This window comes from Vulpes lagopus, chromosome 12 (assembly GCF_018345385.1).
Source record: "Vulpes lagopus strain Blue_001 chromosome 12, ASM1834538v1, whole genome shotgun sequence".
In the NCBI taxonomy this organism is placed as follows: Eukaryota; Metazoa; Chordata; class Mammalia; order Carnivora; family Canidae; genus Vulpes; species Vulpes lagopus.
Window position 1 is genome coordinate 17202127 of NC_054835.1, and position 110176 is coordinate 17312302.

The 110176-nt window shown below is 39.1% G+C and overlaps 2 protein-coding genes and 1 long non-coding RNA gene across 6 annotated transcripts; 1 reads left to right on the top strand and 2 right to left on the bottom strand.

Moving 5' to 3' along the window:
• The first annotated feature begins 5938 nt into the window (after positions 1 to 5938).
• SLC6A4 (solute carrier family 6 member 4) lies at positions 5939 to 30291 on the top strand. 2 transcript variants are annotated; one of them, XM_041723710.1, is made up of 14 exons: positions 5939 to 6167; positions 7112 to 7566; positions 9928 to 10062; positions 10980 to 11199; positions 11968 to 12106; positions 12683 to 12817; positions 13137 to 13240; positions 14317 to 14444; positions 15684 to 15796; positions 16645 to 16776; positions 17837 to 17936; positions 19785 to 19885; positions 23551 to 23718; positions 28500 to 30291. In XM_041723710.1, the coding sequence occupies exons 2-14, from the start codon at positions 7224 to 7226 to the stop codon at positions 28572 to 28574; spliced, it is 1893 nt and encodes a 630-aa protein (XP_041579644.1). In that variant the 5' UTR covers positions 5939 to 6167; positions 7112 to 7223; the 3' UTR covers positions 28575 to 30291. The 2 variants fall into 2 exon arrangements, with proteins under 2 accessions (XP_041579644.1, XP_041579645.1); XM_041723711.1 differs by lacking the exon at positions 9928 to 10062.
• LOC121472530 lies at positions 21171 to 30356 on the bottom strand. 2 transcript variants are annotated; one of them, XR_005982941.1, is made up of 3 exons: positions 30290 to 30356; positions 23983 to 24039; positions 21171 to 22642 (listed from the first exon to the last, which is right to left on the bottom strand). It is a non-coding gene; the product is annotated as an uncharacterized LOC121472530 (long non-coding RNA). The 2 variants fall into 2 exon arrangements; XR_005982942.1 differs by having other exon boundaries at positions 21171 to 22645.
• A 13196-nt stretch (positions 30357 to 43552) lies between these two features.
• NSRP1 (nuclear speckle splicing regulatory protein 1) lies at positions 43553 to 109799 on the bottom strand. 2 transcript variants are annotated; one of them, XM_041726314.1, is made up of 7 exons: positions 109754 to 109799; positions 108624 to 108717; positions 54478 to 54534; positions 49834 to 49962; positions 48262 to 48469; positions 46745 to 46853; positions 43553 to 45129 (listed from the first exon to the last, which is right to left on the bottom strand). In XM_041726314.1, the coding sequence occupies exons 1-7, from the start codon at positions 109771 to 109773 to the stop codon at positions 44085 to 44087; spliced, it is 1662 nt and encodes a 553-aa protein (XP_041582248.1). In that variant the 5' UTR covers positions 109774 to 109799; the 3' UTR covers positions 43553 to 44084. The 2 variants fall into 2 exon arrangements, with proteins under 2 accessions (XP_041582248.1, XP_041582249.1); XM_041726315.1 differs by lacking the exon at positions 109754 to 109799 and adding an exon at positions 109289 to 109718.
• Between the last annotated feature and the right edge of the window lie 377 nt (positions 109800 to 110176).

The window sequence follows — 110176 nt, forward strand, 5'->3', positions numbered from 1 at the left end:
GAAAATCTGTGTTTGGAAATACTGTCATGTTTCTGGATCTTGATTTCTATGTATGGCATAAATTGCATTATGACAACAATAAAGGCCTACTTAGAAGGTGTAAATGACCATCTGAATCCTGCCCGATCTAACCTGTCAGCTGTCTGAGTCTCCCAAGTCCTCTGTGGGCCTTGTCCACATTGAAACACGTGGCAGCAGTTTCATTTTCAGCAAATAGTTGGAAGTTGTGAGGTTCCATATGATAACAAATCCATGTCCTCAATGTCTCTAGCTCTCATAAAGGTGCCTGGAAGACTCCTCCACAGAGTCTGCATAGGATTCTCTCCACTTCCTGCCCTCTCCTGAAGTTTAGTTTTTCTGAAGAACCAGAAAAAAGTTCAGATGGATAGATGCCAATTGGGAGATAACGCCCCATCAGCTCCATTGTCCACCCCCTCCGTTGGTCATACTTGACAACGCTGTGTCCCACACCTTCCGTTTTAGATGTTTCAGTGTTTTCTGGGTCAGCATGGATTTTGTAAGCTAGTTTAAGAGGCTAACCACCCTTTACAAGATTTATTTCTGTAGATAGAAAATACATTCCAAATTCCAGATGAGGAACTCACAGATGAACGTTTGGAACACAGGCCGTTGATGGGTGTGCCTGCTGGTACTTGTTTCAAAGTCTAAAAGCACAACCCAGACTCTTCTTTAATCCCAGACATGTCAGTCTTTTGTAGTCCACAGTCCATTTAAAATGATTGTTGTGACAGTCCTCCCTCCACCCCCAAGATACACAGCAGATCTCCCTGATAGGTGAGCAGCGGAGAGGGGTAGGCTCAGAAATGCCTCACCTGGGGCTCGCTAGGCCCTCCACCCAGGAAACCCAAAATAGAACCTCTGTGTGGGCAGCTGCACAAGTATTTGAGTACAGAGATGTATGAGCCATGGCCCCTGTTGCCAGGGCATCCAAAGCAAATGTACGTAAAAGGATAACTAATGATACACAATAATCAGTGATGAATGCACATTAGTAATTGTACAGAGTAGAGAGGGACCATCTTGGGCTGGAGTGGTGAGTAAGGCTGGAAGGATATGGGATAATTCAGGGGAGCAGCAGTACGGGGTAGGAATGCACTGGGCGTGCTTGGTGGTCCACCTGCCCCTGATAACCTAGAGTGCTTGTGAAGCATGCAGCACCCACATGGATCTTTTGAATTATAATCTCTGGGACAGCAGCCTGGTAATCTGCTGTCTATAACTTTCCCAGTGACCCCAGGGAGAGGAAATGACCGAGAGAACCAAGCACAGTCAGGGAGGGCCCATGGAAGGGCATGGAAGCCCGTCCTTCTGTCTCAGGCTGCCCACATATTGTGCTGTGGGCTAGGAATCACCTAGCCTCTGGGCCTTAGGCCCCCTGACAGAGCTGTGAAGCTGGAGGGCAGGATGGGCTGCACATTGTAGTGGCCTGGTGGCCATCAGCTCCCCGTCATTTATTGACACTCTCCATGTGCTAGACACTGAGAGAAGCACCCGTCACCCCCTCATTTCCCACAATGGCCTTTAGGAAGCAGGAATTTTCATGGTCTACTTTTACATACGAGGAAATGAAAGCTAAGGGACCTGCCCCAAGTCACATAGCCAGTAGGTGGCAGGTCTGGGGTCCCGGGGCAGATCTGTGAGACCGGAGGGCCATGAGGTGTAGGCATGAGAACAGTTAAGTGGTGCCTCTGGAAGGTGGTTGGTCTAGGCTTACCCTCTACCAGGCAGGGAAAGTTCTGGACAGAGACCTTTGTCCTTTCTCATGATAAGGACCTAAGGATTTTAGGCTATTTAATTCCTCTCCAAAAAAGTAAACTGTCTCACTCAAAGACTTCTTCAGTTGGGATGGCGGTGTTCATTTCTACCCCTTTTGTCCAAAAACAAGTGGATTTTCCCTGTCCTCCCCGTTCACATTGTGAGGTCTGTTTTGTTTGAAGGGTGAGCCAGGAGGCCCTGTGGATACAAATATAAACCACTGTCTTTACACTGTGGGGACCGTGAGCCAGAACCCACTCAAGTCCAGGCTCCTGTGAGACAAGCTGCATAATAGGAACCAAAGGAAAACTTTTAAAACCTGAGGGCACCTTGGAGCTGGAAACGTGAGGCCTCTGAACATGTTGCATGGGGTCAGCAGAAAGCTCCATTTACAATAGGATGTGCAACAGCGATTGCGAGCAGCACTTGCCTCTCCCTCCTTAAGCATAAATACTGCTTTTCTTGCAGTCAGATTTTGGCCTTGCACCATGAACTCCATGAAGGTAGGACTGTGCCTGCTCTGCCTCCAAGAGCCGAGCACGTAGTAGGCATACAGTACATCTCTGCACAGTGTTGCCGGTGGCAGAGGGCCAGGCTCAGAATCTCAATGGGCCTTTGTAATTCATGCCACCCTCAGGAGGGGTCTTGGGAACTTCAGACTCCCTCTCTGAAGAGAGAATGCAAATTGCCACTTGGCTATATGAACTATAATTAATCTTTTCTTAGTGATAAATCCCTAATTCGTGCTGGATTCGGTTTTGTTTTGTCATTGAAAATGAAAACTGAGTGTTTTAAGACATGAACTCACTTTGATCTCGACAAGTGAAGTCAAAGTACAAACTTTCTATAGTGTTTCTGCTTGGATTGTGCTGACAGACGTCAGACAAGTAGGGTCATGGACATTTCCAAAGGTCTGGGTGGTTAAAAAAAAAAAAAAAGGTCTGGGTGGTTTCATGACTAATTACTGTGATTACATGCTTGTTCCAATACTGGTTCCCTGGCTACAGAGACAGGATTTGTGGGAAGAGGAATGGAGATTTGATCAGAAGAAGTTTAAATAGAAACAGTCCTCCTTTCTACTGGGGTAGAGGGAGAGGGGGTGACTTAGCCCCCCTCCTAGGCTGAGATGAAGCAGGGGTATGAACAGAAAACAAACTGTCAGCCCACCAATGGCACCACCATGTTGCCCACGTGCAGAGATGCGGGGACAAGGGTCCTACATGTCAGGTTGTCATCCCACTGAAGAGCAGGGTTATGTGGTGCCACCCTCAGCCTGACACCTGTTCACCCTGGCACAAGGGTACACATTCAGGATGCCAAGGAAGGCTTCTGGGGCTTTTTCTGGCCACAGAGAAACTCAAAGGCTGCCTGGAGGAGGTCACAGCTATAATGTTGACCTCGTTTACAATCTCTACCCAGCAGGATAAAAATATCTTCTAAAAAAGAAAGCTTTTAAGAGAACATTCTTAGAAGCCAATTTTCTTAACGCTTACTTCTATATTCCTGAGGCAGCTTGCTCTCAACTGTGATCTGCTGGTCTCAGTAGAAAAAAGTGGCCAGTACTCTGTAAAATCAGAAAGTGGGAGCCACAGGCAGCATCCTGCCAGCAGAAGAGGGTCCAGGCCAGGCCATCTACTCATGGCCAACTGGATTAGTAAATGGAAGGAGCTTTCTTCCAATTGGGAGACGGAGAAAAAAAGATGTGCGTCTTTTGCCGTACAGTGGCTTTGGGTGGCTGTAACTTATGTTTGTACCCCAGGTTTTGTGATCAGGAGTGCGGGCACCATCAGAGAAAGCTAGAGAGCAGAGCTGGCTGGAGAGAGACCAGCCTGGGGTTGTGAGTCAGCTGAGGATCATTCTGGACCAGCTTTCTTACAACTTGGGCCATTTCAGCCTGTTGATGCAATTAAAAAAAAAAAAGTGCTGGGGGATATTTCCGGAAACAAAGTCTTTGTAATGCTCAGAACGAACATAGAGAAGAGTGTGTTACTCTTCTAGGAGCTGCTTGTGACAGATGCCAAGAAATCCAGATCAGTTACCTTAGGGGATGAACCCCTGAAGATACTGAAGAACAGGCATTGCCCCTAAAAGTTCACCAACACATGTACATTGTCCAGCTTCCCTGCAGAGTGCCCCAAGGGAGAATGTACAGGAAACCCCGGTGTCCACAGAGGCACTAGTGTGGCTAAGTATCTGTTCATCCTACCACTGTATTCTTCAGAGGTGGGTGACGTGTCCATCCCATAGCCCGCCAGAGCAAGATTGGAGGGTATAGCTGCTCTTTGAATTGTAGGTTTTTGTTTGGTTTTTAAATATTTTATTATTTTTCATGAGAGACACAGAAAGAGAGAGGCAGAGACAAAGGCAGAGGGAGAAGCAGGCTCCATGCAGGGAGCCTGATGTGGGACTCAATCCCGGGACTCCAGGATCATACCTTGGGCCGAAGGTAGCCGCTCAACCAGTGAGCCACCCAGGCATCCCTTTTGTTTTGTTTTTAAAGTAATCTCTACACCCCACCCGGGACTCGAACTTATGACCCCGAAGTCAGGAGGCACAGGCTCCGCCAACTGAGCTGACTGGGTGCCCCTGAGCTGCAGTTTGCACAAGAGCAACAGTGCAGTATTCAAGATAGGAAGAAGTTCCTGCAGAAGACTTTGGGTACCATTTTGAAGGTGGAGAAAGAAAGGTGGGGAAGGGGGAGCGTTGGTCATAGGCTGTCTCTGTCCCTTGGATGCCATTGGGCTGCACACCATAAAGCTCCCTGTCATCTGGTTTTCAACTTCTTCAGTGTTGAACTTCTTCACGGTGGCAAACATGTGGTTGATACAGGCTGAAGGGAAGTGCAGAGGCTTTCTTCAAACAACAGAACCAGAGACTGCAAAGTCCAGATTGAATTTAGCTGTGTATTTAAATACACTGCTTTTTCATCTCTTGAAAAATAATGAACTTAAAAAAAAAATCCCTTAGCCTGTTACATGGTTACTTATGGCGGATGAGAGACTGTGTGGTTAATTTTGAAAGTCTGAGGGTGGGGGATCCCTGGGTAGCTCAACGGTTTGGCACCTGACTTTGGCCCAGGGGTCCTGGGGCCAAATCCTGGGGTCCTGGGATTGAGTCCCACGTTGGGCTCCCTGCATGGAGCCTGCTTCTCCCTCTGCCTGTGTCTCTAGCTCTCTCTCTCTTATGAATAAATAAATAAAATCTTAAAAAAAAAAAAAAGTCTGGGGCGGGGGGCAGGCACCTGGATGGCTCTGTGGTTGAGCATCTGCCTTCGGCTCAGGTCGTGATCCCAGGGTCGTGGGATTGAGTCCCACATTGGACTCCCCACAGGGAGCCTGCTTCTCCCTCTGCCTGTGTTCTCTGCCTCTCTCTGTGTGTCTCTCATGAATAACTAGATAAAATCTTTAAAGAAAAAAAAAAGTCCATGGAGGGGGACAGGGAGAAGCTGGAGAACAGCATAAAGATGAACACAGTAGGGTTTTATCTAGATCACTATCAGAAATTCATGCTCTTCTATGAGTGGTGTTTGCATCCTTGAGCCCGGGGTAGGGTCAGGGGGTGGGGGCCAAGCAGCCGGAATCGGTGGAAGCCAGGATGCCCACCCTGTCCCCTTACATACACACATATACACCCTAGATCGGTAGAGCCGGTTTCTCTCTTGTTGCTGTAATATTTTCGGCAACAGTCAATCTCTTTAAAATTTTTATTTTCTACTTCACAGGAAAAAGAACCCAATGAACACAAAGCTCTAATTATTTGCCTCACCTCATGTTCATTTCTCATCCTTGATGATATTTACGTACATAGTCATCGATATGTGAATCTACTACTTTGTGTTTGAATTTTTCAGGGCATTAACTATCCATTTCTAGCCATCCTCCATCTGTTGGATTTGAAGGGTAATATCAGATCTTCGCAGTTGTGAGCAGTGATAGCACTCATCCCTAGAAAGGTAGGATACGATCTGAGCTAAGCAGAAACCTATTTCAGCTCAGACTACTTCAAGAGCTAGAAAAGTTCAGGTCCAGATGAAATGAAGCTACCTGGGAGGTCTTGGCTCCTTACTACTTTATAATAGGCCATAGGTTTAAAGTCCAATAGGGCTCAGATTTCTGCCTCACGTTTGACGTGTGAGGCCTCGGTCCAGATTGCTGCCCTGACTTCCCCTCACCTTGGCCCCGGCAGGGCTATGGGGGTGTTGGGGCCCTGGCCAGCCCTCCCTACCAGCGTGCGTGGACACAGAGACACGGGCCAAGCTGGCATCTGTAACCTGCATGCTCCTCTCACTGGCTCTTCTGGCCTAGGGGAGAAGTGACCCCGCCTGCCCACGGTTGCAGAGTAACTGGTGGATCCGCCTCAGGAGTTGCCGGGAGAGGCAGGTGAAATACACGGTGAGCAGCAGGGCCGTTTAAAGCCGGGGCAGACTTGCCCAGGCACCATGCAGATGCGGCTCCGCGAAGCACAGATGGACTGGACGTGGCCAGAAGCAGCTAGAATCTCTAAGAGCTGGACCACAGGAAGAATGAAAAAGTCCACAGCTAAGGAGCTAGGGGTGCCTCCCCAAAGGTGGCCTTTTCACCTCATGCCTTTACTCTTTTCCTTTTAAAGTCACACCTAGGATCCCTGGGTGGTGCAGTGGTTTGGCGCCTGCCTTTGGCCCAGGGCGCGATCCTGGAGACCCGGGATCGAATCCCACATCGGGCTCCCGGTGCATGGAGCCTGCTTCTCCTTCTGCCTATGTCTCTCTCTCTCTCTCTGTGACTATCATAAATAAATAAAAATTTTTTAAAAAATTAAAAAAATAAAGTCACACCTATAATTTATGTAAAATATACCTCATGCTCAGCTTAAATGGTAGTAAGGATTGTCCTAATAATCTATTTGCAAGTAGAAACTGCTTCTTTCGTTGTATCTTCACCCGCCCTCCGCATAGCATTCAGGACAAGGTAAGTGCTCTGCAAGGTTTTGATGAAGAAAGCCCTCTTCTTACCCTCTTCCAAGTTACTGGTAAACTCCAGGATGCAATTCCAGTCCCTCTAAGTGAAGTCAGTACTTTGCTCTTAAACAGAGCCGATGCAAGACCTGGGTGATTTGCTGTCTTTGGTTTGCTGTTTTGGTTTTTCCTTTGTGAATGACTTGTGATTTGATACCTCATACAGGTTGAAAACTGTAGTTGATTTTATTGACTGCTATATAGCAAATAAGATGTTTCACTCCTGATGGATACATTTGTAATCCCATTAATTAATGTAGTTTAAGATGTCTTTTGAATTAATACCAAAGACAAGTAAAATGCGTAACTCTGTTCTCCCTTCGTTGTGTGCCTTTCCAACAGAGCTGTCGATCCCATTGAAATAAAGCTCCGAGGAGATCCACAGATCTGAGCCCTGAGAATTCAGTTCGGATCATCAGCAGATGGGTGTCAGTATCATCTCCTAGCCAGCAGGATGGAAACCACAGCCTTAAATTCCCAGAAGGAGCTATCAGCATGTAAAGATAAAGAAGACTGTCAGGAAAATGGAGTTCTACAGCAGGGTGTCCCTGTCCCCGAGGATAAGGTGGAGGCTGGCCAAATCTCCAGTGGGTACTCAGCAGTTCCAAGCCCTGGTGCAGGAGACGACCCTCAGCACTCCATTCCGGCTGCCACCACAGCCCTAGTGGCCGAAGTTCATCAAGGGGAACGAGAGGCCTGGGGCAAGAAGATGGATTTCCTCCTGTCGGTCATTGGCTACGCTGTGGACCTGGGCAACGTCTGGCGCTTCCCCTACATATGTTACCAGAATGGAGGGGGTCAGTATCGGGGGTCACACGCAGAGGCTCTGACCCAGGGATGGTCTGTAGATCCTCTTGGGAGGCCAGAGCAGTGATCATATCTCTTCAGTCTTATCTAACTGATGAGTCTGGGAACCTGATTGCTTAGACTTCCAGGCTGGTCCAAAAAACAAATCCCCAGAAGTCAAATGTTAGGTTAGCATATCTGAGGCTCTCTGAGTTATGAAGTTGGATAAAGCTCTCCCAAACCAGCCCTCACCAGATTTTCAGCATCCTTAGTGCTTTGTGGAAGAGCCCCCTTCTCATCCCTGCATTATCCAAGCTCTGCTCTCACAGCAAGAGAATGGCCATCAGCACTGTGCATGTTCTGCTCAGCAGAGTCCAGAGAGGTTACATCTGTGTAAGGAAAAATTGGGAAGTGGCTCTGGAGTCCCAGACCCTCCCGGGCCTTTGGACCTGTGTGTGGTCAGAGAAGGGCTTCAGCTTAGGTTCAGTCTTGAGCTGGACCCAGCCACAGCCTGGCATTAATGATAACCCCAAACCATCCACTGAATCTGCCTCATGTCTCCTACAAGGGTGCTAAATTTTTGAGGCGAGAGACTATTTCATATTCCTCCTTTTTTTTTTTTTAAAGATTTTATTTATTTTATCATGAAAGACACACACAGAGAGAGAGAGAGAGAGAGAGAGAGAGAGAGAGAGCGAGCGAGCGAGAGAGAGAGAGGCACAGGCAGAGGGAGAAGCAGGCTCCATGCAGGGAGCCCAACATGGGACTCAATCCTGGGTCTCCAGGATCATGCCCTGGGCCGAAGGTGGTGCTAAATCTCTGAGCCACCGGGGCTGCCCCATATTCCTCCTTCTACCCTTAACACTTTCAGAGCAGTTAACTTTGTAGATTATCAAAAAGAGTAGTTGACTATAGGCATGGCAATGGGAGCTGCAGAGAGTAGAATGGAGAGGAGGGAGTAGGTATGGGGCCTTTGCATTGACACTGGACTTGCCATCAAAATGGGAAAAAGGACAAGAAGTGGAAGTCAAATCAGTCAATATTTATTTTGACAGAAGCTCTGACAACTGATTTGGGAGGGCAGCTAAAATGAAATTTGGGAAAGAATTCATTAGTGTCCTCATTTCCTCGATGGCATGACACAGAGTTGCCTGGATTTGCTGCATTTTTAAAGAAGCTTGGTCCATGTGACTGCAAAGGCAGCTCCAGGGGGCCTGGGAAGCCCAGCCCAACTTGCCGGGAAGGAGCAGAAGTTACCACTAGCCTAGGAGGGCTCACATTTTGCTTGAGCATTTTATAAGGGGCTGGGGGTACTGGTGATGTTTCTCCCACCCTCATTCTCCACTATAAAGCCAGTCAAGCAGATCCATTGGACAGATGCCACCATGGAAACACAACATGGTTCTTATTCTCAAGCCAGATGTTGTCAAGGTGTTTGTAAGTGAGGTGGGAACTTTCTGAGTTGCACTGCCTTCTGGGTTCAAATTTAGTGGTGAAAATCACAGCTGACCCACCCTTTGGGCTAAAACTCAGGCAGCAGGTGAGCAATTCCCACTTTGGTGTTTCCAAATTCTGTCTCAGCCATGAGAGCCAGGGGACACCAGCTTCTCCAGTGATGCAGCAGCTCCGCACTTCCTCATTCTGTGGCAAACTGACCATTTCAGCCATATCTGCAAAGGGTGGTTAAAGAGGGGAGCATTCTGGCTTAGTGGGATTGTGGGAATATAGCCAAATATCAATAATAAGTGTCTGGAGCCAGGGATGATATGGATGAACAAAGATATGAATTCAGGGATTTGTAGATTATTGCAGCGATCATGCAGGTTGTCATAGGTGATCTGTCCTAAGGGTCTCAAACTCTGGTTGTGTTAAAATCACTTGGGCAGCTTAAAAATTACCTTTATACACCCATCCCTGGAACTTCTGCTTCAGGGAGTCTGGGTCGATGTGCGTTCTTAAACTCACCACCAGTGATTCCTGTGTGTGGCTGGTGTGGGGAGGCTCAGCCCACCTCAATCCTGTCATTTCATGCTCCCATGACAGGTTCAGAGAGGGGTGGTGACCAGGGTCCCCTGGGTGGTTAGAAGCACAACCCATTCCAGGGCCTGGTCTGTTGATCCCAAATCCAGCTTTCTTTCCATGTACTCTCTGGCTCCTTCGTTTACTCTCTGAAACCCCTCTTTGACCGTGGAGTTCTGGCAAAGCACTAAGACCAGGGGCACTGTGTGAGGTCATTCAACACAGGGTGGCTTTGTGATACTTGAGTGTCAGATGGCCCTGTGAATCTTGGCATGACCCCTGGTGTCCAGATCAGTTGGGCTGTTCTGGGGCAGATGTGGGCAGGGGGTGAAATTGTCTTTCATCTACCTCAGGGGCATTCCTCCTCCCCTACACTATCATGGCCATTTTTGGGGGGATCCCGCTGTTCTACATGGAGCTCGCGCTGGGCCAGTACCACCGAAATGGATGCATTTCAATATGGAGGAAAATCTGCCCGATTTTCAAAGGTAACCGAAAGGCTTGCTGGGTGGGTAGGTGAGTGCATCCTGCAGGGAAGATGATTTCCGTCAATGTGTGGGAGCCAGGACCTTCTTCTGGAATCAGGCCTTAAGGTATCTCTGGGAAATAACTGAGTAATTAAGTTTTTGACTGCTCAAGTGGCATGAAATTATTAAAAGGAAACAGAATAAATGACAATTAAAAGTAAACCTGGGGCACTTGGCTGGTAGAGCAAGCAACTTTTGATCTCGGGGTCATGAGTTCAAGCCCCACATTGGTTGTAGAGATTACTAAAAAAAAGAAACTTAAAAAAAAATAATAGAAGTAAAATAAGCATTAAAAAAATAAAAGTAAACTCAATAGAGTCCTATAAATATAGAGGATAAACTGGTGGTTGCCAGAGGGAAGGAGGTGGTGGATGGGCAGAATGGGTGAAGGGGTGAAAGCTATGGGCTTCCAGTTATGGGATGAATCAGTCACAGGGATGAAAGGCACGGCCCAGGGAATAGAGGCAGTGGTGTTTGTAATGTCATGTGGTGACCGATGACAGCTACGCTTGTGGTGAGCAGAGCATAACGTGTAGATTGTCTATCTGTGTTGTACACCAGAAACTAATGTAACATTGTGTGTCAACTATATTCAAATAAAAATATTTTTTAAAGCAACCAAACTAGAAAAAGTGTAAAGCATTAACAGCACACGCACTTGCACTCACACACACACATACACACACTTATTTTGTCAAACATGTAATCTTACAAATACATCTAAGGAATTTACCACATTGCCACCTGCCCACCATCTCCCAGGTCTTGGGGGACGTGGCGAATGGCAGCCCCGGCTGCCCCCCCTCACCTGAGCTGCAGGGCCCTCCAAGGCCCAGGCCGCCCTGTAAACGTGGCCTACCGCCCCCTCCCTTTCCCAGGGATCGGTTATGCCATCTGCATCATTGCCTTCTACATTGCCTCCTACTACAACACCATCATGGCCTGGGCACTCTACTACCTCATTTCGTCCTTCACGGACCAGCTGCCCTGGACCAGCTGCAAGAACTCCTGGAACACTGGCAACTGCACCAACTACTTCTCCGGGGACAACATCACCTGGACGCCCCACTCAACGTCCCCTGCAGAAGAATTTTACATGTAAGTGAGGGGGTGGTCTGTTAGGTGCAGGTCACACCCCTGGGACTTGGCTTCCGAGGAGGGAGGCAGAGGCTCTTTATCTCTTTCCAGATTTATGAGAAATGCAACTCTGAGGGCAAGGGAGGTAAATGTAAGAGAGGGAGCAGCAAGGCCAGCCCTAGGCAGATTTGGAGCCAGGGGGACTCTACCTTGGGTGCTCCCTAATATGGCCTTCTCTGTTGTCCCCCTCCTTTCCAGCATGGCAGGCCAGGCTGCCCCAGTGTGCCCAAGTCCATCCCTTTTTTGCACATTCTGAAATTACTCCTTGTGTCAGAAGCACCTTCTTCCTGGACCCCACTCTCAGCCACTTGTCATGGAATCAAAGCCTCCCACTGCTTCAGTAGTTGGAAACTATTCAGAGAGTTTCTAGTATCATGTGTTCACTTCACAAGTGGGACCTACCCTTTGGAGTAGGTAGTACTCTTTAATACCAGAATTTCTGGCAGCTGCAGCCCAAGAGAGAGTAATTTTGGGGTGGGAAGGGACCCACCTGCACACACAGCCAGGAAAGGAGATGCCTGAAAGTCGGCCTTGGGAGCTGAGTGCTCCTCCCGGGGTTTGTGGGCCAATTGTGCCGCCCTGTGCCTCAAGATGGGCAGAGCCAGAAGTTCCTAAGGCTGGTCCTTGTAGGGCGATGTCCACTGCTTCTGGCACCTGCTGGAGCTGTCACAGACCACCAGCTCAGCGTGCTGCTCAGGCCATCTCACAGACCTTTCTTTCTCACTCCAGGCGCCACGTCCTGCAGCTCCATCGGTCTAATGGACTTCAGGACCTGGGCGGCATCAGCTGGCAGCTCACCCTCTGCATCATGCTGATCTTCGCTGTTATCTACTTCAGTATCTGGAAAGGTGTCAAAACATCTGGCAAGGTGAGGAGGACTCTGGCTGTGGATCCAGGCCTGCCAAGGGGTCCCAGAGGATTCAAATTCAGAACTCAGTATCCTGGACAGCCACAGACAGAGGGACATTGTTTCCTTCAACACCAAACACGATTCATGATTCACAATTCATTTGGTTTCTCTTTACCAAATCTGTTCAAAAATTCTAGAAATGGGCCAATCCCAAGAACCACTGTATGATTTTTAAAAAAGAATTCCTTTAACCTATCTGTGGTGTCACAATTAATAAAAATGGCAATAATTTATTGAAAACCCATGATGGGCCATGATCAGTGCATTATTGATCACTGGCTACTTTATTATCTTTTGCTGGGTGTTTTCCCATATTACAGATGGGAAGTGGGTTTAGAGGTGATAGTACTAGCAAGCTGTGCACCAGATCCTTGTCTGGTTCAAAAGGCTCTGATATTTCAGCCATGTCACCCTGCCTCCTATAGTTACAGAAAAGGAGAGGTGTGTCTCCTTTCTAGGATGTTTTCAAGAATGAAAGACACCAACATCTATCTACCTGCTGACAACCTGTGTTTCTACTCCTTTCCTTTACAGGTGGTATGGGTGACAGCCACCTTCCCTTATATCATCCTTTCTGTCCTGCTGGTAAGGGGGGCCACCCTCCCCGGAGCCTGGAGGGGTGTTCTCTTCTACTTGAAACCCAACTGGCAGAAACTCCTGGAGACAGGGGTAAGATGATGAGGAAAATGATGTGCACCTGTCTGCCATTTTACCAAATGAAGCTCAATAGGGACAACTGAAATTTAGGTTCAGTGGCAAGTTTGCAATAATGTTATAAATCAGAAATGCAAGCATGAAAAGTACAGTCAAGGCCAGGGAATTGGTTTATGCCAAAACGTGAGGAAGAGAAATCACATTTGTTTGCACTTGGTATGTGGCTGCCCCTGGAAGGAGCCTGAAACCTGGTTTTTCACTTTGCATGGAGCCACATGGAGGGGAGAGCGCTGGCCCTGGCTCAGTTCTCACCCTTACGTCTCCTGCCTTCCAGGTGTGGGTGGATGCTGCTGCTCAGATCTTCTTCTCTCTTGGTCCTGGCTTTGGGGTTTTACTGGCTTTTGCTAGCTACAACAAATTCAACAACAATTGTTACCAGTGAGTATCTGGGGCTCCCCAAGCAAAGTTTGAATGTAGGGTGAGCATAGTCAGCTGGCCCGGAGGAAGGCAACCGAACTTACGGCCTCAAACTCGGCTGGGCTTAGGCGTACCACAGGTCCTTGACCAGCTGCACCATGGCCAGAGCACCCACCTAGTCCATAGCCTCACCCAGGCCATTCAGAGATTGAGAGGGGCCCCAGGCCAATTCCATTTGGTGAGAGTCTCTGTGTATTAAAAAAATTAAATTCCAAAACAGATTTACAAAAATCACAACATATGTTAAATATTTAGATTTCACTTATTAATGTGTTTAACAAAAATTATGTGACCATTTATTTATGTACATCTTCACAAAAGTATAATGATTGAGTTATTTTGACCAATGCAAAATGCCATAATTTTTGTGGCAAAATCTTATTTCAGAAATTTTGATGAAATAGGGAGTGTAATACCAATTACAATTTCAATATCACTCATCATCTTTAGAGTTAACTTTAACTCTAACTTTGTTTTAATGCTCTATAACAGATGGCAGTGTCCAGCAGTCTAATGGTGCTGTTCACAAGATAATTACAGAATTCACTTTTTCTTAAAAAGTACCCTAATCAATGTGGCATTGCACTGAGACACCAGCCTGAAGTTGGATGACAAGGTCTTCTTTTAAAAGTGTCAGGATATCCCTATGGCAGTCTTGGAACCTGTTTGCACATAATGTTTATAGTCTAAATCTGAGGGCTTCATAAATGTGAGGCCAAGGCCCTCAGATGGCCTGACTCCAATCCGGGCCCTGCTTCGGAGCAATTCTTATTTGAAGTCAAGAAATCTGTGTTCCAGTTCACAACAGGACCATTTCTTTAACCAGTTCTGACCTGTGACTCTCCCCTCCCATGCATGGCGGTAATGGCAGCTGCCAACCAGTTTGAGAGGCAGGGACTGGGAGGAGGGGAGGGGACACCAGGACAGGCCTGAGGTCCCTGCGGGTTCAGCTGGCTCACCCTGCCTTGGCTGGAGACAGATGCTCTTGAGACTCTCTACTTGGAAATGTCTCAGACCACATGGGTTTTCTGCTCTAGAGACGCCCTGGTGACCAGTGTGGTGAACTGTATGACGAGCTTCGTGTCAGGATTTGTCATCTTCACAGTGCTCGGATATATGGCTGAGATGAGGAACGAAGATGTGTCTGAGGTGGCCAAAGATGCAGGTGGGAATTTGGGTTCTCTTTACATGCCTTGCTCTCACTGAGTTGCTTGGCTACTCTTTGGATCCTTACAAATATATAACTTTTGAATTATTTCTAAGTGTACCTCTAAAAATTTTCCACAGTTTTAGAGAAACTCACTGCCTCTGTGTTTAGCCATGGTGGGGATGGAACAGCACCCGTGGCATCTGGTTCTAGGGCCTTCAGTACACTATGGGCTTGAAAATATGATTTGGATGAGGGCTTTTAGAACTAGTGGGTTTGGGTCTGGCAATGAGTCCAAGTCTAGTAAGTAAGCAAACGATTACTAATCCTTAGAATTTCCTCTTGCAGAAAAATAAAATGTAGATGACATAGTCCCTCTACTGTATTATGAGGTTTCAATGGAAAAGAAGTGACAGATATTGAAAACGTGGTAATGGAATCTTATGGATGGAATCCCAGGGCTTTCTTCCTTCTGTCTTTGGCCTGATGCATAGCTCCAATCATTTCTGTACTCCAAACTAAGGCACCCCTATCTAGCTCATGAGAGATTGAGGACATGTCCCTCACACTATCAAAAGGGACTTTAAAATAGTGGGAGAGGGAGCCCTGGTGGCTCAGTGGTTTAGTGCCGCCTTCAGCCCAGGGTGTGATCCTGGAGACCACGGATCGAGTCCCATGTCGGGCTCCCTGCATGGAGCCTGCTTCTCCCTCTGTCTTGTCTCTGCCTCTCTCTCTGTGTGTCTCTCATGAATAAATAAATAAAATCTTTAAAAAATAAATAAATAAAATAAAATAGTGGGAGATCTTTATTCCAAGGACTCTATGACTCTTTTGCAATCAGTTTCACATTTCCTACCATTCTGGAGCTCTGGAGCTAAAGCCATCAGAAAGAGCTAAATGCTATAGGGCTATATCCTGGCCCTGGAAAAAAAGCTCTGAATTATATGGCAGAAACTCTTATTCCTGTATGCAGCTTTGTTAGTCTTAGGGTCTTGGGTTTGTTTCTCTTTCCCCCATTGATTGAGGGTTCACAATTTTCAAGATGGATACTTTTCCCTCCTGGCCTTGCATGATATTGGGATGGGCAGGTGAAATGGTGTGGAGCGTGAGCAAGAATTTGGTATGTGTTAAAGCCTAATTCATGTGTAAGGCCTTGTGACAAGAATTGTCATTGTTGGTGTGGCTGAGTTTCCCCCGAGACATCTTTGCAGGGAAGGTGTTGGTGACCACCACCTCCTCTCTCCCGCTCTGTTTCAGGCCCCAGCCTCCTCTTCATCACATATGCAGAAGCCATAGCCAACATGCCAGCATCCACATTCTTTGCTATCATCTTCTTCCTGATGTTGATCACACTGGGCCTGGACAGCACTGTGAGTGAATGGGGGGGAAACCTGGCTTTTTGGTGGAGATAGGGGAAGAGGAAGCAGGGGAGTGGGAGGAAGGTGGACCTATCCCTCCCATCCCAGCCACCCCAGACATTGGCTACTTCCTCCTGGGGCTCCCTCAGCCCTTTGCTCAGCCCTCACTATGGTGCTCTTGATCTTTAGTGCGTTTAGAGGGTCATTAATGGGCTAATGAGTGAGGTGTCTGCATAGGCCAGGGCTCAGCATATGTGAACTATTATTACTATACCCTGTTCCTTGACCAGATGGCAACAGCAAAGGCCAGAGCAAAGTCACTCTTGTGTCTCCGTACCCTGCTGTCTCACATTTGTCTCAGCACCTTGTATTTACTTATTAGTGGGGGATGACTTTCAGCTTTGAGCTGGCCTTTCTGGCACAACCAAAGTTTCCCCAAGAGACCTCACATAAAGAAGTCCTATCTAGGGGCTCCTGGGTGGCTCAGTCAGTTAAGTGCCTGCCTTCGGCTCGGGTCATGATCTCAGGTTTCCAGGATTGAGCCCCATGTCTGGCCCCATGCTCAGCAGAGGGTCTGTTTCTCCCTCTGCCCCACACTCTGCTTGTGTGCTTTCTCTCAAACAAATAAATAAAATATTTTTAAAAAAAGAAGTCCTGTCCAGGTACTATATTTTCTTTCCTTGATATCCTTACGGCTGGGTTCTAAATGACATTGTAAAACAGGGTGGTATATTTCCAGTGAGGGCCGCTGTAGAAGGGGATCTACTCATGACCAGCAACTCTCTCTCCTGTTTGTTGTCCTTAAAGGTAACAGACTTGTCCCCAGCCCTCCCTTGTGATTGCTTGTGTGTCCCTTTCAGTTTGCAGGCTTGGAGGGGGTGATCACAGCTGTGCTAGATGAGTTTCCACACATCTGGTCCAAGCGCCGGGAGTGGTTTGTGCTTTGTGTGGTCATTACCTGCTTCTTTGGATCCCTGGTCACCCTGACCTTTGTGAGTACCACAATTATCAGCTTTGCACAGCCTCCCCTGGGGCAGCAGAACACTGCAAGAACCTGTTCCTTTCCTCCCATCCTATATGGTGCCCTGAGGCCATATAAGGGGCCAAAGTAAGAGGGGTTGACACTGCTGTTAAAATGTCACCAAGGACCAGAAGAGCAATGGTTTCTGGCAGCATCTGTTGGTAGAATCTGTGCATGTAACTAAAGGTCTTAGCATTTTACAGGAGACTCAACTAGATTTCAGGCTTGACAGAGTATCTGGAGAAATAAGATTTGCTTCTCAGCTTTCATGGGATTATTGCCCTGATGTCCTGATATGCAGAATATCTGAAGGCTGGCATCTCATGCTTGTAATGTCACTTTGTCTCCTCCAGAGAATTTGCAATGGTGAAGAAGTCAGACCATCTCCCATGATTTTTTATTTTTATTATTTTTTTATTTTTTTATTTTTTTGTAGCTGAGGCAAATACTGTAAAACAGAATCTAATAGAACCCACAGGCATCCTAGGCTTGTGTCCTCCTGACTCAGGGTAGATTTTGAAGACATGCATCTTCAAGCCATCATCCCAATGGCTCTGGAGCTTCAGCGGGTGGTTGGGGGGAGGGTTGGGGAAGCTGAGGAGGACCCAAGGAATTGGTGAGTTAAGACAGAAGGTGATACCAGGACCATTGTGCTCAGTGTGTCTGATATTGTGTGAACTCTCCCAGGTTCAGTCTCCAGGGACCAGGATTCTTTAGGGTAGAGTACACAGTAAGAGTTCAGTAAATTGAAAGTTGAAAACAGATCCAGGGGTTCTTTTGAGTCTGTCTCTTAAAGCTTAGTGGGAGAGGAAACAGGGAGAGAGTGCTCCATAGGACAGGAAGAGACATCTGATGGAGTGAAATCTGGCCCACACTGCAAGGGCCTAAGAGGCAGGCTCTAGGGTATATTAGGTCTAATGCAGGTCTAATGCAGGAATTATCCTAAGTTAAGAACCTGCTTTTGGCTTTCATCATAAAGAGGAGGTAGTGCCTCAGAAGGTCCTTAATCAGGTTTGTGATCTCATTTCCAGGGCGGGGCATACGTGGTGAAACTGCTGGAGGAGTATGCCACAGGGCCCGCAGTGCTCACCGTTGCACTTATAGAGGCAGTTGCCGTGTATTGGTTTTATGGTAAGATGCTTCCTTCTGCCATTCATGAGCCTTTCTACACCAGCTTGTAGCCACCAGAATAAAGAAGGGCAGATTTCATCAAAGAAAGCCAGAGCAGGGTACAAGATGTCACCTGCCTGGGCGTCTATAAAACAACCCCAGCAGAGTGCCTGCTTCAGAAACAGGTCACCTTTTCCTTCACACTCTACCACAAATTCGCCTTACTTGTGGAAAGACATTTTTTTTCCTTCTGAGTTTAAATGTTCACCCAGCAGAGACAGGCTGAAGTAATTCCGTATAGCTCATCTGTAGTGGATGCTTAAAATATCGATTGACTCTAAGAATTGCACAGACAACAAAGAAATAGTGCAAAGTGAATGCATTTGTTAGAGTGTACAATATACTACTACTTTATAGAGTTGGCCGCCAATTTAAATTTTGTAAGAAAGAGCCCCTCCACAAAGCCTTGAGATAGAGTTTAGGAGATTATCTTCCAGGGAAGAGGCAGGAATGTTCCTGTTTGCATTATCTGCTTTGGTAAAATCTCCAGTTCACCTCCTATGAGCCTGGGATGGAATCTGATAAGGCTGACACTAGCAGGAGCACAGAGAGTGAGCTAACGTGGGTCTGTTGGCAGGGGGTCCCAAGAATCCGTGGGTGAGGATGGGGATGACCCAGGCAATTGAAACGAAGAGAGCCAGGTTCAGGGGTTCCTGGCTGGTTCAGTCTGTAAAGCATGTGACTCTTGATCTCAGACTTATAAATTCAAGTCCCACAATGGGTGTAGAGATTACTTAAAAAATAAGTAGATAAAATCTGAAAGAAGAAGAGAGAAGAAAGAAAAGAAAGAAAGAAAGAAAGAAAATAGAAAAGAAAAGAAAAAAAAAGAAAAAAAAACCAGGCTTGGAGATACCTCTCTTCATCTTTAAAATCAAGAAGTGATTATTTCATTCTGAAAATGTATTGATTTTTCCTAGTTTCTATGGTAATAAAACAGCATTAGCATGTTTGCCATTATACATAATATGAAGAAGGGGAGGCCCCATATTCTGAGTTGCACATGGGCCAGTTTTTAAAAAAGAATTCCTCCCTACCTTCTCAGTGATGAGGACAGAGTTCAGAGTATGTGCATCGCTGTGGATCTCGCGGTGCTGGACTCTCAGGGAAGCAGCTGCAGCCTAGTCTTCCCTTCCTAATCTCTCACCAGTCAGGAGTTCTCAGTTCTCTCCTTCACATATTCTTTATAGAAGAACCTTGGTCTTGATCCGGCATATGAATGGTCAATATGTGGTTAAAATTTTATCTTGAAAGTTTCCAGTGTTGGGTCAGTCTCTTGTCAAGTGGGCTCACAATTCCTAGATAAAGTTCAACTTTCTGGGATACCTGGGTGGTTCAGTGGTTGAGCGTCTGCCTTTGGCTCAGGGTGTGATCCTGGGGTCCTGGGATTGAGTCCTACACTGGGCTCCCTGCAGGGAGCCTGCTTCTCCCTCTGCCTGTGTTTCTGCCTCTCTATGTGTCTTTCTTGAAAAAAAAAATAAAATCTTTTTCTAAAAATTCAACTTTATTTTCTGCAGTAACAATAAAATCAAACGTGTGCTGAGATCTTAGAAAGGCAGTGTGGGCAGCAGGAGGGGGCTTTGGGTCCCTGCCCAAATGTCCACCCAGCCGCCACTCTATGTAGACAGAACATTGCTTGTATCAGGTGCAGTTGTTGTGTAACGAGTCCGCCATCTCAACTTCAGAGCAGATTGGTGCCCCTGAGCCCAGCTGAGGAGGAATTCCAGAGCCGCTAACTGTTTCTGAGAATCAAGGGGTAAGATGGGCCATGTCCTCCCTCAGTAAATCTCTCTCTCTTGCACGTGATTTTAGGCATCACTCAGTTCTGCAGTGACGTGAAGGAAATGCTTGGCTTCAGCCCTGGATGGTTCTGGAGGATCTGCTGGGTAGCCATCAGCCCTCTGTTTCTCCTGGTGAGTGGTTGTTTCCCTCTCCTTCTGGCTTTGAAGAGTCACCCAAACACTTATAAAAAGTAAATTGTATTGAGGTGTAACGTATACAGAAAAGTGTATAAATCTTAAGTGTGAGTCTTATTGGAGTTTTATAAATCAAGCACACTTTGGCAGCAAAAACCATGCTAAGAAATAAAAGTATGACCTGCACTTCTGAAACCCCACTGGCGTCCCCTCCGAGTCACTGCCCTCCCCATGCTTCCCACCTCTTCTGATTCCCAGCACCACGAAAGGGTAGGCTGGGCTTGAGTCCCTGCTGCATGTGTCACATCACTCCCCAGCTCAGTGATAATGATAAATAACACTTATTGAATATGCACTGCCAGGCCAGACTTTGTGCTAAACTTATACTCATTGGTCTATTAATCCTTACAATTCTGTAAACAATTCTTCCTAGCACCCCATTTTACAGTTAAGGAAATTGAAGTCTAAAGGGTCCCAGGTCACATGACAAGTAAGCCCTTTTCAAGACCTGGGAAGGATTTACTGAGCTTTGCTTTCGAAGGGCCTAGGAGGGGTCCTTATAATTTCTTATTCATTCTCTTATCCCTCACACAAAAGTCCTCAAGCATAGGCCTGAGTCAAAAGTAGAATCTATTTGTTGACAAAGGACTCTGGGTGAGAACGTTCAGTTCTAAGTGTTGCCTATTTGTCAAGACATGATCGGCTGTCCCTACCCCTTGCAGCATGTGCCTCTGCCTTCCTTCTGGTATCCTTCTGAATGAGACCCCAAGGTGGCTAAGTGTCCCGGACTTGGCCTGGTAGTTCCTATTACAAGTTCCCTGGTGCTTTTAGGTAGATTAAAAACACATGTATATTTTTCTTTCAAATTTTTATTTAAATTCTAGTTAGTTAACATATGCTTTAATATTTAGTAGAGTAGAATTTAGTTATTTTATTTTTTGAAAGATTTTATTTATTTATCCATGAGAGACACAGAGAGAGGGGCAGAGACACAGGCAGAGGGAGAAGCAGGCTCCCTGTGGGGAGCCCGATGTGGGACCCAATCCCAGGACCCCAGGATCACGACCTGAGCGGAAGGCAGATGCTTAACCACTGAGCCACCCAGGCGTCCCAGTGGAGTAGAATTTAGTGGTTCATCACTTACGTACAACACCCAGTGCTCATCACATCACATTGTGCCCTCCTTAATGCCCATCACCCAGTTACTCTGTGTCCCACATCCCTCCAGCAGCCCTCAGCTTGTTCCCTATAGCTAAGGGTCTCTTATGGTTTGCTTCCCTTTCTTTCTCTTTTTTTCCCCCTTCCGGTGTTTATCTGTTTTGAAAATGTGTATTTTTTTTTTTTTTAAATCGAGAAGTTTGGTTGTTTTCAGTAAGAGGGTTGGCATTGAACCACCTAGTCTGCCATAACTAGAAGCAGAAGTGCTGACATAAATGGATTATTAATTTATATTAATAGCAGTGCTGCTTTTTTTAAAAGATTTTATTTATTTATTCATGAGAGACACAGAGAGAGAGCGAGAGAGGCAGAGACACAGGCAGAGGGAGAAGCATGTGGGACTCGATCCCAGGACCCCGGGATCACAACCTGAGCCAAAGGCAGAGGCTCAACCACTGAGCAACCCAGGTGCCCCAATACCAGTGCTTCTTGATAATCTACTTAAATCCTTTCATTTGTTTTTCAAAGGAAGAGGAGACATTGCATTATTTCTTTGAGGGAAGAAGCTATACCTGTCTGTTTACTTGTGTTTCCCCCACATGGTTGAGGAAACAATGTCCAGGCCTGGGATTTGGGAGAGACAAGTTAGGCATGCACCACATGTGTCAAATTTAAGGGGATGCCATAAACCTCAGTAATCAGGATAAATACTATTTTAATATAGTATTTTTTAAAAACCAAAACTAATGCAAAAGAAATCCCCAGTCAATAGAGTTCAAGATTTTAAATAAACACAAAATCTGACCCCATACTTGCATGTCTCACCTCACTGACCCTAATCTGGCCCTTTTAGTTCTTGTCTTTTTAAAATGCTGCACTCACATATAACTTCTTGATTACTGAAATTTACTTAAATGTTATGCCCAAGGTGAGTGCCTCGCATGCTCCACGGTTGTTCCGGCTCCAGGCTTTTACTACTTTAATTTCTGCGCACCTCTGGTTGTCTTATAGACTGGGTGAACACTTGGTTTACAGTCAGTAAGTTTCTTTGCCCAGCAAAACTCACGCACAGATTTGTGTTCGGGGATATTCACTCATAATCCCTGTGATGTTTGCTTTACTCACTTCCTCTAAGGGCAAATGCTCCAGAGCCCAATTAAGAGGAGGCAAATCTGTCCTCTACTTGTGGGTTTACTGAACCCAGAATCCCTTGCTCTGTGCTTTTTAAGGCTGCTTTTGGTAAACAATGAGTAGCTTACTAAAAATATTCTTTTTCACGGAAGCCAAGCTACAAAGAAAGAAAATACTGTATATGAGCAAGGAGAGGCAAAGGGGTGTACGGGGCAGCACTTACTACTCCCACAAGAGCTTGAGACCTCTGGGAACTGCATTGGATTTCACACACCTGACATCAAGATGAGATGACTAGAGAAGGGAGGGCTCCTAACCATGTCTATCCCATCTTTTCTGTGTTCCTTAGCTGGGTCAAGGTGTGAGTAAATGCGGAGAAAGGTTTGCAATTGGCCAGGTCCTGTTTGGAAAGCTTCCTCCCAGATGTAGGATAATACTGTTGGTTAACAACTTCCCATTTTGTTCCTGCTGACAAAGAAAAAAATATATAAGTAGATGTTTAACCACACAATTTATGTTACTGCTTTCTTTATGACTATGAAGTAATACAATAAAATTAAATCAAGAGCCGTAATGATTTTGGTCCAGTAGTTACTAGGCAAAAACTGGTAGTTACACTCTCTCTAGAAACCAAACCAAGGTAAGGAAACTTATAAACCACAGGTTGGGAGCACATCGTGAAATTTTTCTTAGGAGACATTTTCACTTGAATTTTCAAGTAAAAAGTACATTAAGCTGCTTTTTCCTTCCATTATTCCTTTCATGACGAGGGCCTATGGCAGGCAGTCACTCGTTGTTGAGATGGGTCCTGGCTGAGCCATCCTTGTGAAAACCCCAGGCGAAGGCGCTCAATGCAGAAAAGCAGAGAGCTCAAGAAAAGGACAAAGAGGGAACACACACCCAGGAGTCCACATCTTCTCCAGGTCTTGAGAATCTTAATATCTCTCCTGGACATAGGTAACTTCCATCTGACAGCTGAGAAATGCAGGACAAAATGAAAACAGCTCAGAGAACTGAGAAGCCTTAGGACTGGCAGGAGCCATACAGAGGTCCTCATCCAGTTTATTCCTCACTGTCTGGTGAGACGGGGCCCAACTACTCTTAATAGATGCCAGTCTCTTCCCTTTTGCCCTGAAGGGGTTGCTTTAACTCCTTGTAAACAACCTTCTGGGCCCTTGGCATCTCCACCTGGCTGTTTTACTGTTACAGCTTGGGCAGAGAAATGAGTGGATTCTATGCACCAATCTAGAATATATCAGATTTGGGGAATTTCCTGAAAGGAACTCAGCTTTAGCATTTAGTGTTCATGGTATCAGAACTGTCTGCAAGGATATTGTTATGATTTTTAATGTTTTTTGGCATTTCTGTTTCAGTTCATCATTTGTAGTTTTTTGATGAGTCCGCCACAGCTACGACTTTTCCAATATAATTATCCGCAGTGGAGTATCATCCTGGGTTACTGCATAGGAACCTCATCTTTCATCTGCATCCCCACATATATAACTTATCGGCTGGTCACCACTCCAGGGACATTTAAAGAGGTAGGTACTAGTGTGTATGTTCAGACTAGTAATTGTTTGGGGAGAAAAGGATTTTCTTATTCTGCTCTATTCAAAGGAGATAAGTTAACCATGTGAAGTTCACCTGCTGGTTCTCAATCTTATATATTTATATACCAAAACCAATGTGCAGAGCTATAATGGTTGCCACTCATATGAGCCTTAGATGCAGTGGCAAGAGTGTGAGTTGTTATTTGCATGCACCACAGCACACAGGTTGAGGTGTGTATAGCATTCTACACTTACCAGATGACTATTTTGCCTTCTGCTTGCCATTGGGGATGGACATCAGATCTGTAATGTCTGAAGCAATACATATATTTTTATTAGAGATTTGTTTATTTGAGAGAGAGCCTACAAGCAGTGGGAGGGGCACAGGGAGAGGGAGAGAGAATCCTCAAGCAGACTCCCCATTGAGCCCAACACAGGGCTCCATCCCAGGACACCAAGATCATGACCTGAGCTGAAATAAAGAGTCAGCCACCTTACTGACTGAGCCACCCAGATGCCCCTGAAGCAAGACACATATTTTGATTTAAGTGGAGATTATGGTGGAAAATGTCCCTTGTCATTTTTCTAACATCGGTGTGATGAGTGCTATTTTGAAAATCATCACTAAATAAAGATGTTACAGCAATATAATAGTTTTAGCTCAAACCATTGGAATAAAAAAGTCACCATTATAGTAATATTAAAACAGTAATGAATAATGTGCTATAAAATTTTATTATTAAAACCTTATAATTTGTGTAAGATTGTATATTTTCTAAAGCATCTTCATGTAGATTATCTCATTTTGCTATCAGCACCCTTGTGAAGTGGATGGGCAGATATTCTTAGATGTAAGATATTGAGGCTGGGAATAATCTTTCCAAAAGTTCCTTATTTCAACGACTTGTCAAAGGACATAACTATGGGAAGCTCAGAATCCAGGTGCAGTTTTGTTCACTTTTGTCCTCAGGGTTTATGTATGTATGTATGTATGTCCTCTATAGTTTATGTAGAAACTTGTACTAGAGGTTCAGGAGCAATGAGTTGCCATTTTTCATCTAGTGCCACCGGGGTTCCCAGTAACATGGTATTTCATTACTTTGAGAATTGAAAATGCTTGAGTTGTTACTTGTTTGGTTATCTTTCTTGCCATAGCAAAAAGGTTACTGTGGCAGAGGAGCCTAAAGAAGTCTGCAGGTCGGTGCTTTTGTAGGAGATGAGTGCAAAGGTGAAGAGTGGTGTTGGGGAAAGCTAGAAGGGACCTTATCTGTAATGACCTGAGAATGGAAGTGGGCTAGTCTACTGGCTCTTATATGCAAAGCTCAAATGTGAGACCATCCTACTCACCTTCCTAAAACATTTCATAAGAAACATTAAGCAAGGGAATATAAGGCAATTAAACATCAGCTCTTTCTCAAAAGAGATGAGTTCATTTCTTTTTCCAAAGAGAAAAACTGAATCCTAGATGAACAGAACTCTGCAAGGAGTTATTTTCTACACTGAAACCAGTCCTATCACAACCTCATTCCTCCCCAAGGGCTTTGGACTCTGGTGTTGCTTGAAATACACACTCAGACCCAGAATCGTTGAATTTGTTCCTTCAAATTGTCCTTTATCATGGTTGTGATGATCCACTGGTTCCATTGATTAAAATCCAGAGGTCGAGGTCAGGGGTGGGAACTCTAGTTAGGTTAGTAAATGTCAGTATTCTTTGGTCAGACTACACCTCAAATCCTTATCATCTGTCTTGCAAATTCCCCATTGACCACAGGGAAATGTCACCCAAAGGTGAATAATTAACACAGCTCAGATCATTAGCAATAGAGTTAAGTAAGGGTGATTGCAGGGTCATCTTTGCCATAAGCCACCATATGGTTTGCAGGAAGCATGATACAGCCAGTCAAGGAAGACTGGTAGAGAAAGGACCTAGTCGAATGGTTTGGCAAGTCACTCACCTTCTCTGGGCCTTAGTTTCTTCATCTATAAAATGTGCTTATTGGACTGGATTACCATTTCTCAAAGTGTTTTTTTATTTTATTTTATTTTATTTATTCATGAGAGAGAGAGAGAGAGAGAGAGAGAGAGAGAGAGGCAGAGACACAGGCAGAGGGAGAAGCAGGCTCCAAGCAGGGAGCCCCAAGTGGGACTCGATCCCAGGTCTCCAGGATCACACCCCGGCTGAAGGGGGCGCTAAACCGCTGAGCCTCCCAGGCTGCCCTCAGAGTGTTTTAAGGAATAAAATATTCTATGGAATATCACTAGGTGTTACTTCTGGGGGAAAAGGTTATGTGGTCAAATATCTTTGAAGAATGGTGGATTAATGCAAGTTACATACGTTTCTTTACTATAGTACTTCTCAAAAGCCTTTATATGCCCCTTTGCACACTTAATCTCTGAGAAGGATAAAGCATGTTGGGTTCTTTTGCCAAGCACTCCAAGGAACTATACTTCTTTGTGAATACCAGACTTGATGGTCCATAATTCTATCTATGATAGAGGGAGGCCTCATAGGAAATTTTGGTATAGTTAAAAAAAAAAAAAAAAGACAAAGAGAAAGGTAAATTTCTTAAACTCTTTGGGCCTTCCAACCATATATAAGGTTGGGGTTTGTGGAATGATCCACCACTTGCTCACCTGGAATTTGGCAGATATCACATGTACCTGCAGCCTGGAAGTCCCAAGTTTGGAGTCATCAGCTGGATTAGGTCTCTGCTGTAGAAACTCCTAGTATACTGCACAAAGACCCTGGGAAGAGGGGCCCTGATAAGTAAGGATTCATGAAGACATCAACGGTGACCTGTTTCTTAGATTATCACCTCTCGAAAGGCCAAGTGGCCCGGCAAATTTTGAGAGCAACGGGAGTCTGGCAGCTGGAATGCTGCCAAAATATGGAAAATAAAAGTGGGCCTGGCATTTTGGGAGATCAGCAGCCAGAAGGGTAGCTGAATGGTGGCTGGGGACTCTGATACAAAAGCCAAAAATTATCTTTTCCAATGTTTATACCATGCCACCATACACCTAGTGCTCTCTTCTCTTCCCGCACAACATAGCTCCACTTACGACTGGTTAGGATGATCTGTGTCTAGTTCCCAATTAGCTAGACATAATTCTGTTCAATCAGTATGGCTTACACATTCATCTCTGGGGAGGGATAGTTTGTGAAATTTTGCTTCTTATGGCTTGACATGTCCAGGTACCTGAGGAGGACCACAGCAACTCCTTTTTAAGGGGATTTCTAGTGTGATGTATTTCAGCCACTCAGAACACAAAATGTACAGTTTTGTTAATTTCACTAACTATGCAGATGGAACTGGTTGGATTCCATAGGCTCTGCTCCTTAAAGAACAAAGTCCCAGAACCAGGAAATAAAAGATTGAAGGACTGAAACTAATATAACATTGTGTATCAACTATACTGAAAAAAAAATTGAAGGGGACTACATACTTTTTCAATCCCAAATAAAAAGGAACAGTAGCAGAGCTTTACCTACAATCCATAAATCAAAAAAAGCTTTCAGATCCAATTTCACCCCCTTCCCATACATACTTTTGGCCATCATCAATTTTACCAAGTAACTTAATGAAGATTTTCCTAAGCCTATGAAGTGCTGCTGTCTGCCCTTCTTCGCATCGCTGAGCTGCTTCATGTGACCCTGATGCTAACGGTGGGCTATGGATTTCATACCTAAACCCAAGCATATGTCAGATCTGTCTTAAAGATTCTATGTATCTCGGTTCAGCGGTTTAGTGCCACCTTCAGCCCAGGGCCTGATTATGGAGACCTGGGATCAGGTCCCATGTCGGGCTCCCTGCATGGAGCCTGCTTCTCCTTCTGCCTGTGTCTCTGCCTCTCTCTCTCTCTGTCTCTCTCTGTGTGTGTGTCTCGTGAATAAATAAATAAAATCTTAAAAAAAAAGATTCTGTGTATCTCAGCTGTTTTAAACTAAAAATTCCTAATCTCTTCCCTGTAATGAGTACTATGCCAACATAAGTTTGCTTTAGGAGTGATGATTTAAATGGTCACGTCTTTTTAAATTATGTGATAGTTTGTACCCTTGTGTGAACTAACCGGTACTTCTTCACTGGTAGATTCATGAGATCAGTAACATCCTGGCTATCACTGTGGCCATCAGCTGGCACTGTGCACCAGGCCTCTGGTGGATATGCAGGGTGCAAGGAGCCTGGCTGAGAGTGAGGGCCAGAGTCCAGCATTAACTCTGCTCCCTGAACCCTATGGTGTGGGGCTACAGGAAGCCGCCTCTGTCCAGAGAAAAAGATGTCCTTTCCTGGGTCATCGAAAGCATGTTATACACCAGTGGAGGTTCTAATGAAAGCTCATCATTTTCTCCCATTAGTATTATGATGATTTCTGTAATTAGTTGACAGATGCTTATAGTTCTTGAATTATATAATATATATATATAAAATTCAAGAACTATAAGCATCTGTCAACTAATTACAGAAATATATATATAAATTATATATATAGTTTATTTAAGTGATCTCTACACCCAACATGGGGCTCAAACTCATGACCCTGAGATCAAGAGTCACATTGTCCAACTGAGCCAGCCAGGTGCTCCCTGAATATATCACTTTTATCGGTATTTGAGAACAAATAAATTGGGGATTCCTTTCATGAGGAAAGTCAATGATACTATTCCAACTTACTAGTAAAGCCATTAAAATGCTAAATGTTTTAATATTAACGTTGAAATATTTTTGCAAAACTGTTAAAAGAATGTGTCTAACATCATATTTTCTTCCCAATAGCGTATTATTAGAGGCATTACTCCAGAAACTGCGACAGAAATTCCCTATGGGGACATCCATTTGAATGCCATATAACATGCTTCAGTGAGAGAAAGTGGCTTCCTAACAATCTCTTCCTCTGGTTCTGACAAGTCATGCCTCGCCTTCACCCCTCTAAGTGAATGAGTTTCCAGCTACCCCTGACAATGGAAGGGCCTTCTCATGGAGAGATGGTCCCAGAAGACTATGGTGCCCAGAGTCTTATGGCCTCCAATGACTTGTTTCTCTGAAATCTCTTGGACATATCACCATGTTAGCTCTATGACATAGCTAAACTGGACTATTTTAGATGTGTGAGGCTGTGTATGGAGGTCATGAAAGCCACCATCTAATCAGGATTAGGTTTAGAATCAAGTTTGTAAAAGTCTCCTGCATCATTTCTTGTTATGATCATTGGTATCTGACATCCATTTGCTTCTAAAAGTTTCACTGTTCATAAATGCATAAACCATGTAGAAGAAAACAGGGATGCTGTTTTGCTAGCCATATATTTTCTGAGTAGCATAGAATTCTATAGCTGGAATCTACTAGAACCCTGTAACAACCCATGTGCTGCTGTGGAGTCAGGAAGATGTAGAAACTAAATGGAAATAATGTATACATGTGAGCCTGTGTATATGCTGTTGTTTCAGTGGATCCTTATCTCTATTCTAATACTTTGGGCCCATTACAAACTATATGAATTTGCTCTGATTTTTCTTACATTAACAAATGTGTATGTATGTTATTATAAGGGTATAACTACTACAACATGCTCTGCCACCTTCTTTTCCAGTGACATTGCGTTAGCACACACCTTCCTTTATGGGCCAGTGTTTAGCATTTGCTGCACTTCATTGCTATCTTCCTGTCTCTGCCAGCTAAACAATCAGGATAATGTTCCACAGGCAAATATGGCCTATTTCATTAGGGATTGTGGCTTGGCCATAAACTGCTTTGTGGAAGGATACTGACAAATGCATCTTCAATGTTCAGTTGACTATCTGGTTTAAGCTCTGTTTCAAATGACTGGGTTTGACTGCTCAGGTTACTCTGCTTTGGGAAGAAAGGTTAAATCCAATTCTTGCTTATAGGGCATAGGTCTGGCACCCTGACCTTAACCAAGGTCACCCTCAATCCAGAAGTGATTGGAGACTCTAGCCTTAAGTGGAATTCCCCCAACCCTTCCTGGTTGGTCACCAGGATTTTGAGCCCTCCAGATAATATTCAGGATTGAGTCGAAACTAAGTAAGGCTAATTGGAAAAGGTTCAGTTAAGTGAATAATAACCTTGCGCCCCACACAAAGCCTTTGATACAGATCAAGTAAATTTGACCTTTGGTGGCTTGTGACTTTCAAATGCATGAGTGAAGAATTTATCTTGTAGTATAAAATTCCTCACCAAAATCTTTTTTTTTTTCCTCACCAAAATCTTAAAGGGGATAAAGCCTAGTCAATGATAAAAGGACTCAGTCATCTAGCCCATATAATTTCAGTCCTCTATATATATTGAATTTAATTCTAACAGCCTTATAGAAAGAAGACTCATATAGCAGAGGCTTGGTTTTATCCAATTATAGATCTTCCTCTCTTGGTTTCTTTCCCCAACAATCTGCCCCAGCCATTTCCTTGTATTTCCCCTATATCCTTCTATTTCTGATTCTTTGCTTCTCCCAGCAGGATATTTTCCTTATAGATGTGTGCTGCTGAGAAGTTTCCCAAAATATTAGAGGAAAAGAAGAGGGGTTAAAAAAATGTCCCTCACTGACCTACCTTCATTATCTTCACTCTTTCATTCCTTCACGCTACCTTATTTTCATTCTCTTTTCTTCCTAGCACGCTGAAAGGAGAGGGGTTGTATAAGTGGCAGTGTATTCAGTGGTAAATAGCTTTACAAATTTTAAGAATTACTTTATAAAGATATTCGGATATGAATTCTTTCCATCCCAGACACACTTACACATGCTCCAAAGATATCATTTCTTAAAAGCACTTTTTCAAAGAGAGTTAAAGTTTTGCCGAGACAGGTGTTGAGGGAATTATATAGGTGTTTTGAAAAGTTTTCAGACTTCGCTGGACTTAAAAAAAAAAAACCAAAACCAAAATCTCTGTTCTGCACAGTTTGCATTTACTTGATCCCTATTTATCAGTATTACTATGGATTTTTTTTTTAAAGGAAAACTTAGAAGTAGGTAATGGACTTTAAAACAATCTTTTAAAGACCTTTTACAACTAATGTAGTATATACACAAAAGTAAAAAAAATAAAAATGGAATTGAATTGTAAAGTTAAGTACTGAAGTGAATTTTTTTTTCTGTGATTTTATTAGTAAGAAATAGGCAAGACACAAGATAAAGGCATGGAGGCAATTCAACTGATTAAGATTGTTTCCTATATTGATAAGCAATGAAGCCAAAGAATTGATTTGCCTTCCAGAAAACTTACAACCCACTTAAAATTTATTATATTTGTTGTGTAGAATGCATATGACTTGTAACCTAAATTCATTGCTCTGGCTGCCCCATCTGGAAATGGAGGCAAGACCCTGACAAACACAAAGTAAAAATAATAGCTCCAAGATCAAACAGTGAAAATCAAATCAAATAATGAAATCTCACAATAGGGCAAAAAAAAAAAAAGTTATTTAGTGAGCTGGCTCACTTCCTCATCATCTTTTTACTAAGCTTGTTAATTTGATGACACCAATCTGAAAATTTAAGCTTAAATATGAATTTCCATTTAATTCATCCACCCCACCTCCAAGCCTGAAAAGGGAGATTACTCTCCTAGAAGTAGAATCATATTCTTTCTGATAAGTAGGAAGGAGTGACCTGATATGTTCCACCTGTTGTATAATTGATTTGGGGTTCACCGTCAAAACAAAGCTTAAAACTATGGAATGCAATGACTTAACTGTGTGGTGTTCTTACACATATCTTAGTGCTTAGCTACAGAATCATACAATCCAAGCCTGGTTCCTTTCTTAGCACATCTCTACTCATAAATCAATAACTGGTGTTTAAAATACCAGAATTGTTCAGAACAGAATAGTTGTCTTCATTAAACACAGCAGTAACCAGAGGATATTTTTCACCATACCCTTTCTTCATTCTTTTTTTTTTTTTTTTTTGGTCGGGATGGTGGGAAAGAAAAGCAGTAGGTTCCTCAGAGAGACTATGTCATAACCTGTCATCCCATAAGTAATGTAATAAAAACAAAGTAGTCCTATGCTATGTGGGAAGAGTTATATACTTTAAAGTCATCCTGGAGCTCACACATCATTTAAAATAAAAGGTGAGTTACACAAAATGCTCTTCACTAGAAGTCGAGCTTATGTTAGAGAAGTTTATAAATCCAAATATGGGAAAATAAATGTAACCACAGAGATTGTCTCTAAACTGCAGAAAGCTGTTCTGGCCCATTTGAAACATTCTGCTTTTTGAAATTTTTTTTCAATATCAGAGATAAGTAAATTATCTTATTAAAATTCAGTGTGATTAGTTCCATGGATGGAAATCTCTAAATTTTTTTCTTACTTTCCCTTCATTGCTTAAATCTTTAAATTTTTATAATAGAACAATATTTTGAGGTTCAGATAACCACATTATAGGCAGAACAAATTGTGATCTAGCTTATTTCTATGCTCTTCTTGGGATCTGGAAATTTCTAAACAAAGGTGAGGTTATTTTCTCTGCTAGAATGAAATAATATTCCTAATTGGTTTAATGGAATTAAATTAAATTAATTAAATAATTTAATTTAATTTAATTCGATTTACTTTAATGGAAAAGATAAACATTTTAAGATAGAATCTTAAATATGTCCTTCTGTTTTATTAATTGAGATCTAAATTGTTTCTAAATTGGGTGTTTCAGAACAACTCATCTTTTCAAGTTGTTTTTTTAAAGATTTTATTTATTTATTCATGAAAAAAACAGAGAGGCAGAGACATAGGCAGAGAGAAAAGGAGGCTCCATGCAGGGAGCCCAATGTGGGACTTGATCCCAGGGCTCCAGGATCACATCCTGCCAAAGGCAGGCACTCAACTGCTGAGCCATCCAGGCGTCCCTCAAGAGAAGTTTTTTTTTTTTTTTTTAAATGATTTACAATATATTTCAGTTGGAATTTCAGATGGTATTTCTCTTACCAATACATCACAATATCCAGGCCAAATTACTCAACTAAATTATCATTTATTATTAAAGATCATTTATTAAAGATAATTTATTTCTAACAGTTCGTAAACACTGATAGCCCAAACAACAAATATTTGGGGAGGAGGAGTATTCCATCTTTATGCTAAAATACTATAGCCAAATAAGAACATTTTCTGTTTTGTTTTTTTTTTCAAGCTATTTTGGGGGCACCTGGCTGGCTTAGTCAGTAGAGCATGCAACTCTTGATCTGAGGGTTTTGAGCTCAAGCCCCATGTTGGGTATAAAGGTTACTTAAGAATAAAATCTTAAAAAGAAAAAAAAAAGCTATTTTGAAAGATAATTCTTATTCAAACTCTAATACTAGAAGTACACTTTAAGAAAACTTGGTATGAAATATGAAAAATACATATTTTAAAAGATAAAATTAGGGACTTGCAGTTATTTCTCCAATGGCATTTAAAATAGGATTTGATTGGGGCACCTTGGTGGCTCAGGGAGTTGAGTGCCTCACTCTTGATTTCGGCTTAGGTCATGGTCTCAGGGTCATGAGATGGAGCCCTGAGTTGAGCCCTGCCCACAGTGGGGAGTCTGCTTGGGATTTTCTCTCTCCCTCTGTCCCTTCCTGAGTCACACACTCTCTGTCTCAAATAAATAAATATTTAAAACAAAATAAAATAGGGTTTGATTTACAAACAATTTTTCAGGATACTTTATGAGCTGGACATATCAGTAAGGTGCTTCAAGTTCTGGGTTATGGTTAATTGAATTATATAAATGGTATTTCTTTTCCCTCATCTTTACTTTCTTCTTCCACATTACCTACAGCTAAAATTAAGTAAATTCCTTCTTCTATTCACTTCTGTCAACAGTGGGAATATGAAATTTCTCAGTTATTTTTTACATGAAACAATTATTTTTAAACTTTAGTGGCAGAACTAAACTACGTTTTATTTGTATAAAAGTAGAATCCCCTCTTTAAGATGCATAGCATGCCCTTGTATTCATTTATGCAGTTTAGTCATAAATGGTCTGAATTAGAGGAGAAGTCTTGGCAAATGTTGTGAACTATAACTGTAATAGCTCTTAACAGCCTGATATATAGCTTTGTTCTGTCTCATAATAAAAACAAAACTCCCAAACTCTCAAGGTTAAGATAAAAATCTTAATTGTATATTATCAAAACATTTACACAATTCCCAAACACTGCATATCATTTACAAATGTTTAGTATCAAAACTACCTAGAATGAGAAATATTAAATTTCAGGAAAGCTAAATTATTACAAGTCCTTGTAATTTGTGTAAAATTTTAAAACTAAAGTTTTATGTATTTTCACACATATTATCTCACATGATCATCAGAGCTCTGGGTGACAACAGTTGTTATTTCCCTAGTGTTGCTGATGAGGAGCCTGAGGCCCAAAGAAGTCAATTACTTCTCTCAAGTTCACAGCTGAAAAGTTGCAGGACAGGACTTACACCTTGGTTTTCTGATTCCAGGCCAAAGGTTATTTGCATGCTGTCTTTAAAATCATCATTCATAGAAGCCTAAATACACAGATCCTAAATTCAAAAATGAAAATCATGTGTGATGAATTTTCAACAAATAAGGACATTCTCCTACATAGTCAAAATAGAACCATCAAAAGCAGGAAAGTGACATTGATGCGTCACTGCCATTTAATCTCAGACCCCGTTCGATGACGTACTTTTAGCAAAAGGATCCAGTCCAGAATCACACTTTTCATTTAGTTTCAGGTCTCTTTTGCCTTCTTCATGCCAGAACAGATTTCCAGTCTTCCCTTGATTTTCATGACCTTGATACTTTCGGAGATTACAAGTCAGATATTTGGCAGAATGTCCCTCAGTTTGTTTCATTTGATGATAGATTCCACATGATTAGATTCAGGCTAAGTATTTTTGGCAAATATTGTGGAAATGATGCCGTGTTTCTGTATCTGGTGGAGCACAATTTGATTTGTCCCATATTGGTGTTAACTTCAATCACCCAAATAAGGTTGTGTCTGCCAGGCTTTCCACTGTAAATTTTTTCTTTTTGTAATTAATTAGTATTTTGTAGGAAGTGTTATTCTGAGACTGTGCAAATATTCCTTTCCTCCTCTTTTATTCGTTTATTTTGTTTTATGGATTCCTATTTTGTTCAATGGGCTGTAATCATTAATTTTGATGCTCAAATGATCCCTTATTTAGCCAGTGAGAGTCCTGGCAATATCGTTTCTGTCCCTTTGGCATGTCCTCATCATTTAGAACACTTCCTTCCTTTCTGGAATAAGATGTTCCAGGATCATCTTGTACTTTCCCTGTGACAGCCTTTCCTTCAAGAAGCCCTGGTTCATTTTACTGAAGAATGTATTTAGAAACCAAGGTCTAGGGGGTAGATATGATCATAGTGGGTTGTCCCTGATTCCAAGTCTCTCATTGGACAGAACAAAAGCATGTGTGTGCACGTGCATATTTGTGCGCACACACACGCATCCGTAATTATTTCTCGATCTCTGTGAAAACTGAGTTCATAGCAGTTATCTCCAGTTCTAATCCAACGCTGTAACAGTCTCTCTCAATTTTTTTTCTCTTTATGACTCTTTTAGGACAATGAGAAATCTGGCTCCCATTATCCTGAATATATTTACTTATTTGATCAGTGTCCCTGAATATAAGCAATATTCTACTGCTCCTCTCCTTATCTCAATCAGGTTCTAACACCTCACACTGGGATTGTGCCCTGAACGAATGCCCTTCTCACCTTGCTCAGGCTGACCACCCATGCTGGGCAGTCACCGCTGACACTCATGCTATGGATGCCTTTTTTTTTTTTTTAAGAGTTTATTTATTTATTCATGACGGGGGAGCGGGGGAGGCAGAGAAAGGCAGAGGGAGAAGCAGGTTCCATTCAGGGAGCATGACATGGGACTCGATCGGGTCTCCAGGATCACACCCCGGGCTGAAGGTGGCACTAAACCACTGGGCCACTGGGGCTGCCCTATGGATGCCTTCTTGACCACACCCGGGATTGACCCCTTGCATGGACCTCCTCTCTTCATAATTACTCTGCCCCCCCCCCCAACCCTCATTTGGGCTGACACAAAGTGTAGGCTGCTCCTACATAAGTTCTTCACTGTGTTTTAGTGACCCACCCAGCTCTGGGCCATGACAGCTTTTACCCTGCACACTTAATGAACTGAATTGCTAGGGAAAGGATGATCAAAAGGGGAGAGGGTCAGTTTACATTCATAGTTATAATTATAACCTAAAAAAACACATCATATTGGGATCCCTGGGTGGTGCAGCAGTTTAGCGCCTGCCTTTGGCCCGGGGTGCGATCCTGGAGACCCGAGATCGAATCCCACGTCGGGCTTCCGGTGCATGGAGCCTGCTTCTCCCTCTGCCTGTGTCTCTGCCTCTCTCTCTCTCTCTGTGACTATCATAAATAAATAAAAATTTAAAAAAAAGAAAAAAGAAAAAAACCCATCATATTTTCTTAAGGGGCCAAGCAAGGAAGGGGATTAGTGTATAATGAAGTGGGCAGAGCTTGGACAAAGAAAGCAACTTCCAAGGGAGAAACTTAAGTATATGTCTAAATTCTTTTTCCCAATCCACAACCTTGCCTGAAAATAAACTATTATTTCTTCTTTTAGGCTTTGTCTTCTTAACACAATGAACAAGAATCTAACACATGACACATAGCCCTCAATTTGATAAATGTATGAAAATATGTCAAATTTCATGTCATTCATTTGACCTCGTTCCTTCCATTGTGTGACTGTCATCTATTTCTCCAAAAGCAAAAAAATTCCCTGCACCAATGCAAAGTACAACCAGACAGGATTGAGAAGATAAGGGCTCAAGTCCTTTCCCAGCAACTACCAAACTAAGTAACCTTAGTCACTCAATTTCACTGGCCCCATCTCCTTATGAGTAGTAACAATATTACTAATATTTATTGTGTGCTTACTAATGTTGGACACAGCATTGCATGCATTGTTTCAAGCAATTCTCACATCAATCTTATGAAAGACACCACTGTTTTTTATTTTAAGATTTTATTTTAAGTAATCTCTGTACCCCAAGTGATGCTCAGACTCAGAACCCTGAGATCAAGAGCTGCATGTTCCATTGACTGAGCCAGCCAGGTGCCCCAAAGACACACTTTTATTACTCCCATTTTACAAATGAGACCGAAGCTTAGAGAACTTAATTTGTCCGAGGTTATGCAGGTAGTAACTAGTGGACCCTAGACCTCCAAGTTTCAGCTCTTAAACATGATGTCATAGGCATGCCTGGGTGGCTCAGCAGTTGAGTGCCTTCAGCTCAGGGCGTGACCCCGGATTCCTAGGATTGAATCCCACATCGGGCTCCCTGCATGGAGCCTGCTTCTTCTCCCTCTGCCTAGGTCTCTGTCTCTCTCTCTCAATCTGTGTCTCTCATGAATAAATAAAATCTTTTTTAAAAAAGACTTAAATAAAAAAAAAAGACTTAAATATGATGTCATAGTGTATTAAAAACATTTTAAATTGGAAGGGCTACATTAGATGATGTCTGTCATTCCAGTTTTAAAATTCTAATTTTAAGAAATGTTTATGGGATATTAAGATAAAAGAAACAAAAACTTTGCATTATAGTAGGCACTGGGCATACAAAGTTGACATTGGATCTTTGCCCTCCAACAACTAACACACTATCATAATGCACAGAATACAAAGGAAACAGGTGTTGCTAAAACAAAGAGGAGTATTAGGAGTGGCTCTCTGAACACTTTAGTTCAGTTTTTAAAATAAGGAGTTGGGTATAAACATAGGTGGTGTTCTAAGCAAAGCAACCAGTATATATATGAGCATGGTTATCATGAAACAGCACTACGTATTTTATGTGATTGGAGTGAGAATCAACAAAGGGAGAGAGAAGGAAAATGAAAACATTTTGAGTTATATGTATTGTTGAAAATGGAGTCAGAGGAACAGCCATTATCAATTCATAAAATTTCTTTAAGGTATATTATTTTGGACCTTATTTATTTTATTTTATTTATTTATTTTTATTTTTATTTTTTAAAATTTATTTATGATAGTCACAGAGAGAGAGAGAGGCAGAGACACAGACAAAGGGAGAAGCAGGCTCCATGCACCGGGAGCCCGATGTGGGATTCGATTCCGGGTCTCCAGGATCGTGCCCTGGGCCAAAGGCAGGCGCCAAACCACTGCGCCACCCAGGGATCCCCTATTTATTTATTTTAAAAATGATTTTATTTATTTATTCATGAGAGACACACAGAGAGAGAGGCAGAGGCACAGGCAGAGGGAGAAGCAGGCTCCATGCAGGGAGCCCGATGTGGGACTTGATCCCGGGATTCCAGGATCATGCCCTGGGCCGAAGGCAGGTGCTAAGCTGCTGAGCCACCCAGGGATCCCCAGGATCTTATTTATTTTTAAAAAGATTTATTTATTTGAGAGAGAGGGAGAGAGAGAGGAGGGGGGCAGAGGTAGAGAACCCCTAAGCAGATTCCCTGGTGGGCATAGAACCTGACGCAGGGCTCAATGAGATCATGACCTGAGCCAAAACCAAGAATTGGGACGCTTAACCAACTGAGCCATCTAGGTGCCCTCTGGATCTCATATACTTAAAAGAATATCCATCTAGGGGCATCTGGGTGGCTCAGTCAGTTAAACATCTGCCTTCAGCTCAGATCATGATCCCGGGGTCCTGGGATTGAGCCCATGTCAGGCTCTGTGCTCAACACGGAGTCTGCTTCTCCCTCTCCCCAGTAAATAAATAAAATCTTAAAAAGCCACACATCTAGGGTGCCTGGGTGGCTCAGTGGTTGAGCATCTGCCTTCGGTTCATGATCCTAGGGTCCTGGGATCGACTCCACATCAGGCTCCCCGCAGGGAGCCTTTCTTTCCTCTGCTTATGTCTCTGCCTGTGTCTCTCACAAATTAATTTTTTTTTAAAAAAAGGCAAACTGCCCCCCATCTATCAATAAATTTAATGAATTACTTATTGATAGTAATTGTATGAGTTTCAAATTCATACAATTTCAAATCATACATTATCAAATACTGCTGCCCTGTGCACAAGCTGTATAATCAATATTTCTATAGATTCTTCCTGTAGAAATGACTAAAATTAACCAGGATGGCTAACAGTTCCTTTGACTCGTAAATTAGAAATTTTAAGATTACAAAAATGTTGTGAGATGTATTATCCATACAGAGTAACTACGATCCAAGTCAAGAAATAGAATATTGCCAGCATCTAGAAGCCTGTGTGTACCTCTCCTGCATCATGAGTTTTGACTTTAACAATCATTTCCTTGCTTTTTTCTTAGTTTTATTCTACCCACGGTATTTCTATACCATACCATTTTGCTTGTTTTAAAAATAACTATGCAAGTTACTTTTTGTTACTTACAATACTGTGAAATTCATCCCAATTGTGTGTAGGTCTTATTGTGCAAATATATATACCAGATTTATTTACTACTGATAGACACTCTAGGTTGTTTCTGGCTTGATGAAAAACACTTATTATGAACATTCCTGGTGCATCTGTGGAAAAACACAAGTTACAGAAAACGTGCAGCATTACCACATTGTTTTCAAAGAAAGTTCTGCAAGTTCATTTGCCACTGGTAGCATATACGACTTTTTATTGCTCTCCACGCCCTCAACACTTGGTATTATATCTAAACATTTTTGCTGTTCTCAGTGGATGTTCGATGGTATTCATTGTGGTTTTAATTTAAACAAATTTTCACTCACTGGTGAGTCTATCTGATGGCCAGATGGAAAAAAATCTTAATCCCCATATATTACGCTACATAAAAAATTCATTCCGGGTACCTGGTTAATCAAATTGTGAAAAGCGGACATTATGTAGAAGTAAAAGCATTATGCTTCTAGAAGAGTTTTGCCCAGAACTTTCTACAATGGTAGAAATGTCCTATAATAATCTGCACTTTCCTATATGGTAGCCACTAGATACATGTGGCTATTGAGCTCTTCAAACATCTAGTGTAACTGAGGAAATAAACTTTTAAATTTTATTTAACTTTTGACTAAGCTAAACTTTATGGCAATTAAAGATTTCTATTCATTAATAGATACCATTATGAGAGTGAAGAGGCAAGCCATTGAAGGGGAGAAGTTATAAGTTACTTACAAAGACAATTCCTACTCAGAATATATAAAGAATAGGGTGCTTAGGTAGCAAAGGAGGTTAAATGTCCAACATTTGATTTTGGCTCAGGTGGTGATCTTGGGGTTGTGAGATTGAGCCCTGCGTTGGGCTCTGTATTGGGTGTCGAGCCTGCTTGGGATTCTCTCTCTCCCTCTGCCCCTTCTCTGTCTCCTTTTCTTAAAACAAAACAAAAACCATTTAGGTCATGGGAAAAAAAAAAAAAAAGGCAGGTAATGTAGCCCCAGCACCTCTAAGATAGACAAAAGAAACATACTCTTCAAAAGGGAGATTTTAGGATGCCTGGGTGGCTCAGCGGTAAAGCGTCTGCCTTTGGCTCAGGGAGTGATCTTGGAGTCCCAGGATCTAGTCCCACATCAGGCTCCCTGCATAGAGCCTGCTTCTCCCTCTGCCTAGGTCTGCCTCTCTCTCTCTCTCTCTCATGAATAAATAAAATCTTTTTTTTTAATTTTTTTAATTTTTATTTATTTATGATAGTCACACAGAGAGAGAGAGAGGCAGAGACACAGGCAGAGGGAGAAGCAGGCTCCATGCACCGGGAGCCTGATGTGGGATTCGATCCCGGGTCTCCAGGATCGCGCCCTGGGCCAAAGACAAGCGCCAAACCGCTGCGCCACCCAGGGATCCCTCTTTTTTTTTTTTTTAAAGGAGATATTCAAGGGCACCTGGGTGGCTCAGTCAAGCATATGCTTTTGGCTCAGGTCATGATCCCAGAGTCCTGGGGTTGGGCCCCACAGTGGGCTCTACCCAGTGGGGAGTCTGCTTCTCCCTCTCCTTCTATCCCTACCCCCTACTCATGCTCTCTGGCACACGCTCGCTCTCGCTCAAATAAATTAAAACCAAAAGGGAGATATTCAAATACTAACACAACAGCCATAAGAACCTCAAAACCATGATATACCAACAGAACGATGAAACTCAAAAGACAAAAGGTAAACAATTATCAAGTGTAAGCAAGAACGTGGAATAACTGGAAGTCTCATACACTGGTGAAGTATATTTTGGATAATTCATTGATAGTTATCTACTAAAGCTGAACATATTCCTAACCTATGGATCAGCAATTCTATCCCTAAGAAATACCTAACCAAAACATATTTATGTGCAAACTAGAAGACAAGGATCAGAATGATCCTACAAGTATATTCCATAATAACCCCAAACAGGAAATAATGTCCATCTATAGTAGACTGCATAAATACTGTACAATATAGAAAACATGAAAAATTAATGTATAGTGTTAAGTCAAAGGCAGGGGGCAGGGTGTGCCTGAGTGGTGGCTCAGTTAGTTAAGCATCTGGCTCTTGGTTTCCATTCAGGTCATGATCTCATTGGTCATGGGATTAAGCCCCACGTTGGGGTCCATGCTCAGCAGTCTGCTTGTCCCTCTCCCTCTGCTCCTCCCCAGCTCATGCTTTCTCTCTCAAATAAAAATCTTAAAAAAAGGTGGGGGGTAAGGAGTAATAAGTGGGCCAGGAAGGGGTATGAAGAGAGCTTCTGTGGGTCAGGTAATGTTCTTTTTATACTAGATCTGTTCACCCTGTGTAAACCAATTAAACTATATACTTTATATGCACTTTATTTTTTTTTAAGATTTTTTTTTTTAATTACTTATTCATGAGAGACACAGGGAGAGAGGCAGAGACACAGGCAGAGGGAGAAACAAGCTCCATGCAGGGAGCTGGACGTGGGACTCGATCCCAGATCTGCTGGATCATGCCCTGGGCTGAAGGCAGCGCTAAACTGCTGAGCTACCGGGGCTGCCCTATATGCACTTTTTAAAAAATGCAGGTTATGCTACAATTTTTAGAAGTTTATTACGAATGTTCCAGTAACTTCTGCCATGTACTTATCATAAGTAGAACTTTGAATAAAATAGGGCTTTTTTGGCTGTAGTGCCAGAAATCCAAATGAAACTTGAAGAAAAGGCAGGGTAAGTATTGGTTTAAAATATCTAAAAAAAACTAGAGCCAGAAAGTAGAAAGTAATCAGGTGTTTGTCCTTCTCTCCTCTTGTTTCTACTCTTTTGTGTGGGCTTTATCCTGTCAAACAGTGAGGCATTCATTCTCCCACAGAATTCTGGACTCACCTCAATCTTTGAAGTCGGCAATGGTAGTGGAAAACATCTCTTTAGTCTGACAGCATCAGAAGTGGCCTCACTTAAGTCACATACCTTTTCCTGGAGCCTTTTCAACCCCTTTTGAATCACAAGATTAAGTAGTGAAGGGGGGTTATTTTCCCAAGGGAAAACCAAGATACTGTACTCAGAAAAGGATAAGATGAATGCCAGAGATGCAAAAACATCTATCTGGAGATCAGAGAAAACCCTTAATTTGTAGTTCACCCCTGAGTTATGTCAAATTTTGTTAATAAAAGTAATATATATAGCTTTTCCTATCCAAAGCATCTAAGCTGCTTGTGAAAATCTCTCAACTTCCAGGGGAAAGAAATCGAGTTTCTTATTAGAACTCTTGGGACTCCAGTCTTCTCCCTCCTTGACTGTCTTACATACTATGTTCCCAATACACAGCTCTAGTTATAACAACCCCAACAAAGGAACCATATTCCCTATAGAGGTTGAAGATTTTTAGCCAGCCTGTCACTTGTGGTCCTTCTACCACCGTTACATTATATCACTCTATGTACCCGCAATCAGTGCTTTTTAAGTGTTTGTCACCAATCTATTTTATTTCTATTTAAAGATTTTATTTATTTGGGAGAGAGTACGCACACAAAGGCAGAGAGAGAAGTAGACTCCTCACTGAGTACGAACCCAACACGGAGCTCAATCTCAAGACCTGAGATCATGACCTGAATCGAAGGCAGATGCTAAATGGACTGAGTCATGTGGGTGCCCCATCACTGATCTATTTTAAATTATTAGGCTACAACTGATAATTAATGTGTCAGTCAAGAGATACAGGCATTAAATTTCTTGTTACTTTCCTTTTTGGCTTTAAAGGTTTATTTTTATTTTTAAATTTTTTAGAAAAGATTTTATTCATTTATCCACGAGACACACAGAGAGGCAGAGACACAGGCAGAGGGAGAAGCAGGCTTCCCACAGGGAGCCCAATGCAGGACTTGATCTCAGGACCCCAGGATCACAACCTGAGCCAAAGGTGGACGCTCAACCACTGAATCACCCACGCGCTCTGGCTTTAAAGGTTTAATAAAATGCTTTATGAATACTAGATTTGATCCTTAATATGTCTTTTCTAAAAGTCAATGTTCTTTTTTGTTTTTTTAAGAGAATATAGGGGGAGTGGCAGAGAAGAGCAAGAATCTTAAGCAAACTTCACACCCAGTGCGAGCCCAACATGGGGCTCGATCTCACAACTGTGAGATCATGACCTGAGCTGAAATCAAGAGTTGGGCACTCAAGTGATGGATCCATTCAGGTGCCCCCAAATGTTAAGTTTCTTTATTAGAGTACATAAAATAAGAGAGGCTCTTAAATAGGCTACCTGGATCTTTAGCTAACTTCATTTAGATTAAATGTCTCCATCTTTTCATCCTTAGCTAAAACTGACTGAAATAATATAACTAATTTACCAACTTGCTAGGGTTTCAGAATTAAAGTGATTTTTTAACTAAAAAATAAAAAAGGAATTGTGGCATAAATTAAGGACATACTTTTAAAATAAAATATGAGTACAAATTAAATGTACAAACACATCACTATTTTTATTTGCATTTAAGCCAAATATGCTGTGAGCTAGGAAGTTACTCGACAAGATGTATGATCCCTATTTTATACATTAACACAAATTTCAGAACACAAAGTACAGCAACAGTCTCTACTTTATTGTTCAAATCCACATATTTTTTATCCAGAATACAGTATTTATAAAAGTAATACCTCTTGCAACAAAACCAACATTACTAGGAGAGTTGTTTGAATTATTTTTTAATGGTTATAGTGGAGCCCATTTTCCTCATTAACTACAGGGATTTAACACTCTTGAAGTTGTTTGAATACAACCAAGAATGTGGTATTGATAATTAAATAAATATGTATCAATTCACTCAAATATTCAAGATAAAAGGACTTATTTTTTACTTAAACCAAAAATAAATTTTGGAAATATATTAAAAAATACCCTCTCAACCACTGTTAACACACTCCTTTATACCTTCACACAGCATGTTCCAGGAGTTATAATCTTCTGTGCTTTCACAGGTTTACTTGGGTAGTTATCAATCATCTTCTTTTTCAATATATGTCTTTGCATTAACCCGTGCCATTTGTCTGGCCAGGTATCTGTCTCTAGCTGACATTACAGTTTCTTCATTGCTTCGCTTTGCAAACTTGTTCCCCACCTCATGTGGTTTCTCTTGTTCTTTGCCCATCTCTTGACATTCCTCTGTGAGTCTGTGTTTTGCTCCCAGTGATGTTTCAGAACTGGAGGGTTTCTCTGAGTTTCTTTCTTTGTCCTTTTCCGTATTTCTCATTTTATTGGATCTTTCCCGGTCAAAAAACCTATCCTTTGCCCTAGAATTTGGGCTGCTTTCTTTTTTGTCTCGGTTTCTTCCTGAAGATTGAACATTTATTTCTTGTTGTTCTCGATCTCTGTACTTATCACTGTTTTCATGTCTTTCTTTCCTTGCTTTCATATGCTCTTCCTTTTCTTTGCTTTTCCCTTCCTTCTCTTCTCCTTTCTCACTGTGTTGGTCATGTTCATTTCGTTGTCTATCTCTTTCTTGTTCTCTTAGGGAGTATTTCTCCCTTTTCCAATCTCTGTCTTTTCTTTCTCTTTGGTCTCTTCCCTTCAGTTTATCTTCGTGTTCATGCCTCTTCCAGTGGGAATCTCTATGACCAGCCTCTCTGTGCCTATGGGAATCCTTCTTTTCTTTTCGGTAATCACGGTCAGTGTAATAGTTCTCATGATCCCTGGATTGTCTCTCTTGGTGCTGATCTTCCCTTTTCTCATGAACTCTTGACTTGGACCTTTTTGTATGGCATTTGATACCATGCTCTCTTTCTTCACTAGAAGATGGGGAGTGCCTCTGATGCTTGGAGTCACTCTCAGAAGTCTCTGTGATTTTTTTCCTTCTGCAGTTCACTTTATTATTTTCTTCCATTTCATCATCCTCACTATTAGCATCAAAGTCACTGTCTGCATCTGGGTTTTCCCCTACTTGCACAACAGTTTGGAGACTGCATTTCTCACGTGGTATTATTCTGTTCTCTGAACTTAATTCATCAGAATAACCCCTTGATTTCTCTTCCTTTATCTCAGACCTTAAAACAACACAAAATGCCACGTTATCATTGTAGTAAGCACATGAAGTGTTCATGCAATTTTTCTCAATACTTAAACCTATACAACTACTAAATGCAAAAAGGTGCTATTTAACTTGTAAACATTTGCCAACTAGTATTTTCTAACCATTCAGAATATTTTCAGAAAAAGGTAGAAGTGGAATAGAGAAAATCAGGCTTTCTGTATTGGACCACTAGAACCTTCAGGCATTAACATTTTTATAGACATGACAAAGAATAATTGGGAAAAGTAAGATATATTCTGGATCTAAGTACTATTTTCACAACATGAAGTTCAAGTTGCAGCTCTTTGTTGGATTTTTGTCTCTTTAAAAAATTTAAAAATAGTCCTCAAAATAAGATGATTTTTTTTCACAGTGAAATCTAATTCTAAATATCACTAAATAATCTCGTACGATTAAAAAAGCACAACCTTCCTGATATAACCCTTTGGCACCTATCACAACAAAACGGGAATTTGTGAATCCACCTGATTACAATCACTAACACTTAAAATTGTTTACATCACTTACATTTTCCCAACTGATAAGTGTGGCTAATTTATTTACATCAGTCACACATTCATTCTTATGGATTACTTAATAATCATACTAACAGAACAACTGTGGTTCTCTGGGAATTGCTGGCAGAATTGTCTGGGCTAAAGGATTATCTAATAGTTAGAAATTCTATTATTAGACTCCAAGAAAAGTACAACTATCAAATGACATTATGGAGTTTCATGGCTGGCCTCACAACTATTTTTGATGAAACTCTAACAGAAATTCTTTTTCCATTCAAAAATCTCTCTTCAAATATACTAAGACTTATAATTTTCGTCAATTTTGTTATCAAACCGAGCATTTGACAGAGCAAAGTATAAATCTGATTCCGCCTCTTTAGTCATAATTCCCCTCTTTTCTTAAGCACCAATAAAGACTTAGATCCTCTTAATCTGATGTTTCTGTTCCAAAAAACCATTTACTCAGATATGAGCTCAGGACAAATTCTCCCCTTTACCTTTAGCTATATACCTATAACAGTCATTTCACCATTCTTACAATACTTTATGATTTTATCCAAAAAACCCCTCCAATATTTACTTTCTATGTCAGTGCTAATGGACATATCTACAGAAATGGCACATATCTGTGCCATCTAATATGGTAGCCATTAGCCAAATGTGGCAACTGAGTACTTACAATGTGGCTACTATGACCAAAATTTTAGGTCTTCAACAGTCTACATGTGCCTAGTGGCTACATTATTAGGTGGTACATTTCTAGCCCTTGATACGTGAATCTTATGTTTTATAGAGGCCATGTGCTACTTATGAAAATAAACCACTTATTCTATATACTATCTGAAAATACCTGTAGGATTACTGCAGAATAGAAATATTTGAACTAAATCTGCAGGTTTTTAATTAAGAAAGTATAAATCCCTAGCAATTCAATTAGATCAGGTTTAACTGACAACACAATATGCAATGCTGTAATCTCCTATCTTTCAAAGGGTTAAAATGATCCCACAATTATAGATCATGAACAGAGTCTTTCTTCTTTCTTCTAATATTCCATATGCCATGTCTCACCTGGCTTCACGAAAGCTGCATGTAGGTGCTTCCTCTTCACCAACTGCTTGATTTAATAGGTGTCTATAAAATCCACTGAGATCTTTCTGCTTGGTTACATCCAAACGTGCTAAGAGAGGGAAAGCAAAAGCGAGAGGAAAATATTCAACAAGGCACAACACAGTTCAATTTTATGGTGTAGACAATGTAACATACAGAGTGTATAAAACTACTCTCTAGATCTGTAGTTGGCAAACTACAGCGTGCAGGCCAAATGTGGCCTATATTGTTTTGTAAATAAATTTTTATCGGAATGTAGCCTTGTTCATTTATTAAGGCTGCTTTTGCCTTAGAAAGGCAGAACTGAGTAGCTCTAGCAAAAATCATATGGTACACAAAGCCTAAAATATTTATGTGGTCTTTCACAGAAAACATATAAACTGGTATTCTAGATGAATACCCAGTACATGGTTAGACATAATATTATAGATTTAATTTTCTTCTATTTAAAATTGATGAATAGGGGATCCCTGGGTGGCGCAGCGGTTTGGCGCCTGCCTTTGGCCCAGGACGCGATCCTGGAGACCCGGGATCGAGTCCCACATCGGGCTCCCAGTGCATGGAGCCTGCTTCTCCCTCTGCCTGTGTCTCTGCCCCTCTCTCTCTCTCTCTCTCTCTATCATAAAAAAAAAAAAAAAAAAAAAAAAAAAAATTAAAAAATATTTAAAAATAAAATAAAATTAAATAAAATTAAAAATTTTTTTTTAAATTTTATTTATTTATGATAGGCACACAGTGAGAGAGAGAGAGAGGCAGAGACACAGGCAGAGGGAGAAGCAGGCTCCATGCACCGGGAGCCTGACGTGGGATTCGATCCCGGGTCTCCAGGATCACGCCCTGGGCCAAAGGCAGGCGCCAAACCGCTGCGCCACCCAGGGATCCCAAATAAAATAAAATTGATGAATATTTGCCAATTAAGCTATTTAAAAGTACACAATGTACTTAGATCTTGAGAAATGACCATGAGTAGAAAATACTGAAATAAAGCACTAAGACATTCTTTGGCTCCAGCACATCTTCTGTTATTTCTTGAGTGATGTTATTCTAGTTTTCTAAATGCCCATCCTTGAGTGATGTTATTCGAGTTTTCTAAACCCAGAAAATACAAGTAGGATTTAAATCTTAGTTTATATTGTTTCTGACAAATACTGTGGTGTTGTGCCTTGTAACAAAGGTTTTTATATTTGGAATCATTTTCTAAGGCAATGACTTAGTAACGACCATAGTTGTAAGCAATAAAAGGAGAGCTGTGAAAAGTCCAGTAGAAGTAATAGTTACTGAGAGTGCAGCTGTGTTTTCAGTCATCATCTTTTCTGTTTTATAATACTACAGAATATCATAACTATATCTTGAATTCATATACATAAATGAGGACCACAACATTATCATCTAGGAGTTCAGGGACAGAGCACATGGCTAAACCCAGGGCAGAATTTTGCTGCTTGTTTCCTTCTCCCCTCCTCCCTCTTCCAGTTCACCTTCTAGTGCAGCAGCCCTTTTCTCTCTTTCTTCCTCTTCAGCTCTCTCTTGCAGTTTTTTCTTATAAGCAGATGTCACAAATGCCTCCTTATCATCAAACTCTCCCTTCTCCATTTCTCGTTCTCTTTGTATTTTCTTTTCCATTCGTTTTTCTTGTTCCTTTTTTCTGATCTCAACTGCTTTTAGTAAGTTGTGAATATACTTGGGCTAGGGGGAAAAATAAGATTACTTAGGAAAGAATAAAAAATAAAAATTAAGAATATTCTATTTTTAATCATGAATTAAGATAAAAATGGCTAATCCAAATAAGTGGGATCATCATCCTCTCAAAATTTAATATAAATTTACTAGCAAGGCTGAAACTAAAAGTCTTTTCAATAAAAATTTAGGTGTAAAGACAGAAATTATTCAAAATGCCATTTTACTTTTTTAAAATTTCAAACTAAGTTAATTTTTCCACTGTGTTTTCATCCTTTTTACAGGTATTGTCTGAATACTTCAATAGATAAGTGAATCAGAAAGGTTCTTACTAGATTTTCACATTAGTTGATATACGGTTATTTAAAAGAACAGTGGGGAGTGCCTGAGTGGCTCAGTCGGTTAAGTGTCCAACTCTTGATCTCAGCTCAGGTCTTGATCTTGGGATCGTAAGTTCAAGCCCCACACTGGGCTCCATGTGGAGCCTACTCAAAAAAAAAAAAAAATAGTGGTAATTTTACACCAGCTCCCTACTTGTACATACCATAAAATGCAAAGATCTTTAAAAATCTATGTTTGTGAAAGAAAAAGTGATAGAAAATCTGAACTGAGATGAGAGGATGATAAAGCATAAAATATGAAAAGAGGAGTTATTAATATAAAGATTTTCTACGAAAAAAATTTCAAGAAAAAAATTTTAAAAATTTATTTGTGAAGGGGTTAAAGCAAGTAAGAAAACTTACTGCTTTTATTCTTAGATAATTTATTCACTTTAGTAGGATACTAAACCTAGGGCTTCCTGGGTCCTAAATCAAATCTATATCATCTGGAACTGGGGGCTCTTCACAATTTAAATACCTGAAAGCTTTTCCTCATATCATCCTCATGCTAAAATAAGATTGATATAAAATGTAGGTCAAGGGGTGCTTGGTGGCTCAGTTGGTTAGGCGGCCATCTTCGGCTTGGGTGGTGGTCCTGGGATCCTGTGATCAAGACCCATGTTGGGCTTCCTGCTCAGTGGGGAGCTGGTTTCTCCCTCTCCCTGTCTCGGACTCATGCGCTCTCTTGCTATCTCTCTCTCTCAAATAGATAAATAAAATCTTTAACAACAACAACAACAACAAATTCAGGTCAAGGGGTGCCTGAGTGGCTCAGTTAGTTAAACATCCAACTCTTGATTTCAGCTCGGGTCATTATCTCAGGGTAGTGAGATCAAGCCCTGTGTCAGGGTCTGCACTCAATGGGGAATCTGCTTGAGATTCTCTCCCTTTCCCTCTTACCTTCTCACTTGCAGATGCAGATACTCTAAAATAAATAAATAAATCTTTAAAATACAGTTAAGGTCAAATAAATTTGTATTTTCAGATACAAACCTTTCGGTCTTTTCCCAAAAGCAATTTGGGATTATTTTCCTCTCTTTTTTTCTGCATTTCATCATAAATACTGTCATATTCATATACAGTGGAATCTTCTGCAAGGGCCTTCTGGATTTCTAGTTTGGTCTAAAATAAACAAACAAACATGTCTAAAATATATAAGCCAGGTAATACATAAAAAGTCTTAGGTAACTTTTTTGAGAGAGGATCGTGAATCAGATATATATTATAAAAATTCTATGAATCACATTTCAGACTGAAAATATAAACACCAGTCTGGAGCCAGGCTGCCTGGGTTTCAATCCTGGCTCTACACTTACTAGCTACTCTGGGCAAGTTTGTGTACTCTTTTTTGTGTCTCAGTTTTCATCTAAAAAAATGAAGATAATAACTGTATTTACATTCCAAGTTGTTGTATTATCTATTTTATACAGTTCATTCATATATGATTTTAAAAAATAAACAAACAACACCTCAAACCAAGATCAAAAAAAGAATTTCTGAGCTTAGCTTGAGAATAGATAGCTGCCAAACACCTACTGAAAACATTACATCTAATGATGACATTTAATAGCTTTTCCGATGAAACAGGGAGTAAGATAATATTGCCATCATCAGTTCTGTGCACTGTCCAGATAAAAGAACAGAAAGAAAAAAAATGTCGTCTATTAAAATACCCCATTTCTTAAAAGGCATCCAAATCAGCAAAGAAGTCAAACTCTCACTTTTTGCAGATGACATGATACTCTGTGGAAAATCCAAAAGATGCCACTCCAAAATTGCTAGAACTCATACAGGAATTCAGCAAAGTGGCAGGACATAAAATCAATGCACAGAAAGAAGTTTTATCTCTATACACTTAAAATGAGACAGGAGAAAGAGAAATTAAGGAATCTATCCCATTTACAATTGCACCCAAAACCATAAGACACCTAGGAATAAACCTAACCAAAAAGGCAAAGAATCTATACTCAGAAAACTACTGAACACTCATGAAAGATACCTCATGAGGAAGACACAAAGAAATGGAAAAATGTTCCATGCTCATGGGTTAGAATACTGTTAAAATGTCTGTTACCTAGAGCAATCTATAGATTAAATGCAATCCCTATTAAAATACCATCAACTTTTTTCAAAGAGCTGGAAAAAATAATTCTAAAATTTGTATGGAACCAGAAAAGACCCTAAATAGCCAAAAGAATGTTGAAAAAGAACACCAAGTTGGTGGCATCACAATTCTGAACTTCAAGCTCTATTACAAAGCTATAATCATCAAGACCGTATGGTACTGGCAGAAAAACAGACACGCAGATCAATGGAACATAACAGGGAACCTAGAAATGGACCCTCAGCTCTGTGGTCAATTAATCTTTGACAAAGCAGGAAAAAACATTCAATGGAAAAAAGTTTCTTCAACAAATGGTGTTGAGAAAATTGGACAGTCACATGCAGAAGAACAAAACTGGACATTTTCTTACGCCATACATGAAAACAGATGTAAAATGGATGAAAGAATCAATAATCCAATCAAGAAATGGACAGAAGACATGAATAGACATTTCTTCAAAGAAGATCTTCAAATGGCCAAGAGACAAAGGAAAATGCCCAACATCACTCAATATCAGGGAAATACAAATCAAAACCACAATAAGATACCACCCCACACTGGTCAGAATGGCTAAAATTAACCAGTCAGGAAATGACAGATGTTGGCGATGATGCAGAGAAGGGGGAAGCCTCTTACACTGCTGAGGGAATGCAAGCTGGTACAGCCATTCTGCAAAACAGTACAGAGGTTCCTCAAAAAGTTAAAAATAGAGCTACTCTTCACCCAGCAACTGTACTACTAGGGGTTTATCCCAAAGATACAAACGTAGTGATCTGAAGGGGCACCTGCATGTCAAGGTTTATAGCAGCCATGTCCACCATAGCAAGACTACGGAGAGCGCCCAGACGTTCATCAACAGATGGGATCAAGAAGATGTCGTGTGTGTGTATATACACATAAATATGTATATATATGTGTGTGTATATACATATGTATATATGTATGTATATACACACACACAATGGCATATTTGCCATCTTAAAAAAAGGAACGGAAGGAAGGAAGGAAGGAAGGAAGGAAGGAAGGAAGGAGGAAGGAAGGAAGGAAGGAAGGAAGGAAGGAAGGAAGGAAGGAGGAAGGAAGGAAGGAGGAAGGAAGGAAGGAAGGAAGGAAGGAAGGAAGGAAGGAAGGAAGGAACCTTGCCATTTACAACAACATGGATAGAACTAGAGGGTATTATGCTAAGAAAAATAAGCCAATCAAAAACAATTATATGATTTCACTCATGTGGAATTTAAGAAACAAAACAAAGGAGCATAGGGGGCGGGAAGGAAAAAGAACAAAATGCAATCAGAGAGGGAGACAAAGCATAAGAGACTCTTAATAATAGGAAACAAACTGGGGGTTGCTGAAGGGGAGAAGGGTGAAGGTATAGGATAACTGAGTAACATGCATTAAGGAGAGCATGTGATGTAATGAGCACTGGGTGTTATATACAACTGATGAATCACTGAACTCTACCTCTGAAACTAATAATACACTATATGTTAATTAATTGAATTTATTTATTTTATTATTTTTATTTACTTATGATAGTCACACAGAGAGAAGAGAGAGAGAGAGAGAGGCAGAGACACAGGCAGAGGGAGAAGCAGGCTCCATGCACCGGGAGCCCGAGGTGGGATTCGATCCCGGGTCTCCAGGATCATGCCCTGGGCCAAAGGCAGACACCAAACTGCTGCGCCACCCAGGGATCCCATAATTAATTGAATTTAAATAAAAATAATAAGAAAAAAATAAAATACTCCATTTCTAAGAGTATTTTATCTTAGATATAGTAATCAAGTTGGTATTCTTCATCATAAAAGTTAGTTAGTGGAGAATAAAGTGAAAAGCAGGAAGTACAGATGTTCCAGCTCTGTGAAAGCAGCAGGAGGGAAAAGGTACATGAAGAGCTATAGCAGCACTCCTAACTTTCAAGCAAACTATGAGAAAAAAAATCTCACTAAGAGAAAATGTAGTTTGGGACAGCTAGGATTAAGAATAAAGTTAAATTTGGGATTTATGCTTTAAATAGGTAAGGAAAGGCAACACAAAAAATGTCAGAATAAACTAGAAAACAAGATAACTACATGACCTTAGAAAAGTCACCAGATTCTCCATAACTAATTCTTTCATCAATATGGTGAAGAAGTTGAACTCTGATGGTCTCTAAAAATTCTAGAGCTCTAAAATTATAACTCAAAGCATTTCAGCATTTATGTTAAAAAAAATCACATTTTTAAAAATTGCGCATTAAATCATTTTCAGACTGCTGAGTTACACATTATATTCCACTTGCATTAACATAACCAAAATATATAATTCTGTGCCATTCCTCGGAGTAGCAGTAAACATAGTTACTAAAAGCATGAGCTCTGCAATTGTACTGCTTGGGTTGAACTATGAGACTTCATGAAAGTCACATAAATCCTTCTGCCTTCCTGTCCTCAATTATAAAATGAAGATTTTAAGAGCTTCTATCTTAGAGGATTATTTTAAGAAGTTAATTCTTAGAAAGTGGTTACCATAATGTCTGGCACATTAGAAAGTATTTAACAAATTCATTCCTATACAGGATTCAGGTAGAGTAGGGAGACATAGATGCTAAAGGATAAAGAAAATGTGGAGGGGAAAAAATTAAAAAGAAAGGTACTGTGTCATTGTTTAATTTCATTATGTTTTGCAACAGCTAAATCGAAGATTCAATGGTGTAGTAGAAAAATTAGTAAACCTTCAGGCCTAGTTCTGTAATTAGCTATGTGATCATAAAGGGTAATTTATCCTTTTGAACCTTCAGATTTCTTAATCAGGATCATGGGCAGATTTGTGAGAATTTAAAAAATATAATTTACAAAAAAGTGCTCAGAAATACTACAGAGCACTATATAAAGTGCGAGAGAAATCTATTGAGAATTATCAGATATTCCCCATTCTTAGTAGATTAATTTCAAATATTTATATAATGATGAAATCACTTTGGTGTGAAGAGACTTTTTTTAAGCAAGTATGCTCACTAGTAAGAATTATTAAACCATATAATCCACTGTAAGACTGACTACTGAGTCAGCTGAAAGCAGAAATGGGTTTAATCTACAACATAGCAATAAAGAGCTAATTCTCTATTGTGCTTTTTCCTTTAAAATTTATCACAAAAGCCTGAAATATATGTAAATCAAGAAATGTTTTAAACATTTTCAGAAAATGAGGGTCAAGATAAAATTATCTCTTTATACAGAGCTATACTGCTTAGTCTCAGGACCTAGATACCAAACCTGACATTTAAAAATATGGGGTGTGGCAGCCCGAGTGGCTCAGCGGGTTAGCGCTGCCTTCAGCTCAGGGCCTGATCCTGGAGACCTGGGACAGAGTCCCACATCGGACTCCCTGCATGGAGCCTGCTTCTCCCTCTGCCTGTGTCTCTGCCTCTCTCTCTGTGTCTCTCATGAATAAATAAATAAAATCTTTAATAAAATAAAATAAAATAAATAAAATAAAAATGTGGGCTGAAATATTTATTTCACCAAATACATATATTTACTCAGCCACCTTACCTGTTTCATTGCTTGCTTCTTAGCAGCTTCCCTTTGAAGGCTTTCACTCACGGAGGTCTATAAAACATAAAAATGTTGTCACTCTTTAAGCCAATTGAAAATTTCTTTTCCAGTATTCTGGCTGGCAACTAGTTCCTTACTTATACTAAAAACCAGAAAAGTATTATGAAAAATATAATTAAATTACATTTTCAAAGTCTTTACCAAAACCTTAAGAAATAAATGAATTTTTGTTATAAATCAAGAGAGTAGGCTGTAAGGTATAAGAGTGATACAGGAAAAAAATGAGGTGATGTGGCCTTTTTTTCCCTACTTCACCACTAAGGTACTCAATCTCTATGGACTACAATTTATTTTGTGTGCACATGTGAATGGGTGGGGGAGCACTGGTCCCTTCCAACACATTTAATGGTATGATTCTCAGCAACAAAAAGCATATTTTTTATAATTATTTTTTAAAGATTTATTTATTTATTCATTCATTCAAGACACACAGAGAGAGGCAGAGACATAGGCAGAGGGCAAAAGCAGGCTCCCCACAGGGAACCCACCGACAAGACTTGGTCTGGGGACCCCAGGATCATGCCTTGAACCAAAGGCAGACACTCAACCACTAAGCCACCCAGGCATCCCTAGCACATATTTTTAATATAGCATATTGTATATAGTATATCAAGTTATCAGTATATGCTTAAGGCTTAGTACATGCTTAAGCTAAAACTATCAGTGGTTATAATCATTCAATAAATATGTACTAAGGTGTTCCAGCTCCTGAAGATAGTAAGGAAAATTATAGGCTCTATCCCTGAAAGATAAATGGTCTGAAAGGGAAGACAAGTAACTAAAGAGATAACTAAAATATAGATGTGATAAGCTATATATAATAAAGGGATTAAAAAAAAGGTCTGTGGGAGGACAGAATCAAGAAAGTGTTCCTAAAAGAGATATGACATAGACCTGAACCAAAAAGAATTTAAGAGAAGCCAAGAGGTGTTTACAAAGTAGTAACCATATGGGTGAAAGTAAACATTTACAGCTAAATTTTATATATATATATATAATTAAACTACTTAAAAATATTGTCTTAAGGGGATCCCTGGGTGGCTCAGCAGTTTGGCACCTGTCTTTGGCCCAGGGTGCGATCGTGGAGTCCTGGCATCGAGTCCCGCGTCGGGCTCCCGTCATGGAGCCTGCTTCTCCCTCTGCCTGTGTCTCTGCCTCTTTCTCTCTCTCTCTCTCTCTCATAAATAAATAAATCTTAAAAAAAAAATATTGTCTTAAAAGTATAAGGTTTTGTAAATATATTAACACTGAAATGTATACTTTAAAAGGGTGAATTTTATGTTATGTGAATTGTATCTTAAAATGAGTCTACTGATGAATTTATCTTTTATTGAAAAATATAATCCTCAGCCCTAGGCTAGTTTTCTAGCCTATTGACATTTGCTGCTTTCAGCTGTACAGTATGAAGTGGTGCTTCCTTTGTCTTCCATGGCAACAAACAAAACAGAAAAAATAAACCTAATTCTAGTTCCCTATGACCATGGAGATAAAGTTAATTCACAAAGGCAATTCAAATAATCGAACACATATTTAATAAATTAAAGAAGTGGATAGGCAAAGAACTAAGGACATTTTAGGTGACAGTAAACTAACTACAACTAGAGGAAAAGATATTATTAACAAAAACAATAGCTAACATTTACGGAGCCAGGTGCTATGCTAAGTGTGTTACTTGTGTATTACATTTATCTCTCATTTATTTATTTATTTATTTTTTTTAAATTTTTATTTATTTTTGATAGTCACAGAGAGAGAGAGAGAGGCAGAGACACAGGCAGAGGGAGAAGCAGGCTCCATGCACCGGGAGCCCGACGTGGGATTCGATCCCGGGTCTCCAGGATCGCGCCCTGGGCCAAAGGCAGGCGCCAAACCGCTACGCCACCCAGGGATCCCTTATCTCTCATTTAATACAAATTTCCCTATCATGTGATAATACATTTTACTCATTAGAATGTCCATTTTAAACCTTAAAATATTAAATATTCTAATAAGCATATCTCATTAATTCTTTCCAATTTTTAATATTTCAGTCTTCCTAATCAGTATAAATTAAATATTTCTTGATCATTGACTTAAGAATGTCTTAAAAATTGACTAGAAGTCTCCAAATACTAGACTTTTACTTACCTTTATTATTTTTTCCTCTCTCTCCTCCATTTGGTCACAGTTCAACTGCTTTTTTTTTTTTTTTTTTACATTTTTTTAAAAGATATTTACTTATTAGAGACACACAGAGAGAGAGAGACAGAGAGACACAGGCAGAGGGAGAAGCAGGCTCCATAAAGGGAGCCTGACGTGGGACTCGATCTGGGGTCTCCAGGATCACGCCCTGGGCTGAAGGTAGCGCTAAACCGCTAAGCCACCGGGGCAGCCCCGCTGTCACTTTCAAACTGACTGCTTCAACTCAAACTACTGAACTTAGAAAAATAAAACATAGAGCTAGTACTTCTTAGACTCTCATAATATGGTATAAGCAGACTGGGAAGAGCCTTTCCAACATAAAGTGTGTATATATATATATATATATACACATACACTGAGACAAGAGGTTTTATTTCCATGTTTTTGGCTGCTTTGAAGGATGATATTTCTCTGACCTTTGGAAAAAATCAGGTATTACTTACAGGGTAGTATCACAATGGAGGGGAGTACAATAATTTTACATATTCTATTCACAGACTTGTATCCCTGGAATTTCAACAGCACCATCAGTGGATAAAGTAGTAGTTCTGAACCTAAGCTGAAAAAGTCAGAGATTATCTCCTTTTGAAGCTCATTTGATTGTTTTTTTTTTTAAAGATTTTATTTAGGGATCCCTGGGTGGCGCAGTGGTTTAGCGCCTGCCTTTGGCCCAGGGCGCGATCCTGGAGACCTGGGATCAAATCCCACATCGGGCTCCCGGTGCATGGAGCCTGCTTCTCCCTCTGCCTATGTCTCTGCCTCTCTCTCTCTCTCTGACTATCATAAATAAATAAATAAAAAAAAATAAAGATTTTATTTATTTATTCATTAGAGAAACAGAGAGAGAGAGGCAGAGACACGGGCAGAGGGAGAAGCAGGCTCCATGCAGAGAGCCTGACGTGGGACTTGATTCAGGGTCTCCAGGATCACGCCCTGGGCTGCAGGCGGCGCTAAACCGCTGCGCCACCAGGGCTGCCCAGATTTTACATTTTAAAGGTTGTTTTTCCAAGTCATTAGAGATATCCTTGAATTAAAATACTAATAAAATTTTAAGACTCAACTTTATTTTTTTTTTAATTTTTTTATTTATTTATGATAGTCACAGAGAGACAGAGAGAGGGGCAGAGACATAGGCAGAGGGAGAAGCAGGCTCCATGCACCGGGAGCCCGACGTGGGATTCGATCCCAGGTCTCCAGGATCGCGCCCTGGGCCAAAGGCAAGCGCCAAACCGCTGCGCCACCCAGGGATCCCCAAGACTCAACTTTAAATTTATGAACATTTCTCAACTTATGATGAGGTTATATCCTGATAAACATATCATAAATTGAAAATATTCTGGTGCTTGGGTGGCTCTGTTGGTTAATTTCTGCCTTTGACTCAGATCATGATCCCAGGGTCCTGGGATGGAGCCCCACCTCAGGCTCCCGGCTCAGTGGGGATATATAACAACCACCAACACATGAGCCTTGAACTTTAGAATTCCTTTATTGTATGGTATGAAAAGGAAGTACAGAATAATGGCTTAGGAATCTAACCAAGATTCAAACTGTTCTTTCTCTTATTACCTGTCTTATTTCAGGTATGTTACTCATCTATGTAACAGTACCTACACTTCACAAGGTTCTTTAATCCTCACAAGGATTAAATGACATAGTCTGTAAAAAGTGCTTAGCATCTACCTGGCTCAAAGAAGTGCTCAAAAAAATATTGTTTATATCTAAACAATAAGTTGTGGGAAAACAGTACTACAGTTAAACCAAAGTGTTTACCACAAAGCATGCAAACTATGATATTTATCAGCATGGTTAATAAAATATAAGACTGGAATTTATTTAGAGTTGTACAGTATGATTCAATTTACATCTACTAAAAGAGAAACATCTATTCTGTTGAATATTCAAAAGGCTGTGCATGTTTTGTGTGCTAAGATTCCTTAAGGTTTGATATTCAATATATCAATAAACAGGAAAATGGAGGATCTGTACATTTGAGTCCATCACTAGTCATGAGAACTATGGCATAGCCAAGGAATGGGTTTTCTAGAACTGATAGTGGCTTTCCTAGGAACTGCTTATAAATGAGAGTACATTCGTCAAAGCATGAGTAGATTAAAAAAGAACTCTTCTTTGAGGGAGTCCTCTACTACACTGCTATAGTAATAACTGGATGGTGGGATTTGATAGCAAGGAGATGCCAACTGAATGGGTATCTGCCTTTAAAAATTGTTTTGGTTTAGGGTGGAGTTCTTGTCAAGGTTTATTTTCCAAAACTTTGTTCTGACATAATTATAAATTCACAGGTACTTGTAAGACATGTATAGGGAGGCCATTTACCCATCCTCCCCCATCTTGTATTAACTACAGTACAATATCAACCAGGAAACAGACATTGGTTCTAGCCACAGAGCTTATTTAGATTTTTACCAGTTGTATATTTGTGAAAATATGTGTACAGTTCTATGCTATTTTATGACATGTATAGCTTCATGTAACTACCATCTTAATCAAGATATTTAACTGTACCAACACATGATTCCTTTGTGTTACCCCTTTATCACCTCTTCTCCTCATCCCTAATCCCTGACACCACTAATCTATTCCTTATCTCTGTATGTTACTTCATGAATGTTAAATAAATAGAAGCATTTTGAGATTGGCCTTTTTCACTCAGCATTATGTTAAAGGAATGTATTTTCTTTAGTACAGATATCACAAAACCCTTTAGTTCTTGCCACAAAATATTCTAGCCTACAAATGACCTAAAGAAAAACAGCTGTTAAATAAAATGATTAAGGTTGAATGTGAGTGACCTAATCACACAATACAGTTATTAATTGATTAGTTTCAAAAACGAGCAGGCAGGCAATTATTCAAATTTTATGTTTGAAAACCAATTCATTCACAGGATAATACAAGAGAGTATTCAGTAAGAGTGCCTTTTAATAAAACCACAAATTACCATTAGTTTTAAATGTAGGAAGATAAAAATTACTCCCTGTAAAGGTCTTTATATTATCTTTTCTTTTTAAGAGAGAATGAGCAAGCATTAGGGAGGGACAGACAGAAAGAAAAGAATCTTGGCCAGCCTGGGTGGCTCAGAGGTTTAGTGCCTGCCTTGGGCCCAGGGTGTGATCCTGGAGACCCGGGATCCAGTCCCACATTGGGTTCCCTGCATGGAGCCTGCTACTCCTTCTGCCTGTGTCTCTGCCTCTCACAAATAAATAAAATCTTAAAAAAAAAAAAAGAATAAAAAAATTCTAAAAAAAAAAAAAAAAAAAAAAAAAGAATCTTAGGTAGGCTCCATAATCATTGCGGAGCCCTACTTGATCTCACCACCCTGAAATCATAACTGGAGCCAAAACAAAGAGTTAGACACTTAAATGAACTGAGCCATCCAGGCACCCCGGACCTTTATCTTAAAGAAAAAATAACTGAAGTTATAAATGATACATTAGTAATTTATCATACCAATCTTTCAAAATAGGTTTTATACCAAAAATCTCAGGGAAATAACCTTTTGTAAAATCTCAAGTAGTATTTCCTTGCAAATATTTCAACTTAATTCAACAAACATGTTCTGAGAACCTGCTATGTGTACAACACTGAAAGGGGAGAGGAATCATTTTTGATCAACATGTTAATTTTTTTTAAAGATTTTATTTATTGATTCATGCAAGACACGCAGAAAGAGGCAGAGACACAGACAGAGGGAGAAGCAGCCTCCCCGCAGGGAGCCCAATGCAGGACCCTATCCCAGGACTCCAGGATTACGACCTGAGCCAAAGGCAGACACTCAACCACTGAGCCAGCCAGGCACCCCAACATGTTAATTTTTTGTCTAATCTAAGAGTTGGTAGGTTTCTATTAACTTTAATTCCAAATAAGAAATGAACATAAAGAAAAAGGAGATAAAATGCCAGGTCTATTTTATACCTACTAATAATATATAACAATATACTATACCCTCTACACACACACACACACACACACACACACACACACACACACACACACAGATGTGGTTATCAAGTACAGGCACCATAAACTGCAGAATTAAGAAAAACACTCCAAATAAAAAACTAGTCTTTACTACCTTCATTGTTCTGTGTAGAGAATAAAAATTATTTAATCAATCTAGTGTTTATTTCATTGGGATGTAGTCAGATTATGACTGAATTAAAAGGAAAATGGTTTTTAAAACCTTCACAACTCAGATAAATACAGGAGAAATCACACGATTGCACATTTCTTACATCACCATGGATGTTCAGATGGGTTGACTCCTGGGCTGTGAGAACTGCCAGAAGAGAAATAGCTTTATATGTATTACCAGAGCTCCTTCACCAATACACAGAATATAGTTTAATGACACTAGGAAAGAAGATACTGGCCCACTAGTTTATATTACTGAATTACCTTTCTTTAGTCACAAAAATTTTTTATAAAATTAAACAAAAAAATTTTTTAAATAAGAAAAACCCAAAAATTCAGAAAAGGGGTCTGAGTATTTTTTTTTCAGAAATCGGTCTTTTTCCATAATAAGTCAAAAAATTTTTAAAATCTCATATAGCCTTCTTTATGAAATAAGATGTTTACCTATCCACTTATCCAAAATAGTTTTCAACTAAAGAAAAAATAGTTCAAGAATCAGTCCTTCCTCAAATAAATGGCTTATGGCTATAATTTTTGGTTGTGCTCTGAGAACTTAGAAATGAAAACTTCCTGTTCTTTATCTTTTTTTTTAACTTAGCAACAGATCATTTACTAAAGGTCCTACAACTCAGTAATCTCTATTATGAGCTTTGTTTGTCCACATTCACATGACTCTTTTGTATGTACAAAGCTTGTTTAAGGGCTGCAAAAAATACACAAAATTTTTATTATATAAGCTCAGACAAAAAATGGACATGACTATCAACAGAAAATTAAGAGAAAACATAAAGGGCCATTAAGTATGAAAAAATGAACTGAATCTTACTAATAACTAAAGAGATGAAAATACTTTTATTATCTATCAAACTGATAAAGATTTTTAGAGTTCTAATCATCTAATACTGGCAAGGTAATGAGTAAATTTATACTTTTACATTGTGAGAAGTGTGAAATGGTTCCAATTTGGCAAAATGTATTAAAAGCCTGAAAAAAATAACCATTTCTTTTGATCCAGTAATTCCACTTTCAGGAGTTTGTTGTATGGATATATTAAAAAAGATATACAAAAATATACAAAAAGATTTTGGTGCTATGATATTCATTGTATTATATCTGATGGGATATCTATTCACATTAGTGAAAAACTTGAAGCAACCTAACTTTTAACATCAGAAGATCAGTTAAGGGCAGCCCCAGTGGCTCAGCGGTTTAGCGCTGCCTTCAGCCCAGGGTGGGATCCTGGAGACCTGGGATCAAGTCCCATGTCAGGCTCCCTGCATGGAGCCTGCTTCTCCCTCTGCCTGTGTCTCTGCTTCTCTCTCTGTGTGTCTCTCATGAATAAATGAATAAAAACTTAAAAAAAAAAAAAGATCAGTTAAGTAAGCTGTATACCTTTCAACAGAAAGTTCCGCAGCCATTTAAAAATTTGTCTTCAGGGATCCCTGGGTGGCGCAACGGTTTGGCGCCTGTCTTTGGCCCAGGGCGCGATCCTGGAGACCCGGGATCGAATCCCACATCGGGCTCCTGGTGCATGGAGCCTGCTTCTCCCTCTGCCTGTGTCTCTGCCTCTCTCTCTCTGTCTGTGACTATCATAAATAAATAAAAAAAAAATTTAAAAAAAATAAAAATAAAAATAAAAATTTGTCTTCAACAACATTTAATGTATGGGGCAAACTTTAATGCTATATCCATATTAGTCCACATTCGCTACTCAGGAAGTAAGTCTCCTGCTAATAATAATCATCCCTTTTCATACTATGGTCACACTGCTTCTTGTGTCTTTACCTTGACTAAAACCTTCCCATGAAGTCCTTTATAATCCCTGCATGCCATGTGACTGTTACTTTTATCCCTTTTACTCTCAATTTATATTACTATTTCTGACACCCTGATTATGCCATCATCATCATAGATAACCATACAACACTTTGACCTGACCTTATTTTCCTCAGGTCCAGTAATAATGGTCTCCTCTCTACTTAGCCACCCTATCATGCTCATCTTGCTATTACCCGTGACTGACCTTGCTCTGAAACTATGAATCTGGACAACCAACCCAACAACCACTACTCTTCTACCAAATTTCACTGAATAGAAGATGTACATTATTTCACATCCTTGTATCAATGAAATCAGGATACGCTTTATAATCAGTGGGCATCATCTACTGTTGATTAAGAGGTATTCTTAATATAGTTGGTTCTATCTGCATGTGTGTGAGTATTAAATGGTGTCAGCATCAAAACTTGCAGAATGAGTGTCATCAAGTGTTGGTGATATAGTATTTAACATGCTATTCGGTAGAGACAATTTACTTTGGACTCCCTCTTGGGACTACTACTTAACATGCCTAGTTCACCACCTCCAAATACCCTCCTTATGACTATTAAGCTTGATGTCAGAAAGAATGATAAACTTGGAGAAATACAGTCATCACTGAATCTGAATGAAAAAGAAAGTCCAAATAAAGACTAATGATTACTCCCTCATATACATCCTTTGGAAAATCTGAAAATGAGAACTCACAACCTCACGACTATTAAGAAAAAAACAAACAAAAAATTCTGGATTTGAAAAAGTTTTAGGGATCCCTTAACTAATTATTTTCATTCCTATTTTGCTTTTATATATGTATAAGAATAACAGTAAAAACTTACATTTTATTAAGACTAAAAGAACTCTTTCAATACTGCATTGTGTAATAAGCATGATTAGAATTCTAACTCCTAAGACTATCAAAGATTTTTTTAAAAGATTTTATTTATTTATTTTATTTATTATTAATCCCTTGATTTTTCCATTTTCTATTAGAATCTTTACAGTAGTGAATCTTCAGCTACTCTTGCCAATAATCTAAACTCCCACTGCCCATCTTTTATACCTACTTGATAAACACAAGTCTTAGATCCATGCAACCATCTGCTATCTATAGTAGGGCTGCCAAACACTCCTGAAAATTATTTCTTAGCTTCCAACTATAACTCTCTAACCAGGCCCTAAGGTATTTACCAAATCTTCTCTTTTACTAATCAAGTCTCTCTTCTTTCCCTATCAACTATATTCAAGCCTCCTCCCTTTGCAAACGTGCTACACCCTGTCAACTTTCCCTATACCTGCTACCTTTAAAAATTATTATGAAAAACTATGTACAAAAAGGGTACAAAAAATAACATAATACCTGTGAATTCATTACCCAGCCTAAGAAATGGAACATTATCAATAAAGTCACTATATATATCCTTCATGAAATCTCATCTCCCACCTTTCCACCCTAAATTTTGTTTATATAATCTCCTTGCTTTACGTTAGTTTTGCCACATATGTATTGAATGAGTTCAGGACATGGCCACCCAAATATGCTGCTTTTGGCATATTCTGAATTGAAGACACTTGAAAAACAGCCAGTGCAAGGACACTCAGCCATTCCTTTCTCTTCCTAAAAGCAGAAGATAAACTTCTCATGTGAAAGGTGCCTTCCCTGTGCCAGAAGGAAGAAATGAACTTATCACTGAAGATGGGGAGTCAAGGCCAAGAGAAATCTAAACATACCTTGTTAAAATAACTATCTTTCTTTAGTCTATACATATATTTTGGTTATTTTCCCACAATTTCTGCTCTGTTCAACCTAGTGTATAAGTACTTAGGTCCAGTCACTTCTTTGGGTCTTCATATTTCTTGTGAGGGCTCCCATATAAATATAAATGAGCTCTGCTTTTCTCCTGTTAATTTGTCTTATGTCAGTCAAAGCCAGAGACTATGACAGTGGAGGAATAGTTTACCTCCCTATGTATGTCTCTAAATGTTGTTTATTTTGCATGACCTGAAACTTTTACACATTCTCCTGCTGATAAACATTCATTTGAGTAATTTCCTTTTCTTTTTTCCCCAAAGAAAGCAGCTATGAAAATTGTCCATGTATTCGGATACACGTGTAACTATTTAGGAGAGCTGTTACATTGTAGGTCACCTATCTTTAACTTCACTAAATACTGACAAATTGTTCTCCAAAGTGGTCTAACCAATTCACACTCCCACCAAGTGTATAAATTCCTATTACTTTATTCCTATGAACATTTTATATTGTCTATACTTTTCTGGATTTTCTAAGTGGTCAAAAGGAATACATATTTTTATATAACCAGATTACTATAATTTATTAAGTAACCAGAGTTATTCTAATTTATTATAACAAAAGCAACTTTAAGATCCTACTTAGAACTGAAAGTTAAAAAAATAAAAATAAAAAAAAGAACTGAAAGTTAATTATGCTTAGTATCTTGGCCAGCTGTACAATATTAAGTGCCACCTCCCTTAGTGTGGTCAAAGTTTCTAATTCTACACCTTCAGTCAGTTAGTACTCAATGTTGCTAGGCCACTCCGTCCAACCTTTAAAGAACTAAACAAACTAAACAATAATACCTTTATGTAACTAAAGAACACTTAATACCAACCTAATAGCATTTATTCATTCATCTAAGTATTTACTGAGCATATGCCATGTGTAAGGCGCTATTCAAGGCATTGGTTAAAAATAATAAACAAAATCCCTGCCCTCGATGAACTTGTAAGGAAACAAAAACAGACAAGTAAAATTTATGTCAGATATATTGCACTCTATGCCAAAAAAGAAAAAAAAAATCAAAGAAAGGTACAGAGACTAAGGAGAGGATTGAATTTAAAATAGGACACTCGGGGGGGGGAGGGGCAAGATGGCGGAGGAGTAGGGTCTCCAAATCATCTGTCCTCAACAAATTACCTAGAAAACCATCCAATCATCCTGAAAATCTACGAATTCGGCCTGAGATTTAAAGAGAGACCAGCTGGAACGCTACAGTGAGAAGAGTTCGCGCCTCTATCAAGGTAGGAAGACGGGGAAAAAGAAATAAAGAAACAAAAGGCCTCCAAGGGGGAGGGGCCCTGCGAGGAGCCAGGCTGAGGCCGGGGCGAGTGTCCCCAGGACAGGAGAGCCCCGTCCCGGAGGAGCAGGAGCTGCACCAACCTTCCCCGCGGAAAGGGGCTCCCCGGGAATTGGAGCAGGATCCCCAGAAAGGCGGGGATGCCCTCGGGCTCCCTGGGACAGTAACAGAGGAACTGCGCCCCGGGGAGATGCGCCGAGCTCCCTAAGGGCTGCTGCTCCCTAAGGGACCCGGAGCAGCTCGGCGGGGCTCGGGCGGCGGCTCCGCGGAGGGGGCTGCGGGGCTCCGGGAGCAGCTCAGCGGTGGCGGCTCGGGCAGAGGAAGAAGCTCCGCGGAGGGGGCGGCGCGGCTCCGGGAACAGCTCGGAGGGGCTCGGGCGGCGGCTCCGCGGAGGGGGCTGCGGAGCGGGAGCGCGAATCCAACAGCGCAGGCCCCGGAGCACAGGGCGCCGAGACACAGCCCAGGATCTGGCCTCCCCCGGGACAGGCAGAGGCCGGAGGGCCCAGGACAGCGAGGACGCTCCTGCCTGGAACTGAGCAGATCAGCGGCCCCGCCCGGGAGCCCCCAAGGCCCTGCAGACGGAGAGCCCCGGAGCTACTGCGGGAGCTGACTCCAGGGTCCCAGAGCTGCCCCCGCCACTGTGGCTTCCTACCGGGGCCTTACGGGGTAAACACCCCCCACTGAGCCCTGCACCAGGCAGGGGGCAGAGCAGCTCCCCCAAGTGCTAACACCTGAGAATCAGCACAGCAGGCCCCTCCCCCAGAAGACCAAGGAGACGGACCAGTTTCAAGGGAAGACAAGGGACTTAAAGTATACAGAATTGGAAGATACTCCCCCCGTGGTTTTTTTTTGTTTGTTTGTTTTTGTTTTGTTTTGTGCTTTTTTTTCTTTCTTTCTTCTTGATTTCTGATTGCTTCCCCCCACCCCACCCCTTTTTTTTCTTTTTTCTCCTTTCTTTCTTTTTCTTCTCTTTTTCCCCTTTTTTTTCTTCTTTCTCTTTTTTCTTTTTCTCTTTTCTTTCCTTCTCTCTCTTTTCCTCCTTTTCCCAATACAACTTGTTTTTGGCCACTCTGCACTGAGCAAAATGACTAGAAGGAAAACCTCACCTCAAAAAAAAAGAATCAGAAACAGCCCTCTCTCCCACAGAGTTACAAAATATGGATTACAATTCAATGTCAGAAAGCCAATTCAGAAGCACTATTTTACAGCTACTGGTGGCTCTAGAAAAAGCCATAAAGGACTCAAGAGACTTCATGACTGCAGAATTTAGATCCAATCAGGCAGAAATTAAAAATCAATTAAATGAGATGCAATCCAAGCTAGAAGTCCTAACGACGAGGCTTGACGAGGTGGAAGAACGAGTGAGTGACATAGAAGACAAGTTGATGGCAAAGAGGGAAACTGAGGAAAAAAGAGACAGGCAATTAAAAGACCATGAGGATAGATTAAGGGAAATAAATGACAGCCTGAGGAAGAAAAACCTACGTTTAATTGGGGTTCCCGAGGGCGCCGAAAGGGACAGAGGGCCAGAATATGTATTTGAACAAATCCTAGCTGAAAACTTTCCTAATCTGGGAAGGGAAACAGGCATTCAGATCCAGGAAATAGAGAGATTCCCCCCCTAAAATCAACAAAAACCGTTCAACACCTCGACATTTAATAGTGAAGCTTGCAAATTCCAAAGATAAGGAGAAGATCCTTAAAGCAGCAAGAGAAAAAAAGTCCCTGACTTTTATGGGGAGGAATATTAGGGTAACAGCAGACCTCTCCACAGAGACCTGGCAGGCCAGAAAGGGCTGGCAGGATATATTCAGGGTCCTAAATGAAAAGAACATGCAACCAAGAATACTTTATCCAGCAAGGCTTTCATTCAAAATGGAAGGAGAGATAAAGAGCTTCCAAGACAGGCAGGAACTGAAAGAATATGTAACCTCCAAACCAGCTCTGCAAGAAATTTTAAGGGGGACTCTTAAAATTCCCCTTTAAGAAGAAGTTCAGTGGAACAATCCACAAAAACAAGGACTGAATAGATATGTTGACACTAAACTCATATTTATCAATAGTAACTCTGAACGTGAACGGGCTTAATGACCCCATCAAAAGGCACAGGGTTTCAGACTGGATAAAAAAGCAGGACCCATCTATTTGCTGTCTACGAGAGACTCATTTTAGACAGAAGGACACCTACAACCTGAAAATAAAAGGTTGGAGAACCATTTACCATTCAAATGGTCCTCAAAAGAAAGCAGGGGTTGCCATCCTTATATCAGATAAATTAAAATTTACCCCGAAGACTATAGTGAGAGATGAAGAGGGACACTATCTCATACTCAAAGGATCTATCCAACAAGAGGACTTAACAATCCTCAATATATATGCCCCGAATGTGGGAGCTGCCAAATATTTAAACCAATTAATAACCAAACTGAAGAAATACTTTGATAATAATACACTTATACTTGGTGACTTCAATCTAGCTCTCTCTATACTAGATAGGTCTTCTAAGCACAACATCTCCAAAGAAACGAGAGCTTTAAATGATACACTGGACCAGATGGATTTCACAGATATCTACAGAACTTTACATCCAAACTCAACTGAATACACATTCTTCTCAAGTGCACATGGAACTTTCTCCAGAATAGACCACATACTGGGTCACAAATCGGGTCTGAACCGATACCAAAAGATCGGGATAGTCCCCTGTATATTCTCCGACCATAATGCCTTGAAATTAGAACTCAATCACAACAAGAAGTTTGGAAGGACCACAAACACATGGAGGTTAAGGACCATCCTGCTAAAAGATGAAAAGGTCAACCAGGAAATTAAGGAAGAATTAAAAAGATTCATGGAAACTAATGAGAATGAAGATACAACCGTTCAAAATCTTTGGGATGCAGCAAAAGCAGTCCTGAGGGGGAAATACATCGCAATACAAGCATCCATTCAAAAACTGGAAAGATCTCAAATTCAAAAGCTCACCTTACACATAAAGGAACTAGAGAAAAAGCAACAAATAGACCCCACCCCCAGCAGAAGAAGACAGTTAATTAAAATTCGAGCAGAACTCAATGATATCGAGACCAAAAGAACTGTGGAACAGATCAACAGAACCAGGAGTTGGTTCTTTGAAAGAATTAATAAGATAGATAAACCATTAGCCAACCTTATTAAAAAGAAGAGAGAGAAGACTCAAATTAATAAAATCATGAATGAGAAAGGAGAGATCACTACCAACACCAAGGAAATACAAACGATTTAAAAAACATATTATGAACAGCTGTACGCCAATAAATTAGGAAATCTAGAAGAAATGGACGCATTCCTGGAAAGCCACGAACTACCAAAACTGGAGCAGGAAGAAATAGAAAACCTGAACAGGCCAATAACCAGGGAGGAAATTGAAGCAGTCATCAAAAACCTCCCGAGACACAAGAGTCCAGGGCCAGATGGCTTCCCAGGGGAATTCTATCAAATGTTTAAAGAAGAAATCATACCTATTCTACTAAAGCTGTTTGGAAAGATAGAAAGAGATGGAGTACTTCCAAATTCGTTCTATGAGGCCAGCATCACCTTAATTCCGAAACCAAAGACCCCACCAAAAAGGAGAATTACAGACCAATATCCATGATGAACATGGATGCAAAAATTCTCAACAAGATACTAGCCAATAGGATCCAACAACACATTAAGAAAATTATTCACCATGACCAAGTAGGATTTATCCCTGGGACACAAGGCTGGTTCAACACTCGTAAAACCATCAATGTGATACATCATATCAGCAAGAGAAAAACCAAGAACCATATGATACTCTCATTAGATGCAGAGAAAGCATTTGACAAAATACAGCATCCATTCCTGATCAAAACCCTTCAGAGTGTTGGGATAGAGGGAACTTTCCTCGACATCTTAAAAGCCATTTATGAAAAGCCCACAGCAAATATCATTCTCAATGGGGAAGCACTGGGAGCCTTTCCCCTAAGATCAGGAACAAGACAGGGATGTCCACTCTCACCACTGCTGTTCAACATAGTTCTGGAAGTCCTCGCCTCAGCAATCAGACAACAAAAAGACATTAAAGGCATTCAAATTGGCAAAGAAGAAGTCAAACTCTCCCTCTTCGCCGATGACATGATACTCTACCCCAAGCCTCCACCCCAAGATTGCTAGAACTCATACAGCAATTTGGTAGCGTGGCAGGATACAAAATCAATGCCCAGAAATCAATGGCATTTCTATACACTAACAATGAGACTGAAGAAAGAGAAATTAAGGAGTCCATCCCATTTACAATTGCACCCAAAAGCATAAGATACCTAGGAATAAACCTAACCAAAGAGGTAAAAGATCTATACCCTAAAAACTATAGAACACTTCTGAAAGAAATTGAGGAAGACACAAAGAGATGGAAAAATATTCCATGCTCATGGATTGGCAGAATTAATATTGTAAAAATGTCAATGTTACCCAGTGCAATTTACACGTTTAATGCAATCCCTATCAAAATACCATGGACTTTCTTCAGAGAGTTAGAACAAATTATTTTAAGATTTGTGTGGAATCAGAAAAGACCCCGAATAGCCAGGGGAATTTTAAAAAAGAAAACCATAGCTGGGGGCATCACAATGCCAGATTTCAGGTTGTACTACAAAGCTGTGGTCATCAAGACAGTGTGGTACTGGCACAAAAACAGACACATAGATCAATGGAACAGAATAGAGAACCCAGAAGTGGACCCTGAAATGTATGGTCATCTAATATTCGATAAAGGAGGAAAGACTATCCATTGGAAGAAAGACAGTTTCTTCAATAAATGGTGCTGGGAAAATTGGACATCCACATGCAGAAGAATGAAACTGGACCACTCTCTTTCACCATACACAAAGATAAACTCAAAATGGATGAGAGATCTAAATGTGAGACAAGAGTCCATCAAAATCATAGAAGAGAACACAGGCAACACCCTCTTTGAACTCGGCCACAGTAACTTCTTACAAGATACATCCACAAAGGCAAAAGAAACAAAAGCAAAAATGAACTATTGGGAATTCATCAAGATAAGAAGCTTTTGCACAGCAAAGGATACAGTCAACAAAACTAAAAGACAACCTACAGAATGGGAGAAGATATTTGCAAATGACATATCAGATAAAGGGCTAGTTTCCAAAATCTATAAAGAACTTATTAAACTCAACAGCAAAGAAACAAACAATCCAATCATGAAATGGGCAAAAGACATGAAGAGAAACCTCACAGAGGAAGACATGGACATGGCCAACATGCACATGAGAAAATGCTCCGCATCACTTGCCATCAGGGAAATACAAATCAAAACCACAATGAGATACCACCTCACACCAGTGAGAATGGGGAAAATTAACAAGGCAGGAAACAACAAATGTTGGAGAGGATGCGGAGAAAAGGGAACCCTCTTACACTGTTGGTGGGAATGTGAACTGGTGCAGCCACTCTGGAAAACTGTGTGGAGGTTCCTCAAAGAGTTAAAAATAGACCTGCCCTACGACCCAGCAATTGCACTGCTGGGGATTTACCCCAAAGATTCAGATGCAATGAAACGTCGGGACACCTGCACCCCGATGTTTCTATCAGCAATGGCCACAATAGCCAAACTGTGGAAGGAGCCTCGGTGTCCATCGAAAGATGAATGGATAAAGAAGATGTGGTTTATGTATACAATGGAATATTACTCAGCAATTAGAAACGACAAATACCCACCATTTGCTTCAACATGGATGGAACTGGAGGGTATTATGCTGAGTGAAATAAGTCAATCGGAGAAGGACAAACAGTGTATGTTCTCATTCATTTGGGGAATATGAATAATAGTGAAAGGGAATATAAAGGAAGGGAAAAGAAATGTTGGGAAATATCAGGAAGGGAGACAGAACATAAAGACTCCTAACTCGGGGAAACGAACTAGGGGTGGTGGAAGGGGAGGAGGGTGGGTGTTGGAGGGGAATGGGTGACGGGCACTGAGGTGGACACTTGATGGGATGAGCACTGGGTGTTTTTCTGTATGTTGGTAAATTGAACACCAATAAAAATAAAAAAAAGAACTGAAAGTTAATTATGCTTAGTATCTTGGCCAGCTGTACAATATTAAGTGCCACCTCCCTTAGTGTGGTCAAAGTTTCTAATTCTACACCTTCAGTCAGTTAGTACTCAATGTTGCTAGGCCACTCCGTCCAACCTTTAAAGAACTAAACAAACTAAACAATAATACCTTTATGTAACTAAAGAACACTTAATACCAACCTAATAGCATTTATTCATTCATCTAAGTATTTACTGAGCATATGCCATGTGTAAGGCGCTATTCAAGGCATTGGTTAAAAATAATAAACAAAATCCCTGCCCTCGATGAACTTGTAAGGAAACAAAAACAGACAAGTAAAATTTATGTCAGATATATTGCACTCTATGCCAAAAAAGAAAAAAAAAATCAAAGAAAGGTACAGAGACTAAGGAGAGGATTGAATTTAAAATAGGACACTCGGGGGGGGGAGGGGCAAGATGGCGGAGGAGTAGGGTCTCCAAATCATCTGTCCTCAACAAATTACCTAGAAAACCATCCAATCATCCTGAAAATCTACGAATTCGGCCTGAGATTTAAAGAGAGACCAGCTGGAACGCTACAGTGAGAAGAGTTCGCGCCTCTATCAAGGTAGGAAGACGGGGAAAAAGAAATAGAAACAAAAGGCCTCCAAGGGGGAGGGGCCCTGCGAGGAGCCAGGCTGAGGCCGGGGCGAGTGTCCCCAGGACAGGAGAGCCCCGTCCCGGAGGAGCAGGAGCTGCACCAACCTTCCCCGCGGAAAGGGGCTCCCCGGGAATTGGAGCAGGATCCCCAGAAAGGCGGGGATGCCCTCGGGCTCCCTGGGACAGTAACAGAGGAACTGCGCCCCGGGGAGATGCGCCGAGCTCCCTAAGGGCTGCTGCTCCCTAAGGGACCCGGAGCAGCTCGGCGGGGCTCGGGCGGCGGCTCCGCGGAGGGGGCTGCGGGGCTCCGGGAGCAGCTCAGCGGTGGCGGCTCGGGCAGAGGAAGAAGCTCCGCGGAGGGGGCGGCGCGGCTCCGGGAACAGCTCGGAGGGGCTCGGGCGGCGGCTCCGCGGAGGGGGCTGCGGAGCGGGAGCGCGAATCCAACAGCGCAGGCCCCGGAGCACAGGGCGCCGAGACACAGCCCAGGATCTGGCCTCCCCCGGGACAGGCAGAGGCCGGAGGGCCCAGGACAGCGAGGACGCTCCTGCCTGGAACTGAGCAGATCAGCGGCCCCGCCCGGGAGCCCCCAAGGCCCTGCAGACGGAGAGCCCCGGAGCTACTGCGGGAGCTGACTCCAGGGTCCCAGAGCTGCCCCCGCCACTGTGGCTTCCTACCGGGGCCTTACGGGGTAAACACCCCCCACTGAGCCCTGCACCAGGCAGGGGGCAGAGCAGCTCCCCCAAGTGCTAACACCTGAGAATCAGCACAGCAGGCCCCTCCCCCAGAAGACCAAGGAGACGGACCAGTTTCAAGGGAAGACAAGGGACTTAAAGTATACAGAATTGGAAGATACTCCCCCCGTGGTTTTTTTTTGTTTGTTTGTTTTTGTTTTGTTTTGTGCTTTTTTTTCTTTCTTTCTTCTTGATTTCTGATTGCTTCCCCCCACCCCACCCCTTTTTTTTCTTTTTTCTCCTTTCTTTCTTTTTCTTCTCTTTTTCCCCTTTTTTTTCTTCTTTCTCTTTTTTCTTTTTCTCTTTTCTTTCCTTCTCTCTCTTTTCCTCCTTTTCCCAATACAACTTGTTTTTGGCCACTCTGCACTGAGCAAAATGACTAGAAGGAAAACCTCACCTCAAAAAAAAAGAATCAGAAACAGCCCTCTCTCCCACAGAGTTACAAAATATGGATTACAATTCAATGTCAGAAAGCCAATTCAGAAGCACTATTTTACAGCTACTGGTGGCTCTAGAAAAAGCCATAAAGGACTCAAGAGACTTCATGACTGCAGAATTTAGATCCAATCAGGCAGAAATTAAAAATCAATTAAATGAGATGCAATCCAAGCTAGAAGTCCTAACGACGAGGCTTGACGAGGTGGAAGAACGAGTGAGTGACATAGAAGACAAGTTGATGGCAAAGAGGGAAACTGAGGAAAAAAGAGACAGGCAATTAAAAGACCATGAGGATAGATTAAGGGAAATAAATGACAGCCTGAGGAAGAAAAACCTACGTTTAATTGGGGTTCCCGAGGGCGCCGAAAGGGACAGAGGGCCAGAATATGTATTTGAACAAATCCTAGCTGAAAACTTTCCTAATCTGGGAAGGGAAACAGGCATTCAGATCCAGGAAATAGAGAGATTCCCCCCCTAAAATCAACAAAAACCGTTCAACACCTCGACATTTAATAGTGAAGCTTGCAAATTCCAAAGATAAGGAGAAGATCCTTAAAGCAGCAAGAGAAAAAAAGTCCCTGACTTTTATGGGGAGGAATATTAGGGTAACAGCAGACCTCTCCACAGAGACCTGGCAGGCCAGAAAGGGCTGGCAGGATATATTCAGGGTCCTAAATGAAAAGAACATGCAACCAAGAATACTTTATCCAGCAAGGCTTTCATTCAAAATGGAAGGAGAGATAAAGAGCTTCCAAGACAGGCAGGAACTGAAAGAATATGTAACCTCCAAACCAGCTCTGCAAGAAATTTTAAGGGGGACTCTTAAAATTCCCCTTTAAGAAGAAGTTCAGTGGAACAATCCACAAAAACAAGGACTGAATAGATATGTTGACACTAAACTCATATTTATCAATAGTAACTCTGAACGTGAACGGGCTTAATGACCCCATCAAAAGGCACAGGGTTTCAGACTGGATAAAAAAGCAGGACCCATCTATTTGCTGTCTACGAGAGACTCATTTTAGACAGAAGGACACCTACAACCTGAAAATAAAAGGTTGGAGAACCATTTACCATTCAAATGGTCCTCAAAAGAAAGCAGGGGTTGCCATCCTTATATCAGATAAATTAAAATTTACCCCGAAGACTATAGTGAGAGATGAAGAGGGACACTATCTCATACTCAAAGGATCTATCCAACAAGAGGACTTAACAATCCTCAATATATATGCCCCGAATGTGGGAGCTGCCAAATATTTAAACCAATTAATAACCAAACTGAAGAAATACTTTGATAATAATACACTTATACTTGGTGACTTCAATCTAGCTCTCTCTATACTAGATAGGTCTTCTAAGCACAACATCTCCAAAGAAACGAGAGCTTTAAATGATACACTGGACCAGATGGATTTCACAGATATCTACAGAACTTTACATCCAAACTCAACTGAATACACATTCTTCTCAAGTGCACATGGAACTTTCTCCAGAATAGACCACATACTGGGTCACAAATCGGGTCTGAACCGATACCAAAAGATCGGGATAGTCCCCTGTATATTCTCCGACCATAATGCCTTGAAATTAGAACTCAATCACAACAAGAAGTTTGGAAGGACCACAAACACATGGAGGTTAAGGACCATCCTGCTAAAAGATGAAAAGGTCAACCAGGAAATTAAGGAAGAATTAAAAAGATTCATGGAAACTAATGAGAATGAAGATACAACCGTTCAAAATCTTTGGGATGCAGCAAAAGCAGTCCTGAGGGGGAAATACATCGCAATACAAGCATCCATTCAAAAACTGGAAAGATCTCAAATTCAAAAGCTCACCTTACACATAAAGGAACTAGAGAAAAAGCAACAAATAGACCCCACCCCCAGCAGAAGAAGACAGTTAATTAAAATTCGAGCAGAACTCAATGATATCGAGACCAAAAGAACTGTGGAACAGATCAACAGAACCAGGAGTTGGTTCTTTGAAAGAATTAATAAGATAGATAAACCATTAGCCAACCTTATTAAAAAGAAGAGAGAGAAGACTCAAATTAATAAAATCATGAATGAGAAAGGAGAGATCACTACCAACACCAAGGAAATACAAACGATTTAAAAAACATATTATGAACAGCTGTACGCCAATAAATTAGGAAATCTAGAAGAAATGGACGCATTCCTGGAAAGCCACGAACTACCAAAACTGGAGCAGGAAGAAATAGAAAACCTGAACAGGCCAATAACCAGGGAGGAAATTGAAGCAGTCATCAAAAACCTCCCGAGACACAAGAGTCCAGGGCCAGATGGCTTCCCAGGGGAATTCTATCAAATGTTTAAAGAAGAAATCATACCTATTCTACTAAAGCTGTTTGGAAAGATAGAAAGAGATGGAGTACTTCCAAATTCGTTCTATGAGGCCAGCATCACCTTAATTCCGAAACCAAAGACCCCACCAAAAAGGAGAATTACAGACCAATATCCATGATGAACATGGATGCAAAAATTCTCAACAAGATACTAGCCAATAGGATCCAACAACACATTAAGAAAATTATTCACCATGACCAAGTAGGATTTATCCCTGGGACACAAGGCTGGTTCAACACTCGTAAAACCATCAATGTGATACATCATATCAGCAAGAGAAAAACCAAGAACCATATGATACTCTCATTAGATGCAGAGAAAGCATTTGACAAAATACAGCATCCATTCCTGATCAAAACCCTTCAGAGTGTTGGGATAGAGGGAACTTTCCTCGACATCTTAAAAGCCATTTATGAAAAGCCCACAGCAAATATCATTCTCAATGGGGAAGCACTGGGAGCCTTTCCCCTAAGATCAGGAACAAGACAGGGATGTCCACTCTCACCACTGCTGTTCAACATAGTTCTGGAAGTCCTCGCCTCAGCAATCAGACAACAAAAAGACATTAAAGGCATTCAAATTGGCAAAGAAGAAGTCAAACTCTCCCTCTTCGCCGATGACATGATACTCTACCCCAAGCCTCCACCCCAAGATTGCTAGAACTCATACAGCAATTTGGTAGCGTGGCAGGATACAAAATCAATGCCCAGAAATCAATGGCATTTCTATACACTAACAATGAGACTGAAGAAAGAGAAATTAAGGAGTCCATCCCATTTACAATTGCACCCAAAAGCATAAGATACCTAGGAATAAACCTAACCAAAGAGGTAAAAGATCTATACCCTAAAAACTATAGAACACTTCTGAAAGAAATTGAGGAAGACACAAAGAGATGGAAAAATATTCCATGCTCATGGATTGGCAGAATTAATATTGTAAAAATGTCAATGTTACCCAGTGCAATTTACACGTTTAATGCAATCCCTATCAAAATACCATGGACTTTCTTCAGAGAGTTAGAACAAATTATTTTAAGATTTGTGTGGAATCAGAAAAGACCCCGAATAGCCAGGGGAATTTTAAAAAAGAAAACCATAGCTGGGGGCATCACAATGCCAGATTTCAGGTTGTACTACAAAGCTGTGGTCATCAAGACAGTGTGGTACTGGCACAAAAACAGACACATAGATCAATGGAACAGAATAGAGAACCCAGAAGTGGACCCTGAAATGTATGGTCATCTAATATTCGATAAAGGAGGAAAGACTATCCATTGGAAGAAAGACAGTTTCTTCAATAAATGGTGCTGGGAAAATTGGACATCCACATGCAGAAGAATGAAACTGGACCACTCTCTTTCACCATACACAAAGATAAACTCAAAATGGATGAGAGATCTAAATGTGAGACAAGAGTCCATCAAAATCATAGAAGAGAACACAGGCAACACCCTCTTTGAACTCGGCCACAGTAACTTCTTACAAGATACATCCACAAAGGCAAAAGAAACAAAAGCAAAAATGAACTATTGGGAATTCATCAAGATAAGAAGCTTTTGCACAGCAAAGGATACAGTCAACAAAACTAAAAGACAACCTACAGAATGGGAGAAGATATTTGCAAATGACATATCAGATAAAGGGCTAGTTTCCAAAATCTATAAAGAACTTATTAAACTCAACAGCAAAGAAACAAACAATCCAATCATGAAATGGGCAAAAGACATGAAGAGAAACCTCACAGAGGAAGACATGGACATGGCCAACATGCACATGAGAAAATGCTCCGCATCACTTGCCATCAGGGAAATACAAATCAAAACCACAATGAGATACCACCTCACACCAGTGAGAATGGGGAAAATTAACAAGGCAGGAAACAACAAATGTTGGAGAGGATGCGGAGAAAAGGGAACCCTCTTACACTGTTGGTGGGAATGTGAACTGGTGCAGCCACTCTGGAAAACTGTGTGGAGGTTCCTCAAAGAGTTAAAAATAGACCTGCCCTACGACCCAGCAATTGCACTGCTGGGGATTTACCCCAAAGATTCAGATGCAATGAAACGTCGGGACACCTGCACCCCGATGTTTCTATCAGCAATGGCCACAATAGCCAAACTGTGGAAGGAGCCTCGGTGTCCATCGAAAGATGAATGGATAAAGAAGATGTGGTTTATGTATACAATGGAATATTACTCAGCAATTAGAAACGACAAATACCCACCATTTGCTTCAACATGGATGGAACTGGAGGGTATTATGCTGAGTGAAATAAGTCAATCGGAGAAGGACAAACAGTGTATGTTCTCATTCATTTGGGGAATATGAATAATAGTGAAAGGGAATATAAAGGAAGGGAAAAGAAATGTTGGGAAATATCAGGAAGGGAGACAGAACATAAAGACTCCTAACTCGGGGAAACGAACTAGGGGTGGTGGAAGGGGAGGAGGGTGGGTGTTGGAGGGGAATGGGTGACGGGCACTGAGGTGGACACTTGATGGGATGAGCACTGGGTGTTTTTCTGTATGTTGGTAAATTGAACACCAATAAAAATTAATTAAAAAATAAAATTTTAAATGATTAGCAAAAAATAAAATAAAATAAAATTCCATTTTAATGTGTTAAAAAAAATAAAATAAAATAGGACACTCAAGGAAGATCTCAATGAGGTGTGATTTGAACCAAGACCTCTAAAGGTTAAAAAAAAAAAAAAAAAAAAAGACCTGTAAAAGGTAAGAAAACAAGTCACAATGAGATCGAGAGAACAGTTTTTCAGGCACAGGGAATAGGCAATGGCATAGCTGACATGTCCAAGGAAGTGGGCAAGGATCAAAGAGAGTAAATGGAGAAACTTACTATAGGTATTAAAAATTCAGAGAAGACATTATGGTCTGAGAGAGTCAAAGAAATATCTATGGAAGAGGAAGGTCTAAGGCAAATTTAGAAAGACAGGTAACATGGGGAAAAAAGGTTGTATTACATAAAGAAAACTCTATAGGGATGCCTGGGTGGCTCAGCGGTTGAGCGTCTGCCTTTGGCTCAGGGTGTGATCCCAGGGTCCCAAGATCAAGTCCCACTGCGGGCTTCCTGCATGGCATCTGCTTCTCCCTCTGCCTGTGTCTCTGCCTCTCATGAATAAATAAATAAAATCTTAAAAAAAAAAAAAAAGAAATGAAGGAAACCCTATAAAGAAATAGAATGACCTAGGGGTGCCTGGGTGGCTCAGGTGGTTGAATGTCTGACTCTTTGATTTTGGCTCAGGATTGAGCCCCACATAGGGCTTTGTGCTTGGCTCAGAGTTTGCTTGGGATTCTGTCTCTCCCTCCTCTTTCCCATGTTTGAACTCTCTCTCTCTAAATAAACGAAGTCTTAAAGAAAGAAAGAAAGAAAGAAAGAAAGAAAGAAAGAAAGAAAGAAAGAAAGAAAGAGAAAGAAAGAAAGAAGAAAGAAAGAAAAGAAAGCAAGAAAAGGAAAGGAAAGGAAAGGAAGAAAGAAAGAAAGAAAGAAAGAAAGAAAGAAAGAAAAGAAAGAAAGAAAGAAAGAAAGAAAGAAAGAAAGAAAGAAAGAAAGAAAGAAAGAAAGAAAATGATATAAACCTGGCAGGAAAGAATAAGATCAAGATGATTATAACAATTGACTTCTACATGGGTGCTAAGAACTAAAATTGGACTCAGACTACATTATGAAAAATAGAGCCCTTTGATGCAAAGATAAAAAAATATTTTTAATTTAATGAAAAAGTCATTTAGAAAAATGATCTGGAATCAATGTAATATGGACAATAGGGAATTAGACTAAGGGGCACTGAGATTATAAGACCACAGTATATGGGAATGGATAAATGGGATAAACTAGGTGATGCTTTAAAAGAAACAGAACTTGGAAGCAGACGGACAGAAGGAATGAAGAAAAAAAGAGGACCAAACATGGTATTAAAGTTTCTAAGCTAGGAGGCTGCAGAAATAGTAATCAGAGGTAGAATCATACAAATATCCTGTAGAGATCACTTCATCCAGACTGTGTCTTTAGAATTGTTATGCATTGAACAGAAAATTATACTTTATCCAAAAGATATGAATGTGTATTTCTGAAGTCTTATGACAAGTTTTCCATTGAGAATTCAATTATATCTCATATATAGGACACGATCCTCATAATTTTACCTCCTTAAAATACTTTATCACAGGGATCCCTGGGTGGCTCAGCGGTTTGGCGCCTGCCTTTGGCTCAGGGTATGATCCTGGAGTCCCGGGATCGAGTCCCACGTCAGGCTCCCAGCATGGAGCCTGCTTCTCTCTCCTCTCTCTGTCTTCATAAATAAATAAATCTTTAAAAAAAATACTTTATCACAAGTGGAGAACTTTCTGATTTATTCTACATTTTTCTCTAATATCTAAACATTTAGGTTTTGAAAAATGGGCAGAGATGAAAAATGTGTTTTTCTGAAACAATTCCTTAGGAAGGCAAGTTTTAAATCCATGGGAATATGATAGACTATTTAATAAAATGAGGTGGAGACAACTGTCTGCCTTTTGAAAGAAATATTAAAACTGACATCTTACCTTATTTTTAACAAACATCAAAATATATTCCAGGCATTATTAAATATTTAATTGTAAACACAAGTTGTAGAACATTAAAAGAATAAAATGTTTTATTAAAAAGTAAACAATATATCCATACAAAGGACTTAGAGCAACTAGGACTCTCATATATTAGTAGTGGAAACGTAAAATGGTGCACCAACTTTGGAAAAGAATTAAGAAGTTTCTTAAAGTGTTAAAAACACAATCCTAGGTATTCATCCAAGAGAAATGAAAATCTAGGTCCATACAAATGTTCATAGCCACTTTACTTTTAACAGCCCTAACTGGAAACAATCCAAATAATCAACAGGTGAATTAGACAAATTGTGGTATATTTATAGGATAGACTACTTCTCAGCAAGAAAAGAGAGTAGACTACTGAAACACCACACAGTGTTTTTTGTTTTTTGTTTTTTTTTAATTTACTATTTATGATAGTCACAGAGAGAGAGAGAGAGAGAGAGGCAGAGACATAGGCAGAGGGAGAAGCAGGCTCCATGCACCGGGAGCCTGATGTGGGATTCGATCCCGGGTCTCCAGGATCGCGCCCTGGGCCAAAGGCAAGCGCTAAACCGCTGCGCCACCCAGGGATCCCCTGAAACACACAGTGTTAATTAATTTCAAAGTAATTATGCTGAAAGAAGCCACCCGTGTCCCTAAACCAAAGTATATATTGTATGATTTCATTTATATAAATCCCTCAAAATGAAAACTACAGTTATAGAAGTCAAATCAGTAGTTGCCTGGGGGTTGAAGAAAGGATAGGAAGAGGCAAGGAGAAACTACAAAGGGACAGAAGGAAATCTTCAGGTGTGTTGGACACGTTCATTATCTTTATCTCAGTGACCATTCATGAAATACACTTGTGTCAAAATTTATCAAACTGTATACTGTAAGTAGGTGCATGTATGTGTCAATTATAGCTCAATAAGGCTGCTTTTAAAAAGTAAAATAACATCAGTCCATACACAAAAAAAACTATAGACTCTTTTTATCTGTGGTGGGTAATTATAAATTTAAAAATATATATAATAACAATTTTAAAATAAAATGAGCTGTGCTTATTACAACTCAAAAATTTGGAAGACTGAAAGAAGAGAGGATCTAAACCAGTGACAGGGCTGACCAGTGTTTTAGAAAATCAGTTGCAGGAAAGCCTCAATGAATCACCTCAGGAAGAACAAAAGGGCATATTTAGAAACCAAAGCCAAGAGAATATATATGTCAAACCAACTACATATGAGACAGGTACAGAGCAAATTCAGAGGCAGGAATCTGGTAGTAGAGGCAAATTATTATGCAACAGATCAACAGACTGACAGAGACAAGTTAAAGAGCAGGGTCCAAGTACACAAAGCAAATCATTCCTGGAATGCATAAAAGATAAGGAGGCTGATTTCAAGAAGAGAAAGCAGGGTAGCCCAAATCAGGTGAAGTCATATGTAGCCAAAAACAATCATAGTCAAATAGACTGTAGAATGAACAAAAGCTGTGTACAAGAAAAGGAGCCCACAAAAAAAAATTCTTCTCAAAGTAAGGCTGGCTGTTCCATCTGGCCTTTTATCCCTGGGTGCTGAAAGAGAAATGGCCCTAATCCTAACAAAACACCCTTAGTAGCTTCTGAAATTTTAGCTTCTCTCAGAAGTGAAGATATTTTAGTTTTAACCTAAATTATATATAAATTCACTTTCATAAAGTATTAAAAAGAGCTCCTTGAAAGCAGAGATCCTCTTATTCAAATTTCTATCAGTAGCACCCATTATAATGTCTTCTAGACATCAGATGCTTAAATAATGATACTTAAAAGTTCTGAACAAGAAAACGATACAAAAAAAAAGTGCACTGAAATCTACATTATCCACTTTCTGAATTATCACTTAATATTCCTAGACCAGTATCCTTCCATTGCCCAGGACCTCCCTTTGTTCCTTTCCCACTGTCAAGACAATATATGATTCCTAAATGGTAAACAACTAGTAAAAGCTTAAATTAATAATTAGAAAAATTAGAAAAATTTGTGGCAAAAAAAACTCACGTAATCAAAAGCTGAAAGTACATAATGTTTTTTCAAAAGTACATAATTTTTAAATTAGTCATATTCAGCTTACAATTTTTGATAAGATATTAAGCCAAGCTCTGTCCCTTTGAAATTGTTCTACAAGTGAGAGGCTGGATATAAGAAACAAACAAACAAAACTGAAAAACCATTGGGGAAATGAACACTGGCTTGTCTAGACAGAGGAAGGGAAGAGTAGTAACCCAGAGTTGAACAGTATATGGTATACAATTAGGGGGCTGGATGATGGAAGAGCTTTTTAGATATGTCTTCCTCCAGCCTCATCAGACAAAAAAAAAAAAAAAAAAAAACAATTGCTTTGAGGTAATGTCAAAGCAGCACTCCAGTTTAGCTAGGGTGACAACCCCAATCTTTCCTTTTCCATTGGCTAAACAAAATTTCATGGAAGTTTAAAAAATATTTTGTTTATTCATGAGAGACACAGAGAGAGAGAGAGAGGCAGAGACACAAGCCAAGGGAGAAGCAGGCTCCCTGCAAGGAGCCCAATGTAGGACTTGATCCTGGATCCCAGAATCACACCCTGGCCAAAGGTAGACGCTCAACCTCTGAGCCACCCAGGTGTCCCTAAATAATTAAATTTTTTAAAAAAGTTTTTAAGAAAGAAACAGTTTGAAATAAGGAGTACGTATATAAAATATAGTTAAAATGAAAATATAAAAAAAATACGTGAATGGATTAATGGGTATAGCTGAAAAATGTTTTAGTGAGCAGGAATTACTAAACTAAGAAACATTCGTGAGACATAAGAGGAAAGGTCAAAAAAAGATTTTTTTTAAACGTATAGAGACATGATGGAGTATTAACTTCATAAAAACAGAAGACACAGAAGATGTATAAATTAAACAGATTCACAGAAATATATGAGTGAGAATTTTCTAGAATTAAAAAAAAAGTCAAACTAAAGAGCTGTGAATGCCAAAAAGAAAGAGGATAAATAAAACATACATATATACATAAACAACATCTTGATATATACAATGAAATTTAAGAGAATCAATGACAAAAAGAAAATTCTAAAAGCTTCTAACAGAGTAGTTCACCTATAAAGGAATGAGATTAAAATGACATCAGATTATCTCCTCAGTAATACAAGATTTAAAGTAATTCTTAGAATTACTGTGCAGAGTTATTTTAAAATGTTGATAGAGGGACACGTGGGTGGCTCAGCAGTTGAGCATCTGCCTTTGGCTCAGGTTGTGATCCCAGAGTCCCAAGATCGAGTCCCACATTGGGACTTGCATGGAGCCTGCTTCTCCCTCTACCTGTGTCTTTGCCTCTCTGTCTCTCATGAATAAACAAATAAAATCTTAAAAAAAAATGTTGATAGAATTTTGAACCAAAAAGTTTATACTCATGTAAACTATCACCAAAAAGTAAAGATATCTTAAACATAGTCTTAAAGATTTCCTGCATTAAAGGCTCTCTTTGAAAATACCCATTAAAGGAACTATTCCCAGCAAGAAACGTCATTGTAAGATACATGGAAGTGAACAAATAATTTAGTAAAATTTACTATTTTCTTCAAAAAGGAAAACATAGAACCCAAACAATATAGAGTAGCCAAACATCCAGAGCCAAGTATCTAGAGTAGCTAAGTATAATACAGAACTTTCTGGAGTAACTAAAGTCTTCTATCTATATCTGCATTGTCCAATATGGTAGCCATTAGTTACATGCAGCTTACGGAAAACATGAATATGGCTAGAGTGACTAAGGAACTAACTTTTAAATTTTATTTAAGGTTAAAATTAAAATTCTATTTTATTTAAGGTTAAAATTCTTATAAAATTCTTATAAAATAATTCTATTTTAAAATATTTAAATATAAGAATATTTAAAATTCTTACAAAATTCTTATAAAATAATTCTATTTTATTTAAGGTTAAAATTAAAATTAAATTTTATTTAAGGTTAAAATTAAAATTCTCTATGACTAGTGTGGTAGTATATACCTACCACACCAGATAGCACAGATCTCAGTATATTCCATAGAACTTTACTTAAAAACAGGCTGCTGGCACAAAGGCCATAGTTTGCCAACATCTCACTTACTAGATGACATAAAAACAGTGATGGTGTGGGGTTGGGAACAGCAGGAGGCCAGAGTCTGCTGTAGTACTTAGGTTGAAGGTAAGTAGGTAATGTAGATAAAAATAGTTATAACAACCACAACTAAAAAACCCAAATACATAAATGAAAGTCTGGACTTAAAAAAAAAAAAAAGTCTGGACTTAACTAAAAATGACCATTTGTCTTTAAAAAAAGAATTTATTATTGAAGTACAGTTGACATAGAACGTTATATTAGTTTCAGTTGCAGAACATCACTATGTTCTGCATATAGATTCGATAATTCTATATGTCACACTATGCTCACCATGAAGTACAGTTACTACCTACCATACAATGACCAAAATTCTAACTAAAATAGAACAAAATGTATAACTTTTAAACTATGAAAAGAAAATCCAATCTATTCAATGGGAAAAGAAAAAAACCTAGTATGATAGATAAAAAATACAAAATAATGTGACAAAAAGTTCCAACACAACATTCCAATACATGTAAATGAGTCAAACTCACTGATCTAAAGAGAGACTCTTAAGATTGGATTTTTTTTTTTTAAATGTAGGAATAGGAGGTCAATAGGAATAGCCTAAATCCAAAAAGGCACAAAAATGCTGAAAATAAATGGCTAGGAAAAAAAATATGAAGACAACTATAAACCAAGAGCTTCACAATAATTAGAAAATTAAAACAGAATTGAAGGCAAAAACAAATATAAAGGACAAAGTAAGGTATTATATACTGAAGGAAAAAGAGATCAAGAACTAGCATACATAAACATTTATGGTTCTTATAATAAATAAAACACCAAAACAATTCAACAGGGGAAAGAAAAGTCTTTTCAATAAATGGTGTTGGAACTAGATACCCATACTCAAAAGAATGAAGCTGAATACTTACTTCATACCATATTAAAAAAACTCAAAATGGACCATAACCTAAAAATAAGAACTAAAACTATAAAACTCAGAAAACAGGAATAAATCTTGTGATCATGGGTTACACATTACATGACAAAATTTGTGAGACCTACTAAACCTAGAGTATAAGCAATGACTGAAAAAAGACATAAATTGCACTTCAACAAAATTAAAAGTAGTTATGTTTCAAAGAATACCATCAAGAAAGTGCAAAACTAGCCACTGAATGGGAGAAAATATTTGCAAATCATATATACGGTAAGGAATTTGTATCCAGAATAAAAAATTCTTATAATTCAACAATGAAAAGACTAAAACCAATTTTAAAATGGACAAAGGACTTGAAGACTTGAATAGACATTTCTCTGAAGATATATAAATGGCCAACAAGCACTTGAGAAGCTCAGTATCAGTCATCAGAGAGATGCAAATCAAAACCCCAATGAATGTCATTTCACACCCGATAGAAGAGCTAAAATAAAAAAGCAAGTGCTGATGAGGACGTGGAGAAACTGGAATCCTTAAATGTTGCTGGTGGGCCTGTAAAATGATACAGCAATATTGACGTCTGTCAATACCTTAAAAGGTTAAACAGAGAGACAACATATAATCTAGCATTTCCACTCCTAGGTATATACTAAGAGAACTGAAAACATGTCTATACAAAAACCTGTACATGAACGTTCATAGCAGCATTATTCTTAATAACCAAAAAATGGAAACCCAAATGCCCACCAAAATGAGTGATAAACAAAATATGGCATAATATACAAGAGAATATTATTTGGCCATAAGAAGGAATGAAGTAGGGCAGTCCCAGTGGCTCAGCAGTTTAGTGCCACCTTCAGCCCAGGGCCTGATCCTGGAACCCCGGGACTGAGTCCCACTTCGGGCTCCCTGCATGGAGCCTGCTTCTCCTCTGCCTGTGTCTCTGTCCCTTTCTCTCTGTCTCTCATGAATAAATAAATAAAAACTTAAAAAAGAAAAAAAACAACTATTAAAAAAAAAAAGGAATGAAGTATTGATAAATGCTAAAACACAGATAAAACTCTGAAAGCACTATGCTGTGTTAAAGAAGCCATGTTTTGTTACTACAAAAGGCCACATATTTTATGATTCTACTTACTTGAAATTCTGAACAGGCAAACCCACTGACTAGGAGACAGAAAGTCAATTAGTCCCCAGGGTCTGGGGATAGGGGGAATAGGGAGTGAGTGCTAATGTGCACCAGTTTCTTTTTGGGGTGACAAAAATTTTCTAAAATTAAGTAATAATAATGACTGCACAACTATGTGAGTATATTAAAAACCACTGCATTTTATGGCATATGAATTTCTTCGCAATAATGTTACAAACACAGGCACAAAGCAACAATTCTCAGCATTTTAGGACATCAACAATTTTAGATAGCAATTTTAACTTATTCTTCTCCAAAACTAATTGATCAACAGGAAAAGATTAATTACAGAAAATACAAGTAAGCTCTAACAAATATATAGAGAACTTACATACTGTAGGAAGTACATGCTTTTCAAAGATAGAAGAAGCATTTATAAAAACTATGTGCTGGCCACAAAGCAAACATCATATAATCTATGTTCTTTGGTTTTAACAATAAAACTATAAATCCATAACAAAAAAGAAACAGCAGCAGAAATCTATTTTTAGGGACGCCTGGGTGGCTCAGCAGTCCAGCGTCTGCCTCTGGTTCAGGGCATGATCCCGGGGTTCCGGAATCGAGTGCCGCATAGGACTTCCTGCATGGAGGCTGCTTCTCCCTCTGCTTGTGTCTCTGCCTCTCTCTCTCTTTCTCTCTGTGTCTCTCATGAATGAAAGGATAAAATCTTAAAAAAAAAAAACCTCTACCCATATGTCTAGAAACTTAAAAGCCATACTAAATCCTCAGGTTACAGAAAGTATAACAATAAAAATACTATATAACAAAATTTATAAGACATAACTAAAGCAGTACACAAAAAAACCCTACAGATTTATATACTCATGTAAGATTAAATTAAACTCAAGTTGAAAAAATATCTACACAATAACTTAAAAAAAAAAAAACAGGAAACAAAGATATGGGCAGAAATCAATCAAATAGAGTAGAAACCCACGAAATGAAAAGATGAATAAAATAAATTGCTGGTTCTTTGAAAAGATTAATAATACATAAACTTCTGGCAAGATTAATCAAGAAAAGTAAAGAGATACAGGTGATGATAGACGAAAGATTTAAAAGTACTATCATAATAAAATAATATTTTGTTTACATTATAAAAGATTATAGATCTTAGGTATTAGATCTGAAAATCAGAATGGATACACTTTCTTAAATTGGTTAAGGAATCTGAACAGACCAAAAACCAAAAAGACATCCTCTCCCAAAGAGCCGTAAACCCTGATAGCTTTACAAATTGAATTCTCCCAAATTTTTAGGGAGCAAATAATCTCTATTTTCTGCAATGTGTTACAGATAATAGAATGCAAAGAGGGAAATACCTAACATGTTTTATATGGCTGACATAATTTTGATTTCAAAACTAGATAGTAGGGACGCCTGGGTGGCTCAGCGGTTGAGTGACTGCCTTCGGCTCAGGGCGTGATCCTGAGATCTGGAATTGAGTCCCACATCAGTCTCCACGCGGAGAGCCTGCTTCTCCCTCTGCCTATGTCTCTGCCTCTCTCTCTCTCTGTCTCTCATGAATAAATACACAAATCTTAAAAAAAAAAAAAAAAAAAACTTAGACAGTAATAAGAAAAAAACAGCTGTTTGTGTTTCCTTAGATTCTGTATTTGTCTATTTGGCATCCATCTACCATAAGGCCAATTACATTAAATGTATTTTCTTATTTTCTGTATTCTTGATGTTCTGGCATTTGTGACTTTTCTGAATAGGGAGAAACTATCTCTACCAGGACTGGCCAATTCCTGAGAGAATGCAAAGGGTTAGTCCAGGAATGTATCTTTCCTATGTAAACTAACCAACCTAGAGCCCATACTCAAATCATCTCCTTTACCTAGCCTAGTTATTATACTCTATGAGGCACTATTCCTCTGCCCTAAGCACTAAAGGTCAGATACTAACAACTGGAGATCACCTCTATAGTCCAGAGCCTGCCAACATTATTCAAACTAGCAAATTCTAAACTGTTTCTCCTGCCCTGCCTTGCCTTTCCCCTTGCTCCTTCTTTTGCCTCCTGACCAAACCTGGTGGTTCCTGTATCCCCTGTATCTGGAATTAGCATGCTCCCTTCTCTTGCAAACAGTAATAATCTTTCAGTGCACTGACCTCTCCATGTTAATGTCACCTCCATAAATTAAAATCTGCAGGCACATTTTAAGACAATAACTAAAGCCCATTTCATTTATGAACATAGAAGTCTGAAACTCCTAAACGAAGAATTAGTGAATTGAATCTATTAGTATATTAAAAATAACATCCTGCTCAAAAATAATTTAAACAAGAGATACAAGAATGGTTTAATATTTGAAAATCTAGGGCAGCCCCAGTGGTTTAGCAGTTTAGCGCCGCCTTCAGCCCAGGGAGTGATCCTGGAGACCCGGGATCGAGTCCCACATGGGGCTCCCTGCATGGAGCCTGCTTGTCCCTCTGCCTCTCTCTCTCTCTCTCTCTCTCTCTCTGTGTGTCTCTAATAAATAAATAAAAAAATCTTAAAAAAAAATTTGAAAATCAATGTAATGATGGACTACAAGAGAAAATTACTATTTCAATAGATTCAGAAAAGTCATCTGACAGCTTTAATATGTATTTATGATTTATCATAAAGTTACCAGTAAACTATGACTATGACAGAAGGTAAATAACTTCATAAAGCCTATATACTAAAAACTAATCAACATCAAACTTAATGGAAAACTTCATAATCACTGCATTTATGATACAGACAAGAAAAGATGCCCATTGAGGCTTTGTTCAACATGTTACTGGAGGATGTGGCTAATATAATAAAATGGGGGTGGGAGAAAGCAAAGTATAGGGATTAGAAGAGTAGGCAAATTATAGTAAATGAGTTTAGAAAGACTGCCAGATGCAAAATCAACTTACAAAATCAACAGCGTTGCTCTGTACCAAATAGTCAAAAGGCAAATAAAGTATCACTCAAATTAGTTGTATGAATTATCTAGCATATAACCTAAAGATAAGGCAGAGAACATTAATGGGGTAAAAAAATTACTTCATAAAGAAGTCTAAATGATTCAAAAACTATACCACACTTAGAGGTAGTTCCTTAAAGATTAATCATAAATCTAAGGCAGTTCCAGTACAAATCAGGAAGGCTTTGTTTTAGTTTTCAAGAAATTTCACAAACTTACTCTAAAATGTCTATGTAAGAATAAACATCTAAAAATAATTCAATCAAGTTTAAAGAGAAGTATAAAGGGACTCACTCTACTAGAGAGTAAGATTTACTACTAAGCCGTAACAATAAAACTTGTATAATTGCCACAGCAACATATTAACAATAAACAAGAGCTTAGCAGCAAATTCACAGATATATGGAAACTTGACATGATAAAGACGGCTGATAAATCAGGAGGAAATGCATGCATTATTTATAGATGGTACTGCAAAACACCTGCACCATTTTAAGAAAAGTAACACTGGATCCCTACCTCACATGTATAAAGGTGAACTCAATATGGATTACAGATCTTTATATAAAAGGTATCACAAATCCAATAGTAGAGAGAATAATCTTGGGAGCCTCAGGGCAGTGACTATCTACTTAAACAAGACTTCCATAAAGCATAAATCATATAGGAGGAAACTGATTTGGCTACATTTAAAAGAGAATATATACTCCATAAATGCTACATTATAGTCAACTCTAAACTTGATAATAAACTAGCCTTTGAATATTGGGCTTAAGTTTATATATTTCTTAAATAACTATTCCAATGGGGCAATTCAGTTTGGCAAGACAACTATTTAGTCCACATGTCATTCAGAAACCTAAGCTCTTTCTAGCTTACTGCTCTATTTGCTAGGGTATGCAGAAAGTTGGGTCATGGCCTAAAATAACAAACCCATTCATCTTCCAACTTGTAACAAGAAAAAAACATCAACATATTTTCTTTTAAGCTACTGAAGCAGAAGTGCACATAAACTTTTGCCCATGTATGACTGACAAAATTAGTCACATGGCCTCAATTAGCTAATGATAAAGTTAAAAAATACAATTAATTAAGCAGCTATGTGCCCAGTTTAAACTGTTACCTTTTGTAAAAGGGAAGACTAGATTTTAGTGAATTACTAGCAGTCTTCACTATAAGGAAAACAAAAAAAGTAAGAGACTGAAAGATTGTCAATCTCTAAAACCAACAAGGGATTACTATCAAAACTATATAAGGAACTCATAAATTATAAAAGAGAGAAACAGAAAATACAATAGAGAATTGGTCAGTGAATATAAAGGAGAAATTTGCAGCACAAGGAATGCCTAAAAAACACATGAAGAGATAGCTCAACTTCATTAATATCAATAAAGTGCAAAATAAAAGAACTGAGAACTGATTGTCAGTACTTAGATAATTATCTATACTCTTTAAAAAAAATTTTTTTTTAAATTTATTCATGAGAGATGGAGAGAGAGAGAGAGAGAGAGAGAGGCAGAGACACAGGCAGAGGGAGAAGCAGGCTTCATGCAGGGAGCCTGACGTGGGACTCAATCCCGGGACTCCAGAAACACGCCCTGGACCGAAGGCAGGTGCTAAACTGCTGAGCCACCCAGGGATCCCCTATACACTCTTTGATTAAAAAATCTCACTCCTAGATATATCCCCCAAAGGAACTCTTTGGTGGGACATGTATGAGAACAGTTTTTTTTTTTTTTTTCTCTTTACAGTACTGTTGTGGTAGGAGAAACTGAGGTAACTTAAATGCTTATTTCTGAGGGAATGGTATCAAATAAAATGGACATAAATACTGTAGTTACAATCAACTAGGTATACACGTTGCAATGCAGTGTTGACTGAAAAAAAGATCTGTAATACAATGATATTTATACATATAAAACACACATGCTCAAAAACACAATACAAGAAGACACATATTCAAGCACACCTATATATCTATCAAACACACGAGGGTATGTTTAAAAGGGAATGGGAGAGGGGATTACGGATAAAAAGAAAAAATAATAAAACAGGAAAAGAACTTTGTACAGGCTGATAATTTAAGTGTGCCTTGAAACAAAGAGTATGACTAACAATTCTGTTTGAAAAAAGTTTACTACATATGTAACTGTTCTTTCCGTTGCCAAAGAAATGTCTCAGTTCCAGAAAGACATATACACACAGATATGAAAATGTCATGAAAAATGCAGTTCTGAAATTATCTTCTCTCTTCTGTGTGGTAACTTCTCTGTGACAGAAAGACATAGCAAAAAGTAGGAGAAATATAAAAAGAGTGTTTAAAGGAGGGTAATTATGGTTCATCAAAAAAAGTACAGTTCTTTAACACTCACATGAAGTGCAAGATACAGATTTAAAGAAAACAAACTGAGAACATGGTTTCAATATCCTGTGTTGCATCAAAGAGCTATAGAAAATATTTTATAAGATTTAGTAAAATCATAATTTACTGCAATTAATGACCTCTTCCAATTATTGCTTAATTCACCAATAAGAAGAAAATTGTATTTTATCCCACTTAAAAACACAAACTTATTTTCCAATGGGACATCATTAACTATATTAGTAATAACTAGCATACTTATGATCAACAGTCAAGGTCTTGCAGTCCTCCCCACACAAATTTTAATGAAATACACTTGGCAATTTTTTTTTTTAAAAGACAAGCAACAGTTTGGCACCTAATATATAATCACAATGACTAAGTCAGGTGTGCAGCACCCCCAGGACAGACTTTATTAGAGTTCAGTTATAAATACACAATCTCTTGACACTGAAGATGTAGTTCTTGCAGATAAAGCCCAAAGGCAGGAAATGAATCTTCTCCCAAAAGCTGGTTCTTATCTTTAAAGTAACCTCAAATTATTACTAAACTAATAAAGTAATTTTGTTCCAGAAATGATCTGATCTATTTTATTTTCAGCTTTTGATAAATCCAAGAATGAGATGGGGGATTATTGCTTTTTGTCTCACTAAACACACTGAAACACAACATGAAAATACAGGAAAAAAATTTTTTAATGATTTTTTTTATGGTAAAGTTGGAATAAGCAATAACAAAGCCTGTCAATAGATGAGGAAGATGTGTATGGTTTTGGAAAAATAAAAAGCTAACTTTGTTATTTAACAGTAAATTTGGAAGCAAAGCTTTTACTATCTTCTAATTAGAAACTGTTAATTAAAAAAAATGAGTAAAAAAGATACCATAAGATTGTATACAATCAAACAAACCGGTAATTCAAAAATATAACTATGGTTATTATGGTCTTCTTTATGGAATTTTTTTTAATACAATGGCCCTCTGCTAATGGCCACAATCCAACATGAAGATCAAGATTCTATTAAAAAGACACAAAAAAGGTCAGGTTACCAAAATTATGACTGTCAAATACAACAAAAGATGGAGACAGCACAAGAAAATTTCAGGTGCCTAATGATTAATGATGATATAGAGAAGATATTAGTTTTATTATAGCAATCTAGGTACCATTCATTACACTTCTACTCTAGGCATTTAATATCATAGCAATATAGGTGCCATTTATTGTTTTTTTTTTTTAAAGACTTTATTTATTCATGAGAGACACATAGAGAGAGAGAGAGGCAGAGACACAGGCGGAGGGAGAAGCAGGCTCCATGCAGGGAGCTCAATGTGGGACTCAATCCTGGGACTCCAGGATCACTCCCTGAGCCGAAGGCAGACATTTAACTGCTGAGCCACCCAAGTGTCCCTATAGGTGCCATTTATTACACATCTACTCTATGCTGCACAATGAACTAGGCATTTAAGATATACTCTCTAATCCTTAAAATAAACTTTTAGTAGGCCATATTAAAAAACAGGTTTTGTTTTTTTTTTTAATGTGGAACTGAAACTAAGATTAAACAATTTGCCCAAGATCTTAAAGCTAGGAAAATAATGCAAAGCTTTTGGTTTAAGGTGGCAAATTAATACATGCCGCAGCCGTCTCCTCCTCTTCTTCCTCTCCTCCTCCAAACCCTCAAAATGACAGAAAGGAAATCCATAATCATGATACAAACAATGGGAACCTTCCATGGGCTCAAAATGTGAGAAAGATAAAAGCCAAGAAACCAAACTGCCCACAGAAATTGAATGCTAGAGAAGGTAGGAATATTTCCCAAGGTGCTACAAACGCTAAGTAAGGGACAGAAAACAGGAAAAGACAGAAGATAGGTTAACTGCAGTTTTTGCATCAGAAGCAGCAATACAAGTGGATTCTTATATTCTGCCTTTTTTGGAAAAGGCAAATAACAGAAATTTCATTTCTGCCATTAGCTGGAATGAACGAACACAGGAACTTGAGTCAGCCTGGTAAAAATTTAGAATACCAAGGATAAAGAGAAAAATCTTAAAACATCTGAAGGGAGTTGGAAGTGCAGATTACTCACAAAGAATTAGATATCACATACTTCCATTTATAAATAGTGGATATAAAAACAAAGTATTATATTTAATAGTTCTATAGGAAAATAATTTTGAACTTGGAATTCTATATGTAACAAAACTATCTTTCAAGTATGAAGGCCAAATAAGGACATATGCAGGTCTGCAAGGATTCAAAGATTGTTACCCACAGACAGATAATGAGACATCATTAATTCTCCAAAAGAATTACTGGAGAACATATTTATGCAAGTACAAGACAGAGAAGTAGCATGATGAAACCAACAACAAAAAAAAACCCCAATAAATTCTAAATGATTCTGGTATTAAAGACAAAATATAAATTATAAACTACTTTTAAAAAAATATATGAGGTCACTAAAAAACAAAGCTTGTGACCTGCAAAGCAGGACTGTAGAAATACTGATAGCTATTAATAAGTTTCTTAGGAAAGAAAAATGACTTTTAGTCAAAGAATTTAAAAGAAAACAGACCAAGAATAGAGAAAGATTACAAAGGGACACTGGGCTGGCTCAGTCAGAAGAGCATGTGAGTTGAATTGAGTATGTGTGTTTTAAGTTCGAGCCCCATGTTACTTAAAAATAAAATCCTAAAACAAAACAAAACAAAACAAACAAAACAAAAACAAAACAAACAAAAAAAAACAATTTTAAGGAAATAACAAAGAAAAAAGTAACATAATAGAAAACTGAGTGAATATGATCAGTAATCAAAAAGCTGATTCTTCAAGAAGGCAATAAATAATATAATCAAACTTTTGCCAGGTCTGACCAAGAAAAAGGAGAAAACAAATAAACTTCAGGAATACAATCAGACAGAATCACAAATTAAGAGATTTTAAGAAAACGTTTTAACTATTACTGAAATTCTCTGCAAGTATTATTCGAATCCCTAGAAAAAAAATGAACGATTATTTAGGAAAATATAAATGGACATTAGCTGAAAAGTAGAAATCTGAAATAAAAAAAAAAAAAAAGAAGAAATGGAAATAGTCAAGGACAAAATGCAAATATATTACTTTGCATTTTAACAAATTTTATTTTTTTAAAGATTTTATTTGAGAGAGAGAAAGCACAAGCAGGGAGAGAGGCAGAGGGAGAAGAAGCAGACTCCCCATGAAGCAGAGAGCCTGACGCAGGGCTTGATCTCAGGACCCCAGGATCATGATCTGAGCTGAAAGCAGAAGCTTCACTAACTGAGCCACCCAAGGCGCCCTGCATTTTAACACCTTTTATTTATTTTTTAAAGATTTTATTTCTTTATTCATGACAGAGAGAGAGAGAGAGGCAGAGACACAGGCAGAGGGAGAAGCAGTCTCCATGCAGGGAGTCCAACGTGGGACTCGATCGATCCACGCTCTCCAGGATCACACCCCGGGCTGAAGGTGGCGCTAAACTGCTGCGCCACCGCGCTGCCCATTTTAAGACCTTTTAACTACTCTAAGGCAGAGGTTCTTGAATATTTTGGTCTCAACCTTTTTTAATACTTTTAAAACTTACTGAGGACCCAAAGAGCTTTTGCTTATTACATGAGTCATCCTATCAATATTTAGCATATTCGATATTAAAAAAGAAAATTTTATTAATTCACTGAATCATAACTATAAATCCATTCATGCTAATGACATTCTTATGAAAAATAAATGTACTTTACAAATAAATTTAGTAAGAAGAGTGGCAGTGTTTTATATTTTCGGTGAATCCCTTTAATAGAAGATTGCTGGGGATCCCTGGATGGCTCAGCGGTTTAGCGCCTGCCTCCGGCCCAGGGTGTGATCCTGGAGACCCGGGATCGAGTCCCACGTCGGGCTCCCGGTGCATGGAGCCTGCTTCTCCCTCTGCCTGTGTCTCTGCCTCTCTCTCTCTCTGTGTGTGACTATCATAAATTTAAAAAAATAATAAATTAAAAATAAATTTAAATAAAGGGCAAATAGTGTCTTATTATTATGAAAACAGTATGACTTTGTAGACTCATGAAAAGATCTTGGGGATCTCTAGAATTCCATATTACAGCTTAAAAAGTTCTAAAGAGTGGTAATGATTGTACAACAATGTAAATGTACCTAACTCCACATCTAAAAATGGCTAAATGGTAAATTTTATGTTATGTATATTTTCCCACAATAAAAAAAATAGCAAATAAAATCCAGCTGCACATATAAAGAAATAAATACATCAAGACCAAGAGGGTTTATTCTAGTAAAGAGTGGTTTCACTTTAGAAAAATCAATGTAATTCACCATAGTAATAGATGTAAAAAAAAAAAAAGTGATAAAATTCAATCCAAATGCCTAATAAAAATTTTCAGCATTCTAGATTATTGTCAACTTCCACTAATTTATCCTGTGTTAACAAATAACATCATCAAAATCTCATGACTCAGGGCACCTGGGTGGCTCAGTGGTTGAGGTCATGATCCTGGAGTCCTGGGATAGAGTCTCAAGTAGGCTCCCTATAGGGGAGCCTGCTTCTCCCTATGCCTATGTCTCTGCCTTTCTTGTGTCTCTCATGAATAAATAAAATCTTTAAATAAAATCTTTAAAAAAAAAAAATCAATTAACTATGTGATCTTAGGCAAGTTAAACTCTCTGCTCATTTACTCAACTGTAAAATGAAGATGACAACACCCTATTTCAATGATTTTACAACATATTTTTTTCACATTTTAATGTCTCAGAAATTGATGACATCTTAAAAATAATAGCTGTCACCCAGGAGGCAATAATGATATGCCAAATGAAAATCTCCACTGACACTTTCTGGTGACATCAAGAAAGTATCACTAATGAAGCATCTTAGAACCAATATATCAAACCAAATTATAATGCTAGAGTAACTGAAATAAAACTGCACTGGAAAAGGATTACAGAAAGAAATCAATGGAACAGAATAGTCTAGAGAAACAGACCCACATATTTATGGGAATTTAATACACAATAAGTGAACCATTTTACATCACTGGGAAAGGCACAAAACAGTACTTCTCAGTCCTATTATACTCAATACCCTTCTTTTATAGGGCTCTTTATATTGAAATGAAACATAATAAACAATATTAACAAAAACAATAATAAACCTTCTATACAATTTTTTAAAATTATAGACATTCCTTCTTTTTTGTGGAGCTTTGGATACACACATATACATCCATAAAGAACTATAAAGAATAAACGGAAGTAACTTATAATGGAATAATACTGTATTTCTATGTGTAACTGCATAGGCATATTAGAAAATAGTAAGTATCAAAGTATCATTCTACCACATAGACTCACTAATAATCACCATTAATGCTATAGATACAAATGCTACTGCAGAACTGATAACTAAATATCACAAGTGATATTGATGATGGTGACATAATTTTTTTTAAATGAACTCTCTGTAAAAGTTCTCTCCCCCTCTCCCCTGGTAAAAACAAAATAAGATATAATCTTCTCTTGATGTACAAGACAAATTAGCGGAAATTTTAGCATATGTTTTGCCATGTAAAAATACTTTTCTGAAAGTATTAAAATTTTGGTTAAACTTATTTAATAAAAAAAATATACAAAAGATTTTGTATTTATGTGCAAAAAGAACTTAGGGATAGCCTCATAAAATTATAGTTTTTAATCTATATAAATGTTCAGAGGGATCTTAACCTATATAGATGGGGGTCATGAAATGCAAAATATCTACTTTCCCTGGCCCACATCAAAAACTGGTGTCAATAATACTCTCAAAAACTGCCATAAGCAGGAGCCACCATAAAAATTTCCCAATGCCCCTCTGGAAGTAGTGACACCTCTACTGAAAACCCTTGGGAGAAACTCTTCAAAAAAATATTCTGGACAACTGAATATCCACTTTGTTGAAAGTTAATAGCCCCATCTCCTTAAAATATTCCTAAATCACTGGAAGCAGAGCTGTGCAATTTCACATGGTAAAAACCATGTCTCAACATAACTTCTATTTGTGTTCCTTTTCCAACCAGTAAACAAGACAGAGTCTCTGAAGTCTGTCTGATCTCTGCCAGTCCCCAGACTAACCCTTTTTCTGAAATCCATTCTCTCAAAATTTTTTTCTCAAGATTTTATTTGCTTACTTGACAGAGAGAAAGAGAGTGAGAAAGAGAGTGCACATAAGGGGGACCAGCAGGCAAAGAGAGAGGGAGAAGCAGGCTCCCCACTGAGCAGAGAGCACCAGGTGGGGCTAGATCTCAGAACCCTGAGATCATGACCTGAGCCAAAGGCAGACACTTAACAGACTGGGACACCAGGCACCCCTCTCTCAAACTTTTAAAATTCTATTATAAACAACCTACCTCTCAAAGGAAGTATTATAATGTTTAAAAGCATGGACTTTGGAATCAGGCAGATGCAGATTCAAATATCTTACTATTACCCAAGTGCTCTGTGTGGGATATACACCAATTTACTGCTTGACACTTTTGCTTCCTTAGCTATATAATCTCTTCTTTTCTTTAGCTTCTTCCCTTCCAGCTTAAACATACATAAATCATCTCTATCCTAAGAAAACAAGAAGGAAAATTCCACTAACTCTACTATTATTCCTTCAAGTTATCATCTCCAACTCTTCTCTCTCTTCCCTGTCAAATCCCTTCAGAATAAGACCACAAATTAAATCAAATGAGTTAATGGTCAGGTAATAAAACAATAAAAGGGATGGAAAGGGAGACTGAAGAACTAAGAAAACATACTGAGGACTGAAATAACACCATTAGAGGTAATAAATCCGAAACAGTAAAAAACAGAAAAGACCTAAATACCAACAAAGGTTTAAGATAATGTTTAATTCAGAGAAAAAAGACAAAAATTGATTAATTTCCCCAAATATCTGTTTAACTCTTATGTTACCTGGCTTTACTTTATCTTGGTCCTTGTCACCTTGTAAATTAACATGTAATTTACTTATCTGTTAGATAACTATCACCTCTCTTCCTCTCACAAGAATTAAGCTCCACAAGGGCCATGGCTTTGTTTTGTTTCATTGGCACAGAACAGAAATCACTAAATATTTGTTGAGTGAAATAATGAATAAGTGCACAACAATATAAAAACCAAGATGATCCTCCAAAAAGATAACCTAGCAAATGGATCAGAAAAAGTATTCTGATACAGTGATAGTAAATTTTTGGGAAATGATGAAAAAAATTAGATATTTATTTATATATTAATTTTAAAGATTTTATTTATTTATTCATGAGAAACACAGAGAGAGAGAGAGACAGACCTAGACAGAGGGAGAAGCAGGCTCCCCAAAGGGAGCCCGATATGGGACTCCACCCTCGGATCTGGAACCTGAAGGCAGTAGGCAGTCGCTCAACTGCTGAGCTACCCAGGCATCCAGAAAAAATTAAATATTTAGATAAAAAGCAACAATTCATTCCAGGAAAAAATAATTCCAAATGATTTGCACCAAAACACATTGAACTTAAAGAATAAAAAGAAAATACCCACTAGTTGTCCAAGCCAATAAAAAAGTCATCTAGAAGAGAGAGTTTAAAAAACAAAACACTATAGTATTGTACTTTCTCATAAGAATATTCTACAACAGGGAAAATGACTAATGTCTACAAGATTTTGAAATAAATTGTTATTCTAGAAATAGTACACCCATTCAAGCAGATATTTAGGTGATAAAAGCAAAAAGCAATTTTTTCTTAATAATTAAGATTGTTAGGAAAAAATGTCCCTATAAGCACCTGCTGAAAAACTACTCAACAATGAAATTAAAAAAAAAAAAAAAAGAAATTAAGCCAAAGACCTCAGAAATGGAAAGCACCAGTAAAAAGACTAGCAGGAGTGCACCAAATCAGACTAAATAGCAATTAAAAAATTCTAGGAATATAAGGATGGCTTAACTTCAAAAAATAAATTCATGTTAATAGATGCTAAAAGATTAAAATTTAATACTCATTTATAATAAAAATTCTTAGTAAACTAGAAACAGTACCAAAAACTTACAGCTCAAACATCACATTTAATTATAAAACTTTATAAGCAACTCCCATTAAAGTCAGATGTATAATACGAATGTTTCTATCACTGTTTTCTATTTAGCACTACATTGTAGTTTCCAGGTAATGCAATTACACACACACACACACACACACACACACACAGAGGAATAAGAAATATTAGTGAAAAGAACTCAAAAGAAATCATCAAGTTATGAGATCTATATAGGAACCAGAATTAAATCAATAAAAAAATAAGCAGCATTCATATGTACTAGTAATAATAATTCACAAAAAAAGTCCCTTCTACAACAGCAACAAATTTAAGGTACCTAGATAAATCTAATAAAAGATGTGTGTGATCTTAATTAAAGAAATTTTCAAATTGTATTAAAGGATATCTAAAACACCTAAACAAATAAAGACATATGCCATCTTCGTAAATGAAAAGACTAAAATATTAAAATATCAATTCTCTTCTAAGCTAACCTATAAAACCAATACAAGTCCAATCAAGATACTTAGTTTTTATTTTTATTTTTTATTTTTTTTAATGATTTTATTTATTTGTTCAGAGACACACACAGAGAGAGAGAGAGAGAGAGAGAGGCAGAGGCACAGGCAGAGGGAGAAGCAAGCTCCATGCAGGGAGCCTGATGTGGGACTCGATCCAGGGTCCCCAGGATCAAACCCCGGGCTGCAGGCAGCGCTAAACCGCTGCACCACTGGGGCTGCCCAAGATACTTAGTTTTTAAAATGTGTACTTGAAGGTGCACTAAAATTCACTTACTAAGGCAATTTTAAAGACTCAAATAGGACAAGACAGCAAGAGAATAGTAAGACAATGTATGACTTTGCAAGTCAAAAATAAGGATTCTGGTCCTCATCCTAAGAGCAATGGGAAGTCCATAGTGATTTAAAAACCAGGAAGAGGACTTTATCTGAAGTGTACAAAAATGTATTGGAGAAGCTTAAAAGATATCTTGGGAAGTCACTGAAAATGGCAGAATATGGATGCACAAAACTCTCTTTTTTAACACTGGCAAAAAAAAAAAAAGTCAGAATCGGTATTTTCAGAACTCTGGAAATTAACTAAAAGCTTAAAGGAGTCCAGGGAGCATTTATTCAAGAACAGCTGAATCTCAGTAAGAACTCTGTAACATTTTAACTTCCCCCATTTCCATCATCCCCTCCCTAGTGTCATGGTAGCCTAAAAACAACGGCCTACAACCATGGCAGATTGTATTGTGCTGCAGAAACCAGCAGTCCAGCAGCCACTAGAGAAGGCAGAATGGGGTTAGAGATCCTTCAAAACCTCTATCCCAGAGAATTATTATTGGACCTGTCTGGTGGTTCCCGGAAGACACACCACTCACAAGGCTGCCTTTATTTAACTTGACAGAGCACCAAAGTAAAAGAGCCTTTTCCCTGGAGCTGTCTGTCAAAAACAATCAAAGACAACTGCTGAACATCAGGGCTGCCTGCCATAATGCATACCAGTTGTAACGTTTGGGGAAAACAATAGGCTAACCAAAAAGCTTTAAAAATGTTGAGAAATAAGATATTCAATAGGGGGCTTCGAAAGCTCTCCCATATTCCTGAGGATCATGAAGTCCACATGCATACAGACATTTGTGCCTGATCAGGAAAGACCTGAGAATGTCCTAAACTCTAACAACTGACCCTGAGGCTCTGCACAAGCAAGGCTAAGGCAAAGCTGTAAAATGCCTGATGGTATACTGCAGACATGCCCTGCAATTAGAGCCCCTTGGCAGACTGGAGACTTATTAGTTAACAAGTATTTAAAGAAATCTCTGTCAAATCATTAGCTAACCACTAAGCTAACCAAACATGACTTCAGTGGCCACACACAACAAAACATATAAACTTTAAGAATTAGTTCAGCAAGGCCATTACATAAAAAACAAAACAAAACAAAACAAAACAGCAAAAAACTATAAACCTTGGAAAGAGGAAAGGCTCTGGTTTCCAGAGTTGGCAAACGGTAGTATTTTAAACTTTCAGTTCCCAATCAAAAATTAAGAGACATGCAAACAAGAAAGTATGATCCATACACAGAATGCATTCAAAGAACCAAAGAAAACATCTAAAGAACTAAAGTATGAGAACAATGTCTCATCAAATAAAGAATGCCAATAAAGAGATAGAAATTATAAAACAAAGCACTCAAGTTGAAAAATACAATAATGCTGGCGCATTATATTTCATACCAAAAAATTTTTTAAAAGTTGCCCATGTGCAAACATAAGTAAGTCTGGCTAAAAATGCATAGATTTAAATATAGATTCACAAATCAATTATACATATCTACAAGGACTCATGATTAATAGTAGCATTTCCTTCCTAAAAAAGATAATAAATTCCTACCTCATCTCATCTTCATAATCTGGGTTCCCTCAGCTACTTCTCTAATTTTACCTTCCAATAGGATGGGAACAGAAATGAAAATTCTCAGGGCACCTGGCTGGCTCAGTCAGTAAAGCATGTGACTCTTGATCATGGGGTCGTGAGTTCAAGTCCCACACTGGGTGTACAGCTTACTTAAAAAAAAAAAAAAAAGAAAGAAAGAATAGACTTCTCTTGTCATCTGTCCCACTCCTAACAGACTTCTATCATTTAGTGCTCTTTTTCTCTCCTCTCGCATTTTCTTAGGTTTCTGTTTCACTTATGGACAGCAAATCAAGGGGATACCTTTTTTAGTAAAACTGCACAATTACTTCAAATCCCTCACGGCTTATATTGCTGTTAGATATACTCAGTATCATGAACTTACCAGGAATTCATTTTAGTAGTATGAGAAAAGTATGAAAAATTCTTAGTCATCACTAAAATAATATACATTTTCTGCTTTCCATACATAATCTGCTTTGTCATGTTTACATAAAACTGTCATTTTAACTATACCAGACTATATTCAGAGAAATAGAAAATTATTATAACTGACGAAAAACCACAACTGAAACTTTATTGGTTCAGATGTACTATACTGTTGTGACAGATTAACATTTTAACTTTTTCTCACTATTAGCAAACCAAATAGGCATCCAACCAAAATAATTAGTTTTTTCATTAGGAAAAACAGACCTATGCAGACTACTTTCCTCGAAAATGCTTTTAAAAGATTGGAATTAAAGTGGAGAAAGATTAAGAAATAGTGAAAGCAACGAAGTGTTATCATGTAACCAAGTTACTTATTTATGTTTCTAACTTCAAGAATATACAATTATGGCTATCTTTTTTAAAGCACTCATTTCCTTCTATTCTTCAAAATTACAATAACAATATAACTTTTTTGAAAACTAAAAAACCCACGTGCTATCATCCAAAAAAATAACAGATTTCATTTATTTTTCTATTTGCATATATGTATACAACCATACTTATTCAGTTTTGTATTCTGCTCATTTCACCTTACTTCATGCTTCTAAGTAGTTCCAATACTCACTGTTTCATTATGCCTTCTATCAGATGAAATGTTATTTCCTTTTATATTATAACATGATTTAAAATCTAAGTATCTTATAGGCAATGCTTATCAAATTCACCATTAATTTTTCTTAAAAAATATTTTTTCAATTATACTACTGTGGAAAATTTGGAAAATACGTAAAAATACAAAAAACAACCGTTCATCAGTAGACTACACAAAGACAACTATAATTAATATTCTGCAATGCTTTCTTTTTTCCTTTGATTTTATCTGTAACAATTTTGTATATACATCACACCACATTTAGCCATACACTTATTGTAGAAAGCTGGACTGGTTCTAAGTTTTTGCCTTCATAAACAACCCTGAAACAAAGATTTTTGAGTATCTATAAATCTTTAATTCAAATTTCTGATAATTTCTTCCAGAGAGAATTTTAGAAGGGAAAATGCAGGCAGTTTGTCTTTGATTGATATACTGAGTTAAACACACTTAACTTCTAAAGGATTGATATAAATTGCATAGCTACATTCCAAAAGGGGCACCAACTTACACTAACACAAGTGTGAACACCCATTTCACCAAAACCTTGCCATTACCATTCTCTAAAAGTATTTGCTAATATAGTAAAAAATGGCAGCTCACTGTTGTCCTAATTTAATTTACACTTCTTAAATATACTATGATGAAATATCTGTAATGTTTATTAGATATTTCTATTCTCTATTTGTCTATAAATGCATTTTCCTGGAGTATTAGTGTTTTTATAAATGCTTCATACATCTTGTGACAAATGAACGCTTAACCTATAAAAGGACTATACAATGGCTTCTGAGTGACTCAAAGTGCAATTTTTGTTATCATCCACCATTTATCTGACATTTCTGAAACGTTTAAGAAAACTAAACTAATAAATATTTGCTATCTAGTTTAACTCAGTAATTCTTTTTTTTTTTTTAACTTAGTAATTCTTTAAAGAGATCAAACAGTCCTGTATCTTGATCCAATCTGAAAATTGTTGCTTTTGGATAAAGATACCAAACTGCAACAACTTTCATGTTGTATTATTGCTCATACTTCTTTCATGGAATTACAATGTAAAATAGGATCTTACAAGAACATTGTCTAGAAATATGTATTTCAGTTGCCAAGATTAAAAGGAAAAGCCATTGGCTCTGCAAAATGCACAAGCACTTAGTAGCTACAAACATCTAAAATGAAGTTCCTTGTTTAACCTGTCATGCAAAATCTATTTTAGTCACTGACCATCTTACAACATTTGTGAAAAACTACTGGTTATCACAAGTACTTTTGAGAATAAATGTGTAGACCAGGGGTCAGCAAGTTACAGCCAAATCCAGCCACCCCTCTTTCTATAAGTGAAGTTTTATTAGATTACATTCATTAGTCATATTCGTTCACTTACATATTATCTAATGGCTGCTTTCACAGCAAGAGAGTGAAGTTCAACAGTTAGTCTGCACAGTCCAAACATCTACTACCTGGCTCTTTACAATTCAGACAGCTAAAGCATCTGAGTAAGTAACTTTACATGTAGTAAACATATCAGCATAGATATCCAGAACCTAACCCATGGAGCTCATATAGTAAAAAGACTTGCAAGTAACTTACAACACATGGTATAAAAAGCTAAGTGCTAAGAAAAGAACAGCGACCAAAAAAGGATGAGACTGCTTCCCCTGAGGGAAATGAAGAAAGCAGCTTTTGCAACGGGTTTTGAAGGATGGCTATAATTTGGACACGCAGAATGAGGAGACTTCTAGTGTGAAGAAGCAGAGTTGCAAAAAAACTCAAACGCATACATACATAGAGGAGCACAGTTAGAAAAAATGTTAAGCATTTGGAAGCCAGAGCACAGTGAAGGCTTTCAATGTCAGGCTTTCAGTAGCAGTTTAGATTTTAAATACGATTAGGTTCAAAAGCAAGAGAGTTACAAGTGAATAGAACTTTAAAAAGATCAATCTGTAAACAGTATTTCAAATTAATTTAAGGAGACAGATGATAAAGAAATTAGTTACAAAGCTATTAAAATCTAAGTAATGAAGGTGGTGGCAATGGGACTGGAAGAGGATACACTGGAATAAACACATTACTATCATAGCAAAACCTTTCTAACACATGATCAGACAGTAGCATTTGGATACAATATAAACTTCTTACTCATATAGGGTAAAAACTCCCATCTTCCCTACCTTTGAACAAAAACAATTACTTCTAATTAGTTTCAATAATTTTTAAAAGACGAATCATTTAAATAGTACTTTCCTACTTTTAAAACTTACTCTGAAAAAAAAAAATAAAACTTACTCTGGATTTATAAGTATATATTAAAATTGAATTCATTTACTAGGGCCCCATCTGCTGGACCACTGGAAACAAAGTCTGATCTTAAATTTGGGCTCTTTAATGCTTCTTAATTGCTGCAAGCACCAATGCATTTGCTTTGTAGCAGCTCCTTTCCAGGTATATCAAATGCCCTCTTTAGGAAAGAACCATAAAATATCTTTCTCCACATTTTCTCCAAGGCACCAATAATTTCATTGCAGCCTAAATTGTTGATTAATTTTTAAATAAGAGATTTGTATTCAAACCTCACAACTATTTAAATATACTTAAGAAATTTACTTCTCAGTATAAGAATAAGCTGGAATTCATCAGACTGATCTCATTATTGGTAAGTTGTTACACTAAAAAAGTTTTATATTCTGTTCATTAAGAACTAAGCTACAACTTTCTTGTCAGTTGGCTTCTGGCTGAGCTCTACCAAAGGAAAACAAAGATGATCTATTGGAAAGATTAAAAACAAAGTATTCCTCTCTGCGTTTTTCTCTACTTAAGACGGAATTTCCTCAGTGGCTTCAGCTCCTTCTGTAAGAATCTAGTTCCCAGGTCACCCTAGCTCTTGGCCTCCAAGACCTGTATCTTACCTGTATTCCTCCATTTATCACTACTTGCTCTTACTACTGCTAATCTCTGGGTTGCCTCACCATCCTCTTTTTGACTACTTATGTAACTAATTCTCTGCTAATTAATTAAACTAATTAACTTTAATTAACTAATTAAAGTCCCTCTATGTAAAAGAAGGGGAGAAGAAAAGAGGGAGGGGGAGACAGAAAGAAGAAAGAGCAAAATGGACTAGCCCAGCTTTTCTGGCTCTAGTGTATCCACTGTCCAGCCTCATTTCACAATGGAAAAGAAAGAACAATAACATGTGTAAACTTTTCAAATCACTTGGGTACATCCATCCTTCTCAGATTTTTGCTTTGTGTTACATGGTATGCCAGGATGTGAAACTATAGAATAAGCATGTCCATGGTAGGTTATTTAAATATATATATATACATATACATATACATATACATATATATATATATATTAGAACAAACGACAGAAGTGTTGTCATTTCAATGGAGAATAGTCTTCAACAAACGACACTGGGACAACTGGATATCTATATGCAAATAATACAGACCCCTATTCCATACAGTATACAACAATTAACTCAAAATTGGATCACAGACCTAAATTTAAGTAGTAAAACTACAACACAGGTATAAATCTTTGTGCCACTGGATTAAGGAGTGGTTTCTTAGGTACGCCACCAAAGCAGCAGAAACCTAAGGAAAAAAATAAATTGGACTTTCTCAAAGTTGAACTTTCGTGCTTTAAAGGATACCTCCAAGAAAGTGAAAAGATAACCCACGGAGTGGGAGAAAATATTTACAAATTATATCTAATAAGGGACTAGTATCTAGAGTATATAAAGATGGGGCGCCTGGGTGGCTCAGTCAGTTAAATGTCTGTCTTCAGCTCAGGTCATGATCCCAGAGTCCTGGGATGGAGCCCCATATCAGACTCCCTGCTCCATGGGGAGTCTGCTTCTCCCTCTGCTTGCTGTTCCCCCTTTTTGTTCTCTCTCCCTCTCCCTCTGTCATATAAATAAAATCTTTTTTTTAAATAAAATCTTTAAAAAAAAGAATATATAAAGAAATTTTACAACTCTTAAAAGGACAAATAATCCAATTTTAAAATAGGCAAATGATACCAACAGACATTTCTCCATAGATGCTATCTAAATGGCCAATATCACTGGCCATCAGGGAAATGCAAATAAAAATCATAATGTGATAGTTGTCTGGGCAGAATGTAGGGAAGTAGACTGTATCTAGAACCAATTTCTTCAACAGAAGGAAAGCAAAAAGCAGTATGTTCAAGTATATTGAACATTATAAAATGCAATATGTTCAAGTATATACCTATTGCATTATAACATCTGTAAAAACTGAAAGAAAAGCTACCTGTCTGCCAGAACAAAGGAAGTACAAGATTAACTGATGCAAAAAGTCTTAGAAATACAGAAAACGACTTAAGTATTAGACAAGGATAGATACATTTGGGGTTGTTTCTGCTATAAGCTGTGGATTTCACAGGAAAACATTGTTTTGGCTTCTAAAACAAAAAATATTCACATTAGATGTTATTGTAGTAGTATCAATAGCTCATTTTCAGGGATTTGTATATTAACAATTTTGTCACATAAGTATTAGCTGTCTAAAACAACTCTGTATAACTGCTTAGAAATAACTGAAATTCACAACTTAAAAAAACACTTAGATCACCCATGTATCACTTATGAAGAAAAAAAATCAGTGAGAAGTCTTTCTTTAAATATTCCTTCTGATAATGCTGTAAATATAATTATCACATACTATACATTACACAAACTTATATATCATATATACTTATATATAATATTTAGAGTGTATATGTTATATATACAATACATTATATGTTATAATACGCCAGATACACTGCAATGACAAGGCACGCAAAGACATCAAATTTGCAAGTTCTATTAAAAATATTATTATTTCCAACAATGCAACGGAAAAACATAGGTTCCCTTACCTCATCATCATCATCAGAATCATTCCCAAACACTGATGGTTTTTGCAAAACAGGGTGCAACTGCTGTGCTTTCTTTGGCAAAATAAGCCCATACCTGCATTTTTTTTTTGAAATAGAAATTACACCATTATATTTAAATGTTAAAAAATAATACATCCACTACCTCTTCCAGATGAAGCTAACACGCCAAAACACATCATATAGGTTATGAACATGTAACAGTTTCTGCTTTTTAGTGATCTCAAAATTTTAATGTGCGTTAAGATTTTATAAGTATTACTTTTAAGTAACTATTTGCAGACAAGAGCCAAATTCAAATACCATTTTAATCAAAGAAAAGAAGTAATTAAAGGATGTTTTAGATAATGAAATAATAGTATTGTTTTAGAAAGAACATGTTAGCGGAAAGCCGTTAATGCCCACTAACTGAGAAACCCCTGTAGACATGGGGGCAAATGCCCACTACACTCTACTGAGTTCATTTGCTGTCTTGGATCATCTCAGAGAACCGTCTGATCCAACTCATTTAGTTTCTCACGTTTTTTGGCCTTTAAAATGCCGAGATCACGGGAAGTAAGGATTATACATCAAAGGTAAAACTTCCAAGAACACGTAATGTTTGTCTCTCTTGCGGTAATGTATACCCCAGTTCCCTATATGCCTACCCTTTTCTGTGGTTTCTCAGCACAACATTCCTAAAACAAGAAGGGAGGGCGGGAATCAGGACTTGAGCAGCCAAGGAGAATAAGGCCGTCTAAGGAAGCCAGGAATTGTCTCTTCTCATTGCCCATGAAAGCATCCAACCAGGGAGAAACTCAAGCGCGGGGTAGGAAGCAAGACTGAGGGGCCTCAGACCGAGCTTTTGGAAAATAGAAAAGTCTCGCTCTCTGCCCCTCAGCCTAACTTCCTTTATTTCCTCACAAGTTTCTCCCTCAAACTTCGGGCTTCCATCCTGGAAAATGTGGGGGGAGGGGGAGGGGAATATGTTCCTCAGGATTTCTCGCTTTTCCCCGTCTCTATCCCTGACGACACAAGCCCCTTCATTTCCAGAGCACTTTTACTCCTCGGCCAAAGACAAAGTCGCCGTGATTTTCCGTTCCCAGCCTGACCCTAACTCCCGGATCACTCACTGCCTGCCCGGAATCGCCATCTTGCTCCCGTCTCCGCTGAACGTGGCCGGCGCCGACGTGACGCCGACGCAGAACGCCGACGTCGTCACGTAAACTCTCGCGCGGATTTGGGAGGTGCGGACCACTTGTGGCTGCTGAGTCCTTTTGAGTTGCTTACGCTTTGTGGGGAGCCGACTCCTACGGCCTTCAGCTTTGTTTGGAAACCCACTGGCTGTCTCGAATTTAATGGGAGGAAAGGAATGACAAAATTCTAAGCCAGTAGTTCCCAAAGTGTGGAGCATCATCCGGGAATTCGTTAAATGCGAATTCCCTGGCCCTTTCCCAGACCTCCTGTCTCTGAAACTCCGGGATGGGACCCAGCAATCTGAATTTTAGCGAACCCCCCAGGTAACTCTGATAACCACTCAAATTTGAAAAACACTG

Coding starts and splice junctions, on each gene's coding strand:
- NSRP1 (XM_041726314.1), bottom strand. CDS start 109,773: ATGGCGATTCCGGGCAGGCA. Junction 46,854..48,261: donor AAGGGCTGCTGCACTAGAAG/GTGAACTGGAAG, acceptor TCCCTCTCTTAG/CACGTTTGGATGTAACCAAG. Junction 45,130..46,744: donor TGCAGCTTTCGTGAAGCCAG/GTGAGACATGGC, acceptor TGTTGTTTTAAG/GTCTGAGATAAAGGAAGAGA.
- SLC6A4 (XM_041723710.1), top strand. CDS start 7,224: ATGGAAACCACAGCCTTAAATTCCCAGAAGGAGCTATCAGCATGTAAA. Junction 10,063..10,979: donor AATCTGCCCGATTTTCAAAG/GTAACCGAAAGG, acceptor TCCCTTTCCCAG/GGATCGGTTATGCCATCTGC. Junction 12,107..12,682: donor GTGTCAAAACATCTGGCAAG/GTGAGGAGGACT, acceptor TTTCCTTTACAG/GTGGTATGGGTGACAGCCAC.